At 40.0% G+C, this 144179-nt stretch overlaps 1 protein-coding gene across 1 annotated transcript; it reads right to left on the minus strand.

Moving 5' to 3' along the window:
• Positions 1–6156: 6156 nt before the first annotated feature.
• C5H10orf67 (chromosome 5 C10orf67 homolog) lies at positions 6157–87125 on the minus strand. The gene is made up of 16 exons (XM_036760522.1): positions 87050–87125; positions 86721–86898; positions 74204–74324; positions 72033–72176; positions 71165–71239; positions 65822–65968; positions 59503–59650; positions 58292–58350; positions 54472–54537; positions 39751–39822; positions 38677–38739; positions 17738–17844; positions 17596–17661; positions 11154–11241; positions 6411–6485; positions 6157–6324 (listed from the first exon to the last, which is right to left on the minus strand). The coding sequence occupies exons 1-16, from the start codon at positions 87123–87125 to the stop codon at positions 6157–6159; spliced, it is 1653 nt and encodes a 550-aa protein (XP_036616417.1).
• Positions 87126–144179: the final 57054 nt, after the last annotated feature.

The raw sequence follows: 144179 nt of genomic DNA on the forward strand, positions 1-144179 counted from the left end.
CTCAAGTGCCTATTAAAGTCTCTGGGCCGTTGTTGATGCTTAATAAATGCTTGCTGATTATTGACTAATTTTTCCCCAGACAATAATAACAGTGAGTCGATCTGGAGGCTGCTGGGTGAACTTGACCCAAAGCATAGCCACTAATAATTAGGGGTCAATTTGAAAGGAGATGGAGAGTGGAGTTCCCAGGGACTACCTGTTCTAGACCTTATGCTATGATAACACTCTTTTATCAGTGGCTTGGACAAAGATGTGGCTATCATGCTTATCAGATCTGATGATGACATGAAGCTGAAGGAGATGGCTAACACAGTGGATGATGAAGTCAGGATCTAAAAAGATTTTGACAGGCTAGAATGATGGGCTGATTCTAATAAGATGAAACTGAATATAGACAAATGTAAAGTCTTATACTTGGATTTTTTAAAACGTCTGCTTCCCAAGCACAAGAGCAGTGTGGTGTGACTAGACAGGTAGTTGGGATTAAAATGACCTAGGGCTTTTAGTGGAATGTAGGAACAACATGAATCGACGGCTTAATATGATATCCAAAAACAGCTAATGTGACCTTGTTGGCTTCAAATTGGAAAGCTTTGTGTCCAGGGCTAGGAAACAGACTGCCCTGATCAAATGACATTCGGAAAATTGTGTTCCTGTCTTGGGTTCACATTTTAGAAAGAACTTTCATAATCTTGAGTATATCCCATGGTCAAGAGGGTGAAGGGTTTCAATATTACGGCATATCACCATCAGTTATAGGAATAGTTGTTGAACTTGGAGAAGAGAAGATTTTGTGGGGGGAGGGAACATGATCACTGTCTTTAAATTTCTGAAGAGTCATTATATGGAAGAGGGAGTAGACTTGCTCTGCTTGGTTCCAAAGGGAGGAACAAGGAGTAATGGTAATAATTTGCAAAGAAGCAAATTGAAGTTTAAAAACCTTAACAAAGAGGATTGTCTGAAAGTGAAGCAGACTGGCTCTGGAGGTTCTGAGATCCCCCTTACTACAAGTCAAACAAAGGCTGAACGACCATGTGTTGGGCACGTCGTGGAAGAGATTCCTATTGAGGTGCCAGTAGTGCCAGATGGCCTCTGGTGTACTTTCCAACTCTTGATATTGTCCGATTCTCTACGAAGTCTATTTAGAGTGAAATCTTGATCCTCTAGAACCCACTTAACTAGAAGCCATAACAAAGCACAAGATCTCCAACCCTTTCCTCCCCTTCCCCACCACCCCATGTATGCACTTTTCTCTCTACTTCTGTCCAAGGAGGTAAATGACAAGATTCCTCCTTTCTGACCTCTCAGTATTGTTGACCACCCCCTCCTCTTAGACACTACTCTTTCCTGGGTCTCTTCCTAACCTGTCTGAATATTCCTTCTCAGCCTCTTTCATTGGCTCTGTTTGGGCATTCCAAGACTGAAGCCTACTTCTGTTTTCTCTCTATACTCTTTCTATTGCATAATCTCATACACTTCCATGGTTTCAACCATGATCTTTGACTGACTTCCAGAACTACCTCCCTCCTTCTCTCTCTCTCTCTCTCTCTCTCTCTCTCTCTCTCTCTCTCTCTCTCTCTCTCTCTCTGTCTCTTTCTCTCTCTCTCTCTCCCCGCTCCCCCCCCCAATCCCTGAGCTCTGTCCCTCATTCCCAACTATCTACTAGATATCTCCACCTGGATGTCCTTCTAGCACTTTAGACTCAACATGTCCCAAACTGAACTCAATAAACTCAGCACCCCTACCCATTCCCCAACAAAACCTTCCTTCTTCTCTCAACTTCCCTATAGCTGTCATTATTCTCCCTACTCCTCATACACAATCAGTAGCAAGCTAGATGGTTCAGTGGATGGAGGCATGCCTGAGTTCAAATCTGGCCTCAGATACTTACTATCTTTGTGACCCTGGGCAAGTCACTTAACCTCTGTTTGCCTCATTTTACTCATCTGTAATTACAGCACTTACCTCCCAGGGTTGTTGTGAGGATCAAATGAGATAATATTTGTAAAGTGCCTAGCACAGCGCCTGACACATAGTAGACTATATAAATTTGAGCTATTATTATTAGTCACAATATGCCAATTCTATTTATGAAATATCTACTGCTTACTAAAGATCTTATATATTTTTCTGATAGAATGTGTTCAGTGTGAGAAGAACCTTTGGGGCTAGAAGGCAAGAATGTTATGTTTTGGAACAAAGAAAGAAGGAGCATCTATTTAACAGGAGACATTTGTGAACTAAGGAAATTAAATGCCCCCCTTTTTTTCCATTCTAAGAATCATTACTATTAAAATTAAAAATTCTCCTTAACTTCCATCTCAGACACAAAAAAGTATCTAAACAAAGGTTTAAATGATAAAACAATCAAAGCCCCCAAACAGATGTTCCTATCTCTCCTCTGAATGCAGATGACAATTTTTTTTGAGAAGTACAATATTCTTCTCGTTTAATCTTTTTTTATCCTCCAACATACACCATTTAGATGGGGAAAGGGAAGTCATTATCTCTCAAGTAGCAAAGGGATTCTTAAATGTTTGATGATGATTAACTGACTTGACAAAGGTCACACAGATATTCAGAGCCAGAATAAAGACCCAAGTGTCTGGATTTCTGAGCCAGCTCATTTTCCATGCCATCACGGTTTATCCTGCCTAAAACACATATGGTATTATCCATCTTAGTTTTTTTTTGTTGGAAACTATTGGAAACTGATCAATGAAATGCCACTTGGACTTGACTTGGTCAGGAAGCTGAAGTTGGTGATTCCCAGGTATGGTTCTGCAATACTCTATAATGGTGCCAATTATCCCAAGAAATTCTCCACAGGTGGAAAAAAAGCTCTCCAAGTAAAATAAATATATACCATAGTAGATTATACTTTTATGAGAGGAGTATCAGAAAATCATCAAGCCAGCTAGAAGAAGTTTGGAAACCTATGATTTATTGCAGAGGCATCAAATTTGCTGCCCTTCAAAGCCATAGGCCCATGGGCCTGATTAAAATGGAATTGGGAAATATTTACCAAAATAAATAAAAATATAATAAAAATATGTACATGTAAAGTGAATATGTGGCTTTCTAAGTCAATATGCAGCCACATGGATCCTATTTGAGTTTGTCTCCACTAATTTAAGTGATTGCTAAATCTCGGTTTCTTTTTTGATCTATAATACTTGCATGTCATACTAAACAAAGTCTGCTTGTTTCTATGTTCTATGGGGCTGAGATCTCATCAATGTGGATGCTTCCTCCAAAGGCGCAGATCACAAACTGTCCTCACTGGGCGACAAAATCCTGTGAGCGTCACTTTCCTGCTGGCTATTGTATTTAGGTGGTAATCTAGTTCATGAGTGGCTATGGTCAAAGACTGTATCCTAAGTCTTTCCAGCTTGGTAGAAACTGTCAGCCATTACATTCCACTAGCAAGACCTTTGGGAAGCCCAAGTCATGAAGAGGTATTGGAGGAGGATCTTAGCGGAGGACACAACTGATTAGATGGCTTAGAGAATATAATATCCCATTACGTTTTTTGTTTGTTGCTGAAAAAAGCATCCAACTCAGCAGAACAAAGAGCCTTCAACAAATTGTTTCCTATACCTTTGGATCAGACAATATTCTTTGATAGCTACAATCATAGAGGTAGTTTGATTAATCATCCTCTGATTGTCATGATCAAATAAGATGTGTTTTGTCAAAGGTGTTTGTCACGATCATGGAGGGTGTTTAGTGCAGTCCAAATGGAAGAGGAATTCTTTGTATTGTAGATTGAGGATTCCTCATATCTTTTTGCACCATCAAAACCTTGGGCAGTGCGGTGAAGCCTATGGATCACTTTTCACAATAATATTTTTGAAGGAATAAACTAAAACACACAGATTACAAATGAAACTAAAAAAATACTTAAAAATAAGTTCAAAGACCTCACACAAAGAAATGTTCCTTTTTGTGAATGATGATGTGCCGGTGTGTTTAATCCCAGAATATGACAGAGACTCCTTAGTTAATCCATTGACTTGGTCCATAAATGTCTGTATCTTAGAGCAGCTAGGTGTTGTCATGGATACGGCGCTGGATTTGGAGTCAAAAAGACCTGAATTCAAATCCTATTATAGACACTTACTAGCTATGATGCTTAACCTCTCTGTCTCCGTTTTCTCTTCTATAAAATGTAGATAATCACATCATCTCCCTCAGGAGGTTGTTGTGAGGATCAAGTGGAAAAAAATTTATGCAAAGTGCTTTGAAAAACTTAAAGTGTTATATAAAGGTTAGTTAATGATACTATACTGGCAGCAATAAGCAGGTGCTGCAAATGAATACTGAGCTAGGCCCAGAAATAAAGAGGGAAAACAGGGTTAACAATAATAATGGCCAGCATTTATGTAACATTTTAAAGCTCACAAAGTGTTTTACATATATTATCTCATTTGCTCCTCAAAAAACTGGGGGACATACGCACTAGAATTATCCCCATTTTATACACAAGAAAACAGAGGGTGAGAGGCGACTTGTTCAAGATCATATAGCTAGTAAGCATCATATAAGGCAGGATTTGAACTCGAGTCTTCTTGGCTTCACTATACCACCTAGCTGGCTAACCGGGTTGCATTTGGGAACACTGCAGAGTTTCCAGAAGTTCCAAGCTGCATTCTACCCCAAAACAAAAACTTGCAAATGCTAATATTTTTCCAGATATATTGTTTGGCTTAAAATCACAGAACACCATAGTCAACAAAGCACTAAAATTTCATGTCGCCAATCAAAATTGAAGAGCAACAGGGAGATAAACAGTAGGCATAGACAGCCTGTAGCATTACCCAAAGTGACTGAGAGGTAACCACATAATAAAGATAGTATAGGATTGTGAAAAGAGGTGAATGGGTATGCCATTGGGGCCCAGATAAAGGCTTCCGTCATGTTGGATGGATCTTCTCTAAATGATTCATGGGAAGGCACAGAGCAGAGTCTCATAGGCTGAGGTGGCATGGATGGATTTTGGTTTCTACTTTTGAAAGGAAAACCCATATTCATGAAATCAGGGGCCCTTTACAGCACTGCAATGTGTTATAGCATCATCTGTTGCAACATATATGTATATATATATATATATATATATATATATATATATATATACACACACATATGGAATTTGGCAATGGAGCCCTTATTACCCTCTAAAGGAGCAAAGAGAAAAGACAAAGAAGATTGTTTTCTTTAATTTGTTGGTCAGAACCTATGAAAACATCAGCTTGAAGACCCCAAGGTTTGTGTGATGCCATGGAGCACATTCAGTCATCGGGTTCCATCAGTGATCATAGCATGAGAACCTTAGAGCTGAGAAAGGATCTCAGAGTTCATCGAGCCCCACCCCATCATTTTACAAATGAGGAAACTGAGGAAAAGAAAATGAAGTGTTTTGCTGTGTTAAAATTGCATCTTATTCTGGTCCCCTTGACTATCTGCTTCCTTCTAGTCCATATAGTAAGTTTGTTAGTAGCCAGAATAAAGTAATAATAACATAAGATTGCAAAGGGGCAGCTAATTGGTACAGTGGATAGAGTGTTGGACCTAGAGTCAGGAAGATCTGACTTCAAATGTGACCTCAGGCACTTACTAGCTGTGTGACCCAGGGCAAGTCACTTAACCTTGTTTGCCACAGTTTCCTCATCTGAAAAATGAGCTGGAGAAGGAGATGACAAGCCACTCTAGTATCTCTACCAAGAAAATCCAAATAGGGTCATCAATCTTTGGACATGACTGAAACAACTTAGCAACAACAACAAATATTTGACCACTCAAGGAGAATGAGTAAACTCCAAATGGGACGGTGTCTTACTGTGTAGAGAGGCTAACTCTGCTTTCAATGAACAAAGAGAAATGTCTAGCATTCTATATTGCTCTCTTCAGCATTTCTGTCCCTGAAATAACAATCACAATAAAGATCCTGATGATGACAGCTACCTTTTATAAAATGCTTTAAAGTTTGTGAAACACTTTACATATGTTATCTCATTTGATTTTCACAACAATCCTGGGAGGTAGGTGCTATAATCACCCCCATTTTATAGATGAAGAAACTGAGGTAGACACAGGTTTAAATGACTTTAAATGTCTGAAGGCAGATTTGAACTGAAATGTATCTCATTCCAGATCCTAGGCTCTATCCACAGCACGACCTAGCTGCATGCTAACTGCATAGTAACGGCCAAATGAAAAATCTTTAGAAGGCACATAAAAATTCTTACCTCTTGATGTAGTGGGCATTGAAAGGAGGAAAAAGTCATCGCTGATTTGAGAATGACTACTGCTGTCTAGATGGGGCTAAAGGGAAATATTTCATTATTCAGGTTGAACGATAATTGTTGAAATTTTTAAAAAAGCTATCTAAAGAAGACAAATCTTCATACCAAAACTGTAGACTGAAATGACTTTTCTTGACCAACCATGCTTTGTTTTGGCTGTATGTATAAGGGCTTTGCTTTCTAGAATGAACAAAAAATGGAAAGAAGACATTGAGTTATGAAGTGCAATGAGCATGGCAGATTAGCATTGCGAACTAGAGACTAACAATCTATGCAAAATATTCTTTGGTATTCAAGGAACAGAGAAATGAGTGCTAAGACAGTACTAGTTTTGCCCCAATATGAGCTGGCAGATGACTTCCCCTTGGATTGATAGCTTAGCTCAAGCATACTGTTATTTTCTTTCTTGGACCAACCATTCAGAAAAGAAAAACCAAGAAAAATTCATTTTGTTTTATAAGAGCATTTTCACACCCACTGGAATTCCGTTCTTTTGAAAGTCTTAAATAGTTTCTTGTCTTCATTTTATGTGGATTCCATACAGTACAATTCAACCCTTTAGAGGATAATAAAGGCTCCATAGTTTCTTGTCTTCATTTTATATGGCTTACATACAGTACAATTCAACAAAGATTAAGTACCTACTATGTGTAGAGTACACTGCGTTAAAGCAACATACAACGTTTAACACTGCCTTATCTAAACACACACATATACATACATACACACTCAGATAGACACACACTCTTCCTCTGCTTTGAAATTGTTTGCAGGTCATCCTGGGAGCCTTAGGAAGCCTGCTACAGCTGCCAGAATTTAGGCTCATTCTGTAGTAAGATCCAGGCCCCAGGAAGCTTCACCCAAACCAATTCCATATCCCTGGGATCATACTGAAAAAAAAATGAAATTACCGCTTCCTGGGATTCAGAAACAGCAGCATACATGCGAAATTCCTACAAACATCACACACTGAAAGCCAAGCACGGCGCAGCAATATGAAATTCTTGTCCCCCACCACTTTCCGTTCTTTATGATAACTACAGACTTTTAGTTATCTAGTGGGTGTCATTATTCTGATGGTTGGTAAACTCCGTGAGGGCCAGGCCAGTGTCTTTATATGTTCCTTAGTAGAGTGTACTTTGCACACACTTACTGTTGTTGTTCAGTTGTGTCCAAGTCATGAGGTTTTCTTGGCAAAGATACTGGACTGGTTTGCCATTTCCTCCTCCAGCATGTCTCCATTTTACAGAAGATGAATTGAGGCAAATAGGGATTAGGTGACATGCCCAGATTCACACAGCTAGTAAGTGTCTAAGGCCGGATTTGAACTCAGATCTTCCTGACTCCAATCCCAGTGCTATATTCGTTACACTGCCTGACAGTCCTTTGTACACAGCAGATGCTTACTATTTGTTGAATTGTGAAAATTGCCTGAATCATATAAAAATGATGACAAGAAACCATGTGGAATTTTCAAAGAAGTGGCATCTGTCTCACTTTGTGATCCTTCAATCTTCCAATTCCAGTGGACATGAAAAAACTGTTGTAGAACAAACCAGAACAACTGTGCCTCATGTTTGGGTAGTTAGTTCCCCCGGAACTTCAGGGACAGGAAAGTGGACTCCACATTAGAGGTAGTGATCTCCCAAGCAGGAGCTTGAAAAACAATAGTCATATGGAACGTGGAAGTGGCTTCCCACATCCTGAAGTAGCATTCATTGGAGCTGGGGACGTAGCCAACTTAAATCTAATAAGTCAGGTGTCTTTTGCTTCCCTTTTCAGCTGGTCAATTGACCTGGAACCTAGACACAGTACCTGGTACATAACAGAGGCTTCATAAATGCCTGCTGATTGACTGTTTGACCTAAAAACCTCTCCTCTCTCCTCAAGCTTACCTTTCACATCCCCGAGCCTTCTGACAGGCTATACAAAACACTTTTTAGCTGATTTGGTCAAGGCATCTGGTATTTTGTATTTCTAAAGTCATGCCACTGACTGACTGACTACAGGGTTCTTGAGAAAGATATAACATGACTAACTCGTAACATGATGTTTTAACTCATAAATGTTAACAGCTCCTAACTGGGCATTCACACTTAGCCGATATATATGTGAGTTTATGAAGAAAAATTGTCAAAGCAGAAACAAATCTAACCATTTGGTCATATTTTAAAGGAAAAGAAATACTTTAATACCTTTAAAATTGACATGTGATACAGGAATATTAAGACAAGACTGATTGATTTTTAATTTACCAAGAATTCAGTATCTGAAGTTCAGGCAACTCTAGATTAAATATTTTTCTCTACTTGGGAAACAGAAAATGAATGAACATAGAAGAGCCATGACTGCATGTCCATAGTCATCTATAGGCATGGAAAAGCGCAGACTATGGGAAGACCCATATGAACTGATGCAGAGAGATGATAGCCGAATCAGGAGAGTAATTTTTACAATAACATTATAAAGAAAAACAACTTTGAAAAACTGGGAGAACCCTGATCAATGCAATAACTAACCACAATTCCAGAGGACTGATGATGAAGCATGCCACTCACCTCCTGAGATGCAGAGTGGGACACATTTTCCGACACAATTAATGTGGGAATTTGTTTTGCTTCGCTACATATATTTGTCGCTATGAATGTGTCATTTTATCACCTTCTTTTTCAGCTACTCTGCTCCTATCACTGCAAAAGTGGAAGAGGGCAGCAGAGGACTAAAGACTATATTTTTCTTTTCATGTGTTGTCATGGCCAAAGAATTCATCAACAAGTGGCCTGCCTATTGGCAAAGAGTCTCTCTGTATTTAGCTACGTTGGTGCTCAAAAAGTACTCAGTCTTTTACTGCGATTATAGCCAAAGGTTTTTAGCACAGGATAGCCCTACAAAAGCTTTTGCCCACTGGTACAGACATTGAGAAACCAGGGTCACAGCCTCACCATGATGAGGCATTGAGGTAAAGCTTTCTAAGGGCACAACGTCTCAAGATAGCTGAAGGTTGGAGTTGCTTCTGCAGTTCCCATCTCACATTAAAGATACAGGTTAAATTTGCTGTCTATCTGGGGTACTGGACCTTTCACACTCAAGCTTTTATCTAGCTATAGCTTACTCATTCAACCAGTTCTGAATACAATTAACTGTACTATCATCTAGAACACAGGTGTCACACTCTCAGTTTATACTCCAGTACAGCCCAAACCAGATTAAAATGTAATTAGGAAATATTTGAGAAAATACATAAAAATATAATAAAACACGGATAATATCATTACATTTTAAAACTAAGTCAGTATGTGGTCCATAGATATCCTGATGTAACAATTAGTGGTTTCTGTTTGAGTTTGACACCACTGATTTTTGTTTTCAGTTGTTCAGCTTTGTCCAACTGTTTGTGACCCAATGGACCACTCTAGGCCCTTCTAACCTCCACTATCTCCTAAAGTCTGTCCAAGCTCAGGTTCATTGCTTCCATGACACTATCTATCCATCTATCATCCTCCTCTGCCATCTTCTTTTCCTTTTGCCTTCAATCTTTCCCAACATCAGTATCTTTTCCAATCAGTTCCACCAAATCCTTTATTTGCCTCTCCAATGGAGGATCTGTGAGAGTGTTAAATTTAGAGTCAGAGGACCTGGATTTGAAAGCCTCTTCAACTACTTAAGCCCTGGGTGACCTAGGGGAAGTCACTTAATCTGGTCTCACTTTTCTCATCTTTAAAAGGAGAGAACTAGATGGTCTCTAGATGAACTCGAATATCACTTTCAGTTCTAGCTCTATGAGACAGTCTATGTATGATCTGTTTAGGTGCAACTTCTCGTTGGTCTTCTGACAGAATGACATCAAGACTGATATGACTCACTTCCTTTATGTCATTCATTGGACAAGGACCTCATATTTAGAAAACCAAAAGCTAAGTGAATGTTTAACAGTCAAGTTAAAGGTCATTTATTAAGTTTGTACTATGGCCAGGGCACTGTGCCAAAAACATGATTTTTATTTAGTACCATCTTGCTCCCTTTTTCTGCTACTTTATTACAATCGCTGTAGAAACAGATGGGAATTACCCAGGGCATTTTTAATGGGTTGCCATGGCCAAATTATTCACTGCCAAGTGGCGGTGACTGGTGACAAGCCTCCCTCTATTTGGCTATAAAGCAAAGTCTCTTAATGGAATTGTCATTAAAGCCTTTCCAGTATGGTGGAAACTTGTAGAGCTTTTGTTCCACTGGGATAGACTTCATGAATCAAGCATCACCTCCATGTTCTTGTGAGGAACAGGAACATACCTCACACAGAGGAGGCAGTATGGTGTATCAGGAAGAGTGCCAGAGTCAGGGTACTAGGTTCAAATTCTGCTCTTTACTATCTGTATGACTTTGGGCAAGTCAGTTCCTCTCTCTGGGCCTCAGTTTCTTAAACTCCACAATGTGGGTGCTGGACCAGATGAATTCAAAGGTCCTTCTATGATCCTATGTCCTATGACTTGAATATTTCTGGATTGACTATGTGACTGAAATTGACTGTCTCAATTCTGACTGTCTGAAATTCACAGTCTCAAAAATTTAGTAGGTATTATTAGAGAGACATCCCTAATTGTGTTTCCTTGATGAGTTGCCTCCAGTTTTTCTGCTTTCTAATGTCCTGGTCCCAGGGACTGCTCCCTTCACTCCTTTCTCCCTTCAGAGAGAAGGGCAGTCAGGGCAACTACAAGTGAGGCTTTTCTATATCCATATGCATCCCACGAATGCACATGAAAAGACCCACTTGAGAAGTAGCATGACAGAAAGATACCAACAGGAACATTCAAAAGGGGGCAAAGAGTATCTAAAATTACAGTTACATACATAGTAATTGAAGGATGTGTCGGAAAGCGATACAAACTGGCGAACAAATGACTGCCTGGTAAACATCTCATCCTTGAGGGCGTGTAAACTGAAAGTGAAGGCAAGAGTTTGATTCAGAATATTATTTAATAATTTCTTTCATTCTAAGTATGCCCACCTTAATGAGATACAGATTTAGTAACTATGTTTTTCTTAGTTGTGGGTTATTCTCAGAATGGTGTACAACGCTGAGGACACAAACAGAAAAGTAAGATAGCCCCTGTTCTCAGGAAACTCACATTCTATGTGTATTCTTGACTCATAAAATCACGATGGAGTGAGTTACCAGTTTTTCTCACCGCTTTACTATTAGGAAGTCTGAGTAACTTCAAGCAAGTACAGAGCTGGGATTCACTGTCTGTGTGCTACCTCCTTTCTCTCCTTCAGGGTGGCTTGCTCATCTTGCCTACCCTCTGTAGGGTTGTTGGTGGGGACAGCCGACCCTTTCTCCACAGGAGTCGCTTCCCCAGCTGATGGTTGGGAGGGCTGGGATGGAAGCAAGAATGATGGTCAAGGCAAGGGGATGCTTGAGCCAAAGAGAGATTCACAGGGGCTCTCCCAATTCATGGAGTTCTGGACAATCAATTACAATACTATGCTTTAATAAAGTAGCTTTTATAGAAAAATTACTAGAAAAATGCTAGTCTATCAGCTGTTACTAATTGCATCAATATACCTGATTCTTGTAGCATCTCCCCTTATTTTGTTCCAGAACTGCAATTTCATTGGAAGAGGAAATTTCAGTGGGGGAATTGCTTCCATCAATGTAGATTGGTATCTGTTCTGCAACTCATAGTTGTGATGAATTGATGTGACACTGAGATGTTAAGAGATTTCCCCAGTAAGTATGTGTCAGAGGTAAGACTTTAATCCAGGTGTTCCTAACTTTGAGGTTGGCTCTCTATCCACTACTCTACAATGTCTCTTAAATACATCAAATACTACATTTCTAATCTACTATAGTCTGATAAACAAAGTGATTTGAACTGCATATAAATTAAGTCCATAATGACCACTTTAAGGACTCTACTATTGTTTAATATATGTGTGGTCTAGAAACCAGCCAACCAATAAACGTTTAAGTGCCTGTACTAAGTACTGTGGATACAAAGAAAGACAAAAGAAAGTCCCTGTTCTCAAAAAGATAACAGAGGAGATAGCATGCAAAGAACTAAGTACTAACGAGTTATACACAGGAAAATTTGGAAGTAATTAACAGAGAAGATACAAAAATGAAGAGGGAATCAAGAAAGGTTTCCTGTAAAAGTGAGACTTTAGCTGGGACTTGAATGAAGCCAGTGAAGGCAGGAGGAAGAGATAAGGAGGGAGAGAACTCCAGGCATAGCGGACAGCCAGTGAAAATGCCAGGCGTTAGGAGATGGAGTGTCTTGTTCAAAGAACACAAGGAGGCTGTTATTGTTGGACTGCACAATACATTGTAGGTTATAAGATAGAAGAAGATTAGAAAGATGGGGAGGGAGGACAGATTATGAAGTGATTCAAATGCCTAACAGAGAATTTTATATTTGATCCTGGATGTGATAGGGAGCCACTGAAGCTTAAAGAGGGGAGAGAGGAGTATGAAGTGGTGACATGGTCAGACTTGTTACTTTAGGAAGATCACTTTGGCAGATAAGTGGAGTGGTGACAAACTTGAGGCAGGGAGACCAACACACAAGCTACTGCAATAGCCCTGGCATAAAGGGACTGGGACTTGCCCTAAGAGAGGTTGCAGTATGGGAGGAGAGGTTAAATTTCCCCCAAATCCTTCCACAGTGCCTGTTGTGGGCACTTTCTATAAGATTTTCTCTACATCTTTAACCCATTTCTATTTCCTGATTTTTGTTTCATTTAAAAACTACAATTGGGGCAGAGCCAAGATGGCAGCTGGAAAGCAGGGACTTGTGTGAGCTCCCCACCAGGTCCCTCCAAAAACCTATAAAAAATGGCTCTGAACAAATTCTAGAACTGCAGAACCCACGAAATAGTGGCGGGAAGCAGGGCTCCAGCCCAGTACAGCCTGGATAGTTGCTGGGTGAGATCTATCAAGCACGGAGCTGGGAGCGGAGCAGAGCGGAGCCCAGCATGGGCGGCGGCAGGACCAACCAGACCAGGAGCCAGGCGAAACAGGCCCTAGCGCCCTGAATCAGTGAGCTGTGGCAGTTACCAGACTTCTCAACCCACAAACACCAAAGACAATAGAGAAGGTTAGTGGGAAAAGCTGCTGGGACAGAGTGAAAAGAGTTTCTCGGTTAGGCCAGCACCCCAGGGGCAGCGGGGGAGGTGCAGCTAAAGAACTACAGCGCAGTTGCTTCCAGCCCCAGACCCACCTGTTGGGAAGAATTAAGTGGGGATCAGAGCAGAAGTGCACAGCTTGCTTAAAATTTGCATCAGGTCTGGGTTGGTGCTTCTTGGGGAAGGAGGAGTGCTGGTGTGGCAGAGCTGGCTGTATAGAAATAGCTCTGAAATCAATGGCACATCCCCTCAAGCTTGGAACAAAGTACTCTTTGCTCTAAAAGCAGTCATACCCTGCTGAAAAACTCAAGGGTCAAGTAAGTTGTCTGGGAACATGGCCAGGCAGCGAAAACGCACTCAGATTCAGTCTCAGACTTTGGAAGCTTTCTTTGGTGACAAGGAAGACCAAAACATACAGCCAGAAGAAGTCAACAAAGTCAAAGAGCCTACCTCAAAACCCTCCAAGAAAAACATGAACTGGTCTCAGGCCATGGAAGAACTCAAAAAGGATTTGGAAAAGCAAGTTAGACAAGTAGAGGAAAAATTGGGATGAGAAATGAGAATGATGCGAGAAAACCATGAAAAACAAGTCAATGAATTGCTAAAGGAGACCCAAAAGAATACTGAAAAAAAATATTGAAGAAAACAACACCTTAAAAAATAGACTAACTCAAATGGCAAAAGAGCTCCAAAGAGCCAATGAGGAGAATGCCTTGAAAGGCAGAATTACCCAAATGGAAAAGGAGGTCCGAAAGACCACTGAAGAAAATACTACTTTAAAAATTAGATTGAAGCAAGTGGAAGCTAGTGACTTTATGAGAAATCAAGATATTATAAAACAGAACCAAAGGAATGAAAAAGTAGAAGACAATGTGAAACATCTCATAGGAAAAATCACTGACCTGGAAAATAGATCCAGGAGAGATAATTTAAAAATTATTGGACTACCTGAAAGCCATGATCCAAAAAAAGAGCTTAGATATCATCTTTCAAGAAATTATCAAGGAGAACTGCCCTGATATTCTAGAACCAGAGGGAAAAATAGAAATTGAAATAATCCACAGATTGCCTCCTCAAAAAGATCCCAAAAAGAAAACTCCTAGGAATATTGTCGCCAAATTCCAGAGCTTCCAGGTCAAGGAGAAAATACTGCAAGCAGCCAGAAAGAAACAATTTGAATATTGTGGAAAAACAATCAGGACAACACAGAATCTAGCAGCTTACACATTAAGGGACTGAAGGGCTTGGAATACGATATTCCGGAGGTCAATGGAGCTAGGATTAAAACCAAGAATCATCTACCCAGCAAAACTGAGTATCATGCTCCAAGGCAAAATATGGACTTTCAACAAAATAGAGGACTTCCAAGCTTTCTCAGTGAAAAGACCAGAGCTGAATAGAAAATTTGACTTTCAAACACAAGAATCAAGAGAAGCATGAAAAGGTAAACAAGAAAGAGAAATCATAAGGGACTTACTAAAGTTGAACTGTTTTGTTTACATTCCCACATGGAAAGATGATGTGTATGATTCATGAGACCTCAGTATCATAGTAGCTGAAAGGAATATGCATATATATGTGTATGTATATATACACATATGTGTGTCTAGGTGTATATATATATATGTAGGTGTATATATATATGTAGATGTATATATATATATGTGTGTGTGTGTGTGTGTGTGTGTATATATAGACAGAGGGCACAGGGTGAGTTGAATATGAAGGGATGATATCTAAAAAAATAAAATCAAATTGATGGATAAGAGAGGAATATATTGAGAGAGGGAGAAATGGAGAGACAGAATGGGTTAAATTATCTTGCACAAAAGTGGCAAGAAAAAGCAGTTCTGTAGGAAGGGAAGAGGGGGCAGGTGAGGAAGAATGAGTAAATCTTGCTCTCATCAAATTTGACCTGAGGAGGGAATACAATACACACTCAATTTGGTATCTTACCCACAGGAAAGAAGGAGGAAGAAGATAAAAAAGGGGGGACAATAGAAGGGAAGGCAGACAGGGGGAGGAGGTAATCAAAAACACCTTTGAAAAGGGACAAGGTCAAGGGAGAAAATTCAATAAAGGGGGATAGCTTAGGAAGGAGCAAAACATAGTTAATCTTTCACAACATGAGTTTTGTGGAAGGGTTTTACATAATGATACGCATGTGGCCTATGTTGAATTGCTTGCCTTCTTAGGAAGGGTGGGTGGGGAGGGAAGAGGGGAGAGAATTTGGAACTCAAAGTTTTTAAAAACAGATGTTCAAAAAAAAAGTTTTTGCATGCAACTAGGAAATAAGATACACAGTACACAGGCAATGGGGTGTAGAAATTTATCTTGCCCTACAAGAGAAGAAGGGAAAGGGGATGCGAGGGGAGTGGGGTGACAGAAGGGTGGGCTGAGTAGGGAACAGGGCAAACAGAATATACGCCATCTTGGAGTGGGTGGGAGGGTAGAAATGGGGAGAAAATTCGTAATTCAAACTCTTGTGAAAATCAATGCTGAAAACTAAATTAAAATAATTTTAAAAAAGAAACAAAGTTATATCATATATAACCTATATCAAATTGCTTATCATTTTAGGGAGTGGGTGAGATGGGAGGGAGAGAGGGAGGGAGAGAGAAAAATTTGGAACTTGAAATTTTTTTAAATGAAAAACATCATCTTTATGTGTAATTGGAAAAAATAAAAAAAAATAAAAACCTAAAAACTATGATTTAGCTTAACATCTTTTTGATGCAGAGTTACATGTTAACTGTATGCTATGAGTGAAATGGAGGATGCCAATGAATAGTGGAAAATACACATAATTCAAACAGGACAGAGATTTGTACCTTAGACCAAAATCACCAGTCATTCTAGCTTGACAGATCCAAGCTGAAAGTAAGAAACAAATCCAATGATTCTAATTTTTAATTTTTTATGAATGTTGCAAAATGTAAAACCAAACTGTATCTAGGGTTTTTCCTTCCTTTTCCTTATACTAAAATATCACATCATTATCAAACCAAATTCAGATAGACCTTAGAATGCAGGTACTTCAGGGAATCTCTGAGCAAGGAGTGGACCAAGAAAGAGAGAGAAGGTCACATCTCCAAGGCTATCTAGTGGGAGGAGAAAGGTGTGGTCTGAGAATTGTAGCCAAGCAAGAATTTCAAAGGTAGGAGGGAAAGCTCACACATAGTCAAATCTTGCCTCACAGAGATATCTATAAATGGGCACTCAGAAGCTAACTGAAGGAGTTTGTACTCGAGCTCATTCTGTGCTAGCCTTGTGTTCCTTTTCTAGGTCAGTTTCTGTGTTGAGAGATCAACATTGCCTGCCTCTAAGAAAAGCCATTCTCATCTCAAAATGACATGATGTCAAATCTGGGGTTAATGTTGACCTTACCATATGCGAGCCTCATTCAATGTGTCATTCACTGAATATGTTAGTAGGATATTTTATAAGTACAAGAGCATAGATTATTATTGATGTTTCATTCTATAATGAAGCTTTATGACCATCCTATGGAGAAGAAAAATGTGGGCTCATATTGCAAAGGAAGTAGAAAATAAGTGACTACTAACTTTTTAAAAACATGAACACAATAATAGTTCAGGGCCTGGAAACCAACCTTTTCCAATGCTTGGAATCATGTATAGACTTTTAGAATATGTTCAGTTTTAATCTTTTAATTTTAAGGTAGAAAGAATGAAATAGTCTAGAGAAGAGAAATGAAAATAAGTAAATGACCAGAAAATAGGACCTGTAAAGTAAGGTTTATGATGAGGTTCTTTTCTTGGGAGAAGAGAAGGCCAAGGATTATCAATTTTCAATAATATTGTGAAGCACTTTGTTTTGCTTCTAATTGTCGACATAAATGGGGCATCAGAAGAGTAACGCTGACATAGTAGGAGCTTGGATATTGGGTACGTTCATTCAATGTTATAGAGACCATCTTCTGGGAAGTGGATCTCCTTAGGAGCTACTTTTGAATCTTTCATAGACTGAATTAGACAGACACAGACAAGCTGATCCCAGAAGTGTATTCTCTCTCTCCAAAAGCCATGAGAAGACTTCCATAGGAAGAGAAAACTAGCTTATATGGACAAATGGTAGGCAATGAAAAGATGATTATATAATATTTTTTATAATATAGAGGTTAGTCCAACATCATTCGATACCACACCTGTTCCTTAGAATTAAGCATTTCCTTTCCCACATTTTGCTTTCCTGATCAGCTTCAGTTTGAAGCCTGAAAAAAAAATGAAAGGGCTTAGGTAGTTTACTCAACAAATCGAAGTTGGCTTTTTTAAAATGATGGCCAATACCATTTTAACTGTTTGTTCTGCATCTCCAAAATCTTCTTCAGCTTTTTGACTTGAAACTCCAACGCCTGTTTACCATCTACTCCTTCTCTCCATATTAGATCATTCCTCTAATACAACCAAGAATTAACCTAATTAACTCAATCACAGTGACAAGGCTGAAGAACAGCCCAGAAGCAAGATGGGTAAAAATATCTAGGCACCAAAAAAAGTGGACATAAAGTCTTTTTGCAGGGAAATGACAGCATATCTATCTGTTATCTGGTCTCAGCCTTTGTGTCTATATTCTCAGGGTGGTGTTCTCTCCTCCTAGAGTAATCTTCATTTTAACAGGAGGAAAAGCCAAAGAAATTATTCCATAATGGTACAATTTTAGTTATCAGTGAATTGGAAAGGGGAGAGGGGACATTATTTGGGTCACCATCCTATTCATAAAATTAGCCCTCGGTAGAGTTAATGATATTTCTGCCTTTCTCTAGAAATCTCTAATAAAGATAACTATGTTACTACTAACAATGAAAATAATACCTCCAGTCTTCTTTGTTCAGCTTTGGCTGCTGGCGTTCCTTCTTTCATAAAACCTGGTAATGTACTTTCTTTTTGCCCCATTCTTGACTGACAAAATAAAAAAAATAAACTGAGATAAATATTGTAGTTTCAAATGAACACTGAGGCCATATCTTCACTGTTACAGAGAAAGTTTGATTAATTCATGCCAAAGACAGACTTTAGCCTGAATTATCTCAAAAGCTGAGCTGGTCTTGGTCATGCAAAGTAAGTAAGAATTTGACTTCCTTGTTCTTTCATCTGACTTCCAAAGCTCATCATCTTCACCACGTTTTTGAAGTTTGACCAACAAGACATACTGAAACCAATAGTCAGCAATGCCTCCTCTTCTACTTACTTTTTTCAACAAACGGCATTCTTATGTAGGTGTTGGCCAAAATTCATCTTCTTGCCCCATGCACTACCTTGCTCCATATTGTTCAATCTAGACTTCTGGTTTCTTCCAACTTCGTGGCTCCTACTGGCTCACCCGGTTTGAATCTGCCATTTCATCCCCACTGCTGGGATTTGCATGCTCTTTACTGACTGTCATCATCCCAGCTTTCACTTACTGTTCCACCTTAACCTCTAATTTTTGAGTATTTCCCAGGGTTAGACTGTCACCTCTATTTATCTCCCTCATCATTCCTTGGATCTCCTGTTCTTTACTTTCAGGCTTATCTTCCTAATTCATTGCTACTGAGTGAGACGCTTATGATATCTTGAAGTGACAAAAGGGCATGGCCAAAGTGGGCAAGATTTGGCTAAAGGACTGCTAGGGATCATTGGATTCATGAAATGGGCCCAGCTCCTGGCCGTTTGGAGATCCTTTCTATTGCCTGTAGGTGGACTGATTCTCCCTTGTCATTAGCCCTCAGAACAATTGGATTTGGTCATCCCTTACCTTTGCTTTTCCACTCCCCAATACAGCCATGTTACTTTCCTTCCTCCCTCCCAATATAGGTCGCCTATGATTGCCCTCCTTTTTAACAAGGGCTCACCTAGTCCTTTCTGGAATTGAGTCTTACCCCTACAGGAAGCATGGGAAAGCTTTCCTGGTCTCAGTCTTAAGTTTTCTTTGCTGAACCTGTAGTCTGAATACTTTATCTTATCTCCTGCTTGTCCAGACTGCTTGCCCCAGTGCTGATCTTATGGCTTTCTATGCTCTCAGGTTCCCACAGATCTCCTGTTTCCCCAGTCCCTTCTGAGTCTTTGACCTTCTTCTCTCCCTTGCTCTTTGATATCATTATCATGCTGGTTTGACCTCTGCCATCTTTTTCCTGATCTCTGATTTGAGTGCCTTGAATGACTACCTCTATTCTGATCCATTGCTTTGCTCAGGCCCCTTGCCTGCCTCTACTTTGGACTACTACTTACCTGGCTCCAAACCATTCAGGGGCCTGTGACCACTGACCGCCACAATCTTATCACCTCTGACACAGGCACAAGCAAGAAAATCAGGAAGGTCTCCGCAGGTGTCGTCAAGGATGCAGTGGTCACTCATCTTGTGACATGGCCATCATGAACTAGCCCTTTGGTGCCTGGCCCAATGTACCAGGTTGTTCCAAGCACATACACATCCCAGGGGAACACAAAGAAAGACTGATGGTAAAAGCCACCCAGGAAGCCAAATTTCTCAATACCAGAACAGTATAATTCTGCCAAGATGATGTCTTACTTGCTTTTATTGCTCTCCCTCCTATCAAAATCCTCAGCTCTAGCAACACATTATAAAGGCAAATTTAGCAAAACCAACCCAAAGGCCAAGGTTTTCCTTGATTTTACACACTGTTTAAGGCTACCTTAGAGTAGCAGAGGGGCTGAAGGTCATAATCACACCTTCTAGAAGTAGCAGTAATTTCTTGCTCTCATAGCTCAACTGCTCTCTTCCTCTCTGACTGTGGCACTCCTGGCTCTATCTTGACCCCTGAGATTGATTTCCTACTTCCTGCACATTTGACTTATGCCCCCTGCTTCTGTACAGCTGATTTCTTGGTACATTCTTTGCTCCCTACACTGCCACCTTGGCTCTCCTGATATCAATCCTTGGACTGGCAGGTCTAAAGGAATATACTCATTTTAGGATTCCTAGGATCATTAAAGACCTAGAAAATAGCACTTTAAATCCTCTAGGGTCCCCCAACCAAAGTGATCAACTTCCCAGGGAAATGAGATACATGAGGAAATGAGGACTGCCTCTGATCTCCTGAAGTCACACTCAGCTGAAAGAAAGCTGCTTAAGAGACTTGAACCACTAACACCCAAGCTCAGAGGCATCCTTTACTTTATATCTTCTTGTCCTCTCAGCTATGCTTTAAGGAAAACAAATATGGAATAGTAGGGAAAGCACTGGCTTAAAAATCAGGAGACCCTAGTTCTGGCCTTGGCTCTGCCACTAACTAGACTGGAAAAGTTAAAATGTCCCCGGGTCTTTTCCTCATCTGCCAAACGAAAGGACTGGACTAGATGAATTGCAAAATCCTTTCCAGTTCTAACATTCTATGAGTCTATTGTTGACTCAAGACTCAAAAAGTCACTGAAGAGTGAATGACTTCACTACCAGCAAGTCAGCAGAGCTTCAAGGAAATACAGAGGTGGGATTATTCACTGGCAGTATACTAAAGCTACATACCTAGAAGAGACTATGACTAACACTTTTCTCTGTGTTAACGAAGGGAACTGGGCTGGGGTTTTTTTTAAAATAATTTCAACCTACAGAAATTGCAGGGGGAGGGAGATAATCTGATCTATCTCATATCCACAAAAATTTGGGATCTCATTGTATCCCAAACGACATTAGTTGTTGAAAAAGATGTGATCCCATCTCAATTTAGTTTGCCATAGAGGAGGAAGCCTCTTCTCTCAACTCCAACTCCCACCACTTCACCCTGCTTCTAGACCTTCTAGCAGTGGTTGATCCCCTGACTTGAAGGCAGAGGAGGTTCTGGAGAACTCAGGAAGGGGTTAGTTGCCTTATAGTTACTATGAAGCAGCGTGGTTTAATGGGAAAGATACAGTAGTCAGGAGGACCAATTCTTCACCCCAACTTTATCACTAACAGATCTCCAGGATAGTCAGGGGCAATAACTCAACCTCTTCATCTCATCTGTAAAATGGCAGGACTCGATTACATGATCTCTAAGATGCCTCCTTCTGACTTGGGAACTGATAATTGAACATCTACAAAAGTCTTTGTATTTGATCAATTATACAGAGGACCAACTCCCAGTTTATTTTCCCTCTTCCTACATCCAGCTTAATGCCATATCTGAGATGTAGCTAGTGCTATGGCAAATCAATATCTATCTTCCAGCAAATAATGATCCAAGCTCCCTTACAGCATTGATATTTTTACAAAGACTGAAAACGTTTCTTACAAAAAAAAAAAAGATCCAACCCACGTGCAAATGATATTGTTTGTCCTTCTGTTGGAACTAAAGTTTCAACATCGTTCTATCGAGTCCATTTCCCCCATCCCCTTTCAGCCATGATTTTGTTTTGTCAGCTGCTTGACATTCCATGTTCTCTGGAGTACATACATTGGTCTCTATGTGGTCAGTTCATTGACAGGTGCAAACAGTTGACAATTGAACAATAGGTGGAAGTGATAATAAATAATGATATTAGCTGATATAAAAAGATGACTTCATAAACTAGGAGGAAGGTAAATAAAATCAACTGCGAGGAAGAATTCAGGATGATGACTCAGCAACACATTTCCTAAACATCTATTAACTGGTTTTTCAAGTCCCTTAAGAGCTTAAGATAAAACATATCTATGAAATTTTAGTTAGTTGGGAAGTGAACACTATGGTTTCTAAATTTTGTGAAGCTTAATAAAGCAGAATAATTTTCATTGAGTAGAGAGTCACAGAATGGATTATCTCCATCCTTATCCTTTTATTCCTTTTCTTTCTGCAAATTAGTTCAATCACTAAATTTTTCCTTAGAATTTGGCCAAATGTTCTACTTTACCCTTTCAAAAAGGATCTGCGATTTCATCAGTATGAGGAAATCCTGGTGAGAGAACCCCCTCCACCAGTACACATAGCAACCTGTGTATGATTTAGTAGATAAGCTCTGGGAAGTTACCATAACATTTGTGGGTTAAGTAACTCATTCAGTCAGTATCAGAGGTGAGATCTGAACCCGGGTTCTCCTGATGCCAAATCCAGCCTAGTAGTCATTATGTCATATTGTCTCGATGTGTTACTAACTGACCCAAAACATTTTTTATATTTTTAGATCCAAGAAAAATATTTTAAAAAACATAAATGCTTAGTTGCTTTGAAATCAGTTTGCAACGGAGGCCATCCTCTGAGACTGGAACAATGACAAGTATGGTCTGTATTATGGGAATGAAATTGACATGGCGAAGGGTCATGTATATCCTAAGAATCTCTTCTTTCTTCTCCTGACAATCGGTGCAATTGACAAATCATGATTTTTTTCCTATATTTCTGCCAACATCCTCTTTGCTCACATTGTGCCCAATCATGATTAATAAATGAAATAAATAATATACCTTATCATTGTTATCAATGTCCCACTTGACTCCCTTTTAGTTCTTGAAAAAAAGCACTATTGGAATCATTTTTCTGCCTCATCACTAAGATCTCTTCCTCTCCCCCAAGCTCTTCTGTACACAAATATTTTCTATTTAACTTCCAGTTAATCACTGACTATTTTAGAGAGCTCATTATTTCTCATTACCATGTTAGGGGCTAAGTAGACTACAGAAGTAGAAGATGTGACAAACTGCCCTCATCCAGCTTGCAATCTGTTTGGTGAGGAAAAGCTTGTGAATACGAAACAATTAGAGAATAATATATAAGATAATTGGTAATTAAGTTCGAAATTCCATGATACAGACCCAACTGCTGTCCTGGCTCTGCTTGTTTGAGGAGGCACCAGTACAATGTCATATGTGAGAAGGCATGTCATAGAACATGGTATTGTTGATTAGAAGATGATGCTCCCTGCCCCTCCAGTAGGAGAACTGCAGACATGTCTCTGTGTGAATATTACACACTAGAAAAAATGCCCAGAGAAAAGGGAGGGGAGATATTGTACTCATATTTCGATTCTTTGATGGATCTGTACTCCAATCCAAGTGGATACTCACTCCAACAGCCTAGATAGCCTCTCATCCAAGTGGGGCCACTTCCACGCCTTCCAAATCCCAAGAGAGATTATCTTGGGTGTTGAGGAAATGGAGGCAGAATGTAGAGAAATTCAAGAACCATTTATAAAGTGGCAACTACGTCCCAGTGCTGGGCTAGCCTCTGGGAATATGAAGATAAAAAAAAATGCCATGGCTTCCTGCCTAAAAGAAGTATACCTGGTATGGTGGGGAGGAGAAGGATGAATGTATCCAAATAAATATGACATGTTTGTAATAGGAGTTTTGTTTTGCTTTCATTCTCAATCAGAGAAACAGGTTTTTGCTGATTGGAAAAAATAAAATATGATTTAAAAAATAAATAAATATGACCTACATATAATGTGATAAGGACAAAGGAGAGATCTGGGCAAAACGCTGAAAGGAAATTTGAGGAGGAAGAGATCTGTTTTAGCTGGGGAAGGGAAAGGAGCTCAGGAGAGGCTTCATCACAGAGGTGGTACCTGAGTCTTAAAGGAAGAGAAGGATTTCAATAAATTTAGTTATCACTACTCCTACTAATGATACTTTGAGAAGATTTGAAGTGACTGAATCTTAAGCTACATGTTACAAGGAGACATATGGCTCCTTCTGAACCAGAGACATCCACGTAAATTTCAAGCAGGGATTCTTAACCTGGGTTCTGTGAGTGATGTTCGCCTGTATTGATTTAACCTGTGAATGACATTTTCCAATATTTTTATAACTCTTTCAATATAACCGGTTTTCTTTGCATTTTGTTTCATTCATTTAAAAACATAATTCTGAGAAGGGGTCCCTAGAAGGGCCTATGACACAAAAAAGGTTAAGAACCTCTGTTTTAAAGCATCTAAAGTCCAAGTCAATAAAGTCATATTGCAGTCACTACAACGATAACAACAAAAAAGTAATGAAAATCATTATGAGATAATTATTATGTCTCTTGTGGGAAAGGGAGGGGAATTCTTCACTTCATACTCTTATTCATACAGAGAGGGAGACGTAGAGTGAATCCCTCAAGAAGGTGTAATGAGTGGATTCCTCAACAGATTCAGAGAAATCAGTAAATAGAAACAGAGAAAAGTATCTTCGTTGGCCTCTAAATAGTAGCAGCAACTGCCCTGGATCTCACACTTTGGGGGAGGACTTGTGTTGTTAGAGAAAATAGGCATTTGCATTTGGGCAGTGACTCAGGAAAGCAACATTAGGTGGGAGAAGGAGGTAGGTGATCTGGTGCCTGGAGACTCGGAGGATGGACCATCTTCATCTATTTGGAGATCTATCCTGTGTAAGAACAGTTTGACTAATCCAGCTTAGCCTATAGGGCAGAACAAGAACCAGTAGGTGGAAGCTGGAGAGAAACACACTGAGGATCAACATAAGCAAAAACTTCCTAACAAATAGAGCTTCTGTATGAGTAGAATGGTGATGCAATGCAGTCTCCATTTCTGGAGGGGTTGCAGATTCTTAGTTAGGTACAGTTTGGAGCATGTAGTCTTTGAGATTCCATGGTTCTGAATAAAAATAAAAAGATGTGGGGCTTACACGGAATCATACATCCAAGGCGAAATGGGTACCACTCACACGTACCCCTCCACCTGTCCTAAATGCTCTTCTGAACCTGAGAACCTAAGGGTGTTTTCACCATGCTTACTCACTCTCGATTCTCCCTTTCTTGTTCTTTACAATTTGCCTGACCTGATGCCTTTAGCAGGTTTTAAAACTTGTATTACAAATGCCCAGAAAGGAACCTCAATTTAAAAAAAAATACTCATACAACAAGAAAATGTTACACTTAACCAAATAAGAAAGCTAGAGCAGTCTGAATTTTTAATGGATTTTTTCCAAAATTCCAAAACAAGATTGCAAGAATTCAACTTGTGATTGTAGTCCATAAAAAGCTTGATATTGGGCAAAGAAAACTTGCTTTAAAATGTTTTTTCCCATAGTTCCCAGTTAAATTAAAAAAGAGAGAAGGAATGTGATACTGTCTTATCTTTTTAAACTGGTGTAACATATATGAAGATTTTGGTATTTTATTAAATTTTTTCAATCCAATATTGATTGAAAATATGGATTTAATCTCCCACTGAAATATCCAGCTATAATTCTGTATAAACTAAAAAGCCACCTTTCAAATTCCTCATCTGTGAAATGAGGAGGTGAGCTTAAATGACCTGTAAAGTCCTTTCTGGATTCAAATCTATGATTCCAGGAGCTTAATGAGCTTCTGGAGAAAGTATTTCTCAGATTCTGACTGTTAATCTTTAATAACTGAGATACAAGCTGAACATATTTATGTATGTCTGTGTGTGCACATGCACATCGATTTGTAAGTTATCAGTTTTGCCATACAACAAAAATCCGATTGACTTGGCTGTAACAAAGAAAATTTTCCTGTGTAAACACAATCTGTACAAGGTGAAAGCCCTTCTGAAAGTCTCTGGAACTGATGCAGCTGTCTGGTACTCTTCTATCTATATATTATTCAACCTAATCAGTGCTGCAATATAAACACTGAACAAAATGACAGTTAACATCACAGCCGTGTGTTAACAGCAATAGTTTGCTTTCCCCAGTGAAGCCAACAGACAAAAAAAGCAATCAGAAAGAAGTAATATGGCCTAATTTCTGATATTTTATTCTCTGAAGGAGCTAATCTTCCTCTTCATTAGCATTCTAACAATATAAGAGACCTGTGAATGGAAAGGACAGCACTTTACAATTTTCGAAGTATTTTCTCTCTGCTCGTTTGCCCCATAATATAATTTCCTTTTCACTACAATAGATGATAAGATGACCTGTATTGACCATAAGAGAAAAATAACCTGGCCCAGGGGATAAAGGGCCAGGCTTGGAGTAAGAAGAACCTAAGAGCAAATCCTCCCTCTGACATTTACTAGCTGTGTGACCCTAGGCAAGTCACTTAACCTTAGGCAACCCTCTTAGACTCTAAGTTAGGGATGAGCTTCAATCTGCAGTTGGGTGTTCCCCTAACAATGAAATAATAGGTCTTATTGTACTAACAATACAAGAAATCAAAACCGGAAAAGGAGAGGTGGAAGGATGACATGAAAAGGGCACAGCCCTGGAAGTCCAGTGTGGATCTGCCTCATACTAGCTATATGTTCTAAACAAGATTGGAGATGGTTATTATGACCATGAGAGCTTCAAGAGGTCAGGAAAGTGAGTCCATGCCAGTGGAGTGGGGTCCATGCAAGGTTCTGCAGCCAGTCTATTCAGAACTGAGGCTCAGAAAAGCCAAGAGCAAACTTCAGGGCTCCCATCAGTGACAGCAGAGGAGCAGACTTATCCACAAGTGATGTGATATTTGGATGTGAACCACAAGGGATTCATGCTCTGTAGAAACTACATTCAATCTGGGCACACTCTTCCTGGGGACCAAGGTAGTATGGTGGTATAGGAGAAAATATATTCCTCAGGTGTTTCTATTTCTGTTCTTGCTATATCTTTAAAAAAAAAAGTCAATCGATGTGAATTAATTAAATAGAACTGGAATGTTAATTGGTAACTAACAATGGGGGTGGGAGAGGGGAAAAGAGGGGAGGACAGTGAATTGGGGCTTGAGCTGATAGCATACAGAAAAATACCACCTAGGAGACAAAAACAAAATGGCGAACTAGCAGGAAGCAGTCCAGTGAGCTTCTGCCCCTCCTCCCACTGCAATCTCCGCAAAAAACACTCCTCCAAATAGATCTGGATTTGGTCTAGATACATTGCATCAGACCAAAGGCTGACGGGAAAATTCAAGAAAATAAAACATAGTGAGTCATTTTTCCAACACAGGTCAGTATTGGGAGACAGGCCTGTGGACACTGGATATGGGGTCTGGGTTGGAATAAATATGCAGAGTGCTCCAGTGCCCAGGCAGAGGCTATGCACCAGGATAAGTGGAGGTCCCAGAGTCACATCAGGGCACCACAACAGGAATGGGTACCATCTGGCAGCTTTGTCACCCACTGCCCAGTTCTGGGTCATAGATCCAGGGTAGAATGAGGAGGGCACCTGCACCCAGGAGTGGCATTCTGGGGTAAGGAGTGGTAGCAGGTCCTAGGCTATGTAGAGAGAGAAGCAAGTTCAGAAGCAAGAAGGAGGGGTGTGGTTCAGACCACAGGAGGCAAGCAGCCACAGTTCTAGCTTCTAGCTCAGTCTGAAGCCTGCAGAAGAATAACCAGGACAGGAATTTCAGACCAAGAGAAATTGACGTATCTGTCATCCTGAGCCAGTGGAGCTTCCCAGCTGGCTGATAGGTGCTAAGTCCAGAAGCAGTTTACTGTTGCTCACAGACTTCAGATCAGGGAGCAACAAGAAGACTGGGCCCATTTGGAGAACACTGAAAGCTTGCAGGTCCTGAGCCTGGACTGTCCCTGAAATCCTAAAATAACACAATACTCTATACCACCCCCCCAAAGAAAGCAGCAACTAATCTAGCCCAGACTTTCCCTCCAGAAGTGTGCAGGGGTTGGCTTTAACATCATGTCCAATCAAGAAAAGGATTGGAAGAATGAACAAACAAACCAAAAAAAAAAAAAAAAGAATCCCACCATATAAAGTTATTATGCTGACAGAGATGTTCGAGACACAACCCCAGAAAAAGAGAATGATTCCAAATGTCAGCAAGAAAAGTCCCAAATAAAAACATAGCTTGGGCACAAATTCAACTAGAACTCTTGAAGAGATAGAGCAGGAGTTAAAAGGGAGTTTAAAATATTTTTATAAATGAAATGACAGTTCTAGAGAAAAAAAAACTGGAAAAGAAATGAGACCTAGATTAGGAAGAATTGGAATGGAAATCAGCAGCTTAGCATAAGAGATAAAGAAACTTGCCCAAGCAACAAACTTCCTCAAAATTAAAATGGACCAAATGGAAGCTGCTGACTCCTTGAGACAATAAAATATTAAAACAAAATCAAAAGAATGAAAAAAGAAGAAAATGTAAAATATTGCATAGGAAAAATAATTGACCTAGAAAACAGAAGAGAAGAAATTTAGAACCACTGTACTATTTGAATGCCATGACCAGAAAAGGAGCCTAGACATCATATTTCAAGAAATTTCTAAATAAAACTACCCAGATCTCCTAGAACCAGAGGGTAAAGTATTTTAGAAATGGCAAGAATCCACCAGTCACCTTTTGAAAGAAACTCCCAAATAAAAACTCCAAGAATACAGCCAAAATCTAGTGTTTCCAGGTCAAAGAAAAAATACTGCAAGCAACCAGAAAGAAAGGCTTCAAATATTGAGGAGTCACATTCAGAATCACACATAATTTAGAAGCCATTACTAAAAAGGAGCAGAGAACTTGGAATATGATATTCTAGAAGGCAAAGGCTATGAGCTTATAGCCATGAATAACTTACCCAGCAAAACTGAGTATAATCCTAGCAAGGGGAAAATGGATCTTTAATGAAATAGAGGACTTTTGTGCATTCCTGATGAAAAGACCAGAACTACATAGAAACTTTGAAGTTCAAACACAAGAGTTAGGAGAAACGAAAAGGTAAGCGAGAATAATCAATCAGAGACTAAACAAAGATAAAGTGCTTAAATTCAAATATGGGGAGATAATATGTGTCCCCTCCAGTCACCATCAAAAATCATAGAGGGAATCTAATTAGACAAGGTCTGGTTTTGTTATGTCTTGCTCTTAAGAATGAAAAGAGGAGGGAAGAGGAATATTCTGGGGAGTGAGGGCTAGGAAAGGAAAGGAAGAAAATCACCACAGAATTAGGGTGAGCAAGTGAACATCTATATAAACTAGGAAGAGAGAGTGAGGAGAGTTGCTGACACTTGAATCTCATTCTTATCTGAACTGGTCAAAGGAGAGAAGAATACTCAAGCAGTTTGGTACAGAAATACATTTCACTCAATAGGGAAAATAGAAGCAAAAAGAGGATGGATTAAAGAAGAGATTAGTACTAAGCAAAAAAAAAAAAACAAAAACAAACCTCGGAGGAGATACAAAAATATTTATGGCTCTTTTAAAACTTGGCAAAAAATGGGAACCTGAAATGGTGTCCATAAATTGTGATATAGTTGAAAAGTTATGATATATAAATGTGTTGGAATACTATTAGACTGTAAGAAATGATGAAGGCGATGGTTTCAGAGAAATCTGAGAAGACTTGCTTGAACTGGTGCAGACAGTGAACAGAACCAGGAGAACAATTTATACAATGACCACAACATGGTAAAGGCAAATAACTTCGAAAGAATTAGAGACTCTGATCAACATTAATGAATAACAACCATTCCAGAAGACCAATGGCAAAATGTGCTATCCATCTACGTGTAGATATCAATATATCTTTTTAACAGGATCAATGTGAATTTGTTTTTCTTGACTATATCTATATACATATATATATATGTATATATACATATATACACACATATATATATTTGTAAGAGAGATTTGTTTTCTTTTGTTCTCTGAGAGGTGGGGAGAGTAAGGAAGGTAGATTTTTGCTGACTGACACTATATATGTATATGTACGTGTACATATATATATATGTGTTAAAAGGTCTTTGTTATTTATTAATATCCATCATACTAAACAATTTACCTTGTGCTAAGAAAAAATTTAAGAACTACAGAGTAAGAGTGATTTGATACTCAGCTAATTCCTTTCACCTAAAAAGACCTAGTAACTGTAGGAATCTCTTTCCCCATTCTGCATGTGCATCTTTTATCACTACAGCTGTGGCAGGGGTTTTTAACCTGATCTGAATCACGGACTCCTTTGGCAGTCTGGTGAAACCTATGGACACATTCTCAGAATAATGTTTTTAAATGCACAAAGTAAAAATAGGTAGAAATTCAAAGGAAACCAATTATATTAGAATATAATTATCAAAAGAGGCAGCCAAGTGGCATAGTGGATAGAGTATCAGCCTGGAGTCAGGAAGACTACTCTTCCTGAATTCAAATTTGGCCTCAGATACTTACTAGCTATGTGACTCTGGGCAAGTCACTTAACCCTGTTTGCTTTAGTTTCCTCATCTGTAAAATTAGCTGGAGAAGGAAATGACAAACCACTCCAGTATCTTTGCCAAGAAAACCCCAAATGGGGTCACAAAGAGTCAGACAATACTGAATTACTATTACTAGTTTTAAAAAATATTTTTTTCCAAAACAAATTTTACTGACACTAAGAAACCCTGATCTATAGAATAGAACCTACTACCTAAATTTTTAGTTAGAGGTATCCTACTGAAAAATACATTGGCCTCAACAATAATTCGCTAATTACTTTGCTGGAAACATGGTTTCAGAGATGCAGGCAACCATCCACCAATGTGGACTATGACTCTTCTCAAGTTTTCTCATCTCATGCGATTCCTACCCATGTTTTCCCACAGATTTTCCCTAGAGGACCCACACAATGGGCTGGAGATCTTCTGGTGCTTCTAAAATCTCAAGGACACCGAGGCAGCCCTTTCTAAGGCTACCTATCTATGGCCTCCAGTTGATACAACATGACCAGTCCAACTTTTTTTCTGGTCATATACAACCTTGGTGATGCTTCTGTGGCACTTCTACAAGATAAAGCATCATTGATTGGTAGTACGCAGCAGCCCCTTTCATAATGCTTTGAAAATCAGCTTCTAGGGGCAGCTAGGTGGCGCAGTGGATAGAGTATGGGCCCTGGAGTCAAGAGGACCTGAGTTCAAATCCAGCCTCAGACACTTTTTAGCTGTGTGACCCTGGACAAGTCACTGAACCCCTACTGCCCTCAAAAAAAAGAAAGAAAATCAGCTTTTACTTTAAAATGGCATGACTGACTGGCATGCCTCTCGGCCTGGCAAGTGCTTGATGGATGATCCTTTCTGGGTTCTTTTGGTCTCTTCGCTGTGTACACTTCTGAATCTGTTAAGTGCCTTTCAGCAGTGGTGATGAAGCAAGTGCCTTTACTTCTTGCCCAGTTTCCCATTTATTCCATTTATTCCTGGAACAGACCAGGTTGGAGTCACTATCATCATAGGATCAAAGGAATCAGAGCTGGAAGGGACTGTAAAGATGACCTAATCCAACCCCTTTGTTTTCTAGATGAGGAGATCAAGGCCCAGAAAAGTTAACTGATTTATCACACAGGGAAGCAGTGATGGAGGCTTCTCATTCCAGAAGAAAGATTTCTGAATCCAAATTCTCGGCTTTTTTTGTGACACAGAGATGGCATGCAAGTATAGCTTTTCACCTTGATCTTTTTATCTGATTTGGTGTTTTCTTTGGTCTATCTAGTTGACTTTCTGACTGCATGGAGACATCTGATTTTGAAATGACTATTGATACAGGTAACCTGTTGTTTCTTGGTGAGATGGCCATTTTCATTTTTTGTGATGCCATCAAGTACTTGGCATATGGTTGACACGTTATATTCCTGATCCTGGTACTCACATTGTATAAGCATATGGTTTTATCAGTTGTATACAGGCTTTCTTTTCTTGATTCTGTACCATATTTTCCAAGATGCTTTCCCCTATATTTTCTTGTGCCCATTTTCTCATTGAAACCACCAAGAATCAAAGAGAACATTGACTTCACCGGGAGGGCTTTGTCAAGTTTTCAGATAGTTTCTCAATTTCTTCATTCTCATATGTTTTACATGATTGTATATATACAATTTGCTTACTTTCTAAGGGAAGGGAGAGATAAGGGAGGGAGAAAACTTGGAACTCAAAAAAATTTTAAATGAATGTTAAAATTGTCTTTGCATGTAATTGGGGAAAAATAAAATACTATAAAAATAGTTCTTCATTCTCTGAAATGATTGCTGGTATATGATTTACAAATATCTTCATGGTATTCGGGATCTTTATGCTCATCATGAGTAGGGCAAGAAGAGAAGACCGAAGTTCCCATTTTAATTCTGAGCACACAATGAGATCAACTTTGCCAATTTCTCTATTCCCTACCTGGAGAGGAATCTGACAGCTATTCTTTCAATTACCTGAAAATTTTTTACATCATCTGATTTAGTGGATAGAGTCCCAGGCTCAGAGTCAGGAAGATTCATCTCCCTGAGTTCAAATCTGGCCTCGGATACTTCCTAGCTGTGTGACCCTGGGCAAGTCACTTAACCCTGTTTGCCTCAGTTTCCTCATCTACAAAATGAGCTGGAGAAGGAAATGGCAAACCAACTCCAGTATCTTTGCCAAGAAAACCCCAAATGGAGGTCATAGCAAATCAAATATGATTGAAAAATGACTAAGACTCTTTATGGATGAACTGAAGGTTCTCTCATAGTGTATTAATTCTTTGGTCATTGGACAGAGTATGTTAAAATATGAATAATGAATGTTTATCCGTACTATATTTCATTATAACACCGCAGTCAGTGTAGAAGAGTTAGGGGATTGCAGAAGGTTGAGAGCTGTTTTGTATTTTCATCTGTTTCATGGGTGACTAGGCCCAAACAGTTTAGTACCTGGCCAGCAATCTTTGGGTAGTATGCCTCTCCAAACTACAATTTAGACAGGAGATAACCATCAGGCACTGGAATCATATTCAAAGTCTTTCTGTCTTGGTAGCTGCTAGAACTTAGACTAACTAGTTAGCAAATTTCTTTGGAGGAAAAATATATATCTCTTGAGAATTTAATCCAACTTTGTCGTACAAAACCTCCATATCTCAAGCATTTTAAGGATATCACAAAGCAAACTTTAAACAAAAACGCAATGTCCAAATACAGTTTTTGCTTTGTGAGCCATTTTGTAAATTTAAATAAGACAGTAATGTTTATAACACTTTTTTTCAGACTAACTAAACATTCAGTTTATCTCTCAGCATGTGTTCTGTTCCCACCAAATGACATAGGTTTCTGAAAATAAGTATGATTAAGTAGTTAAGTTAATGACTGATGTAAAAAGTCCCTGAACCAAGTTCACTGGTTGGTGATCAGCAAATGCTTAAGATTCTAAAACTCTATTAAGATACTTTTTACTGGATCAGCTACCTACAAGTAATAAACATTTGCAAAGAAATAAATAGAAAGTTAGAAGTATAAAAACCAAGTAGAATGTAAATGCCAGAGTGTTCAGGATAGGAGATTTTTTGCAAGGGCTAGGGCATTGTGCTATATTCCTAGAAGATAATTTAAGGTAGCATAATAAAATAATCATCCTTTTTTGGAAACAGAATATGTTTAGCTCTTCAGGACTAAGGTAATTAACATATAGTTTCACATATTAACCTCTCACTATAGGTATGTGGAAATACGTAACTAGAGTTTAGAAACATCAAAGCAGTGATGCTAAAAGTTACAAATAAAAGAACTAGAATATTCAAATCCTCTGAATTTTTAGTGGTAGCCTGTTAGGACTTTTTCTTAAAGTAGTAAGAAATCCCTCAAGAAACGTTTTTAAAAATCTCATATATTTTTATTGATATATATTTTATTTTTATTGATAGATTCCCTAATGTTTTTCTTGGGGAGAGGGAGGGCCATTTGTAATTTGTGGGGGCAATTAGGAGTTAAATGACCTGCCTATGGTCACAGAGCCACATGTATCAAAGGTAGGCTTTGAACTCAGATCTTCCTGACTCCAAGGCCAGCCCCTTGCTTGCTGCCCCATCGGGCTTCTCGGTCTCACAGTTTCTTAATCTGGGCTCTGTGAACCTTTTCAAAAATATATGTTTTGATAACAGCATTTTAATAGAATTGGTTTGTCCTATACGTCTATGTAGTCTACATTTGAACATCATTCAGAGAAAGAGTTCAAAGGTGTCACCAGACTTCCAAAATGAATTGATTCATTTCTGAAAATGAGGTTGCAAAGCTTTTCAATCTCACCTAGATACCAGTAGTTGGACTCGAATTCGTGATTTTTTTCAAAGTAAAAATATCTGAAGTTAAGAAATAAAGACATTGTTTAACAGGCTAAGTACAGTACACGCCACGTAACAGGGCAGAAAGAAGAGTTTTCTTGGAATCGGAAGACTTGAGTTGGAGTCTGTTCGTCTCTGCCACTTACTAGCTGTGTGACCTTGGACAAACACTTTGTGTCTCTGAGTCTGTTTCCTCATCTGTAAAATGACACCAATAATAGCTCTAATATTAGCATCACAGAGCTGAGAGGAAAGGGCTTTTTAAATTGCAAAGTGATGCATAAATGTGAATCCTCGTTATTACTTTCCTAGTTTCCAACAAGGATTTGCTATTTTTGTTGTTCAGTCAGATCAGTCATATCTGACTTTTCATGACCCCATTTGGGGTTTCCTTGGCAGAGATACTGAAGTGGTTTGCCATTTCCTTCTCCAGCTCATTTTACAGATGAGGAAACTGAGGAAAACAGGGTTAAATGACCTTCCCAGGGTCATTGAGCTCGTAACTGTCTGAGGTCAAATTTGAACTCAGGTCTTCCTGACTCCAGGCCCTAAACTCTATCCACTGCACCACCTAGCTGCCTCTAACTATAATAAACTATTCCAATTATCATCCCTAGTCCCGACAATGATAAACTTTTTCCATATGTGACTTGATAATACTCTTTCAGTGGAAACTCCCAGGTCATGACCATATCCTGTGGCTTTTGCTACAAATAAGCCCAAAAGAGTTTGCAGAGTCAGTGGACACCACTGGGGTTATGGTGCTCCAAGGCAGAGAGGGGGCAGGAGCTAATTTGTTTCCAACAGCACATTGGAGGAGCTGGATCCCCATATGCCCAGTTGACACGATCTGCTAGAGAGTGTATAAAGTACTATTTTTCTCCATAGAGAACTAGCCTTGGGGTCAGAAAATCTGGTTTCAAATCCCACTTCTGATATATACTGGCTCTGTGCCCTGGTCAACTCTCTAAGACTCTCAAATTGCAGAGTAACAGAACCTACACTGGTAGAGGGACTTTCCTCACCAGGAGTTCCCTACCTTCCCCCCCCCAAAAAAATTCTGATATGAAATAATTTAAAGACATGGGGAAAATACCATTTGCATATAAGAACAATTTTCAAAAGGCGCTTAATAGAAGTTACTTTTACTTTCTTGACTTTTTCTCTAAAAAAATTTTTTTACACTGAAAGCTCTGTTTTACCGTTTTCCTGATAGACATAAAAATGTACTTTTGGCTGATTAAAAAAAACCAAAACAACATTTCTTACTAGATCAAAATGAGACATTTCCGTGACATTTTGAAGAGATCAAGCTTAAAATTAAAAAGTGAATATTCAATACATGGAAAACAAACAAACAATGGGCCCAAACTCTGGCTCCTTCCCTTTCTTCTTTTCTTCCTCTTAAATGCCTCTTGAGCTCCGTGCTTGGCCCTCTCTTGTCCCCTCATATACCCTCTCTCCGACAATCTTACCTATTCCCAGAGCTTCAGCTACTGCCACTTGTGGAATATTCTCAAATCGGCACTTTGTCTCCTAACTTAGCTCCAGATCCACGTGTCCAACAGCCTTCCAGCAGGTTCCATCTGTGTGTCTTCTTGGAACCTCAAGCACAGTGTTCTCCAAAAGGGGGTGCTTTCTCCTTGGGAGTCAGTCCTCAGTAACAATTTCCTAAGTCTGTTAATAGCACCCTTATCGCAGGCTCGAAAACTCAGGTCATCTTCGGCTTTTCCTCCTCCCTCATTGCCCCTACCCACATGCTAGGTCCTGTTAATTCTACCCCTTAACTATCTTTCATGTTTGTTCTGATTTTCCTTTTCAGCTACCACCGCTCTAGTGGCAGTGGAGCAGCCAGGGCAGCTGTAGCAAGAGAACTGCTGGACTTGAAATCAGTGGGCTTGGATGCAAGTCCTAAGCGCTGATATTTCAGGGCTATATGACTGTGGGAAAGTCACAACGTCCTTCAAAACTCATTTTCCTCATCCGTAAAAGGGGGATAATGCTATTTGAGCTATCTACTTCACAGAGTCGTTGTGAGTCAAGTGCTTTCTAAACCACAAGTGAAGCGCTTTGTAAACCACTTATTGTTGCTGTTCAGTCATGTCCTACTCTTCATGACCCCATGGGGGATCTTCTCAGCAAAGACATCGGAGTGGTTTGCCATTTCCTTCTCCTGCTCATTTTATAGATAGGGAAACCGAGGCAAACAGGATTAAGTGACTTGCCCAGGGTCACGCAGCTAAGAAGTGTCTGAGGCCAAATTTGAACTCAGGTTTTCTGACTTCACTGCACCACCTAGCTGCCCAGAGGCATCATATACCTCTGAGTTAGTTCAGGCCCTCATTGCCTCTTGAAGCTAGGAGGCTTAGTAGATAAGAATGCTGGACCTGGAGTCAGAAAGACCTGACTTCAAATGTCCTCAGGCACTTACTTAGCTGTGTGACTCCTGGGCAAGTGAGTTAATTTCTGCCTCAATTTCTCCAACTGTATAATGGGGATTATAATAGGACTCACCTCCCAGGATTGTTGAGAGGATCAGATGAGGTAATACTTGTAAAATACTTAGCAGAATGCCTGGCACATACATTTATTAATGATTGTTGCTTCCTCTTGTCCGGGCTTACTGCCCAGTCTTCTAACTCGTTTCCAATCTTCTCATTCCTTCTTGCTCTAATCTTTCTTACACATAGTGACCAAAGTAATCTGTCTAACCTGTAATTCTGAAAATGCTACTCCCCTTCTCAAAACCCTTCAATAGCTCCACAGAGCCCCACTCAATAAACTATTTATCTGGGCATTTAAGGACCTCAACAATACGGCACCAACCCACTACTCTTTATCATACTACTCCTCTCACATAATTCACTCTCCTGGAAAACTGGACTACTCACCATTTACAAAACTCATCTCACCTGTTCCTGTGTCAATGCTTTCCCTAACACCATCTCCACTACATGCACGCTCTGTAGTTTGCTTCTTTCTCCGGTTTGCACGCTAATCTGTTGGGTTTTTTCCTCATCTCTTGGAATGCTCTTCCCCACTCAGCTCTGGTCCCTCTCCCAATCTGTAAAAACCATTTCTTCCCACGAACTGCCAAGACCTGAGCAACTATGGCATATAGAATCCAGATCCTCAGTGTTGGCAAGGATGTCGGGTACCTCAAAAACCATCTAGCATAGCCCGTACCTGAACCAGACATCCCTTTTACAACACACAGAAGTGGTGACCCCACCTTCATTGGAAGACCTCTTTGAAGATGAAAAAACCTCCGTGGGCAATCTGTTCTATGTTTGGATAACTCTAGTTGGAAGGAAATTACCCTGACCCCCCAACACCTCAAGCTAAATTTGTTTTTCTTCGATTTCCACTTATTGTCCTAGTTCTGCCTCCTGAGGCCAAGCTGAATAAATCGAATTCTTCTTCCACAGCTATCAGGTCCTCTCTAAGACTTCTCTTTTCCAGGCCAAACATCCCCCATTTCTTCAAGTGGTATCTGGGTAGCTAGGTGGTGTATTGCATAGAGCACCAGGCCTGGAGTCAGGAAAACCTGAGTTCAAATCAGGCCTCAGATACTTACTAGCTGTGTGGCCCTGGGCAAGTCACTTAACCCTGTTTGCCTCAGTTTCCTCATCTGTAAAATGGAGATGTAGAAAATGGTTATAACAGCATCTATTTTAAAGCGTTGTTGTAAGGGTCAAATGAGGTATTTTTAAAATCACTTAGCACAGTTCCTGACACATAGTAGGTGCTGTATAAATGCTTATTCTCTTTTCCCCTTTAAGTGATGTACATTCTTTGTTATCCTACCAATCCTTCTCTGAATTTGTTTGAGTTTGTGGATGTCCTTCCTAAAATGTGGCCCCCAAAACTGAACTTAATACTCCAGGTGTGATATGACCAGGAAAGAGTATAACAAAATGATCATTTCCCACTTTCCAAACTCTCTTAAAGCAACCCAAATGTGCATTGGGCAGCCACACTCCACCCTTGGTTCATTGTGGACTAAATCCCACTAAATCTTCCTCAGGCAAATGGTCATGTAGCCATGCTTTTCACAACTCATGCTTGTTAAGTAGGTTGTTCCCCCTGAGTCCTGGCCAAATGCACACACTATTATCTAGTGCATGGTCTTTCTCAAACCCAGACCCAATTCAGACTAGACCCTAACTAACACTGCTGTTAAATTTGATTCCATTTGACAAATCTAGCAAACATGTATTAAGCACCCACAGTATGTGAAAACCTGATGGTGTCACCCACCCAGACTGGCTTGGGGCACTTTAAAGCTACATATTAATATTAAATTAATTAATTTAATATATCAATTAATTAATTAATTAATTGATTTATTAATATTAAAACTACAAGTACTTTGCCTGGCAACCTTGACTCTCTCCCTTGACTCACCGAGGGGGTCCTGCGCACACTTGGCTTTTCTTCAAAGTATGATCTTGGAATTCCTTTAGGGGACTGGGGAAAAGAGAGAAAGAATAAGAGAAGGTTTCCCAGGGAATCTGAGGAAAAAGTGTGAAGAGGAGTGAGGGAAGAGATAGAAAAAAACAGGAGTTTGAGCAGAAAAGGTCAGTGTTTAAGGATCTAAATGCATGATGGCGAAACTACCCATCGATTTCTTTGGTGGGATTGGCTCATTTTCTCACTTTCCAACACGGGCCCCTCCTACTTTTCCAATCTTCTTACCCCTTTCCATGTACTCCTCCATCTAGTGACATTGGCGTCCTGGCTGTTCCATGAACAAGACGCTCCATCTTTTGGCTCTGGGCGTTTTCTCTAGCCTGTTGCCTCCCCCATTAGACTGTAAGCTCCTTGAGAGCAGGGATTGTTTTTGCCTCTTTTTGTATCCCCAGAACTTAGCATAGTCATTTAATGTTTACTGAATGATTGATTTGATTTGATGAAGACAAAATCTGGATGCAAAGAAGGGAGTGCTCAAAGAGGGGGTGGAAAAGTACCAACGTAAGGCAGAGAATAAAATTATGAAAGGCAAGAAACTGCAGGGATTGAGTCTGAGGGAGGGAGAAGGGGAATCTTAGTAGGGTAGAAAATCCTTGCTAATCCATATTATCTGAAGGTCTGTCTACCCCACAGTCCTATCCTATGGTACCATTGCAAATATTCACGAATGGAACAGAACATCTTGGCTCATCCATATTCCCCAAGGGCTTTGTCTACCCCATGGCTCTATACCAGGCCAGGTGCTATGGACATGTATGAGTGGAGTAAAGCGTCCTGGTTTATCCATATTCCCCAAGGGTTTGTCTACCCTCGGTCCTACCCAACAGCCAGACGCTGTGGGTATGTATGAGGAGAGTAGAGCATGCTGGCTTATTTATATTCCCTGTGGCTTGGTGTCATACACATGTACCAGGTCCGTGAGAAGGATGGTATTTAGGGGTTTGACTGAAATGTCAGAAGAGCACACTCTCAGGAGGCAGCAGACAGATACATAACTCAATCACTTACCCTGACACCAGGAACATCTTCAGCTTCCAACAACCTTCTTGTTTCTTCCATATCTTCCTTTTGTTCTTCAAACTGTAAAGATAAATGTCAATGTTGTAAATTGTCATCTAGAGGCTCTTTTGGGGAGACTAGAGGGCCTTGAGGAGACCTTGAGGTCTCCTCTAAGGGATGCCCTGAAAAGCTAGAAAGATAAACATCAGATTCATTGGACAGAGAATAGTGTGATGTGACCAGCCAATAAACTGACAAGGACTTACTAAGGGCCTACTACGTGCCAGATGCTGCGCTTAGTGCTAGAAATACAAGAACAAAGATACAATATATTCCTTGCCCTCAAGGAGCTTATATTCTTCTGGAGGAGATGACCCATACAATCCTTAGGTATACACAGGATGAATACAAAGTAATTTTGTGGAGGAGGCTTCGTATAGAAGGTGGAAATGTAAGGTAAGCATGACAGCAAGGAAGGAAGTGGGATTGGGAATGCATCGGGTCTGGAGTCAGGAAGATCTGAGTTCAAATAAGACTTCAGATGCTTCCTAGCTGTGTGACCCTGGGCAAGTCAATTAACCCTGATTTGTCTCAGTTCCTTCTCTTTAAAATGAGAACACACTGGAAGAGGAACTGGCAAACCACTCCCACATCTTTGCCAAGAAGACCCCATGGACAAAGTCACGTAGAGTCGGTTGTGCTGAACAACAACACACAGATGCAGCTGTATGAACCAAAATGGGGAGGTGTGTTCAGAGCCCTTGCTTTGACCTAACAGATGGTGAATGGGGGGCCAGCACCCAAGAAACCAATTGCTCTTGTTGGAAGCAATCGTGCTGCTCACCATACCTGTTTGCTTGATTCTGGGGAGGAGAGGAGGGGAGGAGAGAGGAGAGGGGAGGGGAGGAGAGGAGAGGAGAGAGAAACTCCCAGAATTCCCTGCTACTTTCTGATATTGCCTCTGGAGTCATGCTCTAATGCTCCAAGCCTAGATTGACCCAAACTCTGCAATTACATCAACTGTACTACATCAAACTGGGGTCGGGGGGCTGGCAATCAAATAGTAAAAAAAGACAATTACTCCCCAAAATAATATCCTCCACTCCCCCTCCCAGTTATTCCACATGACAAATAGTATTTTTTAGAAGACAAAAACTTAGCACAACTGATGAATAACGCTAAAAAAGTTTAAAAATATGTGCGATGTGTAACATCTGAAAACCTCCCGCCTCTATAAAGGGGTAGTTTGGGGGTGTCTTCTCGCATCTCTTTATTTGAGTTCTGGTTGATCTTTATAATTTTGTTGTATTTACTTTTGGCTTTTTAGTTTGTAGTTATTCTTTTCAGTTACATTGTTGCGGTTACTGAGTTACTGTATATATCACTTTCTTGACTCTGCTTACTTCATTCTGCATCAGTTCATATAAATCTTCATGTACCACAATTTGTTCAGCCATTAGCTATCACACACAAAAAAAATGCTATTGTAGATATTTTGGAGTATATGGGCAATGGCTTCCTTGGAATATAAGTCCAGTAATTAAGTCTCTGCTTTGAATGGTATAGACATTTTAGTTACTTTATTTGCATAGTTCCCAATTGCTTTCCAGAATAATTATACTGCTTCACGGCTCTACCAACAATGCACTACCATGCATCAGCATCAGGAGGGTTTTTTTTTCCCTTTGGTAGTTCCTTTGTAGCTGGATTCATTTCCTTTTCTGAGGTTTGGTTAAGATCTCTATTTGGTCTTCTGATAGTCTGGGTATTTCTTATTTTTGAAGGCATCCTTCTATTTCTGTTGTGTTCTCAGTTTTGTTAGCATATAAATGTGCATAATTTGTTCTATTCTTTTGATTTCTTCTGGTTTAGCTGTGATTTCATCTTGCTTATTTGCTATTTTATTGATTTGATTTTCTGATCTCTTCTTTTTAATCACATTAGCTAAGAGTCTATTTTATTAGTCTTTTCAAAGAATCAGTTTTTAGTTCTCATTATCATTTCAATGGTTTTTTGGACTGTTTCCAGTTTATTTCTTCTCTTAATTTTAATATCTCCTATTTTGTGCTATTTTTAGGTTTGTTTTTGGTTTTCTAGTTTTTAAAAAAATGAATATTCATTTCATTAATCCTTTCTTGTTCTATTTTGTTAATGTATGTTTGTAAGGATGAGATTTCCTCCCTGAGGATTGCTTTAGCTGCATTCTACAATGTGTGTTGTTTCATCTTTATCACTTTCTCTTTACATAGTTATTGTTTCTATGATTTTGTTGACCTACTCGTTATTTAATATTTTATTGTTACATATCTATTTGGGTCTGTATCTTTTATTTGTGCTCCCTGACTGAATTACTATTTTATTGTATTATGGTCTATAAAGGATGTTTTAACTATTTTATCTTATATTTTTACATTTGTTTCTGATATTTCTGTGCCCTAATACACGGCCAATTTTTGTAAAAGTTCCATGTGGTGCTAAGAAATATGAAAAAGTCTTTTTCTGTCCCATTCAGAAGATGCTTTAAGTCTTTTAACTCTAGTTTCTTCAGCTATATATTCAGTTCCACATTTTCCCTTCTGTTTATCTTTTTGATTGACATCATCAAAAACTGACAGAGAGATCTTCTGTCTCTAATGTGTTATTGTCTATGTGTTCTTAAAGCTCAGATAATGTGTCCTTTATTAATTTAGATGCTAAGGCATTTGGAGGACATAAGTTTATTACTGATACTGGTTTATGACTAATAGTTCCTTTCAACATAATATAATTTGTTTATTCCTTGTTTATCTTTAGAATGTTTATTTTTGCATTGTCAGATAGCATGATTGCAATTCTTGCTTTTTTTGGATTCACTTGATATATAGTAAAATGTTTTCCATTGCCTGTTTAATTTTATGTATATGGTTTTTTAAATATGTTTCTTGCAACAGATTATAGAGTTTTTTCTTATCTAATCTGTCACTTTTTCTTTTTATTGCATTATTTAATTCACTCACATTGAAAGTTGTAAGAGGTTTACATTTTCCTCCATCCATCCCTAATAGTTTTTTTCCCTAAATTGTGATTCCCCCCTTTCTGTATTATATTCCTTCAGTTACTTTCATCTTTTTAAAAAAGTGGTCCTATTTCTGCCAGCTCTCTTCCCCTCTCCCCTGATAACATTCTCTTCCTTGTTTCCCCTGTCCCTTTAGGGTTTTAGTTTCTTTTTCTTTCTGCTTTTATCTGATTATATAGTTCTTTACCCTCTTTTTCCCCTCTCATTCTCACTCCTCATTCCTCATCTTCAACTGGTACAGCTTATTAGTTTTTCAGATTTCCATTTTGTACCCTTTTCCAAAAAGGATTTCTCTCACTCTCTTCATTATCCATCCTGTCTACTCTAGACTCTCATTCTCTGATTCATGGCCCCTATATCTGATCCTTGTCTTTTTCTCGCTATTCTTCATACAACCAAATCTTCCAATATATCCATTCTCGGTTCTTTCCTCTAGACCCTTTCTGCCACTGCCTTGTAGGATTTGCCCCGTGGATTCCCCTTTTCCATTGTGCCTCACTTCAAGAACAATGCCAATTATTGCAGGTGTTAGAGAAGATATTGCCTCAGAGTAGGGCCAGAGTAGGGCCTACCACATCCCTGATTATGCAACCCACCATTGATCTATACTCTTCCTTGGTTACTCCCCCCACCACATTGCCTCAAAATCTTGCCCCTGGGTCTATGTTCTCCCACTCCTCCAGATGCCAGTTGTCCCCAGGGATTCTAACTCACCTTCTCTCAATTTAGGATAAGTAGATTTATTAAGCACCAAATCTCCTGGCCACACCCAGTGTAAGGTCCTCATCTCCCTTCACAGACCATCTTACTTATAGGAGAGCATTTATAGTGAAGTAGGAGCATTTATCAGTGAAACCCCCTCCCTCTACCAAAGTAGGGTCTCCTTCCTTTCCCCACTTCAATCCTTCCCCCTTCTTCTTACCCACTCCCTTGTGAGGTTCTTTCCTTTCTGAGACTACAGGGGTCCCCTTCCCCTCATTGCTAGCCCTTAATTTGATCACAGGATATCATACATTCCTCTCCCTTCCCCTGCTCCTTCCATGTTGAATAATATGCAGTTCACCAGCCTAGGTCACTGCCCCAAGTGACTTTTGGGTGGTCAGAACTAGTCCCAGCTGGAGGCTGTGCTTTTTCCCTCAGGCTTAGTGGAGTGTTACACAGTCCTTCTCTCCACCCCACTCCACCCCCACAAATTGTATCCTGTCCTGGTGTCCTGTCTTGCTCCTTCTGTTCCCGAATTCTTTGTCTTGGTACTAATAGGTAAGAGCTTTGCAGCACTGGTGCTACAGGGTACTCTGGCTCTGTTGGTGTTATAAGATTGTCTACCCTGCCACTGGCAGTGCAGAGCTTTGCAATGCCCCTGGCAGTCTTTTGCTCTTGAGAGGCTGTGACCATCTGGATGGCTGTTGTGGCCATGGAGCAAGGGTATCCACAGCACTGGAAAGAGGGAAGGTGGAACTGCGTATGGGAGTTTTGTTGTAAGCATCTGTCAGGTCTTTATGTCTCTTAGTACAGCATCACTGTCAGTAGTGTGGGGGTTGGGGCAAGGGTGCTGAGCAAGCTCAGGGTCACTGAGCTCACAGCTTATGGGTTGTTGCTTTTTACCGTCTTTAGGATTTTGGGTGTCCTAAATGATGGAGACAGCTGAATATACTTTATCTTTGGTGAATAATATCTGTTTTGAAAAGGTTTGAGGGGTCATGATGTTTTTATTTTAAAATAAATCAAAGAAAGCAGGTGAATCCTTGTAACTAGTCACAAAGATAGATCATAACATATAGTGCTGAAAGGTACCTTAGCAATTCTTTAGTCTAACCCTCTTTCATTCAGTAGACAATGAAACTAAATCCTAGAGAGGTAAAATGGCTAGGGCCACTCATGTAGAGAATCACAAAGTTGGGATTCAAGCCCATATCTTCTGGCTCTTAATCTAATACTATTTGTACGGTATAACCTTTTTTGTCTCTTGTTAATTTTCTGACTTTCAGTGTTAAATTCTACTCAACAGTTTAATTACTAGCACTACAAAGACTCGATGTACCATGATAGAAATGGACTGTCTATACCCCAATGAGTAAACCACCAAGCATATAGTATATGTGTGGGAGTGCATGTATGTTTAACAGACCCAGTGACCAGGTATGTCCAGATTAATGAATTCACAAAAGAGAAGCCACTTGAAAGTCTCTTAAAATGTTTAAATTTAAAGGACAGCATCCCCTATTGGATCAGAACATTTGAAACTTAAAATCTCTACAATAACTAACTGTATACATTTCCTCCCTTTCCCATATCCAAAGGCAAATACCTCAACACACAAAAATATGTGGTTTCCTAGGAAATCACAGAGAAAACACTCAAGCAAAATGGAATACATGCAGGGGACAGTCTCTTAAGCCAAGCAGTGTTCTTTCTCTATGATGTAACTTTTTTCCTCCTATGGATAACTCTTTAGTTAGATAATATGGAAGAATACCAGATATTCTATAAGAGAATGGAAGTAAAGGCCAATAGTAAAAGAAGAAGCAGATAAAGGGAAATATTTTCCAATCACTGAAAGACAGCTACCAATATCTTGTTCATTGTCAAAGTTTTCCTTTAGCAACTGAAAGAAAGATTTCTTCTAGTTAACCTCAAATTCCATAACCCTCCAGCCAGTAGAATCATCAGATCTGCCAATATTAAGGCCATCTTTACTACTTTTTTCCCCAAATAGAACATATATCTGTTGAAAGGAGGAATTGCTTCATTTTTTTTTGTCTTCGTACCCTTAGCATCTAGTATACTGTTAGGCCTGTAGCAGGAGCTTAAATAATCCAGGTGGATTCTCTAGTTACTCATCACAATTTCTTATTTCTTTCAAACCTGGGGTATCTTTGATGCCTCTATTCTTACACAGCACACTCAAAGCATGGCGGTGGGGGAGGTTAATATAGTACTAGCCTTGAAGTTAAGAAGACTTGAATTCTACTCCTGCCTCTGACACATACTGGCTAGGAGACCTTGGGTAAGTCACTTTAGCCTCTTAGTGTTCAAGACAACTCTCTAAGAATATGTGCTACAGAGGAGGTACAGATTTGCATTTATAGAGGGAATTTCCTCATCCAGGATTTCCCTATATCAATGAAATCACAGGTCCAGTCCCTATCCTTATCCCCAATTCAGTATGATAAGCAGTGTGTTTCAATGACCAGCATGAGTTCTGTCATTATTGGCAAGTGCAATTGCAGATGACTAAATAAAACCACCATCTTGAATAATATAACAGAAGTCCACTCACCACAGATTTATCTAAAACAAGTTAAACACAAATTATTAAGTTAGAAATGCTGAGTGTGATGTGCCATTTGCTAAGCTAGAACTGCTGAGTACAGTACATACTGAAGTCCAAATTGAAAAACATAAGAAATGTCTCAGTTGCAAAAGCTATTTCATGCAACTTAAATTAAATAAAAGCTTGCTTTCTATTCTCACTTCCATTTCAGCAGAATAATGGATAATGATATTGGTGTCTACGCCTCATAGAATTTCATGCTTAGTTTGACACAAGAGTTTGCATACTCAAATGATATTGATGTATAGCTGACTATAACATCATTTTAATTAGCCTAAGCTCTTAAAAAAGAGCTGTTTGCAGTACAGTTTAAAACCATGAGACAAAGATAGAAGTGTGAAATTATGTCACCAATTTGAAATGTGTCTTTAAGGACTTAAGAATAAGGTGATCTTTGCACATGCATTTCAAATCCCTTCTGACTAGCTCAATTCTTTGCTGAATCTGTGGTCAGTCAAAAGCCAATAGATAAATGGTCAAGAAATATGTACACAGGTCTCAAAAGAAGGATTCTAAACTATTATGCATGTGAAAGAATGCTACAAATGACTAATAACAAGAAAAATGCACATTGTGTCATATCCATCAAATTGGTTAAATTGACAAAAAATGAAAAGATTCCATGCTAGAAGGAAGATAGGTGCACCGATGCATTGTTGGTGGAGCTGTGAGACAGTACAAACATTTTGGAAAGCAATCTGGAATTATGCAAATAAAATGACCATAACCTAAAATGTTCATAACCTTTGACCCATAGGTGCCACTACTACACATATACCCCAAAGAGGTCATTGATAAGAAGTCCCCACATGAACCAAAATATTTATAACAACACAGTGTTGTAGTAGTAAAGAAGTGTAAACAAAGTAGATGTCCATCAGCTGACGAATGGCTAAATAAATTGTGATGCATAAATGTAAAAGAATATTACTATGTCGCAAGAAATGATGAATATGATAAATACAGAGAAGCATGGAAGGACTTACATTATCTGATGCAGAATGAAGTAATCAGAGTCCAAAAAGCACAAAACAAAAACAACAAACTAATGATAGTAATATAAATGGAAAGAATTGTAAGTACAAAAAATCAAACATGAATATTACAAAATTACAAACAATGGTTCCAAAGAAGAAATACAAAAAAAAAAACCCACAACACTCCCACCTCACTCCTTTGCAGGGTGTGGAATACTGCATATACTTTCAGACTTTTAAAATATATTTATCAATTTTGCTTGCTTTTTTCTCTTTTTCTTTTTTCTTTAAAAAATATGTTGTGTTCACACCTATCAGATTGGCTAGCATGGCAAAACAGGAAAATGATAAATGTTGGAGAAGATGTGGGAAAATTGGAACACTAATGCTTGTTGGAGGAGTTGTGAACTGATCCAACCATTCTGGAGAGCAATTTGGAACTATGACCAAAGGGATATGAAACTGTGCCTCCCTTTGACCCAGCAATACCAGTACTATGTCTGTAACCTAAAGAGATCATAAAAATGAGAAAAGGACCCACGAAATATTTATAGCAGCTCTTTTGGAAATTGAGGGGATGCCCATCAACTGGGGAATGGATGAATAAGTTGTAGCAAATGAATGTAATGGAATACTATTGTGCTATAAGAAATGATGAGCAGACAGATTTCAGAAAAACCTGGAAAAAGGCTTACATGAAATGATGCTGAGTGAAGTGAGCAGAATCAGGAGAACATTGTACACAGTAACAGCAACACTGTGCAATGACTAACCTTAATAGACTTAGCTCTGATCAGCAATGCAAGGATCTAATGACTCATGGTGGAAAATGCTGTCTACATCCAGAAAAAAACCGTGAAGTCTAAATGCAGATCGAAGCATACAATTGCCTCCCTTTTTGTCTGTTTGTTTGTTTCTTCTATCTTGTGGGTCCTCCCATTGGTTTTCATTCTTCTATACAACATGACTAATGTGAAAATATATTTAATATTAATATATATGTAGAGCCTATACAAGACCGCACACCATCGGCGTGGGGGGGGGGGGAAGGGGGGGAATTTAGAACTCAAAATCTTTTTTTAAAAGGTTTTTTTAAATTTATTTTTATTTTTAGTTTACAACACTCAGTTCCACAAGTTTTTGGGTTCCAAATTTTCTCTCCCTCTCACTCCTCCCTCCAAGCCCCCAAGATGGCAATGTAGGTTCTATGTATACCTTCACATTGAACTTATTTACATAATAGTCCAGTGGTATGAAGAATTAGAACCAATGGAAAGAATCATGAGAAACGAGAAATGAAACCAAAAAAGAAAAAGGAAAAAAAAAGAGAGAGAGCAAAAGTTTGCCTCAATCTGCATTCAGACTCCATAGTTCTTTTTCTGGATGTGCATAGCTTTTTCCATCATGAGTCTTTTGGAGCTGTCTTTGAACCTTGCATTGATGAGAGGAGTCAAGTCTATCAAAGTTAGTCCTTACAGATACCGTGTGTCTGTAATCATGTATATTGATCCCTGGTTCTGCTCCCCTCACTCAGCATCAGTTCGTATAAGTCATTCCAGGTTATAATGAAGTCTGTCTGCTCCTCATTTCTTATAGCACAAAGAACTCAAAATCTTATGGAAGCAACTGTTTAAAACTAAAAATAAATTGATTAATCAATAATAAAATAAAAAATATGATGTGTTGTATAGGACGGCTCTCTGAGAGGAGGAAGAGTTATTTGTTATATGGGATACTGGGAGAAATTCTGGTGATGTAAAAAACAAAATATATCAATAAAAATGTATTTTTAAATTATCTTTTAAAAGTCTATAGTCAAAGACCTTGAAGTGGACACAGTTTCCTAGTGCCAAGTTCATCAGTATCTGTATCAGTATTTCTGCTTTTAGTTTGCATCTTTAATACAAATCTGACGACGAATGCTTCTCTTGATATTTGCTAAACATTATAATGTCATTAGTTAAAAGGTAGCATTAGCCCACCAAACGCACAGGAGATGACCATTTGTTGCTGTTCTATTGTGACCTTTTATTTCTTGTTTTCAAATCAAAAATAAATAAAAACATTTTATTTGGGGAGTCCGAAAGACCTAGATTCAGTTTTGACCTTAAGTAAACCACCGAGCAAACCAGTGGTTACACTCCTATTCTCAGGTGATTCTCTAAGATAGTTGCAAAGAAGGTGCCAATTTGCATTGATAGAGAAAGTCTGCCACTGGGAACTTTTCACTGATAAAATCACAAAGTTTAGTCTAAATAAAGTTAGAACAAAACCTTTATTTCACAACTTCTATCTGGACAAAAGAAAAAAGAATAATAGTTAGAATTATTAATATTAATATTATTATCTAATATTAATATCTAATTATTATCTAATATTATCTAATATTAAGAATATTATCTAATATTAATAGAATTAATAGTGGCATTTAAAGATTTGTTTGAGTTTTTGGTTCACCCTTCAAAAAGTTTTTTACAAAAGATACTTTTTTATCAAAACACTGGGCAGAAAAAAAACCTATTTTTTTCTTTAGAAACATATTGAAATTACATTAAGGACACAAATGTATTCAGTTTTATTTTACCAAAAGCCGTAGGTTTAAAGACCTTAAAGCATTCATATTTATATTTTTCCAAGACTATTAACACTTAAGGCAAATAATGTATTTTGGTGATAAAATATTTTGATGCTTCAATTCTGTAGGGCTTTCAATGGTTAAAAAAGAAAATTGTTGATTTAAGAATGACTTTTTTCAACAGAAGTATGATTCTATCCTAACTTCCATATTCTTAAAAATATAAGCTATTTCTAATAACTAATAAAAAGATAAAGCTAAGACATGAAATTGTTAGCTCTAAAATAACAGAAAAAAATTATTAAAAATCAATAGACCTATCCTCTAATAATTTGTATAAAATATACCAAGCAAAACTAAATGCAAAGGGAAGATATTTTAACACTTGCAACTCTTCTGATTAGTAACTGAGTAGATACTAGGTTGGTAAGTATATTGACCTTTACTGGTTTTCCTAATAAGATTGTTGATTAGGTTTACCCACTAAACACTTCTTATTAAACTTTGGCACAATCTACTATAAATGGACTGAGGGAAATCCTTCATGAAAACAGAAGAAGAGAAAAGTAGGCTTTCTCAACCAAAATTCAGCAATTAGTTAAAGACTGTGACCTTAATATTTCATAATTAACTGGAACATACAGAATAAGATCGTATTGTGCTTATTATTTGTTGATTACTCAAAAAAAGCATTTGATTCAGTAGATTCTTTTACAACAAAGAATCTCAAAATCGTTGTAGATTACTTGGAAGAAATAGCAGCAGAAATAACTGTTCAAGGATTCTCTGATTATTAACATCAAGTGAGGCATAAAACAGGGAGAGAGATGTCTGATTGCCAAAGATATTCACCAGTGATGACAGAGATGCCAAAGATATTCACTGCTGATGAGAGAGATATAGTCTAGAGTCCAGGGTGAAGAAAGACTCCATATGGAAGATGATGGCATTCCCCAGAATCTTTTGTTTGTAGATGACATCGTACTGATTGCATCTAGGCCTAGAATATTACAAAGCCTCTTGGCACACATCAGTAATCCTCAAAGGAGTTTGGCGTGTTCATCCATACAATAAAGACTAAGTGGATGAAGAAACCAGCTCAAACAGTTGGAGGTGACAAGTCAGTTTCAAGACCAGGTCAACCTGGAGTAAAAGTTAAAAACGTGCTGTGGTCAGAGACAATGGAATTTCATGAACTCACAGCTGTTTCCTTTGTACCTCAGAGAGATCCAACTACTCCAGGTCTTTGGAAGTCCTGGCCTCTCTTCCCTTACCTGCTTGGTTTCCCAAATCACATTCATTAGCCATTTGTAAAAGTTGGTTCCACTTGGCACAACTTTGTTTCCTCACCTGTGGTTTTAAACTAGGATCTGAAACTAGTGTCATATGGCCTCATTGGAAGGCACTATCATCAGTGGAGTCTCCTTACACCATATCACTTTTTCAAAATAGCCAGAAATATATTTGCATTTCTTTTTTTTCCAACCTTGCAGACCTTGGTTGGACTTCCACGTAAAGTTGTGGCCAAGCCAAAACTGCACCTGGGGCAAAGACAATGCCATTGGAGGGTGCAACTGTAGAAAGAAAGACCAGGTCTTAACTCATGTGAAGAATGGGGGGAAGGTGGACCTGAAAAGGAGGTATCATGGTGAAAGGACCCTGGGGATGGCAGCCAGTGGCAGTTACACTGTATGCTTCCCAAGGGCCATGAGGAAAGTTACAGGACTACAGTCCCCACAGGGAGGAAGCATGCACATGTACATGTGTGTGTGTACACACACATATAGGTACATGTGCATACATACACACACCATCACCATCACCATCACCACCAAGGGCTAGTGCCCTCCAACAACCCAGCAGTAGTTAATATCTCTGCATCCACCCAAACTCTTTGCCGTTGCAGGAACCCATGTGTCTCAGCCCACTTCTCTGTCCTGAGGCCAGCAACTGATAACCATTTTCTTGGCTCAGATCACTAGTTCTACTCACTTCCTAGGGTCCTTTCTGATGACTCACTCTAGGAATGACTTCTCAGAATCATAGCTACTTATTTGCTATAGAAAAATACTTTTCACAGAATGTAACCATAATGGACAATTTCTGCCCAAAGTGAAAAATTAACTATTTACTCTTCACTACTGTGTTCTCTCATGCCAGCACAATTCAGATTTCCACAAAGACTAAGATGCTTCCTCCTATAGGTTTTTTGTAAAATACATTTTACACTTTGTAAGAGCCCTGTTGTCAGCAGAAGCAACACCCCTTAAAAGCATGAGATGTGTGTGTGTGTGTGTGAGAGAGAGAGAGAGAGACAGAGAGAGAGAGGGAGGGAGGGAGAGGGAGGGGGAAGGTGGGAGAGGGAGAGAGAGCGAGAGAGAGGGAGGGGGAGAGTGAGAGAGAGGAACAGAGAGAGAGAGAGAGAGAGAGAGAGAGAGAGAGAGAGAGAGAGAGAGAGAGAGAGAGAGAGAGGAGAGAAAAGAGGGGAGGGGAGAGAGAGAGAGAGAGAAAGAGGGAGGGAGAGAGAGAGAGAGAGAGAGGGAGAGAGAGGGAGAGAGAGAGGGAGAGAGAGGGAGGGAGAGAGAGAGAGAGAGAACAGGGGGAGAAGTGAAAACTACCATCCTATTCCACACATAGACCTGAGAGAAGAACCCAGATAGGAGAGCAGGTATTGGTAGTCGATCAGAACAGGTTCAGCTTAAAAGCCAGAAATATCTTTAGTTAGGAGGATGTCCCATGTGCCCTCCTAGCCCTTTGGGGAATAATTCTATTAACATTAATTAAAACTACAGTCAGTACAGTACAGTGAGTACAGTAAGAGGCAAAGAATTTCACCAAGTATGCTGGTCTGGACTGCTATAATAGAGACAAGCCATAAAAGCATTGTAGGTATATTCATGTAGATCTTACACACTTCCACTTTCAAAACAATAACATAAAGCTGAGTTTATAATCTACAAAAATGATGATTCATAATATGAATCAAATCAAAGCCTTAATATACAAACATCTGGAAGGTTCAGTATTTGCAAACGAAAAAGGCTGGGCTTTGAAGGAATGAAAGAGAAATGAGGAGCAGAGGAGGCAAGGGAGGGTAAAGGAGATCAATCCCATCTGGAACTAAACCTCTAAGAGAAGGTTTGGTCTCTTTTATATATCTATATCTAGCTACATGTATACATGCATACATCTGTCTGTCTGTCTGTCTATCTATCTATGTGTCTGTCCATCCATCCATCTGTCTGTCTGCGTGTCTGTCTATCTCTCCATACATATATACAGGGTGTTCCTAAAGTCTGGACACATAGGCAAAAATGCATATTTTCAAGAAATGAAATGAATGAAATTTTCAACAACATTTTATTTAATTGGAATATTAACAAATAATGTCTTCAATATGATTTCCATCATTTGTAATGCAAAGGTTGACGTGCTTTGCAAGATTCACATGAACTCAATGCAATAACTCCACATTTCCTATGTGTCCAGACTTTAGGAACACCCTATAGATATGTGTGTCCTAAATGTGTCAGAAAAGAACATGATACTGTTGGGAAGATAAAAGGTGATTCATAGAAAATTCTTCAGATATTGAAACTTTTGCTTTTTTTAGGTCATCATACTTTGTACCAACTCATGGCTGCTTTCCTTATTTTGTTTTGTGTATACACACACACACACACACACACACACATACACACACACATATACTATATATATAATTTTGTGTGTATATATATGTGTACATGTATATATGTGTGTGTGTTTGTGTGTATGGTGCGTGTATATAGATAGATAGAGCTAGAGATAGATGGATAGATAGTAGATATAGATCTAGGCATATAAAAGAAACCAAATCCTCTTCTCTCAGATATACAAATATAAATATGGATAGAGATATCTCAAATATCTAGAGTTCTCAGGATTATATATACATGTGTGTTACAAAAGGAAGGTTTTGGTTGAAAAGAAAACTGAAATTGTCTTTGTTTTCTGCATTTACAACTCAGTCCCATAGAAGGCCCTCATTGTGGTCCTAGGGCATTGTTTTTCATTAATTTCTATGACAAGGAACCCGAAGCACATGAAGCTAAGAGCCACAAAACAAAATAAGGAAAGCAGTCATGACTTGGCACAAAGTGTGACAACCTAGAAAAAAGCAAACGTTTCAATATCTGAAGTGGGGCTGATTTTCTATGAACAACCTTTTCTCTTCCCAACAGTATCATATTCTTTTCCAGCACATTTAGGACGCAAGTCAAGCTGTGTCTTATTTTTTATTATAATAAACACAGTCAGTTGACTATAACAAAGACATATTAGTGCTGATCAGTTGAAAGCCAAAATACACCATCAGCTGGGGGGAAGGGGGGAGCAAAAAAAAAAAGTCAACCGATAAAATAAAGGACCAGCCGTCTGGAAAGCTCTGTAAAAAGAGAATAAAAAGGGTAGTGTTCTTATGAGACTACCACAGGATGCCAAAATATCTAGCGAGGGCCCTTCTGTGGCTGTCATTTCTGGAAACTGACTAAGACTAGCAAACCCCTTATATTAGTGTGGACTCACGCTTAATGGTTCTTGAATATCTTTAACAAAGCATGCACCACAAAAAAAATATTTCCATAGTTTACCAAATTGTATAATTTAGAGTATTTAGAATAGCAAGAATGAATATTTCTTGATCAATAAATATGCAAAGAAAATTCAAAATATGAAAACGATGATTTCTAGTGTAATAGGCATGAGTTGGAGGGAGGAAGAGAGAGGAAATAAAGGTAAAGACCCTTACCATGTCTTCAACTGCCCTTTTCTCTTGATCAAGATCCTCACTTAATTTGTCTTTCATTAAGGTTAACTGAAATGAAAAGTATATTAAATTCTGATTAAATATAAGAATCTATTTAAAATTCTTTCTGTTCAATAGACTTCAATGAAATTAATTTTAGTCTAAATGACATGAGAGAGCTTTTCAAATAATCTTGAATTCAAGAAAAATGACATTATATTAATAATGATAATAGCTAACATTCACATAGCATTTACTATGTGCCAGGCACTGTGCTATGTGCTTTATGAATATTACCTCATTTGGTCCTCACAACAACCCTGAGAGGCAGGTGCTACTATTATCCCTATTTTACAGATGAGAAACTGAGGCAGAGGTTAAGTGATGTGCCTAGAGTTGCAAAAGAGGCAGATTTGAACTCATATCTTCCTGACTTCAGGCCCAGCGCTCTATCCACTGTGACACTTAGTTGCTGTTACCTACCTCAGGGTCACTATGAGGACCAAATGTGGTATTTTACTGGTTATTATTACAGTATATTGCAATTATATATACATTCAAAATATTTTTAAAAAATCCAGTTTATTTACAATTATTCCTGAAAGTCTAACACCTCATCTCCAGAGAACTGGCTGCCAGGTGACAAGCAATTCATTTGACAAAGACCTGGGGATAAGTGGTTAAAGGATATAAACAGTGACCAAAAGAAGAAATGCAAACTATTAATGGCATAGAAAAAATTCTCTAAGTCCCTGATAATTAGAGAAATATAAGTTACATCATCAACTGAAAGGTTTCATCTGACTGCGGCCCATCGGTTGGCAAAGTTGACAAAACAGGGGAATGACAAATATTGGAGAGGCTACAAGAAAACAGGGGCGTTAATGCATTGTTGGTGGAGTTGGGTCCAGTTATTTTGGGAAGTCATTTTGAACTATTCCCAAAAAGTCACTAAATTGTGCAAACCCTTTAGCTCTGTGACTCCATTACTAAACTTATACTCCAAAGAGGTCAAGTAAAGAGGAAAAAAGATTCAAATGTACAAAAATATTCATAGCAGTTCTTTTTGTGGTGACAAAGAACTGTAAACTAAGGAGGGGCCCATCAATTAGGGACTGGCTGAATAAATGATGGCACATGTATATTATGGTACCATAATATTCATAGCAGCACTTTTGTGACAGCAAAAAGCTGGAAACAAAGTTGAACAAACTGTGTACTATGGATGTAATGAAATATTATGCACCTGAAGAAACAACAAATATGAATTCAAAGAAACATGGGAAGACTTGGATAAACTGATGGAAAGTGAAAAAAGCAAGACAAGGAGAAAAATAAACACAATGACTACAATAATCTTAACGAAAGTAAGGCTAAAGGGCAGTAGAACTCAGCCTTTTCATGAATGAGTGATGAAACAAACTCTCTTCCTCGTATAGACAGGTGAGGAACTACGGTGACAGAATGATGTATATTTTGTCAGTCACTGCCACAATATCAGCTGGTTGTATTGAACTGTTTTTGTTTGCTTTTGTCAAATGAAGGGCTTCTATGAGGAGAGGAGGGTTCCTTGGAAGTTATTATGGAGTTTTAAAAATATATCAACATAATTAGGAAGTTTATTTTTTAAACAAGATTTTTGGGTTTAAGTAGACCTCAAGCTTGATGTTAGTCAACAGTGAGACATCATAACCAAGAAAGAGAAAACAAATCCAGGGTGCATTAAAAGAGGGACATTGTTGAGTACTAGGGAAGAGAGTCATACTGCACTGGTCTGAATTCACTTCTGGAGTATCATGTTCAGTTTTGGTGATTACACTTTAGGAAGAACATTAATAAATTGAGCATCTAAAAGAGAACAACATTATGTGGAAGGGCACTGATTTCACACCATATGCATCTTATTTGAAGTAACTTGGGAGGTTTAGGTGGAACATGATCACTGGCTCACAGTATTCAAAGAATACTGTGGAAAAAAAGAATTAATGTAGTCTTGTTCTGCTTAGCCCCGGCGGGCAAAACTAGGAATTATGGATGGAAGGTGCAAAATGTCAAAATTTGGCTTCAAGTCAAGGAACTCACATTTTATCAGAGTAAACAACATGTAGACAGACAAGGTTAGGCAAGGGAGGGGGTGGGTGATCAGGGGACCCCTGCCCAATTGGGTCTCCCAATCTGCTCCATAAAATCAACTCCTGTCAATTCCCTGCTATACAAGTGTATACAAAACACATATAAAATAAATCCAGTGTAATTGGGGGACAGGGTAACTAGCCGCTAGGGAATCAGAGGGGGAAATCACATATAGGAGATAGTATTTGGGCTAAAATTTGAAGGAAGATTAGAATTCTAAGAGGAAGAAGTGAAGAGGGAGTTCATTTCAGACTTGGGAGGATGACCTGTGCTTGAGGTTAGAGGAACTGGAAAACTTTGACTTGGAGAAGAAAAGACAGAGGGAATATGACTGCTGTCTTCAAGAATCTGAAGGGCTGTTGTTTGGAAAAAAAGTACTAGAATTGTTCTTTGTGACTATGAGATGGAAAGATTTGGGCTAGGAAAGAATATTCTCACCTGATTTTGAAACAGGTTGAATGACTGGGCCCCAACAGTGCTCATTAATGGGTGGATATCAACTTGGGCCTCCTCTTAAGCACTACTCTTTTGTCTCATCATAATATATTGGTGGCTCTGGGTTCTTGAAAGAATATCTCAATAAAGCAACAAAGCTTAGGCAGGTCCTATCAAGCTGAGAATCCTTCAGGCAAAGGCCCAGTGATAGACTCCCAAACTAGCAAAATGGAGTCAGATCATAAGTAACTCAAATATTCTTTGGTATAAACTTAAGCAATCACTCAAGTAAGACTCAAGTCCAAGGCATTATGATTTCAACAATAATTCATTAAAAGTCTATGATGTATATTGGAAATAAATAGTTTAGTAAAAGAAGTTTTGAATACATTGACTTTATAAGGACAGTCATTTGTTATTAGAGATAAGTGTACACAAGACAAAGCTAATGATAATGAATAACTGGTTCCATCAATAACAAAAGAGAAAGGGAACCAAAGCAAACTTATCCCAAAGTCCAAGACTTGGAGTGAGGGAAGGAAGAAGTCACAGAAAATATCTTCAACCAGTAACTTGAGGCTCTGAATAAAGATTCTGGTTGAATTGTTTTCTTCACTGTTTATGGCCCCAGGCAGCCACCCATGGAACTTTCAGGTTAGTCCCTAACTATGTAGTCATCTGTATTCTAGGCTTTTTGCTCCTCTCTATGTTATTCTGTATAAGAGAAACACAAACATGGAAATTACACTTCTGTGATTCCATTCCCTCTCCTCCTACTGTTCTTCACCAAATAAATACCACTATTTATCTAGCCTCCTTTCCTTTTCCACACAGAGCTGAAAATGAGGTGGGAGAGAGGGTGGAAGATTTCTCACGATTCAGGAAGGGTATACTAATTACCCTATAAATTCCTACAGGAAATTTGCCCCACAAGATGACCATTTCTTTTGAAAATACTTCTGTAATGTTATCTCTCTTGAAAATAATTTATTGTTTTGCAAATTAAAACCATCTGAAACTTAAACATTGACCTACCATTGGTTATTATTATGGCATGGATAAACCTGGAAGTCTCTTATCTTACTTTGATATCAGAAGAGTTACCTACTGCCACGAGTACTAATTTTTCTAAGGTCACAGAATAGGAATGAAAGCATTAAATTTTATATTGTGTACTATGAGCCTGGCTCATTTATATACATGCAGATATTTCAATTAAAAAGGGTCATTCATCAATGTCAAAAAGTTACAGTACCTTTTGAATCATTTTCTGATCCTTCTCCATTTTTTGTTTCATAGCCAAAAGTTCACCTTCTGAAAACAAAAGAAGAGAAAAGCAGACCATGAAATTACATGCTTCTGTCCATACATTCCAACTGTGTGCGCTAGGTCAGTCTGTAAGCCAATGGAATGCACAGCGGACCAAAGTCCTAGCAGGACTGTGACCTTCACAATCGCCCTTGACCTTCCCAGCCTCCTTCCTGCTGTTCAGCCTGCTGGTCAGATGGAGATTAAGAAGTAAGTTAAAGAACCAAGTGTGGCACGGAGCCCACCACGTCTCCTCAGTCTGAGCTGGGGACATCTCTGCTGTTAGTCACAGCCAATACGAAGAGTGTTAGCTGGTCATTCTTGATTACACCTGCTAAGCTTGAGAGCAAATAAGAAGTGAAAGTGTGGAATCTCGACATTTTGGATGGTGGCAGATTTGAGCGCTGCTGTCTTATGGTTGACCTGGTAACTGTTAGGTGGCCTGGTTCTATTTTCATGCAGTTCAGCTTTTTACCAATCAGCCTAATGACAGCACCAGGGAGTTAACGCACGATCATTCATATCTGCAAATAATAAAAACATACTTATAAATGCACACACATCTAGTAATTCAGCTATAAGAGATGGTGAAACCACAGTTTGTGATATAAATTCCCATTTCTGCTTTAAAATGAACCCCAGAAAATGAAGCGAAGAAGCATGTTTCCTAAGATGCATTCTGTTTCTGCACAAAGCATATTCAAATATTTACGCATAATTATCTAAACTTTTACATGTCCGTAATATAACTTTTACATTATATTTGCAAAATGTAACTTTTGAATTACAGATTACTGAAAGGCCTTAACTGTTTATAGTTTTCTCTAAGCATAGAAAACTTCAGATTAATCAAGTTTCTTAAACATTAGTCAAAAGGCAAGATTGAAACAACTATCATGATATTGCCATGTTAACATGGTAAAGTTTAGAAATGAGCAGCAAATGCCCAGAAAAGAATGCTTAAAAAAAAAAATAAAGTCTTTTCCCCTGAAATAGATCATGGATCATCCATAGGAATGATCCAAATTCCAAACAGACCAAGCGAAAGGGCTAGAGAAATGTGCAAGATTGATACATGGCAGTCTGCGATTGAAATCCTAGGGGGACTCAGACTGATTTGTACCCATCAGCTGGCTCACAGCTTGCTTCAAATGTTACCTAAGAGTGTATTTGCCTTTTCACAGAGTTGAAGGTTCTCTTCAAGACTCGTAATGAATTTCGTCAGTTTGTCATTTTCCCTTCTGAGGTCGCTAATTTCCTTTTCTAGATGTGCCACTTTCTCACTGCTTTCTTCCGTTCCGGATTCCTAAAAGACCGGAAATTTCATATTTCTAAGCCAGGATTTAAATATGCAACACACAAGAGCCATAAATATACAGCAGCTCTATCATATCATTTTCTGAATTCTATTACACATTTATTTATCCTATGAATAGAGAAAATGAAAGAGCTTGCTGGAAGAAAGACTGCAGTACATTATGTACAAAGACCATAACACATGGGGACATTTTATTGACAGGAATAATGCATATCATACTGTTTGTGCGCCCTCATCATTCAGGTCAATTTCTTATGGAGGCTGTGTCCGGGGAGGCAGCTGGGGCCTCTCCACCCACACTTCCCTCTGTGTGTTTCTGAAGTGCTGTCCGTAACTAGGCAAGCTGGGGAGACTGTAGATGGGCAGCACCAGGGGGTTGCAAAGTGCACGGCTAAGGAGGGGGGCTTGTTGCCTTTGTGCTATCGCTCAGTGTCACTGCTGCCAGTGTCAAGAAGAGCACATCACATGTCAAACTGGTGACGTTTCCAGGCTGGGAGCCGCATGGAGTCCATCAGGCCCGCCGATAGCCACACAGTGGGTTTTCTGCTTGGTGCAGGAGCCACCCAGAGGCAATTCATATTCTGAACATTAACGTGGCTTTGCATGCCTGTCACACTTGGACTGTGCAGGCGGTTAATGCTATTGAAGACTTCGGTTTAAATCTCTATGCAAACAGTGATTACCTTGTAAGAAGGTTTCAGGATAACTTACAACAAAAGACTTTAAAGTTATAGTTTTAGTAAAGCAAACTCATTTACATTTTTATTATGTGTGTCTTTTGTTTAAACCTTGCCATGTCCATTATGGTAGAGTCTTTTTCTTACGCAACTGAAGCTTATTGGGCAGCTAGTCTTTTTTTCTTGTCTGTTTCAAAGCTATTGAAAACATCTGAATATCCTCTCTGACTGCCACACTCTTCTTTAAAATGAAGATGTAACAGATTTTTAGAACTAGAGTCAAACTTTACCTCAAGCTGTAAGACATCCAACTAAGTCTTATGTCTATAAAGATATTAGTTCAGGGGAGAGGGATCATGACATTTCTGTGTATCACTTATTCTATTCTAAAAGTGTATATGGCTGTAAAAAAAAAAAAAACAGGTAACTAAGATGAAGAGTGATTCCTAAAGCATGCTACCTAGAATGCTACAAATAAATTAGAGCTTTGAAAGCCATCTTCAGTCGAACTGAAAAATGAAAACTCTCATAGCTACAAATGCTGAATAGCTACTAATAAAAGTAATGAAACTCACTCCGAGCCCCCAATATATTATCTTAATTAATAGAACTCCAACCCTTTGATTAATTTAAAGGATGTGTGAAGGTGAATGCCTTGTTTGCCTGCATGATTCCCAGTCATTTCAAAGAAAAGAGGTAGCTAAATGCATTATATAAACTTGTGATTCACTCCTTAATATGCATGTTTAAAATTTGTTTTAGATTTTTAAAAGGGCAACTGAAATAATAAATTAGTGATATGATAGCCTGATTATTATTTTGAGTGATACTTAAATTTTTGTTTGATGGGAAACTATATTTTCTAGAAATTTTTGGTTCCTTTTAATAAGGTATAATTAATTATTAACTAGAAAAACTTACCTAAATCTCATAAATATAAACAAAGCTGTTTTCTTAAGAAAGATCTCTCATATTTGGATTCTTTCACTTCTTGCCTGATATTATTCAATTCTAAATCACTTCAGAATGTATTTATAGACTCAAAGGGCTTTTCAAATAACCAGTCCAGACCTTAATAGGCTTAAGAATTAGTTCCTTACCAGTGGCAGAATTTGAACATCAACAGCTGATGGTTACATGAGGACCTATTATCATAAACTAAACAACCTAATTTGAATTAATCAGGTGAAGTGATGTGAAAATTTTAACATTATTTAAGACCTAAATACTACCCCCACTTTATTTTTTTTTATTGTCTTAGAGCAATAATTCGGGAAAACAGAACTTGTTAATTTCCTCATTCATCAATTTACAACTCATGCCTTGCTCAGATAATCTTTAGCTCTGGCTCCACCATCTGTTATGAAGAAGAACTGCAAGTGATTAACTATTCAGTGTCCTGCAGCAATGAGGACACTCATTAGCAAAATGAACAAAGGAATAGTTCTCTGTAGCTACAGTCATCTGTTACACTTTGAGTGGCAGGTTTTGTGGGAGTGTTTTTTCTACCATCTGCCCACAGCAGTAGTTTTTGGCTTGCTTAAACCGAGAGACTTTTAAATTAAATTGTGTAAGCAAAACAAAGTTAGTAGGAAGGTGATCATTAAATGGTAGTGAACAAAATAAGTATAGTCATTTAAAGCTACATTGTACAGTCAATGTTTATCTGTGCCGATCGTTTATCAGGCTGGATTAAAAAAAATAAATAAATGCATTTACATGATTGAAATGAAGGTTTTCTATCATATAAGGCTGAGTACTTTGGGCAACTTTACCAAATTTTGGTAATAGTTCTCTGTTACCCCATAACTATGACTTGAACACCTGGCCTACATGTCTCCATTTCTCAAATGAGTCCTCATTACATTTGTAGTTTCCCTGGTCCTCAGCCCTTGAGGCCCCAAAACATCTCTGGGAGAGAGGGAGTAATGTTAGAAAGCAAAATGACTGCTGTGGGCCTTCCTGCTTCTTCCCGGCAGCCTCCATCAGAGGGTGGAGGAGCAAGTCTGTCTCATCTCTGCGACTACCATGCCTAGTATTGAGGCTTCTCAAAGGGATATGGTACAGGGAGGGGCTGCCTGATGCCTGCCCACTGTCTCCTGACAGCCTCAGAGAAGAGCAGGTGCTTTCCTGGGAAAGTGACAGCCAGACACTGGGGAACACACGGAGGCAGTGCAGCCCTGGGGTGCTATCTCTCCTGAGTGACAGCTCCATTTCAGAGGCATGTTTGCCAAGGGTGGGGGCTGGGGGGCTTCCATCAACATTTGGGGTGAAGAAGAGTTAGAGAAAAACCACTCCAAAACAAGAATGCCACTTGGGAGTGGACAGGGAAGAGGACAAGCATTAAGATGTCTCAAGAGAAAAGGTTTTTTCACAATATTATTTTTCTCTTTTCAACCCATGTCCACATATTCTCAGGGAATGTTTGAAATCATTTAAGTCTAATCCCTTCATTTTCCATTTGAGGAAACTGAGGCCCACAGAGGTTACATTACTTGTCCAAATGACACAGGGAATAAATAACATAACAAGGTTGTAAACTCAAGTCCTCTAACTCATCCATAATAACAGGAAAGAGAAGATGGATATAAACTTGCTTCCTGCATAAGAACAATAAACTTTTCTTGACCACTAACAACTCCCTGTATCCATTCACTTTTTTTTTTTTTGAGGGAATCGGGGTTAAGTGACTTGCCTAGAGACATAAAGCTAGTAAGTGTCTAAGGCCACATTTGAACTCATGTCTTCCTGACTCCAGGGCCGGTGATGCTTTATCCACTTTGACACCTAACTGTTCTTACCCATTCACTCTTACTGAATTTCTCCCCCTCTTCATATTAACATACACACACACACACACACACACACACACACACACACCACAAGGTCTTTTCTAAAGCAACATAGGGAATTCATCTCCTGTTGCCAAAAGATTTTACTTCTTCCATTTGTTTTGTCATAATGTGCCACTTAAAGAATTATTTCATACATTTTCATTTCCCAAAACAGCTATTGAAATAGTTCTTAAATTCTCTCAAAAAGTATATGGGAAAGATAATGAAGTTGATTGACACTAAGTTTTTCTAATGTGATTTCACTACCAATGCCAGTAAAATATTATAGGTATTCCAGGGCTAGCTTTGTTTCTACAGCAACTTCTATGAAGCAATTCTCTCCAAAGTTCCTAATTTCTCAAACTTCAGACACTCAGACTTCAGGGGCTCACTTTTTTTCACCACAAGGGGGGGCAATTGTATAAGGTGAAGTCTTCACCTAGCCCTCATTGAAGGGAGAACAAGATTGACTAGAATGTACCTCACACCAAGGGTGTAGACTTTCTTGGAGGATTGTTCCCAAAGGATAGAAAGTATTTCCCCTTATGTTTTCTTTTATGTACGTGTATTTTTAAAAAGAGATATAGAGACTGGGCGGGGGGTTCCTTTTTCTTTCCTACTGTATATCACATTATCATGAAATAAAAAAAGAGATAAGTCCCCTACATCCCTGACCTGCCACCATCTCAGCCTTGGAAGGGCACCTAGTACACCCATCCCCGAGCAGGAAGCCTTTCTTGATACCATACACCGAAAGCACTTTGCCACCCTCTTCTTGATGATCTCAGTATAACAGAGAAAAATCTAAAACGTGGTCAGGAAAAATGAGCCAGTGGTGAAAGACCTTTCCATTTGGGTAGAATGTAAGCTCCTTAAAGGCAGGGGCCACTTTTCATTTTTGTTTCTGTAGCACAGTGTCTAGCACATAGTGTTTAATAAGGGCTAGTGAATTGATTTAATTTTGTCACACAGTTCAATAAATATCTGTTGAGTACCAACTATGTACAAAGCTCTATGCTAGAAACTAGGGGCTGGGGGCCTGGGGCCTGGGGTGATGGGGTGGAACAGGGACAAAGAAGAATGAAACAGTGTTTGGCCGCAAGGTGTATGAATGGGGAGGGGATGAGAAAGGGAAGGGGGAATGGGGTTGGTTCTTTCCACCTCACATTTTTTTTAAAAACAGCATTTTGTTTAAATCTTTTGCCCATCTACCACACACCACATTTTATCTTGCTTCTTCCTTATTTGTGAATGTAGCTTGCACACATTTATTCGATTCCAGGTTCTTTGGGGTCAGGAACTGGGTTGTTTTCATCTTTGTATTGTTTGCCATCTAGTACAGGGCCCTGGAATATGTTCTACCAAAGACCTCTGGGGTTAGACAGAGCTGCTCAGTGTCAGGCCTCATGATCCTGATGCAAAAAACTCAGAGCTCCACCAAACTTCTCAGCCCTAGAGTTTTCAATAAAATTATCCTCAGCTGCCTGACTGTGACTGGCATTGAATTAGTTTAGAAGGACCAGGGATTACAAGACAAATCTGAACCAGCACTTGGGGTTCCCTAGGAAATCCAGCAGGGACTTTACTCATGTTCTTGACCTCTACCCTTCCTTCTTGGCAGGGGCTAGGGACAGCTCTCTGGGTGTCTGGATTTTTAAGTTTCTTTCCTTTTCCTAGATGGAAATTTGATGTCAAATCTCCCAGCCACTTCCTTTTCTCTTTCCTTGTATGTCAATCCATGATTGAGCAGTAGGGCAACTCTTGACTTCTACTGCATGAAGGGAAGTTGAAAAGTCTGTGAATTTCTTTTAAACATATTTTAGAAACTATATTTCAACATAACTGGTTTCCTTTGTAATCCTATGTATGTTATGAATTTAAAAACCTTATTTTGAGACAGGCTCTATAGGCTTCACCAGACTACTATGACACACAAAAAAGGTTCAAACTTCTTGCTTTCGAACTATTCTTAAAGCTCTTGGCAGGAAGTCAGCTAGTCAGTCCAAAAGCATTTGTATTTGGTTCCTGCCCTCAAGGAGCTCACATTGATTGCATCTTTCAGAATCTCTAAAATAAAGTGGGGAGCTTCAGACTCTTCTGATTTAGGTCAAACTTAAAATTAAAAACAATGCAAGAGGACCAGTTCCACCCCCAGTATTCCCAATTAAAAAAAAAAAGTGTTTTCCTTCCATTTTTTCTCCTTTGATAGTTTTCTAGTTTGTGGTAGTTTTCCCCCAAGGAAAAAAACTGGGGCACTTTAATTTTCATTCTAACTAGAAAATTGTTCATTTTTTTCATCTGTAAGATGGGGACACTAATGCCTTTATTTCCTGCCTCCTGGCATTGCTGGGAACCTCAAAGGAGAGCATAAAGAAGCTATTTGTAAACCTTAAAATACTAGTATAAATGTTCACTGTTCTTAGGATGATTATGAAATTGCTGCTGTTATTTCTAAACTGGATCTGCTACAAGGTGCCTCCAAGATAAAAAAAAAAAAGTATTAGTTTAATTCCTTCTGTGGCCTAGGGGCTCTCTCAAGAGGGGTAATAGCTCTGACCACACAAACATTCCTCTCTATGAAAATGAATCTTTTTGATATTTGCTAAAGATATTTTCACAATTAGTCCATACTTTCCCTTTCAACTTACCACTTTGAACAATTCCTTTTCCTTATAGGCCACTAATTGTTCTTGTAACTCTCTTATTAAATCATTTTTCTCCCTAAGCTTTTTTCTGAAAAGGTTTGCATTTGCGGAGGACAATTTTGCAATTTCGTCATCTACTTCAAAGAATTGCTGTTGGAAAGAAAAACAAAAAACATTCCGAATCAGAAAGAAAAATCCGACAAGATTAAGTAACGATATGGTCTTTTACCTCTGTGGTCTTTTTCTAAATGACTTAGTACTCCCAAGTGCGAGTTTCTATAATTTGGACCCCCAAAGGTTAGATGTTAAGTCTTCTAAAGCCAGCGGTGTTGAGCACAGTACTTTCTATGCTAAAAGACATTAAGAAATTATACAATAAAACATTTATAGAATGGTGAACGTAGCACAGTTTGCCTTTTTCCTTGCATGAGTTATGAAAATATGGTGGGTTTTTTTTTAAGCTACCTATTCATTATATCTGAGAGTTTCTTGTCTCATTTTCTCCACTGAGGGGTTGACAGGATTTGAGGCTATAAAAAGATGCCTCTGAACTTCAACAGTTTAATTATTTCTCCTTAGGTTTGCAATAGTGATATGAAGTTTGGGAAGAAAAAAAGATTCCACTTACTTGACATCAGCTGCTCAGGTGCTCATAATGATTTGTAGCACACACATATTAAGTGCTGAAAAATAACACAAATCCAGTAATTTTCAGCAAATGGAAACTGAACGTAGACAGACACTGCCTTGTAAAGGGACAGCATTCACTGTTGAAGGTTAAGGTTTTCATTTTAAACAGAAACTTTTTCATTTAAACATTCTAAGGTTTCAGGTATGAATTGGATCATACCATTGTCTCCTGGACCACATTATACGTGCAGGCAGGTAAAATGTCTAAATTTTCTTCTGTAGGTTGTTACACCATTCTCAGTCTCAGGTAAGTAGCTCAGAGGCTTAGAGGGCAAAAAGGAGTGAGTTAGGAGGGGCCATATGGAAAGAAGAGACAGGTTTTAAAAGTTTATACAATACAGGACAAAGCAACATTTATTAAGTACCTTTGGTATGCAATGTACCGTGATACCTGTTGGGAGAGATATAAAGTTTAAATTAGATAATCCCTCGTGAAGTTTATAAACTGTAGATGGCTCAAGAGCTCTACAGAACTGGCACTTGTCAATTGAAAGCTTCAGACCAGCCAACCCAGTTCTTTAATTAGTCTTTTTTGATGGAAGGAAGAAAGGAAGGAAGGAAAGAAGGGAGGGAAAGAGGGAGGTCAGGGGGAAGGGAAGGAAGAGAAGGAGGAAGGAGAATGAAAGAGAGGAAGGTAGGGGAAGGAGGGAAAGAAAGAAAGAAATGAAGGAGGGAAAAAAGGAAAGAAAGTGAGAAAGAGAAAGGGGAGGAAAGAGGAAAGAAAGAAAGAAAGAAAGAAAGAAAGAAAGAAAGAAAGAAAGAAAGAAAGAAAGAAAGAAAGGGAGGGAGGAGGGAGGAAGAAAGAAAGGAAGGAAGGAAGGAAAGAAAGAAGGAAGGGAGAAAGAAAGAAAGAAAGAAAGAAAGAAAGAAAGAAAGAAAGAAAGAAGGAAAGAAAGGAAGGAAGGAAGGAAGGAAGGAAGGAGAGAAGAAAGAAGAGAGAAAGAACCATTCACTAGCAATGCTAATACAAATACAGTCTCTGCCCTCAAGAAGCTTATACTCTAATGGGGGAAAATAACTCACATAGGAGCATGCAATCCAGGAAGGAGTATTTTGACCTGAGAAATCATAAATATGGTTAAGTGCAGACATAGGACAACTGAATGATGACCCCTTTTTAGGAACAGTAATGTTGCTTTGATCTCTTTTTCTGGAAGGAGAGCTCCAGGCACATGGGCATACGCATATATCATAGTCAGAAGATGGCTGGAATACTGGCTGTTTTTTTTTTTTCAGCTTGCTTACATCCACCAAGAGTGCCCTCTGTGCCTTTGGGTTCCAGTCTGGTATTTTTAAGAGACTGTGGTGGTCTTATAGCATCATCTGGCTGAGACTGATGCTTAAAAGGTGGCTAGGCAGGTTAACTTTAATACAGACTTTTAAGAAGTCCTACCTGATACCTGTTATATACAATCTACAGATTCAAGATGGCATGCACAATCTTCTTCTGCTGTTCTTTGTATACGGAAATGTTCTTACTTGTTGATGTTTGCCAAGTTCATAAGGATAAGAAAGAAGATATTTTTTAAAAGATGGGTAGCTAAGGACATCGAGAGTGTTTTGGAATTTCCCAGAGGAAAGTCCCTCTCCTTTCACTCAAATCTCATTACATTTGCTAATTTTCCAGATATTGAATTAGAAAAATCAGATCCATATATTAATCCCAAAGAATACTCTTACTGTACATATTGAATCTCAGTAAACTGAGAAGGATAATCTTAGATTAAAATAGAATTAACTAGTTAATCGGGCAGAGAACGTAACACCTTCATTATCTTAACCTTGCCATAAGGTGGTAGTGGTTTTATTATAACTGCAAAACAATTTATGCCAATGCTCAGTGCCCTAGTGGCTGGGGCTAGATGATGGGAGTTGAAAGGAATTTTCTGCCCCAACCTAAATATAAGGAAACCCTGGGTGGCTTCCTTCCTGTTCAGAAGAGAGAGTATGAAGGTGTTCAGGAAAAAAAAAAAAGAAAAGAACTTTCTTGTGCTAACTGGATGCATTAACGGACTTGATTGACAAGAGGAAAAAGCGACCATTAGATTTAGCCTGGCTAATCTAACAAAACAGTGATAACCCTCCTTTTGAGAAAGAAGAAGCCCTAGCTGGACAGCTCAACGGAGAAAGCTAGCAACAGCACAGGTATGTTAAAAACACCTAGAAGAACAGACCCTTTATTAAAGAGTTATAGAAGCACACAGACAAGAGCTATGTAGCATGAAAAGGCATGGACAGACTACCATCTGCATTACTAGAGTAAGCACTCATATATACATATATATAGATACAAGATCACGTATCCATTAAAATATTAAAGTATGTTGGTCTTCAGTTTTAAGGTCCTAGAGTATAGAGTATAAGGGTCAAGTCTATATGGTCCTCTTTATATAGTTCCATGTCATAATTTTTGTTGTCGTTCAGTCATACCTGACTCTTTGTGACCCCAATTCAGGATTTCCTCGGCAGAGATACTGGAGTGGTTTGCCATTTCCTTCTCTGGCTCGTTTTACAAATGAGGAAACTGAGGCAAACAAGGTGAAGTGACTTGCCCAGGGTCATACAGCCAGTCAGTGTCTGAGGCCAGTAGGTGCTATTAATATTCTCATTTATAACTGATGATACTGAGGCAGACATAGGGTAAGTGACTTGCCCAGGGTCACACAGCTAGTAAGTGCATGAGGTCATAGATGCTATTATCATTCTCACTTTATAATTGGTGATACTCAGCTACGAGTGTCTGAGTCAGAATTTGAATTCATGTCTTCCTGACTCCAGGCAAAGCCTCTCTCCACCTAGTTGTCTTAGATGTTGTTCATCCACTATTCTTGAAGACCAATGATATCATGAGGGTGACATCTTCACTTTCAGTAAGGCGAAGCCCTGCAAAGTCATCAGCCTCATTCTCTCTTGCAGAGTCACTGGAGTCCAGCAGCAAGACAAAAGTCAAGACAATTGGCAATGGCGTGGGTGACCTTGGCCTTTCTGGATTAAGTCTTTCCCTGGTCTCTTCCCCCGCTTTGTCTGAGGCAACACCCATTCAAAGACTAAGGGCTGGGTAAGGATTGAGACCAAAGACAGCCTGGTTTACCATCACAAAAGTATCAGTCTGGGAGGGGAAGATGCTCAGAACTGAAAACAATTGCTACCAAAGCTATAAACACTTTTACTGAACCAATCAATCAATCAAAGGAATAAACTAAGAGGGGAAAAGTACTTAATGTGGGAGGAGTGAAGTGCTTTGGAGCCATCTGGATTAGCTGAAAGAATGATCTGCAAATACTCGAGAAAAGTATGCTCCAGACTTCAGTGGGGTATTTCTGTAATCTGTCTTTGCTAGACCTGCACGGTAAGTATCCTTTTTTTTTTAAAAGGTAATGAAGTCTGGCTGATCATCAATGGGGAGTGTACTTGATGAGGGCTCATGAGTAAAATTACTAAAAAAAAAAAAAAATAATAATAATAATAATAATAATAACCCTAAACCCCTAAAGGTTGAAGACCAATTGTCATCCTCTAGGGACCCAACCTACCAGCACTAGTGGAAGTTGGTGAGTGGCTCCAGAAGGGGTCCCGTACTTATACTAATCATTTCAAATTGGTGATATGATGATAGAGTAGCCCTGGGATCTCACTGGTAAAGGGAGTTCTTAGATGAAGAAACGCCCCTCTATCCATGCAGGCCAGCACCTTCTCTGGAACTCAGAGTCTCAGACAGCTGATCAGATCACTGAGCCATCAGGTGACTTGCCAAGGAGGCCTCCTGGACACATAAACATATGTCAAACATATATCAGAGGCTCTTCTTGGCCCTGAGGCCAGCTCTCTATTCATGGTACTATGGTGTCTCTCCTGTCCTGACCTAGATGAAATATCTAGATGCATCTGGGTGACTGAGTCAACAGTGTCCTCAACTTAAGAGCTGAGTTCAAATCCCGCCTCATATACTTACTGGCTGTGTTACCCTGGACAAGTCATTAATTTCTCTCAGCCTCAGTTTCTTCACTTGGGAATGAGATACTACATGGGGATTATAATATATAGGGTTGTTATGAGGGTCAGATGAGATAATGCACATAAAGTGTTTTACAAACCTTAAAGTGTAAACGTTAGCTATTAAATATCACTCACGATCATTTAATTTCTTTGACCTTGTGCCGTGTTCAACAAAGAACCTTCTGATTAGGGCCAACCAGGTGGCGCAGAGGATAGAATTCTGGGCCTAAAGTCAGGAAGGACTGAGTTCAAATCCATCATCAGTCACTTACTGGCTGTGTGACCCTGGCCAAGCCACTTCTCAGGGTTGTTGAGAGGATTAAATGAAATAATAATTGTTAAAAGCTTAGCACAGTGCCTCGCACATAGTAAGTGCTATATAAATGTTAACAATATTATTATAATTATAATTGCTGATTCAGTTTTCCATGAATCTTTATACAAGAAAAAGGGCAATTTGGATAACGGACATGCATTTACTGGCAGATGTATCTGCCACTATAAATCCATAAATTGATTAAGTTAATTATCATAGGGTCTGATTGCTGCTAGGTTAATTTTAAGATGGCAGATTTGGAAGTAAAAGAGTAGGCCCTGGAATTCAGGTAACCTAATTGAAATGGCGTCCCACTGGAAACATTCCATTACTAGAAAACCTACCGAATACGCTCCTCTGATAGAAGCAATGGCATCACATAACTGTTTATAGAAGCTTTTTCTCATTGTGTTTTCATTCTGCAATTCAAATACAAATGAAATTATTAGGACACCCTAACCACACCTACTAGGATAATGTTCATAATATACAACCGTTATTTACATTATTCCCATCAATTGGAAACTTCTAATTGAAATCACTTTTCTTCGTACTATTATCTATACCACATCTATTTCTACTATATTTAATTCTATTTCTAATCTATCTAATATATAATCCAAGAAGACAGGGATTATATGGGTAAAGAAAGTCCACAGCTAATTGTAAAATTTCATTCTAGGCAATAGTTTAAACTGTCTTCCCTAAACCTCTTGATAGAGCTACTGAAAATGTAACAAAGAGCCATCTGAGTTTCCTGTCACTTCCTTGCCCCTGTCCTTTGCAGTAGAGGCACCATATGCAGTAAAATGTTCAGCAAGTGGAATAGGGGGAAGACAGAGGTATAAGTCAAAAACTGGATGAGCAACTCCTGGATAATCCAAAGCTAGACTATTATCTGCTTCTTCTCATAATTATAACTTCATTAGGAATAAAATGATCAAAAATCTTATTCCAATTCAAGATGGCAGCTAGCGTCAAGTCCGGGCTCCTCTTTGTTCTAGACGGGATACTCTCGTGGAGCCAAGGTCTTGGAAAGTTCCTCCAAGAAGGATAGTCATCACCATTCTCTCTGGCTCTAACCCAGTCATGGGTGGGCACCATATGCAAATCAACGTTACCCTTATTCAGTTCATTCATAATAGCCCTAAGTAAATAAATAACCAACAAGACCAACTCATCTAATCAGAATAGAGATGATCAGAATTGCACCTTTTCATGAAGAGCTACTATTTCTTGAATAATCATTTGTAGTTTTTTATAGAGTTTCATAGATTCTTCTCTCAGGCGGTCCTCAAACTGCATCTCAAGGTATGTTTTGAGATATTTAAAATCTCGTTGAAGGAGATCAGTAATCTAAAAAAAATTAAAATTAAAATATGTATTATTAGATGTAGATAGGAATATCTCTAGAAAAGATTTTAAAGTACATCAACTAAGTATTTGCCACACAGTTCCCTCATCCCAGGTTCCTTGGCTGAGAAACCCACTGCAATAATAACAATAATAACTAGCATTTATACAGTCCTTTAAGGTTTCTAAAGCACTTGCAAATATCTTCTTCAATCCTCACAACAAGCGGAGACTGAGGCAGAGAGAGGTTAAGTGACCTTCCCTGTCCTAAGAAATATATCCCTCCCTCTCTCTGTCTCACATGATGATGTAATTACTGAATCAAGATTACAGATTTAGACCTGGAAGGAACCTTGAAGCTCATCTAGTTCAAGTCTTTCATTTTACAGAGAAGGAAACTGAGGCCCAGAGAGGTTAAGTGACTTGCTCCAGGTTACAAAGGTAAATAAATGCCAGTAGGATATGAACCCAGGACATAACTTCACATTAACATGGTGCTTGACTATTATAAAGTACTTTACAGATTTGGATCTCATTGGACAATCAACCACCCTATTACTGAGCGAAAATTAAGTACTGAAAATATTACAGACCTTCCCTCCTTCAATTTTACAGATGATAAGGAAACCCCATGTTCAGAGAGACTAGACAGGTTATACAGCTAGTCAATGGTTAGTCTGAACTCAAAACCAAATCTAATTCCATCTATCAAGCTTTTCCTGCTCCCTTTACGGCTTCTCTCTTTACTCTCTTGGCATTCCATGCTTCCATGTCAACCCCACTCTTTCTCCCATCTTCTTCATTAAAACTTAACTATTCTTTATCCCATTCCCCTCAGGGTCAATCAAGCAGGCTGTCTTCCAAGGACACAATTATTTCATCTGATAAACTAATATTTACCAATGTCAAAAGGCTAAAGTGATTCTCACTACTCCCCCCTCCCCACTGCCCAGCTTATTTAAAATATCTTCTGAACAATAGCCTTTTAATTTTGCTCTTCCCTTTCTTGTCAATCTCAAAGAAATGGTTTTCATGGTGTGAATTTCAGGCCACAAAGGCAGGGAAAACTGTCATGGCAGGTGAGTGGGAAGATATTTAAAGTCAAGAGGATTCCTGCTACACTAATAAAATCACAATGTGTAGGTAACCAACTATTCCATCTACTTGTAGGGCTTTTTCTGGGGACAAGATGTACTTGAGCTTTCTGGTACTCCTAGTAAATCTTTATACACACACACACACACACACACACACACACACACACAACCAGTATCCTGTATGGGCTTGGGATGTGTGTGTGTGTGTGTGTGTGTGTGTGTGTGTGATTGTGTGTGTGTGAAAGAGAGACAGAGACAGAGAGGAGAGAGAGAGAGAGAGAGAGAGAGAGAGAGAAATAGAAAGAGAGAGGAGAGAATGAGAGAAGGAAGATTCAGGTTTGATTACAGTTCATATCAGATAAAAAGTATATAAACAATCATAACATAAAAAAATATAAAGAGAATAAATACAAATAAATAGAAAAGAGCTAAATATAAGGTAGTTGGGGAGGGAAGGCAAGTCACCTAACTTCCCGGGGCTCAGTTTCCTCATCTTTAAAACGAAGGGGACAGAGTATATATGTTATCTGTGTTGACTTCCAGCTCCAGAACTATAATCCATAGATAAACACAGAGGTGGATGTACCTGCACACATACATATGGATATGCTTCAGGTTCAGTCTCTTTCTCCCTACATATAACTGAGTAAATTTCCACAGATGTATAACAAATTCCAGGGAGAAAAACAAGACTGACACTTCATCGCACACGTTAACATACATTAATATTAATGGAGGTTAAGTATATTCACCAATGAAATAACCATCACTGAGGTTTAATTAATGCTGCCAAGAGCTGCTGAATGTCATTAAAAGGAAAAAATAAAATAGCGTATTTCAAGAAACCCAAACAAAGTCAATGAAGGATACACAAACTAAGACAATAAGGATCTGAAAGTATTGAAATAGTTTAAAAGAAAGTCAAGATATTACCTTGACTAGTTTTTGTGTTGTATTACTTAGCTGTCTTATTTCCAAAACTTCAGTGACATCTGTTTGAGTAGCACGATCTGTTTTGAAATAGCCTACTTTTAAATCATCTGAAAGGGTCAGCCTGGAGGAAAGACAAACAAGCCATCAGTGTGGTGACCATTGCTGTATATAAAATGTGGACTGCTGAAAGGCGGTGTGTACCTTTTCTTGTAAGCCAAATCAAAATGTAAATGTATCAGCAAGGGAGATGATTTCCAACACAAGAGTCCTATGCCAATGGTCTCAGCATTATGTGGATATCATTGATCAGGTGTTCTCAAGGCCTTATCTCTCTGAAGCACAGGTTCTACAAGGCCAGGCTGGAAAGAACTTTGTAAAGGACTGTGTCTGGGGACAGCTAGGTGTCGAAGTGAGTAGAGCACCAGCCCCGAGTCAGGTCGGGCCTCAGATACTTGACACACTTACTAGCTGTGTGACCTTGGGCAAGTCACTTAACCCCAATTGCCCTGCCTTCCCCCCTTACTCCCCCCCCAAAATAAGACTGTGTCTGTTGCCCAAGGATCATCATACATAAGTAGGAAGAGGCTTAAACAGGTTCTTGTCAATTCAATAAATATATATATATATATATTTATGTATATATATTTATATATATATTTATATATTTATATATATATATATATAATATATGCCAGTCACCAGGCTAAGCACCCAGGATGAAAAAAAGAGGCAAAACACAATCCTTGCCCTCATGGAGCTTATGATCTAATGGGAAAGATAACACGCAAGCCAATATATACAAGACAAACTACATAGAGGATAAATAGGAAATGACAGAGAAAAGGTGCTGGGATTTTAGTTGGGATTTAAAGGAAGCCAGTGGTTGGAGCGGAGCAGGAAGAACATTGCAGGCATGAGGGACAGCCAGAAAGAACACCGGGAGCTGAGAGATGTTGTATTTTGTTCCTGGAAGAGTCAGGAGGGCAGTGTCACTGGATCAAAGGGAATGTGTTGCGGAGTAAGGTGTGAGGAGATTAGAAAGGCAGGAGAGGGCTGGGTTATGAAGGGCTTTGAATGCCAAACAGGGCATTTCATATTTGTTCTTGGAGGCAATAATAAGCCACCGGAGTTTATGATAAACCATTTGGCTACAGTAATCCAGGAAACAAATAGAAAATGGTCCTGGATCCATCTCCTGTCTATCAGACTGGCTAAAAGGATAGAAGGGGAAAATGATAAATGTTGGAGGGAATGTGGAAAAAATTAGGACACTAAGACATTGTTGGTAGAACTGTGAACTGACCCAACCATTTGGGAGAGTAATCTGGAATTATGTCCAAAGAGTTATAAGTCTGTGGATAGCACTATTAGGTCGGTTTCCCAAGGTGATCAGGGAAAAACCTATAGAATATAGAATGTATATGTTCTAAAATATTCATAGTAGCTCTCTTTGTGGTGGAAAAGAACTGGAAACTGAGGGGATGCCCATCAGTTGACAAATGGCTGAATAAAGTTGTGGTATGACTGTGATAGAATACTATTGTGCTATAAGAAATGACAAGTCAGTTGATTTTGGGAAAACATGGAAAGACTTGCATGAAATAATGAAGAGTGAAGCAAGCAGAATCAAGACAATGTTGTATACAGTATCAGCAACATTGTTTGGAGAATAACTGTGAATGACTAACCTAGTCTGAGTAATATGAATATTCAAATCTAACTATAAAGGACTTATGAAGGAAGATGTTATCCACCTCCAGAGAAAGAACTGATATATGGAAGTATGTATTGTGTGGTTTCGCAGATTTATCTCTGTCAAACATTGGCCTTCTCTAGCACGGGGTTGGAAGGGAAGGAAGGAGACAGATTGGAGCTCAAAATGTAACCAAAAAGTAAATATATTTTTTACATGGTCCTCAATGCTGTGTGGGCTCTTTTGTGCTTTCACGGTGACAGTTGCAGAGTGGGAGAAGAGTGAGCAGAATGTCTTTGTGTAGTTTCAGACTGACTATAAATATTAATTTAGCTGTTCTGAAAGGAGAGATCTTCCTCACCAAGAATGGGACCACATTCATACTGACATTTCTTGCTATAAATGAGACCCAAAAATATAAAGACCCTGTAGCCACAGGAATGGATGGCTGACTCAAAGATAAATAAATGAATTACCAGACACAAGAAACTTAGAAAATATGCTTGTTAAAGACATGGGGAAAGTAGTTGGGAGGCAAGAAGGTGAGGAAGAATCAGAATCAGGAAGGAATCATGGTGGGAAGCCAATCAAGCTAAACCATCCCAAAAGCATTTATAAACAAAAGTAAGTGGACAACAAGTACATAGGAAATGGATGAGATCTTCCGGTTTCTATAGTAATCTCTTCTTATTATCAATGACTCCAGGCCCAGCATTCTATCCACCGCACCACTTAGCAGATAGATGAATCAACTGATGATTTCTGGGCAAGAATCACATGGGATGGAACAGGTTGCAATATTCACTTGGAGAGGGAGAATCCATATTGATAAGATCAGGGATCCATGTTTGTTAGGGGGCTCATTAAAGGAGCCCTGAAGTTGGTCATAGATCATAGGTTAGAGACCAGAAGATTTAAGGTTGGAATAGACATAATAACGTAGATTCCAACTTGTTCACCTTACAGCTGAAGATACTGAGTCCCGGTGAGCTTAAGTGAATTGTCTAGGTTCTCACAGTGATTTCATAGCAGAGGGCACATTTGAACCTGAGACTTCTAACTCCAAATTTGGAGTTCCTTGTACTGCAATAAAACCACCCCCATATTCATCTGTTTTGTAAATTGGGAATCTCCATATTTTAAGTTTTTTGAAACACGGCACATATAGATAGAATTTTGGGGGAAATTTAGGAAAGCCTGTTAAATTACATGCATATACAACTAAGACAGGCTAAGTCTAAAAAGCATGCAGAATATTATAATAGTAACAGCTAATACTTACATAGTACCTACTATGTGCCAGGCACTATACTAAGTGATTTACAATTATCATCTCACTTGATCCTCACAACAACCCTGGAAGGTAGGTGCTATTATTATCCCCATTTAACAGACAAGGAAACTGAGGCAGGCAGTGGTTAAATGACTTGCTCAGGGTCACACAGCTAGCAAGTATCTAAGGTGAGATTTGAACTCAGGTCTTTCTAACTCCCAGGCCCAGTACTCTGTGCATTGAAATGTCACCTTGCTGCCTCTTAAAAACACTCAGAAGCCTATTCAAATATCTCATTAGCTTTTACCATGATTAAAAATATATTAAAGTCTGAAAGCAGGGATAGAAAAATGCCTACAAATATAGTAGTAATGGCAGTTATCTTTTGGTAGCAACAGGAAATGGTAATAATGGGTAAATCTTAATTCAAAAGAAATTTTCTGCTTTTCCAGAGCATGATATTTTAGAGCCTTAACCTAATTAATTTTGTATCCTGAGTTTAGGAACCTCTAAGCTCATGTGCATGGCTGAACAAAAATAATTTAGAGCGTCATTAAAAGAAACGCCAGAGATTAATGATCAAAGAAAAATCACTTTCTATTTATTGTAAAAATGATTGACAGTTTGAGGCTATATTCTTCTTTCTGCTGACCCTGACCATCCATGGTAATAAGAGTTTTCTGTGTGTGTGTGTGTCTGTCTGTCTATCTCTCTCTCTCCCTTCTCTTTGTCTATCCCCTCCCTTCAGAATAAAAACTTGCTTTAAAAACAAAAACAAACACTATTGTCAATATCAATTTTTTAAAAGGAGAGTGTGACATGGGAGTGCCTTTCCAATGTTAGAAAAATACATTTTAAAAAATTAATACAATGATACAAACTATCTTTGCACATTGTGTGTGTGTGTGTGTGTGTGTGTGTGTGTGTGTACTGCTGAAGAAAAACTAAAAATATGGATGTTTGTATTTTAGAGTGAATTTATTAGAAAATATATAAGTAAAAAATAGTTTAATTTCTTCCATGACTGATAAAGGAAAAATTTCAATGTGAAACCTCAACAGTAATTTTACTTCAATGCAGGCACCCCAAATAAACCTCAAAATCAACCTGAAAAAAATCACATTACAATACATCAAAGTTGGTAGCTGTTAGATCTCAGCCATTCTAGAATTCTAATATCCGGCCACCCTCACTGCAGACTAGTGTTCCCTTGGGCTTTGGACCTGCAAGGACACTTTTCTCACTCCAGAGTCTCTGGCCTTGGGTCAGTTTGGGCATGAGAGGTAGGGATGGGGAGAACTGCTGAAATCCTGTTCTTGCTTACTCTGTGGCTCCCTAGATGGTTCCTGGGTCTTAGAAGTTATCCTTCTGAAGAAAGGATTCTGGGAATAAGGCCGGAAACTACCTCACCCTCCCAATATTCCCCCGCAATTTAAAATAATGGCAGAAAGAATTCCAAGTCTGGGTAAAGCAGTGCAGCCTAAAATAATTTGGGAGGATGTTGGGAAAAACCTGACCTCCACCCCCATCCACATCTCCTTCCCCAGCCAGGTCCTCTGACCACAGGAGTGAAGTGCAAATATCTCCAGGCCGATAAGGCAGAATCAACAAACAACCAGCCCTGGCGGCAGCTGTGCTGGAGGACTGCCCCTGCTTCAGGAACCTTCACTCCATCACAGTGAAGGGGTGGGGGTCCTGATTAGGGGAAGATTGCAGGGCCCTCCACTGGGGCTGGATAAGGGGCCCAGGTGCACAGCTCTGCCTCAGGCCCAGGCTGCAGCTGTGGGTGAGGAGGGGTGAGCCCAGGCCAGTGAAGTGTGGTCAGGGCTCTTACAGGAGAGCAGAGTCTCTGGTTTTGGTTCCCGGGCAGAGCAATGAGCTGAAGCTTGCAGCCAGAGGAGAGACTGCACCAGTAAGGTGATAGCATTGCTGGGGGCCCTGGTCGAGGCTCAGGGGTGCAGAGGAGGCTCAGGGGCAGAGAAGAAAGTCATGCTCCCAAGACAGACCTCAGAAAACAACAGCACAAAAAACCTGAAGCCCGAAATGTTATTCCACATACCTCCGGTCTAGAGACCAACTCTGACACAAAGTTAATAGCCAAGAAATAAGACACTTAAAAAAATGAGTAAGCAAAAGAGAAAGAACTTGACGGTAGATAGTTACTGTGGTGATAGAGAAGATCTAGCTTCAAACTCAGAACATGTGAAGTTAAAACAGCTACTTCTGCTTCAAAGAAAATTGTCAAATGGTCACAAGCCCAAAAAGAGTTTTTGGAATGGCCTAAAAACGGACTTTAAAAATCAAAGAAGAGAGGTTGAGGAAAAATTAGTAAAAAATAAAAGCAATGTAAAAAAAAATCAAGAAAATTATGAAAAAAAGCAACAAATTGGAAAAAGAGATTCAAAAATTTATAGAAAATAACTCCTTAAAAATTAGCATTGGGCATGGGTAAAGTAATGATGGTATAAGATACTGAGAAATAATAAAACAAAGTTTAAAAAAATGAAAAAATGGAAGAGAATGTGAAATTTTTCATTGGAAAAATGACCTGGAGAACAGACTAAGGAGAGACAATATGAGAATCGTTGGATTACCTGAAAGTTAAGGTCAAAATAAGAGTCTGGACACTATACTTCAAGAAATTGTTGAGGAAAATTGCTCTGAAGTTTTAGAATGAGAGTATAAAATAGAAATTGAAAAAATCCACCAATCACTACCTGAAAAAGATTCACAGGAACATTATAGCCATGAAGCTCCCCGGTCAAGGAGAAAATACTGTAAGAAACTAGGGGGAAAAAACCAATTTAAATACTGTGTAGCTACAGCCAGGATAACACAAGATTTAGCAGATTCTACATTAAAAGATAGAAGGGTATGGAATGTGATATTCTGAAGAGCAAAGGAGCTGGATTTGCAACCAAGAATAACTTACCCAGCAAAGCTGAGTATAATCCTGCATGGGAAAAAATGGATACTTAATGAATTAAAGGATTTTCAGGTATTTTTGATGAAAAGAACAGAACTGAATAGAAAATTTGACCTACAAGAAGAATCAGAGAAAACATAAGAAGGTAAACATGAAAGACTAATTATAAGGGATTTAATGAGGTCAAATTATTTACTCCTTATATGGGAAAACATTATCTGTAACTCTCAAGAATGTTACTATTGGATAATTTGAAAGAGCATATGTAGATAGAAGGCTTGGGTTTGAGTTGAGTATGATGGGATGATCCTAAAAAATAAATTTGGGCAGGGAGAGGTAAAATGGAGCAATTATCTCAAACAAATGAGGCATGAATGGAAAAACTGTTACAGTGTAGGCAGAAGAGGATAGAGGGCTGGTAGTATAGAATCATATTCTCATCAGCAGTGGGTTGAAAAGGGAATAATATATACATCTAGTCTATATAAGTCTTCTTAACTTACAAAGAAATGAGGGGTGAGGGGGTAGGATGAGGGAAGGGCTCTTAGAAGAAATAGGAGGATAAGGTGAGAAGATAAGGGAGGTATTCTTAGAAGGGGTGCAGATTAGGGAGGCAGTGGTTAGAAGTAAATTAGAAGTTTGAGGAGGGATAGGGTAAAAAGAGATGGAGAGAAAGATAAACAGTGAGGAAAAATAGGATGGAAGGAAACAACTAGTAATTATAAGATGTGGAAAAAACTTTTGACAAAATACAACGCTCATTCCTATTAAAATCACTTGAAAGCATAGGCTGAAATGGAATTTTTCCTTAAGATGATGAGAAGCATCTACTTAAATCCATCAGCAGGCATTATTTGTAATGAAGATAAGCTTGAAATCTTCCCAATAAGATCAGGAGTGAAAAAAGGATGCCCATTGTTACCAATATTATTCAATTTTGTAACAGAAATGCTAGCAGTAGCAATAAGAGAAGAAAAAAGAAATTGAAGGAATTGGAATGGGCCATGAGGTAATAAAGCTATCTCTTTTTGCAGATGATATGATGATATACTTGGAATATCCTAAAGATTCAACTAAAAAGTTAGTTGAAAAAATTAATAATTTTAGCAAAGTAGCAGGATATAAGCTAAACCCACATAAATTATCAACAATTCTATATATCACCAACAAAGCCCTGGAAGAAGAGATAGAAAGGGATACCCCATTTAAAAGAACTCTAGACAATATAAAATACCTGGGAGTAAACCTACCGAGACAAACCCAGGAACTATATGAACACAATCTTAAAATACTTTTTTATACAAATAAAGTCAGATTTAAATAATTGGAAAAATAATAATTGTTCAATGCTGGGCAGAACCAATGTAATAAAAATGACAATTTTACCTAAATTAATCTACTTATTCAATACCACCCCAATTAAATTGCCAAAAAATTATTTATTTGAGCTAGAAAAAACAATAATGAAATTCATTTGGAAGAACAAAAGGTCAAGGATATCAAAGGAAGTGATTTTTAAAATGTAAAGAAAAGAGGTTCATCAGTACCAGATCTTAAATTATATTATAAGGCAATAATTATCAAAATTATCTGATACTGGCTAAGAAATAGAAAGGCAGTTCAGTGGGAGAGAGTAGACATACAATACACAGTACTATATAGTAACCTTGTGTTTGACAAATGCAAAGAGTTAAGCTTTTGGGATAAGAATTCACAATTCACAAAATTGTTTGGAAAACCAGAAAGCAGTCTGGCAGAAATTGGGCACTGAACAACATCTTATATTATTTTCCAAGATAAGGTCAAAATGGATACATGACCTAGATATAAAGGTAGATATCATAAGAAAATTAGTACATGGAATATATACCTATCCAACTTATGGTTAGGAAAATTTAGGAATAAACAGGAGATAGAGAGCATTGTGAGATGTAAAATGGATAATTTTGATTATATTAAAAAGGCTTTTTTGTTCTTTTTATTTTTGTTTTTACAAATAAAACCAATGTAGTCAAGATTAGAGGAGAGCAGAAAATTTTGGGAGGAAATTTTATAGACATTTTCTCAAATAAAGGTTTCATGTTTCAGATATATAGAGAACTTTATCAAATTTATAAGAATATTAATTTTTTCCCAATTGATAAATGGTCAAAAAAAATGAACAGGCAGCCTTCTGATAAAGAAATCAAAAACATATATAGTCATATAAATTATTATTGATTAGAGAAATGCAGATTAAAACAACTTTGAGATATCTCACACCTATCAGATTGTCTAAAATGACAGAAGGGGAAAATGACATGTTGGAGGGGATGTGGAAAAATTGGGACACTAATATACTGTTGGTGGAACTGTGAACTGATCCAAACATTTTGGAGAGCAATCTGGAATTATAGCCAAAGAATTATAAATCTGTGTATACCCTTTGACCCAGTGATACCATATTAGGTCTGTTTCCCAATGTGATTAGGGCAAATGGAAAAGAGCCTATATATTCTAAAATATTTATAGCAGCTCTTCGTGGTGGCAAAGAACTGGAAATTGAGGGGATGCCCATAAATTGGGGAATGGCAAAATAAGTTGTGGTATATGATTGTGATGGTGTAAACTGTTTATAAGAGATGAAGAGCTGGCTAATCTTAGAAAAACATGGAAAGACTTGCATGAAATAATGAAGAGTGAAATGAACAGTACCAAGAGAATTCTGTATTCAGTCAGCAGCAGTATTGTTTGAAGAACAACTATGAATAATTATTTTGAGTATTATAAATACTCAAATCAACTACAAAGGAATTATGAAGATGCTATCTACCTACAGAGAAAGAACTGATAAATACAACTATGCATATCATGGTTTTACATAGACATGTATGTATGTATACACACACATACACATACACATTTATATCTGTGTCAAATGGTGGTCTTCTCTAGTGTCGGGGGAGAAGGAGTGGAAAAAAAAATTTTTTAAGTGCAAAGCAGAGCCAAAAGAAAATTCAGAAGGAAGCACATAAAAGCAGGGTAGTTTTGAAAATAATATGTAGTGTTTACTGCATAGTTTTTCTTTTCTAAAAAGGAAGCAGTGTGAAATGGAAAAATGGGAAAAATAAGTTACCCTTCTTTAAACTCTCTGGAACCCAGTTTCCTCATCTGTTTTAAAAAAAAAAAACAGTGGATGATGGTGATGTCTATGGTCTATTCTATCCCTATGTTTGTGATCCTAATAGACTAGGGGCCAAGGGCACTCATTAGTGGCACTGAACCAATAATCTCTCCCTTTCTTAGGAGAAGCAAGGTCACCTCAAAATATCCTAAAGAGAGATTGACTAATTCAGTCAAAGATAATTTCAAAGGCTCAGACCTTGGAAACATCTTCTTGCCTTTGACCCATTCTCTATGCTTGCTGCTGTTATCACAGAAAGAAAACCTACATATTTAATGCAAGTGAGTAATATATTATTATATTATATTGTATATTATTATAAGCCAATATATTGGCACATAGAGAAGGGTGTCTCTATGGGCTTCAGAATATTAACCATTTCCCATGGACACCTTAAGTAAACAGAAAACATAGACATTCTGGGTTCACAATTTGTCAGTCAGGTTTGGGGGTAGTTTTCTGTGTTTAGGGAAAGGACTACATATTTCTTAATCTACTAGTTTGTCCTTGGGGGTAGGATGGTTGTAGAAGATTCAAATCTGTTATATTCAAGGGCTGGAGCTCATAAGATGGGGGCCATCTACTGTAGGTTGCTTGGTTGTTCTTACACAAAAACTGGGATAGAGTAAGACAAAATACAGGATTAGATGTGCCCATCCTTTTATACTGAAACTGAGGCTTATTCTAAAGTGGAGTTGCTTGTGTCAAAAAGGGGAAAATGCAGTGTCCCTTCCCATTTCCCACTCCTACTCTGTCCCTTGACACAGTCTGTTAGAAGCAAATTCACCAGGCAGTTAAAATGTCTATTGTTATTGTTCAGTCGTGTCTGACTCTTTGGGGCTTTTTTGGCAAAGTTACTGGAGTGGTTTGCCATTTCCTTCTCCAGTTCATTTTACAGATGAGAAAACTGAGGCAAACAGTGACTTGCCCGGGGTCACAGAGCTAGTAAGTGTCTGAGACCATATTTGAACTTGGGTCTTTCTGACTCCAGGCCTAGCACTCCATCCACTGCACCATCTACTTGTCCTGAATGGCTGATTCTTTCCTTATTAATAAAGGTGGATTTTCAGCTGTCTTGATCAGAACTTGCATCTATACCCCCTTCTCTCTGGAGGAGCTGCAGCCCCAAGACTCTGCTGTCTAAACTGCCATGGTACCTTCGCTGAGCCCTCATAGCCTACAGTGAGTTCGGTCTGGATCATTTATTCAACACTGAGTTGTTGCTTTCTGTTCAAATCCACACCCCTGGAGGCACTCATAATTCTTGGACTTTTGGATTCCTGGCTCATAGGTATAGACAATAAACACATCCTGGAATCTAAAAAACAATGGACACCCAATCATGGCTGTTCCATTAGATCTATCATTTCTTAGGGAGCCAAATGGGGGTGGGGTAGGTGGAAAGATAGGCAAGGGATGCGAAAGTTCCTGAGTACTTGTCTTGCCTTCAAAAAAAAAGATCATTATTTTCTAAAAGTTGTGATATACACAATTCATTCCAACAATAAGGAGATAGTCCTATGTCAATAAATAGGATTTGGCACAGACATTTAGGTTTACTGATGATGGGGAGCTGTGGTCTTGTTAGTGGCTGTTTTTTTTAATGACAAGTGCTTGTAAAATTTTTCTAATGAGTTTAACATTACGAAATTTTACTAAACTTGTATTTTGGCCTATGTCCACATACTATTTTAAAAATGGGGGCACCTAGGTGGCACAATGAGTAGAGCACCCGCCCTGGAGTCAGGAGGTCCTGAGTTTAAATTCGACCTCAGGCACTTGACACATGTACTAGCTGTGTGACCTTGGGCAAGTCACTTAACCCCAATTGCCCTGCCAAAAACAAACAAACAAACAAAAAAACAAACAAAAATGGCTACCAGAATCTTCAAGGATTATAACTAGTGAAGACCCAAGTTCTATCTTTCTACAGTAAGTGTTTTTCTAAGTGTGAAAAAGCATATGTTGGACAAAGAGGGCATTTGTTTACAGTGAATTGGTCAATCTCTCTTTAGGATATTTTGAATTGGCCTTGTGTCTCATAATAAAGTGAGAGATCATTGGTTCAGCGACATTTCAAGCACCCTTCTTTTTGCCTGTTAGGATAACAATAGACTATTGACAACACCTGGTACCATCCTCTCCTTTTAAATAGATGAGGAAACTGAGTCCAATAGACATTAAACCACTTCCTTAAGCTTACAATGGTATAAATAGCAGGGCTGAAATTTGGAATCCAGATCAGGAGGCCTCCTGGTCTAATTGTAAGAACAATGGATTTAAAGTCAGAGGACATGGGTCCAAATACTCTATTTTTCACCAGGGCCCCCTTGGGCTGCCTTTCTGGGACTCAGTTTCATTATTTGTAAAATGATAACCTTTGAGGTCCTATCCAGTTCTAAATTTCTGATCCTGACTCCAGGGCTAATGGTTTGGGGGTTTGTCTTTGTTTTCCCCCACTACCCCACTCTGTCTTCTAGTACCTTGCATTAAGAGTGTTTTACCCTTTTTGTATATATGAAGTTGATGGGTGCTCTGGCTTGCTGAATTGCTTTTTAAATCTTAGTTATAAGGTTTTGGGCAGAAAGAAGGGATGTAGTTAGAAATGAAGGTGATGTAAAAACTAAAGATTTTTTATCCATAAAATAATATTTTTCAAAGTTTCCTCTTCCCCTCATTGAATAATTACCCCTGAAATAGAATCAAAAGGCTCTAGCTTCAGAAAAGATCATTAGTGAGTAGATATGGACTGACAGCCTTTCTCTAGAGCAGGGGTTCTTAATGTGACTGCCAGTGCACTTGTCTTTTTAAATATTTTGATAACTGTATTTCGACATAATTTGTTTCCTTTGTGATCCTAAGTATTTTATTCATTTAAAAACATTATTCAGAGAAGAGGTCCATAAGGTCCACCAGACAGCCGAAGGGTTCCATGACACAAACAAGGTTTAAGAATCCCTGCCTAGAGCACCTGGGCACCAAGAACTCAGTGAGTTCTGCGATTCTTGGTGCACCTAGAGCTGTCTGTTCTTGGTCATAAGTTTGGGGAGTCGAGGATACCAAAGGTTAGAGAATATGAGATGGTAGAAATCAAGATCGTCTCTGCAGTCTGGGACCCTCGGTTCAAGTGTGGACTCTGACACCGTCTGACCTTGTCACTCTGGCCTTAGTTTCCTTATCTGTAAAAGGAGGAGGTTGGGCTTGGTGACCTCTGAAGGTCCCTCGCGGGTGAGAGTGTACAAATCTGGGAGGAGCGGGGATGGAGGGCGGAGGAGCTTGTGGAGGGCACGGTGCTTGGACCCGAGGGGCGCGAAGGCACCGGGTGCAAGGGAGTTCGAAGGGCCGGGAGCTGAGATGCATTTCGGGCGAAGGTCAAGGCCCGGGCTGCGAGCGCTTCCTAAAGCCCGAGGTTAAGGTGACGGGAAAGGCGTCTGCGCGGGGCACTCGGGAGCCCCTAGTTACCGAGGGTCGAGAACGTAATATTCCAACTGGTCCTCTAAGGGACGGATGCGGTACTTCTTCCCTCGCTCTATCGTGGGCGGCGGGCCCCACGTCTCCACCCGGGGGTTTTCGGCGCTCTTGGGCTCATCCATCTGCGCTCTGTGCAGCTCGGTGCTCTCGGACGCAGCCCTTTGCGCCTCTGCCGAACAGCCGGCAGCGGGAGTGTAGCCTGGCGTCGGTTGTCATAGCGACCGCTCCAGGGCCCGGAAGCGAGGTTGTGTTCTGATTGGAGGAGACGAAGAAGAGGGCGGGAGGGGGGAGCAAATCCACGTCGTTTTCGTAAACATTACCCCGGGGGCGGGGCCCGTAGAGGGCCGGGCGTGCCTCCTCCCCCTCCCCGCCTTCCAGGCGCTCCTCTCGGTTCATTCGCGTGGGAGCTTCCCGGGCCCCCAGGAGCGGCCACTGGTCTGTAACCCCGGCGCGCGCAGCGCCGCGAATTCGAATTCCACCACTGCCACGTGACAGTGTGACTCATGCAAGACAGGGATCCCCTTCCGGGCCTCAGTGTCCACGTCTGTAAAATGGGCAAAATAAATACCGCCTACCTCCCAGGCTTGTTCTGAAGCTCAAACGAGGGCAGTCAAGCCCTTTGCACACCTGAGCGCACTCTGTCCATCAGAGCAATTAACAATTAGGGGTTGCGCACCCACCCTCGGCTGTGCTGTGGGGCTTAAATGCAATCGTGGAAGCAAAGCACTTTTCCAACCTTGAAACGTTATGTGAATGACAGTTATTATTATTATTAATTTATCATCATGATTGTCATTGTAAGTCTGCAGTCACCGGGTGATGACTTAGTCAGTGATGACTTGGTTCCTGAGTCTTCTAATGCACTCCTGCTGAGCTCAATCTAAAAAAAATAATAATTAATGTTCATTTTTAAAATTTTGAGTTCCAGATTCCCTCCCCTCCCCCACCCCTTGAGAAGGCAAGCAGCATGATATCCGGGGAAGTCATGCAAAACATATTTCCGTATTAATCATATTGCAAGAAATAAAAAAGGCATGAAAAATAAAGTAAAAAAGTATGCTTCATTCTGCACTCAGAGTTCTCTCTCTGAAGGTGGAAAGCATTTTTCTCAGTGTTTATAGCAATACAGGGGCGTGCTGGTATAAGAGAAGGTATGCATACACTTTTAACTTTAATCTGCATTATTAATACTTGATGAATAATGATAAAATAGGACCAGCTATGTGCCAGGCACTTTTGCCATGTGCTTTACAATGATTGTCTCTTTGGATCCTCACACCAACCCCGGGAGGTAGGTGTTATGGTTATCCCCATTTTATGGTTGAGGAAATTGAGGCAGAGGTTGAGTGACTTGCCCAGAGTAGCATAGCTAGGAAGTGTCTGAGGCTGCATTTGAACTTGGGTCTTCCTGAAGCCTGGCCCATGCTCTATCCTCAAATGCTACATTAAACCCTGATCTATAGGGATTGCTTGCAGATTTCTGACCTATAAATGCTCACACTGAAAATGTAAGTATGGCCTTATCCCAGCACACCCATGACACTGCACAACCCCCTCCCCCATTTCCTATTAGGTATGCCGTAATGCAGGGGTGGGGAACCTGTGGCCTCAAAGCCATCTAGGTCCTCAAGTACAGCCCTTTGACTGAATCCAAACTTCCCAGAACAAATCCCCTTAATAAAAGAATTTGTCCTGTAAAACTTGGACTTGGTCAAAAGGCCGAACCCAAGGACCTAGAAAGCCATATGTGGCCTTGAAGCCACAAGTTCCCCACCCGTGCCCTAATGCAATCTTCTGCCCTCATCTCACCAGCTTGAAGTTACCTTAGTGATTATGTACTTTTATACTCTTTATTTTTACAGATGGGGAAACAGAGCCCCAGAAAATAATGGAGTGGCCCAAGAGATAGAATTTGAACCCTGATTCTCGGAACAGCAAAAGCTATAAATGTGTTCTATTACCCCAAGATGCTTCACAAATTCTACTCTCCTGAGACTTTATGACATAAAATTATGCCCTGCTGATCAAAATGCCCTTTTCCTAAGCTCAGCCTCCATCCTAAATTCAACCTCACCTCTTAAAAATACTCTCCTTTCCAAGAGCAAAACAGAGCTCAGCCTCTGAACACTCAAAGCACAGCCCTGCCCCTGCCCAATTCAGCCTCGATCTACCCTCTTCCCACAGTGTACATTCCTAGCATCTCTCATGCTAAACGTAACCCTTAAGGAGCAGATGAAGAAATCTATTGTACCAATTCTGTGGTGTTTCTCATCCCTTATTAGGGTTTGGGCTCTAACCTGATGGTGTTAAAGCAGAAGGCCACAAACCACACCGGCCTGAAGAATTTCCAAATTAGTGGGTGTTCCTGGAATGTTTTCTGTGTGATGCTTGATCAGACTTACACCTGTGGAACTGAGACGGTCACACAAGACGTGGGAGTAACATTCGGCCCTATTGACTTTGCAGTGTGGGATACAAATTATACTTATGCTACAGTGTCTACAGATAACTTGGAGAGCAAAAATTGCATGTCAGTTATTTATCATTCACAAAGTGTCAACTGTGAGATGCCTTTTTATTGAGGCCATTTATTTTTTTATATCACTGTCATTTCCCCATACACCCTCTTCCTTCCTCCAAACTTTCCTTGTAGCAAATATATTTTTCTAATTTTTTTTCTAATTTTTTCTAATTTTCTAATTTTTTTCTAATTTCTAAATTTTTCTATTTTTTTTTCTAATCTTAGAAAACTAACATTGCACAAAAAAGTATACTCAATTTCCTAGTGTCCATATCTTGTTCATATTATGGGGGAAAATAATCAGGTTTTTTTGTTTTTGTTTTTGTTTTTTTGTTCTTTGCTTCTCTCCTCCATGATCAATAAAAGCGTTGGTTTTGGAATCCAAGGACCTGGGATGGAATCCAAACTCTACATTTCTCTTTGAGTGATCCCTGGGTCTCCTTTTCTTCATTTGTAAAGTGAGATGGTTTGGATTAGATGATTTCTGAGGTCACTTCCAAGTCTTAATGATGCTAATCATGTAAATGTGTAAATTGGAAGTTCCTTAGAAAAATGCCAATGCATGAATAAAAGTGTTACTATAACTCCTACTAACCCTCTAAATTAAGAGTAAAGTTAAAAATCAGAACTTAGACCAAAACTACAATGAGTTGTCATCAGTAAAGACGAAAGATGGTTTTCCTCATGAAAATTCTTAACTTTCACAGACATATATACATGTTAAGCTATAATAAAATTTCTCCTTCAACTATATATATATACACATATATATGTGTGTGTATATATATACATATATATGTATATCTACATGTATGTATGTATATGTGTGTGTATATGTATATATATGTATACACACACACACATATATATATATACATATATATATATATATATATATATATATATAGCTTACTCTCTTAAAGAAAATAAAAAATATCTAAATCACTTTGGAGCTAGGATGGAACTCAATTTCCCCAAATATATGGACTTACAGTTTTGGCCCTCTTAAAAAAAATCGCCAGGCCCTTTGCACATAGTAGACATTTCATAAGTATTTGTTGAACTAAATTGTTACCCTTTGTTATCTTTTTGAAATAAGTTATAAAATACCAAGTTAAGTTGTAAAATGTCAGCCTTGTGATGATCTGGAACTGAACTGTGCTATTCTATTGGCTATTTTGCTATTTCAGTCATGGATCTGACCCTATTTGGGGTTTTCTTGGCAAAGATCCTGGAGTGGTTTGCCATTTCTTTCTCCAGCTCATTTTAGAAATGAGGAAACTGAGGCAAACCAGGTTAAGTGACTCACCCAGGGTCACAGAGCTAGTAAGTTTCTGAAGCCACATTTGTACTTAGGAAGATGGGTCTTTCTGACTCCAGGCCCTGAACTCTATCCACTGCACCACCTAGCTGCCCATTTTGTTACTGCAATTATAAATTAATGGTATGAAACCTGAGAGGCAACTTTCCCAGTGCATTCCATGAGTCATTGGTCAGTAATTCATGGCGCTCTGTTGATTGATTTTGACAGCATAGTTACACAAACACAAACATAAACTCCACACAGTACTTTTAAATTATACTGCACCACTTCAAAGAGATTCAGACATAAATAGCAACTTCCCTGGATTGGGATAAAATCAAGCCTAATTTCAATGTACAAATATTTAGAAATAGATCCTGTCTAGCCCTGAATTTTTCTACACTACCCAGATAGAGGCAGCCAGATGCCAGGGAGGTGAGCTCTGAACATCAGGAACTGAGTTCATATGTAGATGCTATTTATACCTGCAAGAGTTGGGACAAGGTCACTCAACCTTGGTTTCTTCATTTATAAACTGAGGAGTTGGACACAGTGCCTGGCACATAGTATGTACTAAGACTTGGTTGATGGATGACCGTGAAGGTCCTGCTCAGTTTTATGATGCTAAGATCTCTAAAGGTATTCCTATCAGACCAGTTCTATGTTTGTTCAGAACTGTACTGTCACTGCCAAGTAAATTGGCTTCTCATCTGCTGGAACAAACGTTGTTTGGTCGTTTCAATCATATCCAACTCTTTGTGGCCCCATTTAGGGTTTTCTTGGCAGAGATACTAGAATGATTTGCTATTTCCTTCTCTAGCTCATTTTACAGATAAGGAAACTGAGGCAAACAAGGTTAAGTGACTTGCTGTATTAGCAATTTCATCTTGCACACCTGGCACACGATACTGCTTCAAAGTAATTACTTTAGAAGGTTCAGGCAAAGTGATTGGGCCCATCTTTACTTTTCCCACCAAAACTATATTAATTCCTATCTTCCTTACTGCAAATTGATATCTCCCCTCAGGCAAATTTAGAGTCATGCCTTTCAATATATCTATTCCAATGATATATTCAGGAATAGGTACAATGACCACAGTATATTCTTTCTTAGGCAATTGTCCAATTTTCATCATCAGTTTGACTTGTTTGGCTGATTTTTCAGCTCCTCCTAGTACTGGGATGGTAATAAGAGTTCCATGCTTAAATTTTTCAAGATTTCCATAAATCAAGCTGGCCTCAGCCCCAGTGTCTGTCAATGCCCTAGTTACAGTATTTGATCTATTCTTCCAATATATAGTCAGATTAATATGGGGTCTGTAATCCTGTCTGTGTGTTTCTTTAATTTGAGCTGGGGCTCAGCTTATTCCCTAGTCGCCTTGAAGATATGACTCACTTTACAAGGTTCAAGATCTGTAGCATTTGTTGGGGTAGTTCTCACTTCTCTATTCCATTTGCTATTAAGCCCCTTACCTTGGACATTTTGTATAGCTCATTAGTTGGAATACCATATATTCTTCTAAGATCTACCCCTGCTTTCAGCAGAGTAGTAAACATCTCTTTCCTTGTTACTCTATTCATTGGATGTTGAATCCGTTGGCTGTGTACCCTTCTTTCCTAAGGAAACTTATCATCTCTTCCCCAGTCTCCTAAGTCACTTAACTGTGAAATCTTATCCAGCACCTCTGAAAGAGGGTTCCCTACTTCTGCAATCAGCAGAGTCAGAATCACATGTTTGTAAGTGGGGGGTGCCATCTTAACTATCAAATTCCTATGAGAGACTCCCAAGGGAGTTTCATAATAAACTTCAGCATTCCCCAACATAATAGCAGTCTTCATCACCTCCTCCTTTAACTTTCTCGTACAGTCTCTAATTGAATACCAGGGTCTATCTGCAGTGGGCCACATAGTGTCAGCAGGACATTCCTCTTTACAGCCTGTTGCAGCCAAAGCCAACAAATTGGTTGCTTGGTTATTTCTTTGAGAATGATAATCCCTAAAAGCTTGCTGTACAAAAGAGTTCTGACTAATACTTATGAATCTCATACAATCCACAGAATCTACAGACACTCCTGCAGCCCCTTCATCACTGATTCTCACCATCCAAGATATTAAGGATTCTCCCATTCTCTCAAGATATCTGTAATTTCCTGCTGTGTAAAATCCTCTAAAACCAGCCTGGACTGGGTAGTATCACCTTCTGTTATCTGCCTCCTCCACTCTATGGGGCACACTTCTCTTTGAGAAGTCTGGTGTGATATAGTCTTGCTCTCTCTATAAGCAATACTCTGCAACAAAGTATTTCCTCTTCTGGGAAGTTGTAACATTGTATCCTCCTGTCTAGCATCTCTGCCCCTGTTACCATGGTAACCAGACTGGCTGCTAGGCTCAACCTCAGCTGAACTGAGATGCACTCTTGACCTCCTTGGCTCCCTCTGCCTTCTAGCTGAATTTACAACATGGCTGTTAGCTTCCTTCTGTTCTGCCACCTGACTTTCTCCATCTTGCCGTGGTATAGGCTGAGTATTTTCAGACGTTTCAGCAACTATCTGAGCCTAAGCTCTCTCTCCTAAATAGTCTGTCTCTGTGTTCACATACAATATGATAGGCTGTGAGTAAAATCCAGCGTCATCTAGAGATCGCTCTTGACACTTCTATTCCTGGCTCAACAGTAACCTCTCTGAGGCATTGCTCCAAATCTCTGCATCCTCCACCCTGTAGCTTCTGCTTCCAATCCATACAGGGACCAGTGCCTTTAGACCATTCCTTTGCTAGGGAGCAGTAAGTTGCATCCTCCCATCCTGGGACAACCATTTCTTCTTCTGATGCCCTTCTACCTCTAAATAGAGATCTTACACCTTGCAATCCTGTTTGTGACGCCCAACGAAGCAGTAAGGCAATAACAATCTAGATGACAATTGTCAAAATGCCTATGTAGTTCTGTATCGCAAAGTATACAAAACTCTCCACATAGAAGGTAGAAGTAAACCATTTATTCAGATACCAGAGAATCATATCCTATAACCAAATGCTCACCTCCCACAGCCAGTTAGTACACTTCATCATAACAGCAAGGAATCTAAAACATTCAATACAGAAAATCACAACATGGAGCCTCAACATCCCAAACCCTCTCCAACCCCCTGCTGGGGGTCTTCCCCAAAACAAACTCACACTATAGCTAAGTCAGCCTGTTCAGTTCTGACAATCACGAGGGCAGCCACTAGCAGCCACTAGCAGCCACCAGCAGCCGTATTGTCTCTCTCTCTCAGCATTTTCTGTGTCATAACTTCCTTTTCCTATCAGGAAGCTCCTCCCACTATGTAACTTAGGCTTCTTATGACATAAGCAGGTCACATGGCCTATTAATGGGTAGGAAAGATCTTCAAATCAACATTGCTAATATATTTGCCCAGGGTCACACAGCTAGTGTCTGAGGCCAGATTTGACCTCAAGAAGATGTCTTCCTAACTCCAGGCCCAGCACTCTATGCACTATGGTGCCACCTAGCTGTCCTGGAATGAGTATAACTTGGAAGAGATGGGAGAATTTTTTTTTTTTAAAAAGGGCATGGTTGTGATTGAAACAGCGAGTGTTATTAAATCCAAGTGTATTGAAGTCCATATTAAAGTCAGTGACTCACTCTGTTAAAGAACAATGTTATAAGTCTATAGTTCTTTAAATGATAAAAATCACAGGAGCATAAACGACCATTATTTTATATTTCAAACCAATAGGAATTAGTTTTTTAAAACTTGGATCTACTTCTCTGAAGCAACACTTCATAATACATTATGCATTCTTGCATGGGAATATTGTATGATGATTATTAATAGAAAGAAATTAAGTAGCATGAGGATTTGATTAAAATTTAAGTGCTGACTCTAAAAACCCATCATTTAAATATTTAATTTGGCCTAATAAAAGCCCTGAGAATTCAGGGTAGGTTTACCATTTAAATTCCTTCAGGATAGTCATTACATGGAAAGTGTTTGTTTTTCTTTTATCTCCAGCTATAATCTTTGGTTGTGCGGGGTTGGCTGAGTTACGTGAATCTGTGTTATGTCATGCTCCATCCATATGCCAATTTTCTCAAAATAAGGGGTTTGGGATGGAAATAGTAGGCTCAGAAACCAAGGAGGTATAAATTCCTGTATTACATAAATGTCACTAAATCCTTTATGAAAAGTATCCAGAATGAGATCATTGCTCATGCTGCAGTGAAGAGAATGCCCTCACCTTCCTAAAAAGCATGGCGGTAATGGCTTGCAACCTGGCAGGAGGCGGATGGAACAAACAGAGAGTCCCCCAAGAGATTCTGGTCATTGCTCCTTAAAGAGGAGTCAGGCTTGATGTAAGACTCAGGCACTGCCAATTACTTTACAAGGTATTCCAAAAACCTAAGTTCTGTTTAAAGCTTTAATAGCACCAAGGCTCTTTTCCTCCCTTCATCTTCTAATATAGTTTTTTGGAGAGGGGAAGGCAGGGCAATTGGGGTTAAGTGACTTGCCCAAGGTCACACAGCTAGTAAGTATGTCAAAGGGAGATTGGATTGGAACTCAGGTCCTCCTGACTCCAGGGCCGGTGCTCTGCTCACTGCACCACCTAGCTGCCCCCTTCTAATGTAGTTTTAATCAATAAGGTTATTCATTCATTCATCTGTTCACGTATTTTTCTGATGCTTCTGGTTTCATTCTGCACCATCTCATATACATCTTTCCATGCTTCCCATGGGAACTGTATTGTTTCACCCCCTTGCTTATTCAAGGGAGGACTTAAATTTGTGCTTTGCCAAGAACTCAGGTCTAGCTCAGTCCTTTAGATGGGAGATCTTCCAGTGTCTGGGAGAATGATGGGCTTACAATAGCTCAGTAGAGTTTTTTGTTTATTATAATTCATTGTCTCCTTGTTATCAAGGACTTTTTATTTACTTATTGATGCCACACTAAGAGTGAACCCACTGTATATATAGGATTCCACATAGTGCCTTGGGATCCAGCAAGTTCCATGGGGCACATTATGCCGAGGCCATGTGATTTTTGACCTTACCATTACCTTAAAACCATTTTCAAACAGGGAAAAGGGTGTGTGTGTGTAGAATGTTACAAACAGCAGAAAACTGACAAATGAACCGGGATGCTATTGTGCTTTTTCATCAGCTGTAGCAAATCGAATTTCAAGTAGTGAGTAAAGTAATCATTACCCACTTATTTATCCCAGGCAACCAACAGAACTTAATTAAAGGACTTATTATTACCCTCCCTCTTCAATGTTAGCTTAGGCACCAGCCCAGGAAACATCTCTAAAGTCAAAGGCATTTATTAACATCTTGTATAGTAAGTAATGTGTATTGGTGGGATGGCAGCCAAGGATCTATACAGAAGATGACCTAAAAAACCTGGAATTCAGATGTCAGGCAACCTTAACTATGTGGAGCACTTTAGAAAGAAAAAAAAAGACTCATCTCTGAGCAGCCAGAAAAGTCTATGCTTTAAAGCCTGTGTTCTTTACTCTCACTAAGGAGAGACTCTTAGTGCTCTACTCAGGTGCAGTTGACGCCTGCATTCTACAATATTTTAATCAATTTGGCTCTCTGGGCTCTGTGCCCATACAAGATCTGAGGCAGTGAGGTGGAAGGAAAAGTTCTCAAGGCAAGTGCACTGACAGCTTCGTAAAAGTACTTGTCTGCCTGAGCTCTGAGTCCTGGGACGATGGCTTCAGGAATGGAGGCGTGAAGTGATAATGTAGCATCAGAGAGGCTTTGTTCAAGGGGATGGGAAGCAAGGGCAATGGCAGCACCACCACTTGCCCAGGGTGGGTACAGGCTCCACTCAGCCTGATCTCTGTTAGCTGCTGCCAGATGAGGTCAGCACGTTCCTGTTCCTGCCACCGACCAGACAAACCAACAACCCTCCTGAGCTCCAGCTCACTTTGGCTCCCACATTCCATTCTCCTGTGCCATGAATGAGCCAAGACTTTGACTCCTGGGTTGCACCTAATGACCAATTCTGTGGGAAGTGTGAGTCATATGTCCTGTGGGAACTGTATTGTTTCATCCCCTTGCTTGTTCAAGAGAAGATTTCAATTTGTACACTGCCAAGAACTCCCAGGTCTAGCTCAGTCCTTTAAATGGGAGATCTTCCAGTGTCTGGGAGAACGATGGGCTTACAATAGCTCAGTAGAGTTTTTTGTTTATTATAATTCATTGTCTCCTTGTTATCAAGGACTTTTTATTTAATTATTGATGCCACACTAAGAGTGAACCCATAAGATTCCCACATGTGCCTTGGGGTACTGGAAGTTCCATGGGGAACCAGCACCATTATGCCAAGGTCATGTGATCAGCACTGAAACACAGTGTGTTCCAAAGGAGATGGAGTTAACCAGTGGGTGGAAGCTCAGAGTTAAATTCTGACTTGGTTAGATGCATAAACCCACACAGCCCTAGATGAGATAGCCACTTCCTATAGTGAGTGGGAAAGCTAATGGAGACAGGGTCTGGGACTTTCTGGTAACCCCAGAGAGCAGGGCACTTACTCAGCACCTCAACCCTGAAAGGTTTGTGCAAATAATAATGACAGCTAGCTTTATAACACAATTTTAAACTTTGGAAAACTCTTTATATGTTAACTCATTTCAACCGAAGTCAGTGTGGGACCCCCAAGCAAATGTCCATCACTGTCACCTGGTGGTTAAATCATAACAAATCATATTTGTATAGCACTTTTGGCTTTAAATGACATTTTTACAAACATCACATTTGATTGCTGTAAGGTAGGTACTGTAAGGTAATACTATAAGGTAGGCTGTACAAGCTTTAGTATTCCCACTTTACAGATAAGGAGACCGAGATTCATTGTTTTTCAAAAGCAGACAGTTATCACTCACAAAAGAAGAGAAGGGGGGAAAAGAGCCAAAAGCACTTTGAAAAAAATTCAGAAAGCCCTTTAGTTTGGTGGCTGGCTATTGTAGAGTTGAAAAAACCTACATGCCTCAATAGACCATGAGACCTGTACTTATAGCACTGTAATTGATGTCCACAATTATCTCAGGTCATCAGAAAGAATTAAATTATATTCATTGTGCTCTTTTGAATAAGATAGAGACGACCTCTTTATCAACAATTGGAGAATGTGTAAATTATGGCACATTAATGTAACAGAATATTATAGTGCTATTAAAAATGATAAACATGAAACATAGCAGGAAACATGGAAAGACCTACGTGAGATGGTGCAGAATGAAATCAGAAGAACCAAAAATATATGTTGGGGCAGCAAGGTGGTGCAGTAGATGGAGCCTGGAGGACCTGAGTTCAAATATGGCCTCATATTAGTAGCTGTGTGACCCCAATTGCTTCCAAATTCATATATGTACCTGTATGTCTATGTGCATGCCTGTATATATGTAATATATGTATATATACACTCACATATATGTATCTACACATACATATACATGAATGGATAAATGAATAGATGACCATATTGACTAAAACTATATTAGAGGAAGAAAAAGAGGCAGAAGAAGAAAAAGCTGCCCAGAGGTGGCAGGATCTCAGACAGGTTTGACTATTTGTTGTTGTCCCTGGCAACACATGAAACAAGAAATAAATAAAAGATGGCGCTCGGTCCTGTGTGACTCCCTTCTGCTTCTCCGCACTCACCGTAGCAGAGGAGCAGGAAACAGAGCAGGGAGTTCCAAGAAGCATGCAAAATTTAGACCATCAGCAAACTTCCATACTCTAGATATGGGATCCTTGTGCAAAAACTGAGGGAACATGTTGCTAGAGGAACTGAATCATACCAATCTTTATATTCTGGCTGTAAATGAAACCAGAAGGGAAAAAAAAGTTGAAGCTAAAGGGAGGGATGATATACAGCTATGCCATAGAAAGGAGTTGGTGAACTGGGCTTTACCACATACTAAGGAGTTAGAGGTCATCATGTATTACAGTACTGATGACAAATATTGGCAGAAAGACCACCGTGAACATAATTGCAGCTTATCTATCATCAGTGGATGCTGGGGACAAAATGGAAGAGAAATTCTACAAAGAACTTGATAAGACTTTCCAAATGAAATCAGTATACTTGGTGTCTGAGTCTCCATGACCCCATTTGGGATTTCCTTGGCAAAGATACTGGGGTGGTTTGCCATTTACTTCTCTAGCTCATTTTACAGAAGAAAAAAGTGAGGCAAACAGGGTTTGCCCTAATATCCCATTGTGGTTATTGGCTGCTAATTAAGAAAAAACATCTCTTAAAAATGCTCAGTCCCAGTTGGCATCTTTCTTGGGAACCTCAGTCAGCTCCTCAGAGACTGTTTCTATTAAGTGTGTGAACTAGGAGGATCCTTAGAGATCATCTAATCCAGTTCCTTTGCAGCTTTAAATCTGGCCTCTGAGGACACTTGATTTGTCAGTTAGGAGGTCTGAGGGACTTGCAGGACATCTCACAGGGCTGAGACTAGAATTCTGACTCCTATTATACCACACATCCCATGCATATTATAAGGTTTATTGTATCATCAGCAAGGAGTGGATATGGAGGCAGATTATAGGAAGTGATCATTTCAAGGGGAATATAAAAATAATAAGGAATATTTATATAACAATTTAACCTATTCAAAACATTTTATATGTATTACATCATCTGTGCCCCATAATTCCACCAGATAGGCACTACAGGTATTTTTATCCCCTTTGTATAGGTGAAGAAACTGAGGGGTAGGAAGGTTAAGTGGGTTGCCTGAGGTCACACAACTAGCAGGTATCAGAATCTCACCTTGAACCCACATCTTCTGACTCTGTTTGGTCCTTTATCCATTGCCCCAGTTAGGCTGTCTAGGAGAGGATTGTATCTGAGGCTATAGCTTTTTACACAACCCTACCTGCATAAAAGTCACAGGAAGAAGCTCATGCTCTATAGACTCACTGAAAGCATCCTGGCTATACCTCCAGTAGAAGACAGAGCAGGATTGACCTGCATTTCATCCTATTCGTATATAGTTTTGATACCCTATGCTAAGTCATCTCTACATTTTGAAAGCTTTTCATTCCATGTAACTTGGAGAAAATGAATGTTTGAATGAAATGGTGACATCTTTTTAAAATGTTGTTCTTAAGTCATTATGGATCATTGTTATATCTGGGGGACTGTGAGCAAATTGTTCTGTCTGTGATAATGGTCCAATTACAGTACAACTTATTGGATGAGTTCTCTGGGATGTTTTGAGGTCTGTATTTGTAGTATAGAGGCTTGTTATCTATAAGTCCATGAAAGATACTGACATCTCATCATCATCATCATCATCATCATAGCTAACATTTATATACTGTCTACTATGTAGTATGCACTATGCTAAAGGCTTTACAATTATAATCTCATCTAATAATTATCACAACAACCCTGGAAGGTGGGAAGGTTATAGATGAGGAATCTGAGGCAAACAGGTGAAGTGACTTGCCCACAGTCGCAAATCTGAGACCAGATTTGAACTCAGATCTTCTTGACCCCAGGTTCAGCACTCTATCCACTATGACATCTATCTATCTATCTGTCTGTCTGTCTGTCTGTCTGTCTATCTATCTATCTATCCATCCATCCATCCATCTATCCATCCATCTATCTATCCGTACACACACACATGTATACATGTGTATATGTATATGCACATGTGTGTACATGTGTGGGTATATGTTTCTATGTGTATGTATAGCTATATATTGTATATATTATTATATCAGAATTATACCTCATATCTCATGAGGTATAATTCTGATGTAATAATATGTGTACGTATATACATATACACATATATACGTATATCTATATATGTATATACGTATATATAGTTTTATGCTATAAAAGCTACTAAACTTTAAAACTGTACCAAGACTTTGATTACACTAAAATGAATGTAATCTGTATTAATATCAGCCGACATTTATATAGCAGTTTGTTTTGCAAATATACATACATATACACATATGTATACATACATACACACATATGTCTCCTTTGAACCAGTGAGGTAAGCCCTATGATCATCCTTATTCCCATTTTGCCTATGAGGAAAAAGTTATTATTTGGTCAAAGATTTTTTTTCTTCTCTTTTTATAAAATGCCCATAAAGAACTAAAGAAAATGAGTAAAGACAAAGTAGTGGGAGATCTTGGTCTAGTGATAGGAACTGATATGGTACAGTAGGAGAAGCACTAGATTGGGAGTCAGTGGCCAGGATTCTATCTAAGTCTCTGCCCTGCCAGCCACAGAGCCATGGGCAAATCATTTCATCACTGTGGGTCTCAGTTCCATCATTTGTCAAGTCAGGGATTGGGCTAACTTTTCTGAAGGTCTCTCCACTTGTAACATTCTATGACTGTGATTCATGAGACTCTGGATAGAATCTTTCTCCAAATGGCAGCAACAAATGATCTAAAACAAAGGTAGGAATAAAGAGAAAAATCAGGTGGAATGACTTCTCAGGCTGTCACTGCCACCTACAGTGCTGCACATCAAAAAAGGCATGAGTTTCTGATAATTATTTTAATGTCCCAGGCCCTTGTCAATAGGCTCTGATAAATGTAGAACAGCTAAAGTCCTAGTTTGAAGGGATCACACCTGTCTTTAAATGTAAATCAAGATGAGGGCAGCAAGGAGTGGAATCTTAGTCCTTAGATACAGATCCCAATTGTGAAATTGATTGATTGTTGGGGTTTTATGAAAAACTTAACCATCGAAGCAGGAACTTGACTTTTTAAAAGCAAAGGCAGCCAGGTTGTGATGGACTATCAGTGGGCAATTGAGTACCTACTGTGTGTTCATCACTATATTAGGTACTATTGGGGGTGAAGATATGAGAAATCAGCCTCTTGCTGGTATTCCGATGTTCTGGGGGCTGATATGTATAAAGCACTTCGAGGTTTGTAAAACGATTTACACATGTTATCTCATTTGAGCTTCATAAATACTCCATGAGGTAAGTGCTACAGGTATTATTAGCTCCAATTTACAGATAAGAAACCAAGACTCAGAGAGATGAGGCTGCTTGCCCAGGGACATACAGCTATTGTCTCAGTTTGGGGCCCTGCCCGCAAGGAGTTGGGGAGATAAGACTGAAGTTTGTGAAACTGTATCAAATAAAATAACATCATAGAATCTGGTGCCAAGTCGTATGGCTGAATAGGCCAAGAAAGCATCTATCAATGTGGGAAATTCCTCTTAGTATAGCAAAGTAGATCATATTAGAGTTGTCTGACCCTCAGAGACATTAACTGACTTGCCTGTATTACACAGAGAATAAGTGACAGAGGCTGAATTTGAACCCAGGGCTAGTACTATCTCCATGATATCATGCAGCTTTGGAGATTGTGTGGTATGGACCACAAATGCTATTGAACTTCAGGAAAAGGAGATTCATAAAGGCTGAAATAGTCAAAAAGTAGTCATATTATACTTGAGTTAGACCATGGGTACAATTCGTATTGCTTGAGAAATGTAAGGAGCTCATTATTTTAGGATAGAGAAAGCATAGAGAGGTAGCTTTAGGTCGTGGCATGTCCCTAAGACAGTAAGGACACTGGCCTAACTAAAGCAGAGGATGCTTATTGAGCAGCAGGAGGAAATCAGTTTGAACAGGTAAGGTGGGGTCAGGTTTTGGAAAGTTTAGAAAGTTAGGTCAATGATAGAAGCAAGCAAAGACAGAGGGTATAAAGGAAGCACACCACCACCTCAAAGGTCTGAGATTTCATCATGGAGATTAATCTCTCCACATATAGAACATGCAGTCCCAACTTAGTAGGCGACATTTGAGAGTTGCCTGAAAAATTCATGCAAATTGACTGGGAAATCCATCATCCTTCAGCCCATTAGGCAATGAGCATCACCAAATTTAGCTAGACTGGTTCCTGAATGATAGACACAGTGCCTGTTGTTGGGTCTTATCCGAAGCCCTTCCAGCTTGTTGGGAACTGCTAAAGTCTTGGGGGTAGCCTTTTAGGATTACTTCCACACCACAAGAAGGCTTTGGAGTAAGATTTCAGTCATGTGGGTTTGAAACTTCAGTGTCATCCTGAGACTTTTCCCATATCCACTTAGTCCTCTTGATAGAACAGTACAGTGAAAAGAGCATTGGCCTGGAGGCAGGGGACTTGGGTTCCAGTCCTACCTCCAACACTTATCACCCATGTGGTAAGGTACCCCTTGCCATGAAGTTTCCATCATAACATGAATTTGAATCAAATGACTTCTAAATTCCCTTCTAGTTTGAGATCTATGACTCCCTCTCCATATCTCCTTTTCTCCACTCACATGACTACCATTATAGTTCAAGTCATTGTTACCTTAGGATGAGATTGTTGTTACATTGTGTGTGTGTGTGTATGTGTGTGCATGCGCGTGTGTACGCACACGTAAGTGCAAGAGAGAGATGGAGGTGATTCCATCTACCATTTCAGTCATTGAAGATATGCCCCAATATGTGAACAGTGAGGGTAAAATGAAGGACATCAGTTAACTCAACAAGCATTTTTAAGCATCTTCTATGTGCCAGACACTGTGCTAGGCACTGGGGGTATAAATATAAGGACTGAAACAATACCTACTCTTAAAGAGTCCACATTCTAATCCCGTACTCCTGCCCTGCTGCCCAGACACACACACAGAACAAATTAAAAGAGACTAAATACAAATAAATACAAGGTAGTAACTATGGTATAGTAAGGGAAAGAGGGCAGCTAAGTCGTGCAGTGAATAGAGCACCTGGAGTCAGGAAGACTCATCTTCATGAGTTCAAATCTGGCCTCAGACACTTACTAGCTGTATAACCCCAGGCAAGTCACTTAACCATGTTTGACTCACTTTCTCATCTGTAAAATGAATTGGAGAAGGAAATGGCAAACCTCTATTTGGTAAGAAAACCCTAAATGGGGCCATGAAGAATCAGACTCAGGGAAGGCTTCACATAGAAAGTGGTCCTTAAGTTTGTCTTGAAGGAAGAGAGGGATTGATTCTCTTAGGTGGAGGTGCAGAGGGAGAATGTCCCAGGTATGGGGAATGGTCAGTGCAAATTCATGGAGACAGAAGAAGGAGTATATTATGTATGAGGAATGGAAAAAAGCTCATTTGGCTGGATTGCTGGTTGTGGGAGGGGGAATAATGTACGATTAAGTTGGAAAAATAGGTTGGAGAAAGTAATAAGGGGCTTTTAAAACTAACGGAAGTTAATTTTTGATCCTCTAAGCAATTGGGAGCTACTATAGTTTATTGAGGAGGTAAGTGATATAGTCATACCTGCACTTTAAAGAAAATCACTTTGGCAGTGGTTTGGAAGATCCATTGAAGTGGGGAGAGTCTTGAGTCAGAGAGACTTTTTAGAAGGCCATTGCAGTATTTTAGGTGAGATATAATGAGGGTATGAACTAAGGTGACAGCTGCTTGAGTAGTTTATTCAGTGTGAGCAAGCACTGAAGTCCTAGGCACTAGGGATAGAGATAGATCTCTGCCCTCAAGGAGCTCCCATTCTAATGGGAGAGGGAAAAACATTCAAACAACTCTGTACATGCAAGATGTCTACAATGCTACCAAGTAGAGGGACATTGTGAAGTCGTGGATGTAGAAGTGACCAGATTTGGGGACAGGATATGTGGAGTGAGGGAGAGTGAGGAATCAAGGACAGCAACAAGGTTAGAAGTCTGGGAGCCTGAAGAATGGTAGTGTCTTCAACAGTCAGAGGAACATTCTCCAGAGGGGGGTGGTTGAAGAAGATGATTTCTGATTTGGACATGTTGAGTGAGATGTCTTTGGGACATCTCAGTTTGACATCGTCAATAGATCGTTGGCAAGGCAGGACTGAAGGTTATCAGAGAAACTGGGGCTGGATATATAGATCTGTGAATCATTGGCACAGAGATGATAATTAAATCCATGGGTACAAAGAGAGAGAATATAAAAAGAAGAGAGTAGGGAACCTAGAATAGAGCTTTGGAGGGAACACTCACAGTTACAGAGTCTGAAGTAGATGAGGAAACTGAGGAGGTACACTTCGATAGAAAGAAGAAGAATGGGGGGAGAAGGAGAGCCCTGAAAGCCCAAAGAGGAGAGTGTACCCAGGAAGAGAGAGTGTTCAACAGTGTCCAGTGAATCAGGTAGGTTAGGAAAGATAAGGACTAAGAAAAAACCCATCATATTTGGCAGTCAATACCTTTGAAGAAAGCAGTTTTAGTTGAGTGAAATTAGAAGCCATAATGCAAAGGATTGAGGAGTGAATGAAGGGTAAGCAGAGGCAGTAAGTATAGCTAACTCTTCTAGGGATTTGGCTGACTAAAGGAAGGGAGCTATAAGAGGATAGCTTGAGGGAATGGTAGGATTTAGTGGAGATTTTTTTTAAGTAGTGGGGAGACTTGGGCATGTTTGAAGGCAATAAGAAATGAAATAGCAGAGAGAGAGGTTGAAAATTAAGGGGGTGGGGGTGGGGGGGGATTTTGCAGTCTGCTGGAGAAGAGAAGAGGAGATAGGATCAACAGGTAAAGGGGTTGGCCTTGGCAAGGAGAAGGGTCACCTCACCGTCAGAAACTGGTGAAAGGTGGGAAGGGGGGATGAAATCAAAAGAGAAAGCTCACATTGAATGGCTTCACTTTATTTTTTCTGTAAAATAAGAAGCTGAGAAAAGATGAGGCAGGTGGAGAAGAGGGAGAAGTAGGAGGCTTTAGGAGAGAAGGGAATGCTGGAAAAGTTTTTGTGGGAAATGTAATAGGAAACCAATTAGGGAAGAGCAAAAAGGTTGCCTTGCTACAATGTGGGCCCAACTGAAGATGGATAATGTGAATTTAGATTATACCTAGTAACCCCAGTTGTGTGACTTCCTCCAGCCCCATCCATGAGAGTAGGACCAGAAGGGAAGAATGTTGGGAGTCATCCCTTGCTGAGGTATAGCCAGAGATAAGCCACAGAATGCCAAGGGGGCAAGGTGCTCAGCAAGAGCAGAGGGGCCGTGTAGACTTGAAATGGTGAAATAGAGGGTTGAGATTCCAGAGGGAGGGCAAATAAAGGCCTTCCTCCAAAAGGTAATGGCCTGGAAGAAGTACTGAGATGTGGAGGGAATGGAGGTCTCCATGAAGTGAGTTGAGGACTGAGACAAAGGAAGAGATGGGATATAGGTTATTGTCAGATAAAGAAATATCTTGAGTTTTTAATTAGGCAAGTGAAACATCTATGGGTAATGGTGTGCCCCAGTGTGCGTCCATTCCTATACATGGCTAAGTTGGAGTAAAGGAGTAGGTTAGGGCATGGAATTTAAAGAGATTAAGAAGAAATAAGAAGGTTAGAGAATGTTTGGGGGGAACTCAGCATGGAAGTTGAAGCCTCCTAGTATAAGGACAGGAATTAGGGAGGAGAAGAAGATTGTGAGCTAGGTGCTGAACTCCTTGAGAAAGCTGAGAGAATGGCCTAGAGGCTAGTATACAATGGTAACCATCAAGTTAAATCAACAAGCATTTATTAAGTACTTACTCTGTGTCAGGCATTGTGTCAAGCACCGAGGCTCTATAGGAAGGTGAAAATAGTCCCTGCCATTGAAGATTATATTCTTAAAAATTTTAATGAATTTATTTTTAGTTTTCAATACTTCAGTTTTATAAGATTTTGAGTTCTAAATTTTCCCCTCTCCCCCCTCACCAAGATGGTATGCAATCTGATGTAGGCTATATATGTTCAATCATACTAAACATATTTCCACATTAGTCATGTTGTGAAAGAAGAATCAGAACAAAAGGGAAAAACCAAGAGAAAGAAAAAAATAGAGAAAACAATATACTTCAATCTGCATTCAGATTCCATAGTTCTTTCTCTGGGTGTGGATAGCATTTTCCATCATGAGTCTTTTGACTTGTCTTAGATCATTGTCTTAGATAAGGCTGTCCAAAAACATGTCTTGAGGGCCACATGCAGTCGGAAGTGCAATTTATGCCGTCTGCCTACAAGCATAGAAATTTACATAAATGCTTTAGTAAAAGAAGCTGAGCTACCACAGAGCTCTCACTAAAATGGCAAATCAAAATATATTGTCTATTGTTTCAATAAAAACCTAAGGTTGGACAGCTCTGGTCTTAGATCATTGCTTTGCTGAGAAGAGCTAAATCTTTCAAAGTTGGTCATCATCACACAATGTTACTGTTACTGTGTACAGTCCTGGTTCTGCTCACTTCACTCAGCATCAGTTCATGTAAGTCTTCCCAGGTTTTTCTGAAATCTGCCTGCTCATCATTTCTTATGAAACAATAGTATGCTATTACATTCATATACCACAGCTTGTTCAGCCACTCTCCAATTGATGGTCATCCCTTCAATTTCCAATTCTTTGCCACAAGGATTATATTCTAATGAAGGAGGCAACATGCCAACAACTACGTATATAATAGCCCCAGAGAGAGAAGGAGACAGAGAGACAGAGACAGATTGGGACACAGAGAGAGACAGACAAGGACAAAGGCAGAGAGAGAATAAATATAGGTAATCTCAGAAGGAAAGTGCCATAATCTGGGTTGTGTGGAAATGTTTAATACTGAGAATTTCAAAGGAGGAGAGTTGGTAAGCGATGGTGCTAAAGGAAGAGCTTAGAAGTAGCATGTAGTACCTCCTCCTCTAGGAAGTGTGTGGGGGAAAGGGGGTAGGAAAAGAAGGTATAATTTGTGATAGAAAGGAAGAAGAGAGATATAATATCATGGGGAGAGGCTCAGTGAGGGCTACTAGGCCATAGGAGTGTGAGAGAAAAGAGATCCAAGATGAAAAAGCTTCTTCACTTGGAACAGGAATTTCAGAGGACACAGTGGACTGGGATGGGGTCAGTAGGTTCTGAATGGGACATGAATGGGATAAGGTTGAGAAGCTGAGCAATGGGGAAAACGGAGTTGGGGAGTGATAATTTGATTCTATGTGGCCAGTGATTCAGTAATAAAGGGATAGGAAGAGAAACAGATGGTGTGAAATTGTTAGCCATAGGGGTTGTAGTGGGTGGCAGATGAAAACTGAGGCTCCTAATCTCTGTTTTTGCTGGGCAAGAACTAGGGCTGTGGTCACCCTAACCTGCTCATCATGTGAAGCAGTGGGGTTCGGCAGTGCTGCATCCCAGCTGGCAAAGGGTGCCAAGTTTAGGTCAGCTCCAGCCTGCTGCTACTCTTTCTTCACCAGGTCTGGAAGAAGGGCCAGGAAAAGAGGAGTCATTGAAGCCACCCTACCTATTTGACAGGGTGAGACATGAACCTGCTGATGTCAGAGCCAGTCCCAGTTTTTTCTTGTCTCACAGATTATAGGTATTTGGAGATGAGTGTGTTTAATGGGACTGGTCAGTAGAGGCCCTTCAAACATATGTGGTGTGGTCTGCCTGTTCCCAACATGTGGGGCCTTGGGAGCCTTTTTCTAGGCATGGTATGTGTAATGGAGAGTGCTGCACAGGTATTTAATGTGGTTCTTTCCTTGTCTGCTTGCTGAGTGGTAAAGAAAAACATTTTAATTGACTGCCAAGCTGGAACTGAATGTACATGCAAAAGGCTCCAACAAGGAATCTGACCTTGGTCTCTCCTTGGCAGCTCTCATGTGAGGAAGACAATTGTTGTGAGCCTCCTGGTGGGGCAAGGGCAGGGCACCAAAGCTTGGCACTGATATTTTTCTGTTTTGTGTTTTAGTCTTTCCTGATATTCAGTGAACTAGGATAGGAGACACCAGGGGTCCAAGAACTGCAGTCCTTAGAACAGTCTGTATCATCACCTGAGCCAGATCAGCCCTGAAACATGGTGGTCTTGGCCAAGCAGTGGATTCAGGTTGGAGCTTTTTATATGCAGAGTCAGCTCCAGATCATCTGCCAATTGCCACACAGCAAGTAGACAGGAAGTAGTCCCAGAATACTTGTGCCTAGTCTGAAGTGGAGGCAGGGACCTCCATTAATTATGCCCTGAAGCAGGTTCACCAAGCCCTGATGTGGTTTGGCAGCAGGCAGAACATGCTAAACATGCTTGAAGGACTGGGCCCCTATTGGCCAGTGCCCAATTACATATGTTTCACACAATGCAAGCCGTTTACTTCACTCCGTGCTCAACCAAATGAACATTTCTATCCCAGTGACCCAGTCCTTACAGCCAGTCCTTATCTCCGTACAAATCTGGCTTGACTACTTTTTTTACCTACAATTTTTTAATGGGGCGACTAAATGCTGTTTACTTTGGATACCTGCTCTGGATATGGGAGTAGTTGGGTGTTATGTTCATGCCTTTTCACCCAAATTTTCAAGAGCCAGGAAGAGCTCACCTGATAAAACTGCATTCTAAGATCCCTCTCTTGAGGCAAATCCATTCCAGAACAGCCTTCCCTTTCACAATTTCCCAGAGTCACACAGTCAAGATGTCAGAGGTGGGTCAGAGGTGGAGCTTGAGGTCTTCCTGATTCTGAGACTTTCTATTTATTTCACAGCTTATTACACCCATGTAGTCACTCTGCCTCCTCCAGTAAAACATAAACTCCTTGAGTGCAGGGAAACTTTAAACTTATCTTTGTATCTGCAACACCTAGAACAGTGCCAGGCCCATAGTCTGTGCTTGTTTAGTGTTTGCTGAATGAAAGATTGTGTACCGGCCTGTATTGGGTCTCCCTATCTTGCCCAGGTTAGAAGTGCAGCAGCTGTTCATGGACCCAATCCCACCTAGTCTGGTCTACCTTGTTCCCTCTCTTCCCCAGCTCCTAGGGGCTTACCATATTGGTGCTGGACGTAATGTGGCCACTTGATCATTTTTAACCCTCCTGCAGCTCAGATCTCTGGAATCTGAGCAATCCACCAGCCTCAACCTTTCCAGTAGCAGAGATTACAGGCACATGCAGCACCACTCCCAGGCTAAAACAGACTTCTAAGAGTTGAAAGAAGAATTCATTTAGGTTACCCAATCAAATAATATTGTATTTTTTTTTTTTTGCTAATTGTTAGAAACATAAAACTTTGTCTAGCAATAAACAAGACTCGTTGGGAAGCCAGGAACATTTTAATTATAATTTACATTTATTCCCCCTGAATAAATGGACATATCCCCTGAACAGAGTACAGGAGAAAGTACAAAGGACTCAGATGGATGCCAGTCCTTGTATAGACCCTCACCTTGAATCTCCTGCCAGGTTCTTCGTTGGTCAGATACAACCCCCTGACTGCCTAAGTCATGCCCTCCTCAAATAGCTTGTTTAATCCTGCATACAAGCCTCTGACCTTTCATCCGACCAACCTGAGGCCTGGTTTCTGCTAAAGCTGGGGTGGGGGAGGGGTAGAGGGACACCTTCAACTCTGTGGAAACAAAACTCCTCCCCCTCTCCCCCCCCCATTTCTTACATTAATGATCCACTAAAGTTGAAGAGTACATGGTAAAAACCTCTATTCACTAGAAATATTTTCCCTTTTTGAGTTTAAATTAGATAGCAAGGTTAAAGAGGAAGGATAATAATACCAGATAACTTTATACCATATATAAGACATTTAGTAGTAAATAAGCATACTTCTCTTATTGCTTACTATTATGGTATTTATTATCTGTGAAAAATATTTACTAGGAAAGTTGGAACTCTTGCAAAACCAGAAGAGGATTCCCTCATTTGGCTCATTCATCTCTAAATAATTCACTGGCAAATCCTTTGTACCTCAACAAGCCCAGACTCAAATTTCTTAAGCTACCTAAATGCATTTTAGTTGCATCATTCTGTGTCCTAACACTAGTATTACCTCACTTGTTACTACAACTTTTTTTCTCTTTTTAACCATTATTTTGGTTAGCACAGTGGAATGAATCAGTGATTCCAGTTTTATTGCTCAAGAGGCTAAGCCTGCTCAGTTGGTTTAGACATGGTATTAAGCCATAAGAAACTGGCTTCCTTCTGTTCTCTCCCCTCCTCAGCCACTTTCACTGCAGACTCCATGTTCCGTTCTTCCAGCACCTAGGGACTTGTTTCTCCAGTTATGCCTTAGACTACATAATAGAGTTTTCTAAATGGGTGTACCAGCTGACACAAATGGGCTTACTAGATCAGATTGTTAAATTTTCCCTATGAGCACCTTGGAAATTGGCAAATGCTACAAAGCAGGGTTTGATATATGTATATATGTATATGAAGAGGTTTTAGGTTGAAAGGTGCTGGACACCCCAAAATATTGACGCACCGGGTCCTGCCGAAAGAATTCGACTCAAGCCTTCTCAGCCAAGGGAAAAGAGAAAGTTTATTAAGGATTCACCACAATGGGCTGTCTTAAGAAATCCCCCCCTTTGTGACACCTGTTTCCACAAGCAGGCCAGATTCAACCTACTGAATTAGATTGAATCTGAGCACCTTCATGGAGGCAAGATGGAGATCATATACACAAAGATTGTAGGAGGGATTGAGGGGTGGTCTGGGGTGACTAGAGGGTTTAGGGAGGGTCTTGAGGGGAAGTCTAAGGAGGATAAGGTGGGGTCAGAGTCCAGGAACCTCAAGAATGGAATTAAGGATGGGAAGTAGCTGAAGGCATGGATACTGATATATCAAGGGTGGGGAAGTAGCTGGACAATAAAGGGTGAGGCTAGGTAGAGATTTGGGCCTAATAATAATGTGAGGCTTGTGGCGTTAGGGGAAGGCCAGATCTAGTTGGAAGATTCAAGGACAGTTCAAGGGGGCTCCCAGAGACTGTATTCCAGATTGAAGGGGGTTCCCAGAGACTGTACCCTCATCATTCCGCCCTCAAACAAATAGGACTCAAATTCTTTTGGGGTCAGGGATGAAGATCTCAGCTTCTGAAACTGCTTCCTGCTGGCAAGGGGTGTAGAGCTGGCTTGATGGGTCCAGTTCAAGGGGTACACAGTCATCTGGAAGTTGATGGCTTGGAGCCTGGAGGAGACAAACCTGGCAAGGAGGTTAAGCAAACAACAAAACAGACAGTACAGGAGTATAGATAAAGGACAATTTCCCTGGAGGTTATTAAAGATGATTATTTCATACCTAGCTCCCCTAATCACTTGTTCTGTGTACCACACTGCTTCAGGGTTCACGAGTGTGTAGCACATCCAAATTAGGTTGGGGGTGTCTAAGAGCAAGGTTTGATATTTGGTGAGCCTGTGGTTAGCCAGGCACTGGTGGCCTTCTGCTTCCAGGATGCTCTGGGGAGTCAGAGCTTCTAGGGGCTGGTCTGCTAGAGGTTTAGAAGCTTCCTCAATTGGAATGACTGTAGCAGTCAGAGAATCTAATTGTTCTGGAAAACAGGCAAGTGGCTTGGCCTGTCCTCTCCTTTCATCAACATACTGAGTGAAAGGTTTTTCTAGATTAGGTAAAGCTAATGCTGGAGTGGTGGTCAACTTAGTTTTCAAAGTCCCAAAAGCTTGTGCTGGGTAGGGGCCCTGCTCTAGAGGGAGTGAGTCAGGGCCTTGAGTGGCAATTAATGGTTGCAGTCCCTCCCAAGCCTTGGGCTTAATTGGATATTGAAGGCAATGGAGGGGAACTATGGCTGGGGTGGCAGAAGTAGCTTGCCCAGGAATTCCCTGATCCCAAACAATTGGCTCAACCCTCTCCCACACCTCTGGGGGAACATGAGGAGGTCTGGTAAACAGAGGGAAAAGGGAGTTATGAGGTTTAACTAGAGAAAATTGGCTTCCCAATTCCACCATCAGGTCCCTTCCCAGCAAGGTGGCAGGGCCAGAGAAGGAGTGTTCAAACAACAGACCCTTGATGCCCATGACCCGATGGGTCGAGGGGCACGTAGGGCCACAGCAACTAGTTAAAACAAGAGAACATAGCCGTGATAAAGTGGGTAACCTTACCTTCTTCCTCAATTTTGCCCAGGGCTCCGCGAGAGAGGTGGAGAAAGTGGGAGCACAGCCAAGCCCCAGGCTTTCCCCTCCTTCTGAGTCTTGAGAAGACTGGAGGACAGGGTACTGGGAGGAGGCTCTACCACTTTTCCAACCTCGGGGATAATCCTTCCTCCAATGTCCCTCCTGGTTACATGCTGGTCACAGTCCTGGAGGCCTGGATCCTGGAGGCTTCTTCCAGGGGGGCGCCCTAGAGGGGCACTCCTTAGACCAATGACCCTCCTTGTGGCATCAAAAGTAGGTTTCCCCACTGCCCAAGCCAATGGGCTTCCAAGGGGGCTCCCTGGAGGGGCGTTCCTTGGGTCTTTTCCTGGCCATGACAGCAACCAAGAATTGAGCATGCTCTCTGTCTCTAGCTCTTTCCCTGCGCGTTTTCTTTCCTCTGCTGCAACCAGGTCTCTATTGTTATACGCTCCAAAGGCCAAGCCCAGTAATTGCGCCTGAGGTGTTTGGGGTCCCATTGCCAATTTCTGCAATTTCCTCCTAATATCTGGGGCAGACTGATTAATGAAATACATGTTAAGTATTGCCATCCCTTCTGTAGAATCAGGATCCAAATTTGTATACTTCTTAATGGCCTCTACTAGCCAGGCCTGGAAAAGAGCAGGGTTTTCCTTTTCTCCCTGAGTAACTTCTCTAAGTTTTTGAAAATTTATTTGCTTTTGAATATGGATATAGAAAAATGTTAATAATATAGATTACGCTTAATCTGTGCCTCTGCCCTCCCTCCCCCGACACAGGCTGTTGTTAAACACTGACCAGGACAACAGGGACCTAGGACAGACTGATGTCTCTGAACAGCCACGTGCTCCTATAGCCTCAGATGTATGGTTGCTCCCACTTGCCCTCACCTTTAGATTTTCACAGCGTTCCCTCTTATCTTGCCCAGTCCAACCCAGTAAGCACCTACTACGTGTAAAGCACTGTGCTAGGTCCTGGGGAAAGGAGACAAAGACAAAATTAAAACAGCCCTGGGGAAAGGAGGCATGATAGTGGAATATAATAATGCATCCTGGCTTCCCAGTGCATGTGAATAGATGGCAGGCCTCAGAGGAAGAACTGGTACCACCTTTCATGCCCTCTACCGGATTTTCCAATGTCCGAATAGTAACAGCGAACATTCACATAGTGCTTATTATGTCCCAGGCTCCTTACAGTTATTACCTCCTTTGATACTCAAAACAACTCCAGTAGATAGGTGCTATTAGTGTCTGTATTTTACAGATGAGGAAACTAAGGTAAATAGAGGTTAAGTGACTTGCTCAGGGTCACACAGCTAGTACCTTAGGCAGGATTTGAACTCAAGGTCTTCCTGACCTCAGGAAAGGCGCTCTATCTGATGAGGGCACAATCTCTGGGAACCCCTGGAACCTGGAATACAGTCTCCGGAAATCCCCTTGAACTCTCCTTTAATCTTCCCACTTGATCTGGCCTTGGCCTGAGGCTATAACCATTAGGCCCAAAAGTCTACCTTGCCTAGCCCTCTATTGTCCAGCTGTTCCCCACCCTTAATCCTGATCAAAATATCTATACCCTGGCTCTGTTACCCTAGCCCTCAATTGTCTGTCATTTACAAGCCTTCAGCTATTTCCCACCCTGGAGTCTGACCTCATCCCAGTCCCTTCAAGCTCCTCCTTAGACTCCTCCTCAAGTCCCTCCTCTAGTCACCCCAGACCACCCCTCAATCCCTCCCCCAATCTTTCTGTATGTAATCTCCATCTTGCCTCCATGAAGGTGCTCAGATCCAATCTAGCTCAGATTGGTTTGGCCCCCTTGTTACAAGCTTCACAAAGGGTGGGATTTCTTGGGGCAGACCAATATGGTTAACCCTTAATAAACTTTGTCTTTTCCCTTGGCTGAGAAGGCTTGAGTTGAATTCTTTCGGCAGGACCGGGCGTGTCGGTATTTTGGGGTGTCGAGCACCTCTCAACCCCAAAGCTCTTCATAACCACTGAGACAAGTAGCTGCCTCCAATAGCGTTGTTTTCTCACTACATTTCTCCCATTCAGCATATTCTTTTTCCATAGCTTCAGCCACCTGCTGCCTCAACATTTTGCCTCTTGTAGCTGTTCCTGGTGCTTCTGCTCATCCTCTTCATGCGGCAAAGTTTGTCTTTTCTCTTTTTTCTACAAACCATTGCTTCTCTTCCTTCCCCTCCAGTTCCCTTCGTGTTCCTCCTCCTGGGGTATTTCCTAACACACCCTCCTTCATTTCAGTCTTTGCTCTTTCTGGGATTCAGTGTTTACCATAAAAGACTGACTCATCCCTAAGATTTCTTAGGCAGGCAAACTGATCTTTCTCTGCTGGCCAAAATCCAAGCCACAGAGCCATCAGGCTTAACTGCTGACAGATACGCATAACAAAGAGAAGAATGCAGGCTAGGTAGGTCTGTGGCTACGGTGGACGAGCTCTGAGCCTGCAGTCACCAAGTCCTGAATTCCAAGCTGATTTCAGACATTTGCTAGCTATAAGACCTTGGGCTTAACCTCTGTTTGCCTAAGTTTCTCCAACTGTAAATTGGAGATAACGATACCATCTACCTCCCAGGTAACCCCTGGTTGCCTCAATTTCTCATCGGTAGAATGGGAACACCCTGGAGGTGGAGATGGCAAACTACTCCAGTCTCTTTGCCAAGAAAACCCTATTTATCCATGGGGTCACTGTAGAGTGGGACCTCCCAGGGTTGTTGTGCAGATTAAATATGATAATATTTGTAAAGCCCTTAGATTAGAACTTGGCATCTAGTCTATGGTAGCTATTAATTTGTTGTGGTTATTGTCGTTCTGGGTCAAGTTCATTTGCATGCCAACCCAGAGGGGATTTTGCTATCTTAGATAACCATCTGTAATGGAGGACTTTGATTTCCACCCAGATTCAGGGTCTGAATGTCTTGATCTTAGCATGCAGACATTCTTCTAGGCTTTCTTGGCTAAGTGTGGTCATTATAACAAAAACAACAACAAATCTTATCCTTCTCTTTTCAAGGAGAGGTTTCAGCCACTTATGCACTCTTAGACTGGAGCTGAAATGAGCCTTGAAGAGATTTCCCCAGAAGCAGAAAGCTGGGAAACAATTTTTACATTCTCTGATAAAGGTCTCATTTCTAAAATATATAGAGAACTGAGTTGAATTATAAGAATGCAAGTCATTCCCCAATTGATAAATGGTCAAAGGATATGAACAGGCAGTTTTCAGAGGAAGAAATTAAAGCTATCTATAGCCATATGAAAAAATGCTCTAAATCAGTATTGATTAGAGAAATGCAAATCAAAATTACTCTTAGATACCACATCTCTCCTGTCAGATTGGTTAACATGACGAAACAGGAAAATGATAAATGTTGGAGATGTGGGAAAATTGGAACACTAATGCATTGTTGGTAGAATTGTAAACTGATCCAACCATTCTGGAGAGCAATTTGGAATTATGCCCAAAGGACTGTAAAACTGTGCATACCCTTTGACACAGCAATACCACTTCTAGGTCTGTATCCCAAAGAGATCATAAAAATGGGAAAAGGACCCCCCATGTACAAAAATATAGCAGCTCTTTTTGTGGTAGCAAAGAATTGGAAATTGAGGGGATGTTCATCAATTGAGGAATGGAGGAACAAGTCGTGGTTTATGAATGTAATGGAACACTACCGTGTTATAAGAAATGATGAGCAGGCAGACTTCAGAAAAACCTGGAAAGACTTATATGAACTGATGCTGAGTGAAATGAGCAGAACCAGAAGAACATTGTACACTGTAACAGCCACATTGTTCATTGACTGACTTTGAGAGATTTAGTTCTTCTCAGCAATGCAAGGATCTAAGATGCCTCCAAAAGACTCATGATGGAAAATGCTATCCACATCCAGAAAAAGAACTATGGAGTCTGAATGCAGATCCAAAAATAGTATTTGCTCTCCTTTTGTTGTTTTGTTTCTTCTTTCTCGTGGTTTCTCCCATTAGTTCTAATTCTTTTTTACATCATGATTAATGTGAAAATATGTTTAATACGAATGCATAAGTAGAGGCTATGTCAGATTGCACATTTGTCTTGGAGAGGCAGGGAGGAGGAGTGGGAGAAAATTTAAAACTCAAAATCTTATGGAAGTGAATTTGAAAACTAAAAATCAATAATTATTTTTTTTAAAAAGAGAGAGAGAGATTTTCCCAGAAGAAGAAGGATGGAACAGCCCAGCAAAAACCGTTGGGTGAGTCATCCAACAGAGAAGATAGACTCAGTGGAGAGCAGACCTGGTCAAAACATCATGATTACATTACCAGAAATTCTGCAACTTAGGGTGTGTGAATTATTCCTCTCCATATGTACTCTGGCCCTCTTGTGTGTGAAACCAATGTATGTTCACTCTTCCCACTGATGATGTATGTATTTATGGGAGACTGTGCCTTAGTTTTTTTGGGGGGGAAATACTCTATTGTAAATTTTCTTACTATGCTGTGGGGATGAAATGAAGTAATCAGTCTACCAGCTTTAAATCCCGACATAAATGTCAGTTATTACTATTATCTCCTCTCCAGTGGCCTTGGACTCCAAGTTAAGTCAACAAGCATTTATTATGCACCTACTATGTGCCAGCACAATGTGCTAAGTGCAGGGGATACAAAGAAAGACAAAAACCAGTCCCTGCTGTGAAGCAGATCACAGTCAAATGGGGAGACAGCCTTCCAGCAACAATGTACAAAGGATATAAAAATACAATCAGTTGGAGATAATTGAAGAGGAAAGGCATTAAGATTAAGGAAGACTGAGGGGAGCTAGGTGATGCAGTGAGTAGAGCACCAGCCCTGGAGTCAGGAGGACCTGAGTTCAAATCCAGCCTCAGACACATGCACTTACTAGCTGTGTGACCTTGGGCAAGTCACTTAACCGCAATTGCCCTGCCTTCCCCCCTCAAAAAAAGAGAAAAGATTAAGGAGGATTAGAAAGACTTCTTGCAAAAGTGGGACTTTAGCTGACACTTGAAGGAAGCCAGGGAAACCAAGAAGCAGAAATAAGGAAATACAGAGAAGTCTCACTTTATGGTTATGTAAAATCTGCATTCCAAAAAGAAAATCTCTCTCTCTCTCTCCCTCTCTCTCTCTCTCTCTCTCTCTCTCTCTCTCTCTCTCTCTCTGTCTCTCTCTCTCTCTCCCCACCCCCCCCCTCTCTCCTCTCTTTCCCTGCGCTTCAGCCCGCTTGCAGTTTGGAGTTGCTGGGAACCCTAAAATGTCAGGGTACGTACAGGGTACCATCTGCCTGGAATGAATTCACACACTCGAATCATCTGCCAGCCAAGGAGCAGTAATGCCAATAGTGGCGGGCAGGGTTCCTAGTGTCCACCTGAAAGTTTGGTTAAAGGAGGCAAACAAGCTAGGTGATATGTAAATTCATATTGTTTATTCCCTTAAAGCTAGCAGAGCTAGCTTACTTGCACATACAAGGAGCTGGAGCTTAAGTTCTGACTGTCTGAACAAAAGAATGGAAGGTTTAAATACATTTTAGTCACAACTCAGCATGTCTGTGTTACTCAATTTTGTGATCTCCATGTATATTTAACCATGGTACAAGAAAAGGATTTTCCTTAATGGAGTAGGTTGTAAATACAATAAGATAAGAGAATTGACAAAGTGTCAATTGAAATTACAACCCAGGATCTCTGTGTTTAATTTACCATTAACATGCCATAACATAGTATATGCCCATAAAATATTAAGATAAGAAGGAGTCACATTATTCAAGGTAGTTTCTTGGGTTAAGGGTCTCATCCTTAATGTCCATAGAGGAAAGAATGCTCTTAAGTCAGCCCCATCTGGCCTTGTTGACATAGGAAGAGGTATTCTCTGAGTTAACTCAGAGAACAAAGAAGCTTAGGTCCAGGCTCTTCTTCTAGTTGATTATTAGTTCAGGCTCTGGCGCTTATTGAAGTTACTAAACCGATATTAAATGATTATCACTAGTGAAACCTGCAACTTAATGGGGATGAAACTGATGCTCATTTCCTAAAGGACAGTGAAAGGATCTGAATAGGATTAAGGACTGGTAAGTAGTCTGGGGTGAGTCAAGTGCAACAGTGAAAGGGATGTCAAGTAAGCTAATTAGGTGATCTAAGTGGGCTTGGGGTAGAATTTGTTATTGTTGCTGAGGAATCACAGGGAATGTCTTAATTCTCCCCCTTGGAGTTTTGTCTGAGTGAGAATCATGCTTGGAACTCTCGTGGAGGTAGGTGTAGTCTGACTAGCACTAATAGGGCAAGTGGTTCAGGCTCCTATACCCACAGGGAAACATAATCTAGTATTGCTGCACCTTTGAGATTGAAGCTCTCTGATCTCTCCTAGCCGTCTCACCAGCCTCTCAGTTTAGTCACTGGTATATCTGTCCCAGTCATAGCCCCATCCATCCAGGGCATGACTGGTAGCCCCAGTTGGTGGTGCTTTGGGAGCAACAACCTGAAGCCCTGACCATATGTGCTCTATGGTGACCCTGCTGGAATGCTATTCCTATAACAAGGGGTCTTCATAGGTGTGTGTCTTCTGAACTTGGACACTAGTTCACAAACACTGAAATCAGCACCTACTTTTCTTCTGGACCTCTGATAAGGGAGAAGGGTGTATGGGTCTGAGACCACTACTCACACTAAAGATAGACAGAGACCGTTCTTGAGAGAAGGCAAAAAGAAATTCTATTACTTTCTCATGAGAAAAGATGCCACCCAAGCAGGAGAGGTTGGGAGCGCTTTAATTATGTTTTACATTTATTTGGTCTGAATAAATAAATTATTTGGTCTCCTGAGCAGAGTACAGGAGAATACAAAGGACTTAGATGGACTCCAGTCCTTTTATTGACTCTCCCTTCGAATATCCTGCCAGATACAACCCCCTGATTGCCTACGTCATGCTCTCCTCAAATGGCTTGTTTAAGCATGGGTACAAGCCTCTAACCTTTTACCCCACAGCTTTGATTAGAACTATTTCTAACCAGTCACCTGACTTACATTCTGCTAAAGCTGGGTAGGGGGAGGGGGGAAGGGGAGGAAGAAATGCTTTCAACTCTGTGGAAACAAAACTGCTCTCCCCACCCCCCCCTTTCTTACAAGGGTAATGGACCTTGACAGGATGTGGGATTTGTTAAGCAGTCCATAAGTTCTCTACTACAAAAGTGTTTTGTTTTGGTTTCTTCCCCCAATCTAAAAAACTAATCCCTAGATAGGCGCACTGATGTCTTCCTGGTGGATCTACAAATGGGTCCAATCATTCTGGAAAGCAGCTTGGAATTATGAGAAGAAAGTGTTTAAACGTCCATACACTGACTCAGAGATTCCAGTGCTGGGTATATACTCCCAAGAAGGTCAATTGCAGAAATAAAGGTTCCATATACACCAAAATATTTGTAGCAGCGCGTTTTGTAGTAGTTTCGAAGAAACGGAAACAATGTATATTCCTTAGAGTGTAGAAGGGCCAAACAAACTGTGTCACATGACTGTAATTGCTATAAGAAACAATATCATGAATACAGAGAAGTATGAGAAGACTTTTATGAACTCATGGCAAGTGAAATAACCAGAACCAGGAGCATGGTATATACAGCATAAACATTAATGTAAATGGAAAGACCAACAAGAATTAAATATTTGAAATGTAATTCAGTAAAATTATAATGCTGAGCTTGGCTCCAAAGAAACGATTAAAAGAAACTGCTATCCCTTCTTTGCAAACTAGGGTGGGGGTAGGTAGGTGAGGGGAGTAGCATGAGTATCGTCTTTGTCCTGTTGTTTCAGTGCTGTCTGACACTTTGTAACCCCATTTAGGGTTTTCTTGGCAAAGACAATGGAATGGTTTGCCATCTTCTTCTCCAGCTCATTTTATAGAAGAGGAAACTGAGGAAAACAGGGTTAAGTGACTTGCCCAGGGTCACACAACTGGTTAAGTGTCTGAGGCCATATTTGAATTCAGATCCTCCTGACCCCAGGGCTGCTGCTGTATCTTGTATCTGCTCTACCTTCCATTGTTGGGGATGTGGAAGCAGAATTTAGTCTCTCCTAATCTGGAGCCAAAGGCAGATTGTATTGTCTATGTGACTTTTTGCAAATCACTTAAACCTTTCAGGAAGTGCCCACAAGCAAGTAAACTGCTGAGAAAGTGTAGATCTTTAGTAGGGAGTACTCCTCATTGACAACACCTTACACTGATACAATCTTAGGTCTAGTTTAAAAAAAAAAAAGAAACTGATGGGCTTAACCTTCCTAGGAAGTGTTTTCTCTTTTAAAATAAGCACTATTTATTTAAATCATTCTCTAATTGGTGTAGCGCTTAGTTGTGTTGCTCTTGAAGAGGTGGGGAAGGAGGTATTTCTAATACTTCATTGCCTGCACTGCACTTTCCCTTTCCCCCCAATCCCAATGGAACAGAAGACAGAAAGATGGCATTCCATTTCTGAAAGATCATCTCTCCTGTTCTTTTCTGGGACTGGGGGACAGTCAGCCTGGCATTGGCCACAGAGTCTGTGATGGGCAGGACAGAAATCCACAGTAGATCACTCCGAGAGCCAGAAACCAGAGGCAAGGGATCTAGTATCAAGATTAAGCTGACCAGCTTGGTTATTAGGAGAGAGGGAGAGAATAAGAATTTGTTCAGTGACTACCATGTGCCAGGCATTGTGCTAAGTCAGTGCTTATGTAATTATTATCTCTTCTCATCCTCACAACAACTGTGCGAGGTGGGTGCTATTATTATTCATGTTGAGGAAACAGAGACAAATATGTGATGTTCATGGTCACACAGCTGGTGTCTGAGATGGCATTCGAACTCAGCTCTTTTTGACTCTGGGCCCAGCCTTTGTCCTCTCCTCACCACCTGCCTCTTCATCTTAAATGAACAAGTACAGATTATTAGAAATGGCCAGAGACAAGATTTATACCCAACAGATTTTGGAAAGAAATTACCTAAAAAGAGGAATCAAAATCACAGGATCATAGATTTAGAACTGGAAGTGATGGGGTTTAGACTGTGGGAACCCCCTTGAACTCCACCCTGAATCTTCCCACTTGATCTGGTTTTCATGCCCAAATAGCCTAGCCTAGCCTTCCATTGTCTGGCTACCTCTGGATTGCTTTCTGGCTGTTTCCCACCCTTGATCCAGATCGAAATATCTATACCCTAGCTCTCTTATTGTCTGTCATCTCCAGAACCCAGTGTGTTGGTATTTTGGGGTCTCGAGCACCCCTCAACCCCAAACCTCATCATTTTGGTTCTCTGACTGGGAATACCGCTAATCTCAAGTTCTTCTCCAGCCAAGACTGAAGGTATGTAAGCCTCCCCTTCTCCCAATCCCTTTCTCACTCTTCAAGCATTTTGGAGGTACATTTTGGGCCTGATTTCCCAGGTCCCAGTAGGTCAGACAGCTATTCTCTGTCTTGTACTCAGCCTGACATTCTCGGTCCAGTGATTTACGTTCAAGGCCATGGACCTGGGCACACCTTCCGAAGCATCGAGGACATGCCCAAATTCTCAATTCTCTCGCACTATACAATTGGGAGAACCAACTTTCCCAAGTACCTTGGAGGTGTTTTTCGGGCCTGACCTCAGCAGGTCCCAGTAGGTCAGACAGCTAGGAGGCTGTCTTGTACTCAGCCTGATGCTCTCAGGTGGTTCTCTGTCCAGTGGTTATATTGGCGGCCATGAACCTAGGCACAGCTTCTGAAGCATGGAGGACAGGGACAGATGCCCCATCCAGAACTGTATGCCAGATACTTTCAATTCTCTTTGTGCTAGGGAATTGGGAAACTCCAGCAGGTATGTTCTTGTGGGTTTTTTTGTCTTGTTTTATTTTGTTTGTCTCTCTACACTTACTCCTAACTTCTCCTTTATTATGGAGGAAGGAACTTCCAGCTCAAATGCCCAAAATGGGTCAATCCTTCTAATTCCTACATGTTCGCCTTTGGGTTGTCTTTTGCAAAATTGGGAAAAATCTAGTTTCTCTAAAGAACCTAAAAAGAACCCCGTCCTCAGAAAAGGTTGTAAGATGCTTGTGGCTACAGCTGCCCCACAAAGGGGCAATGGGGGTGAACAGGACATTTTGGATGACCTCCTTCTTATGGCCCCCAGGGCTTTGGCCCCTCCCCCCTTGGTGACCCCTGCTCAGGTCCCAGCCACGGGTCTTGTTGAGGTGCCTCCCTCTATGGCCCCTTCCCTCGAAAGGACTGCTATTCAGGTTCTGGCCTGGAGGTCTGCTCCTACTGCAGGCCTTCAGTATCTACCACCATGGGCCTTGCCCCCATGGCAGTTTCTGGGGTATCTCCCCCACTGACCTTTTCCCCTGCTCAGGTGCCAGCTGACCCTTTCCCTCATCAGCCAGATCCCCTGGCCTTGCAGTCCAATCTAGTTCAGCCAGCACCACCCAGCCCCTCCCTCACAAGAAGTGGGACTTCCTATGTCCCTCCCCAAGCCTCAGTCTTAGTCTTCAGTGCCTTCAAGGCTTTTTCCCCAGAGGGAAGTGCCTACCTCCTCTATGGGGACAATCAGAGTGCATGTTCCATTCTCCTTTTCAGATCTCATTCAGGTTAAAGAGAAACTGGGAAAATACTCAGAAGACCCCATTAAATTTACTGAGGGTTTTAGGGATCTGTCCCTACAATTTGAGCTTTCTTGGGGTGAATTGCATATCCTCTTCTCCATATGTTGTACTACTGAGGAGAAGAGGAGGATTTGAGAACAAGTCCAAAAATTTGGGGATAGTTTGGCTAGTGATAACCCCATGAAATAACCCCCAGGTACAGCTGCTGTTCCCACTAGTGACCCAGGATGGAATTATCAAAAGAGTGAGGATAGGGAAAAGAGAGACCGTATAATAATTTGTCTGTTAGAAGGCCTAAGAACAGCATTCCAAAAACAAATAAATTGTCAAAAAAATAGGGAAATTACTCAGGGAGAAAAGGAAAACCCTGCCCTCTTCCAAAACCAGCTAGTGGAAGCTATTAAAAAGTATACAAATTAGGATCCTGATTCTATAGAAGGGATGGCAATCCTTAGCATATATTTCATTAATCAGTCTCCCCGAGATATTAGGAGGAAACTGCAGAAATTGGCAATGGGACCCGAAACAGATGGACTTTGGAGTCTTTAATGACAGAGACCTAGTTGCAGCAGAGGAAAGAAAACACAGGGAAAGGGTTAGAGACAGAGAACATGCTCAATTCTTGGCTGCTGCCATGGCCAGGAAAAGACTCAAGGAGCGCCTCTCCAGGGGAGGCCCAGCAGTTGGGTCATGGGGAAACCTGCTTTCGATGCCACAAGGAGGGTCACTGGTCCAAGGAGTGCCCCTCTAGGGCACCACCCCCCCAGAGGAAGCCCTCAGGACCAATGCCTCCAAGACCATGTCCATATGACCAGGAGGGACATTGGAGGAAGGAATGTCCCCGAGGTTGGAAAAGTGGTCAAGCCTCCTCCCAGTATCCCTGCCCTCCAGTCTTCTCAAGACTCAGAAGGAGGGGAAAGCCTGGGACTTGGCAGTGCTCCCACTTTCTCCACATCTTTCGTGGAGCCCTGGGCAAAATAGAGGCTGAAGGTAAGGTTACCCACTTTATCATGGCTATGTTCTCTTGTTTTAACTAATTGCTCTGGCCCTACACGCCCCTCGACCCATCGGGTCATGGGCATCAAGGATCTGTTATCTGAACACTCCTTCCTTACACTCTCCTCTGGCACTGCCCCCTTGTTGGGAAAGGACCTGATGGTAAAATTGGGGAGCCAATTTTCTCTAGCTAAACCTCCCAGCTCCCTTTTCCCTGTTTACCAGACCTCCCCACATTCCCCCAGAAGTGTGGGAGACAATCAAGACAATTGTTTGGGATCAGGGAATTCTTGGGAAAGCTACTCATGCCAGCCCTTATTCACCTCAGAGATTCTAATGTGTTCCCCAATAGCCATCAATATCCAATTAAGCCTCAAGCTTGGGAAGGACTGCAACTATTAATTGAAAAATTCCTTAAGTATAAAATCCTTGTCCCTTGTCAATCTCCTTGCAACACTCCAATCCTTCCCTTAAGAAAGCCTAATGGAGAGTACTGAATGATCCAAGATCTCAGGGCTGTTAATGAAGCTATCATTCCTATATAGTACATAGGCCCCAACCCATTTTGGGGTATCCAATGGTTTTCCACCCTGGACCTCAAAGATGCCTTTTTCTGTATACCTCTGCACACAGACTCACAATTTATTTTTGCCTTTGAATGGATACTTCTAGGGGAATCAAATTCATGTCAGCTAACATGGACAGTCTTGCTCCAAGGGTTTCAAGATAGCCCTCACTTATTTGGCCAGGCTTTGGGAAAAAGATTTAAGGGATCTGAAATTAGCTGACAGTAGCTTAATTCAGCGTGTGGATGATATTCTTATTTGTAGCCCCACCTGGAAAGCTTCTTTGGCTGCTGCTGTAGAAGCCCTTAACTTCTTGGGTACTCCAGGCTATAAGGTCTCTTTGAACAAAATCCAGATATCATGCCAATCCATAAAGTATCTGGGCCATGGACTGGTGCCTACTTCTAGATCCTTAACCTCGGAAAGGAAGAGGACAGCACTGTCTATTCTTATTCTAGCCACTAAGAAACAACTTCAAACCTTTCTAAGAATGGCTGGATTTTGTAGACTCTGGATCCCTAATTTTGGTCTCATTGCTAACCCTCTTTATGACTCCACTCAAGGCCCTGACTCACTCCCTCTAGAGTAGGGCCCAGACTAGGCTAAAGCTTTTGAGACTTTGAAAACTAAATTGACCACCACTCCAGCATTAGCTTTACCTAATTTAGAAAAACCTTTCACTTGGTACGTTGAGTAAAGGAGAGGACAGTCTTTGGGAATCCTAACCCAGTCCGTAGGACTTGACCCCAAGCCAATTGCCTATTTTTCAAAACAATTAGACTCCCTGGCTGCTACAGCCATTTCAATCAAGGAAGCTTCTAAACCTCTAGTTGACCAGCCTTTAGAAGTTCTGAATCCTCATCGAGTTCAGAGCATCCTAGAAGCAGAGGGCCACCAGTGGCTGGCTAACCACAGGCTTACCAAATATCAAGCCTTGCTTTTAGATACCCCTGACCTAATTTGGATGTGCTACACACTCCTGAACCCTGAAGCAGTGTGGTACAAAGAACAAGTGTTTAAGAGAACTAGGTATGAAATAGTCATCTACAATAACCTCCAAGGAAATTGTCCTTTCTCTATACTCCTATACTGCCTGTTTGGTGCCTGTTTGCTTAACCTCCTTGCCAGATTTATCTCCTCCAGGCTCCAAGCCATCAACTTCCAGATGACGGCTCAGACTATGTACCCCTTGAACGGGACCCATCGAGGCAGGGGCAGCTCTATGCCCCTTACCAGCAGGAAGAAATTTCAGAAGCTGAGACCTTTGCCCTTTACCCCAAAAGAATTTGGGTCCCATTTGTTTGAGGGGGGAATGATGGGGTTTAGAATGTGGGAACCCCCTTGAACCCCACCCTGAATCTTCCCACTTGATCTGGCTTTTCATGCCCAAATAGCCTAGCCTAGCCTTCCATTGTCTGGCTACCTCTGTATTGCCTTCTGACTGTTTCCCACCCTTGATCCTGATCAAAATATCTATATCCTAGCTCTCTTATTGTCTGTCATCTTCAGGTAGCCTTCAGCTATTTCCCACCCTGGAGTCAGACCTCACCCCAGTCTGCTCTAAACCCCTCCTCTAGTCATCCCAGAGTACTCAAGACCACTCCTCAATCCTCCCACAGTCTTTCTGTATATAAGTCTCATCTTGGCTCCATGAAGGTGCTCAGATTCAATCTAGCTCAGTAGGTTCAATCTGGCCTGCTTGTGAAAACAAGCATCACAAATGGTAAGATTTCTTAAGACAACCCATTATAGCGAATCCTTAATAAACTTTGTCCTTTTCCTTGGCTGAGAAAGTTTGGGTCGAATTCTTTTGGCAAGACCCAGCGTGTCAGTATTTTGGAGTCTCGAGCACCCCTCAACCCCAAACCTCATCAGAAGAAACCTTGGAAATCATTGTGTCCAGCTCCCTCATTTTACAGAAAAGGAAAATGAAATTAATTAAAAGTCTTAAGAATTTTTTATTTCCCTCCATCAGTCTTTATCATTTGGGATTCAGGGCCATTTCTCTTGTTTAGGAGGTTATTTGGCTGGCTCCAAGCCTGTCTCGTCTCATGGGATGTTAATATTAAGTGAGCTGGCTGAAACCTGTCCCCTGGGAGGCTGAAATTTAGTGAAGGCCTCAGACATTCTTGAAATAAGAAGCCAGTAGGAAATCAAGGCTTCCTAAAGTAATTTAACCTGCTTTATTTGTGGAAGGATCCCAACTGGCTCCAACCCTGTGGTTATCTTTGTGGTCTGTGAAATCTCCCCTCTCAATTAGGTCATTGTAAACTCTAAATTTTACAGATTTGGCTTTAATATGAAACTTGCCTTAGTTTACCGATAGACTCTAAAACTAAGTCTGTTTACGTATATATGTGTATATATATATATATATATATATATATATACATGCATATATATATATATATATATATGTATATATGCACAGAGAGAGAGAGAGAGAGAGCGTTTACCTATAGACTCTAAAACTAAGTCTGTTTCCTTAGAGTATACATACAATTATGGTTACAAATCTGTTTAACTTTTATGGTCTAAGAGGATGTAGGAGATTGCTGTTTGATCAAAAATTACTTCTCTGTCTGATATAATTGAAAACTGTATAAGCTTTGTTGGAACCTTGGAGTTATTTTTCTGAGCTTTGAACCTGTGCTTAAGCATAATAAAACCTCAGTTTTAACCTCTGGAATCTCTGGGTTGTGATAGTATCATTCAGTGGCAGTTACCTATCACATGAACCCACAATGGGAACATTTCTCCCGTTTTCCTGTAACACCAGGGAGCAGGCAAAATCAAGAACCTGGGGGCAGAGTGGGGGTCATTAAAAATTGGACACCAGACAAACTGAAGGAACACAGTTTGAACCTCATACTCAATGAAGAGAGTACAGTCCTGTACTTTCAAGCAATAGAAGGGACTCTTAGGAGTTCATCCAGGCCTCTTTATTCTCCCAGGTAAGTCACAGCTATGGACAGCCCCCACATGCCTCTAACATCTTCTGAATAGGAAACAGCTGACTCAGTGAGTCAGGATAATGGATCCTAGGGACTAATCAGAGGCTGGCAGATCAAACAAATAAAACAGAGGTAAGGAACTTGTTTTGAGTAAAGATACTGTAGGGCACTCAAATAGAACTGAAACAGAAATGGATCCCTTCAGGCTGCATATTGACTTTAGAAAACCACAGATTAATAGTATCTATGCTGCATTGTATATTTCTTTATTTTGTTAAGCATTTCCCAAATATATTTTAATCTGGTTCGGAGTGGGGAAGAAAGTATGTGTGTGTGGGGGGGGGGGAGTCCCTTTTGGCCTGCTGGCTTCAAGTTTGACACTTCTGGTGTACAGTCATTACTAGAAGGTCCCTTAAGATGTTTGTGAAGCATCTGGTATGAATACAAATATATGTTATCCTAGAATTTCCTAATAGTGGGTATATGTGTTTCAAGCAGAATGGGGCAAAGCAGGGTAGAAGGCAAAGGGATCATAAGCAGGACATTAGTTATTCCCTCTAAAATGTCAGGGCCACTCGTAGCCTGACTCGTCCCTTTCTTTTTCACAGAGTGCCCTCAGTTCCCCTACCTCAAAGGATGGGTTTCTTTAACCCAAATCAACCGAAGGTACCAAAAGCACTTACTCTCAGCATACTTAATCCCAGCCCTTACCCTTAAAGGGCTTACATTAAATTCAGATGTACCTAGATTTCTTTTGGTCTGGATTCACTTGAATTTTCTCTGCTTTCAGAAAGTTTTAAAAAATATGAATCAGTAATGTCTCTTTACCATGCCATTTCAACTCCCTCTGCTGGGAATGTTCCCCATAGTTAGAAAAAGTGATCTCTCTTCTATTGTAGTAGAAATTCCTTTTCAGATATTCATTGGATGAAATGGTTGCCCAGGTTTCTCCCAATTCTAAAATTTCTGTGATCATGATGTCTTGGAGGTTACTTGTTTTTTCTACCCAGGTGTTGGGCACCAAACACTAACTAGACCACATGACATTAATGATTTACAATGCATGGGTAGCCTGTAGTTACTAAGAAGAAGAGTGGGGATTGACTAAATGCCTAAGGTCTATTTTGTGGAGAATCCCATTAAACTACCATCAAGAAGGAGGTGTAGCTTTTTCCACTTGATTATTTTTTTTAATTCCCCCATGGGCTGTTGTTGTGTATGTCTCTAGGTGTGTTTCTCTGTGAGGTGACCTGATGGGCTGCACTTGTCAACATAAACCCTTGCTGAATGTATTTAGTAAAACAGTTGTTATCAACATCACCACCACCACCACCATCATCATCATCATCATTATCTGTTTCATAAACTGAGTTTCTTTAGATCTTGCCCTGGCACTTTTGGCCAGTGGGTACTCAGCCTAAAACACTTGACCTGAGATTAGACTGGGTAACATCATTGGTTCACCCTAGGCATAGTTTGAACATTTTGTCCCCTTTGTCCTCTGGAACTTTTGAACTTTCACTGCAAAGTGTCTAAGTTGTCTATCTCCATTCTGATACTGAAAATCCTTCCTTTCAATTACTCATAACGTCTATTTGGCTCTTATTAAGAATGTGCAGCCTTTCATTGTTATTCAACAGCTTTGTGTCAATGACCTTTCTCACTAACAAGATTGCTGTGTACCTCCAGGTTGGAAATAGCATCTTTACATTTCCAGAGCCCAATACTTACTGCAGTTGCTCAATAAATGAGGATTTTAAGTAGCAGATTTGGAAAATAGTGAATTAGTTTTATTAATTGCTGATTCAGTAGCAAAGCAAAGTAATCAGGTAGTATTGAAACCTCAGCTGTACCTAGCCCCCTGAAGGAAAAAAAATAACCACCATAACCACAAAGGGATCACATATTTGAAAGAAATTTCAAAAACATTCAGTCCAATCCTTTCATTTTACAGAAGAGAAAACTAGGAGCCAGGGAGGTTGGGTTCCTAAAGTCACAGGGCTATCAATCATCAAAAACAGGATTTGAACCCAGGTCTACCAACTCCAAAGCCAGTGATCTTTCTGCCATACCAAAATGCTACAATGCCTTTCTCTTTTGAAGAGGGTTTCTTGCATTTCACAGCATCAGCTTTTCTGAGCTGTAGTTAAAAACTAAGTCCCTTTTAAGGATTTTACTGAAGCTACTATTGTCTATAAAGAAGCAATCTTTTGTTGACTGGCTAAAGAATTCAGTGCCTATAACTTCCTAGTCTTGTTTCTGGGAAAATTGGTCAGAGGGTAGCTCTCCTTGTGATTTTCCCAGCAGGTTCCAAAGCTCTTTACACCCCAGCATTGCTTTCCTAGCAGAAGGCGCTAACCAGTCCAAGTACCAACTGTATCATAAGCCTCTGAATGTTCCCAGTGGTTCTAAAAAGTCTTAAATTCTTGCATGAACAAACCATACAAAGAGTAATCAGAGAAGTGAATGGTTTTAGCAATCAATTCAGTAGAATGCATGATATTTAGCAAATGATTGTTTAGGTCTACTCTCCAACACCCTAGTAGCCTAAGAGAATTCACACATTCTGTAAAAATGTCTAATTTTCTCTCAGGCAGTGGGTTAAGCCCTGGGATAATCTCCCTGGTTCCTCTTTTACAAGAGGGAAAGGCCTTGGCAACATGATACTTGAATACAGCTTTTGTTATTAAATCTGTGTGAGAAAATGGGGTGAGTACAAGCCACAGAATAGCACATTAGGTAAGGAGTGAGCTGTGATTAGATGTTTTGATTCTTGAAGTTTAAAAAAAAACCTTAGAAAATATCTTTTTTTTTTTTTAGATGGGAAAAAAGAGCAGGGCACACAGTCTGGCAATGTCTACTATCAGACAGAAGGGATAAGCATGAATTAAATCCACTTGGTGTTTTTGTAGCCATTTACTAAAATCATATCTCCCTTGTACTTTTTTTAAAAATTTCCTTAGTTCATTCCTGAGTCCTATACAAACCAGTCCAGCACAACCACATCCAGAACAGCTGGTTAGCTGATATGCCTTCAGGTTTTAGAAAACAAAGCTAGCCTTTCCTTTGTTCTGAATAGGAGGAAGCAATGACAGGCCAGTGTGGAGTGGGTTAGATTGTATGTGTGTGTGCACACTTTTCTTTTCCTTAAAGAAACTCATTTATTCAGAGTGGTATAAAATTTCCATTCATCCCACACACATCCGATCTGGCCAGACTATCAAAATATGGATTATGCCTCTGAGGAAAAATACAGGCATATTCCTTGGCAGAGGAGAAATGGACTAAAGGTACAGGATGAGGAGATGTGGGTTTTCAGACATGGCATATGGGTTTTGTTTGACTATACTTATTTGTTACAAGAGATGACACAGCTTCTATTTGGAGGTAGAAGGGAAGAGAGTTAGTAAGAAGTGATGGAGAGACCTAAAACAGAACAAAAAGAATACCAACAAAACATGATTATACAGGTACAAAGAAAATATCTAGAGGAGAACAAAAGAAGAGGATACAAACATGGTGGTTGTGTTACTACCATTTTAAATTTAATGTATATGTGTATATACATACATATGTATATGTACACACATATACAGAACATATATGTGGTTTTTGCCTACAAATATATGTATATAAATGTGTATACAAATATATGTATATTTGTATGCCTATATACAGTGTGTATGTGTCTATATACATACATAATATATTTAATAAATATATTTAATTCATTTTATTTATAATATATTTAATTTATTTATTCGGAAGAAGCACAAGATGCACAAATTTAGAGAATCCACCCTAAATGTTCACATGGACTATTTGTGCCCAACCTGTGGTAGAACATTCCGAGCTCTTTTTGGTCTGATCTGCCACAGTCTGACGTACTGAAACAACTCTAGCAAAGTGATGTCATTTTGGTCCTCTTTGAGAACAAAGAGCAACAACCAACCAACCAACCAAATTTAATGAACTTCACAGTTTCACATAAATCCTTTTCATTTTCATTTGTATATTGAAATGTTTGTGTTTCTTGATAATTAAGTCCATAATAAGGAAACATTTTTAAATGCATGCAGAAAGAACTCTAGTAAAATAATAATCCAATAACTTCTAAAAGTTATCACAGGCAGCTAGGTGCTGCCATATTGGATAGAGGCCTAAGTTCAAAAATGGCCTCAGACACTTACTAGCACTGTGACCCTAGACAAGTCACTTAACCCTGTTTGCCTCAGTTTCTTCATTTGTAAAATGAGCTGGAGAAGGAAATGGCAAACTACTCCAGTATCTTTACCAGGAAAACCCCAAATGGGGTCACACAGAGTCTGATATGACTGAAAACAACTAAACAACAACAATTCTAAAATCATAAAGTTTTCTTAAAGATTATCCACTTATAAACAGATCTCAGTCTTTGGTTCTATGTGGGGTAGGACCACCTGCCAGTAATTAATTAAAAAACTCAGAGGTCTCTCAAATTTAGAAACAGAAAACTTCTTTATTATGATCTTGAGTGAAAGGGCAGTCTCTGAACCAATAGACAATGAGTAGGGAGAGGCAGGATACAGGAAGTGAAGTCTAACTACACACCTTAGCGGTTCCATCCTCCTCCCACCACTGACTTTCACCCTCATTGGTGGAGTTCAGGCTCACAATCTCTCAAGAAATCTAACCCAGGAACAAGGAAGTGAAAAACATCTTTTTCCTTATTTGACAAGGCTCATGCTGAGGTGGTAGTGGGGAGAAAGTGGGTCCAGCTACTCTAAATTCTGGACTCCTATGGGTCAGGTGATTGGAAACTTAGACCTAGCTGACTATCAGAAGCCCTGAGACATGCTGAAAAAGCCCCACCCCGATTCAACCCACTCAACTCACAGAAAGGTGGAGATCCAAATTCCATGAGAGGGCTTCACCATCCCACTCAGTTCTGTCCCTCTCAAATATTGAGAGAACTACTCATTTATAATTATTGACAACAAATGACGACCATAGTCCAGTATGCAGAGACCAGGATCAGTGCAACAATCATTCCCTTGAAGGCTTTGATTAGAAAGGGATGGGGATAAGAAAGTTTCACCAAAAAAATCCACTTCCTTCTCATACCTAGAACTCCATTGCTAATGCAAATTCCTTTGAGTTAAGTGTTGCTCTGTCACCTGGGTCTTCTTAGGGAGAAAGGAGTCAAGGGTTTATTAAGTGCCCACTATGTGTCCGCTTTACAAATATTATCTCATTTGATTCTCTCAACAACCCAGAGAGGTAGGTGCTACCATTATCCCCGTTTTACAGATGAGGAAACTGAGGTGGTTAAGTGACTTGTCCAGGGTCGTACAGCTAGTAAGTGTCTGTAGCTGGATTTAACTCGGGTCTTCCTGACTCCAGGCCCCACATTCTATCTATTCTCAGCCCCAACCTTGCTGCCTCTTAACATGCATATATTCTTAAGAGGGGCAACACATTAAGTTACTAACACCTTAGTGGAAATTTTCTTGATCAGACCTCTTTTTGATAGGAATGATTGGAGGAGTAAAATGACTGAGGGCCAGTGGAGAGACAGTAAAAGGAGTTAGGCGTGGGAGTGAAGTGGAATACAAAGTATAGAAATGGGAAGTAGGATTGCTGAAGAAAAACTTAGGTCTGCTTCACAGTTTGTGAAGAGCTGGCCCTGAGGGATATATGTTGCAGATTATTATTTATCATTTATTAATATTATTTGAACCTACGTTTATGTGACTAAAGAGTGTTTGAACCCAGAATGTTGTCCTGACCTCAGTTACTCTCCAGGACTGCCAGAGATGAGCATAAGGAATTGTGGATTCCCCTAGGTCCTGGATCTTCCCAGAACACCACCCAAACTTACGTTTTGAGTTCCCCTTGTGTTCTGACTTCACTCAGATTTTATTGAATGTTTGTATTTACTCATATCCATCTCAATTTACCTTACTTTCAAGTTGTTCTCTTTGCAAAATTGTTTAACCACATGTATGGTTAGGGTGTAGGTTCTCTTATCTAAATCCTATGTAATGTAAACTTTCCAGAGCTTGGAAAAGAGGGAATCATACCTCCTTTCTGGCTCCCTCTCCTCTACCAAATGGCCTAAGAAAGGTCTTTCTCAAACTATTTCAGGTTTTGGAGTTTGTCCTCATGAACAGTGTGTATATGTATAGTGGTGTGTAAATTAACTAGGACAAAGTGAAATAATTATATTTATTGACATACAATAAACCTTATAATTTTTTCTTAAAAAAAAACTTTCAAATTATAATATGTCCTCCTTTTGCTCCTGTTGAGGTTTAGGGGTGCTTGGGACCCCAAAATAGTGACACAACAGGTTCTGCCCGAATGACTTCTACCCAAGCCTTCTTTCAGCTAAAGAAAAAAAAAGTTTATTAAAGATTTGACATTTTGGGTAGACTCTTAAGGATTCTGAGTCTTTGTGACATTGTGATGCTTGTACTGACAAGCTGGCCATATTGAATCTGAGGTAGATTGAATCTGAGCACCTTCATGGAGGCAAGATGGATCTTTTATACCGAAAGATTGCGGGTGGGATCTAGGGTTGTTCAAGTAATCTGGGGTGACTAGAGGAGGGGCTTAGAAAGGGTCTTGAGGAGTTTAAGGAGGATCTTAATGATGAGGGTACAGTCTCTGGGATCCCTCTTGAATATGATGGAATACAGTTTCTGGGAACCCCCTTGAACTTGATGGGGTATAGTATCTGGGAACCCCCTTGAACTGTCCTGGAATCTTCCCACTAGATCTGGCCTTTCCTTTGTCTGAGGCCATAAGCCTTTCATTATCTAGGCCCAAATCTCTACCTAGCCTGGCCCTCTATTGTTCAGCTGCTTCCCACCCTTGATCCCATCAAAATCCCATTCTCTTGTTTCCTGGAGTCTTGACCCCCAATCACCCCAGTACCATCAAGATCCTTAGACTCCTCCTCAAGACCCTCCCTAAAGCCCTCCTCTAGTCACCCCTCAATCCCTCCCACAATCTTTATGCATATAAGTCTTATCTTGCTTCCATGAAGGCACCCAGATTCAATCTAGCTAGGTATTTGTCAAAAATGGTAAGATTTCTTAAGCCTACCCGTTATGGCAAATCCTTAATAAACTTTGTTCTCCTTGGCTGAGAAGGCTTGAGTAAAATTCATTCGGCAGGACCTGCCTGTTGGTGTAGACAATGGAGGGCTAGGCTAGGTTAAAGGTTACAGATTTGGACATGAAAAGCCTAAAGCCTCGAGCAAATGCCAGATCAAGTGAGTAATTCAAGGTGGGGTTGTTGATGAGGTTTCAGTTTTTATCATAAAACCTCATTTTATTTGTACATTAATTATACCTTTGATGGACAGTCCATTTTTTAGAGTCTAGCCTCAATTAGAAGACATAGGTTTTCAATGGCATTTAAACTATATGAGTTCTGAGGCCATTGGAGTATGTTTATCACCATCTCTTAGATAAATTTCATACCCTTTCAGGTTGTGTGGCATTGTTCAAGTCATGTTGGAATATTCTATCTCAATTTAGGCATTTCTATAATTCTGGAAGGCAAGAGGAATAAGGGAATAAGCATTTATTAATCACCTACTATGTGCCAGGTACTCAACTAAATGCTTTAAAAATGTTATCTCACTTGATAATTTGATTGTACTGCTTCTCAGAATATCAATATATTCATCAGATTTCATTCTCTCAATGGGAGCATGACTTCCAGACACCCTGGAAGTAAAATATCCTGCAAAATTTTTTTCAGTATGTTTTTGAGTTCGACATCTTACAAACTCACCTAGAATTTTTCTGACAATGGTTTTAGTATAGCTTTGAATGAAAAAGTGATATGATTTTCATCAGGAAAAATTACTTTTTTCAATTGTTGCTATTGTATCTAGTCTTTTTATTGTCTTGTTCATGACTAGCATTTTTTTCTTTCCTAGCAGTGTTTAGCAACACTTTTTTTCTTTTTTTTTTTTTGGAGGGGGTGTAAGAGATGAGGGGAAGGGTTTTGTTTCCACAGAGTTGAAGGTGTAGGTGTCCTTCTGCTTCTAAATTAACAGCTAGGCCTAAGTTTCCAGTTACTAAAAAATCACCTGATTTGTAGGAATCCGAAACTTAGAGCAGCCTGACCCCTCTCAGCAGCAGCTTCGCCAAATAAGGATAAAAGTGTTTTTAAGGGTTGGTATTGGCTAAATTAGCGCTTCCTTGTTCCTTGTACCTGGGGTAGATTTCTGCCTTTAGATTGTGAGCCTGAACTCCACCAATGAGAGTAAAAAGGTCAGTGGTGGGGTGGGGGTTGTTTGCGTGAGGGTATATAACTGAGTTCTGTTTTCTCGGCATTGCCTGTCCCTACCAATTGTCTGTCGGTCTGGAGACTGCCCTTTCCTGAGGGATCGTAATAAAATCACTTTCTACTTTCTACCTTGAGAAGCCTCTGAGTTTAATTTTGGGTGAAGTTGCTGTCCCAAACAGGGGGAAGGTAGAGTAAATGGGGTTAAGTGACTTGCCCAAGGTCACACAGCCAGTAGGTGTATCAAGTGTCCAGGGCCACATTTGAACTCAGGTCCTCCTGACTCCAGGGCCAGTGCTCTACTCACTTCGTTACCTACCTGCCCCTTAGCGACTTTTTTAAACTGACCATCTCTCTGTTATTTCAACCTCAAGAAGTTTATGCCACATTGAAGAGGGATTAATAACAACTCTTCTAGTTGCCAAATGCTTCTGCAGGTTTGTGTATGTTTTCTGAGAATTAAAAGATTTCGCAATAATTATTTGTCAGTTGTTGGCCTTGCTTTTCATTCTTGATTGTACTTTCCTTTGGGGTTTAATCTGACTGATCTTGTTTCATTCAACATTTCCACACACCAATAGTCACTTCAATATATCTAACAGTCATTGAAGTATGCTCTTTAAAAGCTACAACTTTTGTACATTTCCTTGGAATAATATTTCCTTTCCAGAAAAATATTAAAAGCAGTTCAATCCAATGTAGTAAACATCTATTAAGCACCTACAATGTGCTAGGCCTGTGCTAAGTGCTGGGGATACAATCAATAAAAAAGAATGACAGTCCCTGCCCTTAATGGGATTACAAAGAGAAAGACAAGACAAAAGAAGGCAGAAAAGTGGAGGGGGAGGGCCACTAGGGGATAACTACCATTAGGGACATCTCGTTCTGTGGAGTTAAAACCAGGCAGGGGATCAGATGCAAATTGGAGTGATCTGAGAGTCTAGCCTCTGCCCTCCATAAAAGAAGGCACTGGGAAGAGTTTGGTGCTCTATACTCCAGCTCCCCAGAGGAGAGGAGGCTGAGGGAGGAGTCAATTAAGGTTTGAGTTAGCAACATGGTGGTGAGTTTAGAAGTTTAGAAAAACACAATATAAGATAGCAGTGAAACTTGTATGGCAGGAATTCAGCCTCTGACAGAGACCTAAACTGACTATGGAGAAACCAGCTCACATCTATTTTATCTGGTGATTCTGAGTCAACCTAGAGGCAGTAGAAGCAGTCATGCATGATCATTATTGTTACCAAATGAAACCCTGTCAAATTTATTGCTTATCTCAAGTAATTGGCACATCACCGTATATTGTTTTTTCATTAAAATTCCATCAATGTCATATTAATTTGTCTTCTATGTTCACACATTAATCTTGTTGGCTTCAGTTCATTTTTTATTAATACTATTATTTGTTTAAAATCAGTTTCATCAAGTTTAGCTGGATGTGATTGGTGGGATAATGGTATAACCTGTCATCTACATCACAGGTCTACTTGTTAAAGAAATTCTATTTCATGGTACAGGTTTTAGAGTTGATAGAGAGTGGGTCTCTGAATCAGGAAGATCTGAGCTTTGAGCCTGGTCTCTGACAAATCCTAGTGAAGAAATCATTCAACCTCTTGGTACTCCGGGCCATTCTCCAAGGCTGTAGAAATTGTTGAACAGGTGTGTGTTGTCCTCATTAATTGGTGGTGTTTCTTTACTGGGGTACTCTCTATCTAAGAAATCATGGATCTAGTCCAAAACTTTCATGATTGTATAGAAAGAGAAATAAATTTTGTGTCTGAGGACCTGGAGTTCATTCTCAACTCTGCTGTTTACTATTTATGTTTCCTTGGGCAAGTGACTTTGCCTTAGTTTTCTTATCTGTGCAATCGGTGTTTTCATTAGATTGTTATCTAAAGTCCCTTCAAGTTTTTCTCTTGCGCGTAACTCACAATGGCACTTAGAGGATACAAGCTACGTTTGCTTAGAAGCCTAGTTAAATTCCAATCTTGTCAAGAAGCTTTATTTCCCAAGTGCTGCTGATGCTTCTTTCGCAGGGCTCAATTGTCCTTCCTTTGATACTTGACAAGTTGTACTAAGTATTTGAAAAAGATGATAGAGGCTGCCCTGGAGTGAAGAAGACTTGGGTTCAAGCTGAAACATGCTAGCTCAGCCACTGTGGCCAAGTCATTTTGGCTCTTGGTGCCTCCCAGAAACTCTTCAAATCACAAGTCTGGACCTCCTCCCCAATTTTTTTTAACAGTCTTCTATGCTATGCTCAAGGTTATGCAAATAGTCAGTCAAATAGCATTTATTATGCTCCTACAATGTGCCAGACACTATATTAGGTGCTGAAGGCACAAATATAAAGAATGAAACAAAACCTATCATTAGAGGCAGCTACATTGCACAATGGGGAGAGTGCTATGGATGGGAAATCCTGTCAGGAATCCTCTAGAGTCAGGAAATCCTGAGTTCAAATCTAGCCTGAGACACTTAATGGCTGTGTGACCCAGGGAAAGTCACTTAACAGCTTGGTGCTTTAGTTTCCTTATCTGTAAAATAGGGATAATAATATATTATACCTACTTCCCAGGGTTGTTATGATGACCAATAAGATAGTTTGTGTAAAAAGCTTTTGCAAATCTTAAAGAGAATTACAAATGCTATCTTTTATCATCAATACTGGTAGGATTTAGGTTTGACCAACTTAGAGAAAAATTAGGCAATTATTAGTTGTGGTAAGTTCTACTTACCTGAGTATAATAACTAGTATTACAGTTACTATCCTTGAATGTTTATGACATTATAAAATTTAGTTTGTTTTGTGGCAATAAAATAACCCTAAACACAACATTAAACCTACAACTCCATGGTACAGTGTAGTAGAGAGAGTACAGGCCTTGAAGTAAGGAGACTTGGGTTCAGATCCTAGCTTCGACTCTTACTAGCTGAGTAATCATGGGCAAATCATTTAATTTCTTGCAGAATTCCCTGAGACATGTGCAGCAGTGTTTGGACACTTCAGAATTTCCCTGTTGATGAAATCTTTCTCCTGCAAACAAACCTCTTTCTCCCCTCCTCAAAAGTTCTGAGTCTTCAGAGCACTTAACTGAACTTGGCAACACCAATCACTCTATCTCAAATTTGTCTAAGGTCTCTCTCTCTCTGTCTGTCTCTCTCTCTCTCTCTCTCTCTCTCTCTCTCTCTTTCTTTCTTTCCTTCTCCCCCACCCCACCCCCCCATTACTGGTAACCACACATTGACACATATTACAATACATTTCTGAGCTCCAGTAAACAACCAAGCTTTCCCTGTTATGACCATGATTCAAGAGGAATCAGCTTCTCCCTAATGTTCACTAGCTATGCTTTATAATTTATATCATGCATAACTTTAAGGAAAATAGGGCATTTATACCCTTGCTTTATTTCCTGATATCAAAAAAAAAAACAATTTGTAAAAAAACTTTTACCTCGCAATAAGAAAAGCTACAATGCAGCTGACCACTAACTGCTTCTTGATTAACTTCCCAACACAGATGTAGGAAAAATGTCTTCCCTCCAGGCAGAGGATGGTACTGACCAATGAGGTATGAGCTTGTGAGGGTAGTAGAGGTAGCATATTTGTACTAATTTATCTAATGTCTCTCCCCATTCCCCATTCTTTACCAGCTCCTATTTTCTTTGACCGCCGCCTTCCTCAGTTTACCCTCCCTCTTTATTCCCCTCCCTTATCTTACTGTTTCCCACTTGCTACCTTCTCCTCTCCCTTCTGACCACCCCCCTCCCTTTTTCCCCCCTTCCCCTCCCACTTCCCGTAGGACAAGTTAGATTTCTAAACTTATCAGGGTATGTTATTCCCATCTTGAACTAGATCAGATGACAATAAAACCCAAATACTGCTCTTCTCCCTCCCTTCTTTCCCTCTACTATAATATGTTTTTGTGCCACTTCTTTTGGTGTAATTTACCCTTTTCTACTACCTCCTTACTGCTCCTCTCACAGCCCTCCCTTTATATCTCTTACTTATATTTTATATCTTTACATCAGTTAATTTATACAGGCATTCACAACCTATGTATATCCCTTTCAATTGTCAAAATAGCTGTACCATTCTCAAGACTGACTTATATATGTATATATATATATATACACATGCATACATGCACGTATATATATATATACACACATATACACATATACACACATATATACATATATATATATATACATATAAAACATACATAAGATGATATAATCCCACATTAAGATGTAAACAACCTGCCTTATTGGTTAATAAGGTTTGTGGGGTTTTTCCCCCAGGTTACCTTTTTATGTCTCTCTTGAGTTTTGTATTTGGAGATCAAATTTTCCATTGAGTTCTGGCCTTTTCATCAGGAAGATCTGGAATTCCCTTATTTCATTGAATGTCCATCGCCTTGCCTGAAAAATTATGCTTAGTTTTGCTGGGTAGTTGATCCTTGGTTGTAGTCCCAGCTCCTTTGCCCTTCGGAATATCATATTCCAATTTCTCCTGTCTTTTAATGTGGAAGCTGAGAGATCCTGCGTGATCCTGACTGTAGGTCCACGATATTTGAATTGCTTCTTTTTGGCTGCTTGCAGTATTTTCTCCTTGAGTTTATAGCTCTGAAATTTGGCTATAATATTTCTTGGTGTTTTCAGTTTGGGATCTCTTTCAGGGGGTGATTGGTGAATTCTTTCAATGACTATTTTGCCCTCTGGTTCTAGGACCTCTGGGCAGTTGTCTTTGATAATTTCTTCGAAGATACTGTCAAGGCTCCTTTTTTCATCGTGGATTTCCGGTAGACCAATAACTCTTAAATTGTCTCTCCTGGATCTGTTTTCCAGGTCAGTTGTTTTGCCAATCAGATATTTCACATTATTTTCTATTTTTTCATTCTTTACATTTTGTTTTACTACTTCCTGGTGCCTCATAGATTCATTAGCTTCCACTTGCTCCACTCTAATTTTTAATGAGTTAGTGTTTTCATTTTGTTTTTGAGTCTCCTTTTCCATTTGGTTGATTTTACCTCTCAGGGTGTCATTTTCTCTCTTTAGATTCTGTATCTCCATAGCCATTTCACCAATCTTATTCTTTAGGGACTTGATTTTGTCTTCTTTTAGCTCCCTAATTTGGTTTTTAAAATCCTCCTTTAGCTCTTCCAGCCATGCTTTTTGGGCTGGAGACCAGTTCATATTACTTTTTGAGGTATCAGACACGTCTATAGTGTCATTGCCGTCCTCTTCCGTATTGATATTTTGATCCTGCCTGTCTCCATAAAAAGAATCTATTGTCCTCGGTTTTTTTGTGTTCTTCTTCATGTTGGTTTGCCTTTTGCTGGCTTTACCCCGAATTTCTAGCTTTGGGCTCTCTGTCCCAGCTTTCTTATTCTGGGGGTTGTGAGTCTAGAACTATAACCTTCAGTTTCCTGAGGTGTGGGGGAGGGGTCTGGCTCCCTGGCGTCTCACTCCCTATGGGTGCTCTCCAGCACTTGCTTTTCAGCAATGGTCTCAGCTGTTTGTTGTTTGAGCTGATGACTGGCGCTTCCCCTGGGGGAGCAAGATTATGTCTGGGCTCCCGGTGTTGACCCCTGCCGACTCTGCCCCTCTGGGACTAATGAGCTTCTAGTATTTGTCCTGTGAGGCACCACTACTTTCTCCTCTGTTTCAGTTCTCTTTTTTTTTTTCTGAGGAATTCTCTGGGTGAGGGGGGGAGGGATTAGAGCCTTTTACCTGGCCATTGAGTCTTCCGGAAGTTCAAGAAGCCGAGTTCCTGGGTTTTGCAAACGTCAGGAGTGGGTGTTTTCAGGGCCGGTGGCGTTGCGCTGCCTCTCGTGGCTCCCACAGACTGCCGTCCTGTGTTGGGAGTCCTGGGGATCTCTGCCGGTTTCGGGCGCCCAGCTTTCTCCCCGCCTGTCTCCCACGTGGATTTCCCCGCCGGCCGCTTCCGCTTTGGTCTGGAGCAGCTCCGCAGCGGAGCACTCTCCGAGACTACAGGATCGTGTCTTCATACCAGCTCCTATTTTCAAAAGGGCAGGTCACAGAAGTGAGAAGCTAATTGGCCTATATTTGGCCTATATCGGGACTTTGACTTTAGTAGAATAAAAGAAACTACTGTTGTAGGGGAAAAGGCACTTTTTTTTTTAATGGAAAGATTTACCGGAGCAAGAACAAGGAACGCATAATAGGCAGCAGGTTCACTTTAAATTATAAATTAGATGGCAAAAAGGGCATTGGAGGGGTACCTCATAAAGAACTTCAAGACCAATAAGAGTGTTCTGTTTATTTATTTGATTTGTTTTAGACAAAATCTATAATGTCATTGGTTTGGGGAACTCCCTCCCAAATGATCTTCTATTAACACATATTAGCAACTACATTGCAATTTATAGTCTTAAGAAAGTTGCAAAAAAAAATTTTAAAAAAAGAGAGTTGCCTGGGGTACTGAGAGGTTGAGTGTCTTACCTAGGGTCACACAGCCAAGGATGTGTCAAGGTGGGTCTCGAGCCCAGTTCTTCCTATCTTTGAAGTTGGCTCTCAGAAGTTCTTAAATAAAGTCAAAAGTAGCAAATCGCTGAAGAATGAGGGGGAACTTTTGAAGATCACAGCCCAAAAGGCAAACTCAGAAATGAAAGGGGAAAATTCTTTACTTTGTCCATTGAAAGGAACAGGCACAAAGTGTTTGGGCAAATAGTTCTAACGATCAATACCTGCTCCTGGACCCATTTGTCCTTTCTTTGCAAAACAAAAACAGAAACAAAACATAATATATTTTTGCCAAGAATTATGTGCTATCCTGGCTACCTGAGAAATCCTGAGAAAAACAAAACGGTATTGGGGAGTGCCTTCAAAATGCAACCAAAATAATTTGTTGAGAAACAACTGCATGGACTTTTTTATGAAGACAGACTTAACTGGATTGCTAGAGGCTATATGGCATAATAGAGAAAATTCATCTCTGGAGTCAGAAGATCCAGGTTTTGAGCCCACCTTTACTACGTATTCCATGCTTAAATGAGTTTGGACAATTGATTTGCCCTCCTTAGACCTAAATTGCCTTACATGTAAAATAAAGGGTTGCTTTAAATGGCTTGCGAGTGTCTTTTCAACTCCAGATCAGTGCTGTAGGGGTGTTTATTTCTTCCATTTGTTTTCCATCTAGGCCAATCAAACAATGTTTTAACATCTTTTGATCTATGGCAATAAATAAGCTATTTTTGGCAATATACTTGTATTTTTCCATTAAATGAGAAGCATCATGAGGCTCTAATGCAAGTATTCAAGAATTAGTCTTCATTGGAAGTTTATGGTGGAAGGTGGGAACTGGGTCTGCCACATGACAAACCTTCTGAGAGCCAGCCCCAGCTCGGCCCCACGTTCGATCACAGAAGGTACTGTCATCACTATTATTACCATTTGGCACAAGGCCTAGAATTCACAAACTTCCTTATATCTCTGGGCCTCTTTGGAGTCAAGAGAGACTTGAGTTTGAATTAGGACCCTAATACTAGCTATGTGACCATGGGTAAATCACTTAAGCTTTGCTAAACTCAGTTACTTAACCTGTAAAATGAGAATAAGAATACTTGTATTACTTACCTTCCAGGGTTGATACAAAAGTCAAATGAGGTGATATATGTAAAGTACTTTGTAACCTCATAGAGCTATAAAAATGCTAGTTGTGATTATGACTGAAATATAGCTATGTTATCACCAGGTGTGAAGGTGATTGTCCTAAAGTTCAAATAAAGCCTGGCTTCTTCCAGACTTGTGTAGGGTATATATGTGTGGCCTACATAGGTTATGTGTGTCCACATGTGTCTGTCTAGGTGTGGCTCACAGGGAGGCATGAATGGATATCTCTAGAGTCTTCTCTGCTCACCCTTCTCTGAGGGAGACTTTGTTCTTGCTAGGAGGGGAGTAGGACACTAGATCCACGAGGCCTGCTCTTCTGCTGTCCTCAGAGATCGATATTGAGCTGGAATTATATCTCTCTGCCTCTCCAAATCCTGCCAATCTAGGAGAAATAATTTTTAAAATTCAAGTCACTCTCTGAATTGCCATGGATGGAAAAGGTGTGCCGTAAGCTAGAAAGCTAAGAGCTCAAATCCCTTCTTGCAAAATGCCACTTATACAAAGACACATAGTAAATAGCCAATGAATCTATCCAAGCTGAGAGTAAACAGGAATCTGAGAAGTTATACAAGTGAGAATATACCAGACAGTATGCAGAGTAAATGAGGTCTCCCACTGGCAGCTAGATAAGAGAGAAAGAGACTCCAATCTCCTGTAAGGAGAAATTCCCTGAAGTTTCCAGTATGGTAACCTAGGGACAGAGACATGTCAACTTCTTTCTAGAGTCTCTCTCTCCAAAAATCTCTCCTTGAAGAGGATCTAGAACCTTGT

This window comes from Trichosurus vulpecula, chromosome 5, assembly GCF_011100635.1.
Source record: "Trichosurus vulpecula isolate mTriVul1 chromosome 5, mTriVul1.pri, whole genome shotgun sequence".
In the NCBI taxonomy this organism is placed as follows: Eukaryota; Metazoa; Chordata; class Mammalia; order Diprotodontia; family Phalangeridae; genus Trichosurus; species Trichosurus vulpecula.

What these genes read in the sequence shown, in the direction of transcription:
- C5H10orf67 (XM_036760522.1), bottom strand. Translation starts at nt 87,125, where the DNA reads ATGAACCGAGAGGAGCGCCTGGAAGGCGGGGAGGGGGAGGAGGCACGC. An exon ending in AAAGGCAAATACACTCTTAG is followed by an intron (nt 58,351 to 59,502) that starts GTAACATTTGAA and finishes TTTTGTTTTCAG; the next exon opens with AAGGTGAACTTTTGGCTATG. An exon ending in AAGATGTTCCTGGTGTCAGG is followed by an intron (nt 38,740 to 39,750) that starts GTAAGTGATTGA and finishes TCTTTTCCCCAG; the next exon opens with TCCCCTAAAGGAATTCCAAG.